The following is a 142,661-nucleotide window of genomic DNA, read 5'->3' on the forward strand; positions in this document are numbered from 1 at the left end:
TGCTTTGTATCTTCACCACACTTAGTATTATGAGATTTAAAAAAAAAAAATTGTAGGCATTCTAATAGGTGTGGATCTAACTGTGGTTTTAATCTGCATTTCCCTAATGGCTAATGATGTTGAGTATCTTTTCAGGTGTTTATTTTTGATCCATTTTTTTAATTAACATATAATGTATTATTAGGCCCAGAGGTGCAGGTCTGTGAATCAACAGGCTTACACACTTCACAGCACTCACCATAGGACATACCCTCCCCAATGCCCATAACCCAACCACCCTCTCCCTCCCCCCCCCCCCAGCAAACCTCAGTTTGTTTTGTGAGATAGAGTCCTTTATGGTTTGTCTCCCTCCTGATCCCATCTTGTTTCATTTTTTCCTTCCCTACCCCCCAAGCCCCCCACTTTGCCTTTCAAATTCCTCATATCAGGGAAATCATATGATAATTGTCTTTCTCTGATTGACTTATTTCGCTCAGCATAATACCCTCTAGTTCCATCCACGTTGTTACAAATGACAAGATTTCACTTCTTTTGATGGCTGCATAGTATTCCATTGTGTGTGTGTGTGTGTGTGTGTGTGTATCATATCTTCTTTATACATTCATCTGGTGATGGACATCCAGGTTCTTTCCATCTTTTGACTATTGTGGACACTGCTGCTATAAACATTCAGATGCATGTGCCCCTTCTATGGATCATCATGATTTGGTGCCATTATCTATGAACTCATTGCCTAAACTAACATTATGAAGATTTCCTCCTATTTTTTTTCTAAAAGTTTTATAGCATTAGAGTTTATGTTTATATCAGTGATCTGTTTGAGTTTAATTTTTTTTTTTTAAGATTTTATTCAGGGGCGCCTGGGTGGCTCGGTGGGTTAAAGCCTTTGCCTTTGGCTCAGGTCATGATCTTGGGGTCCTGGGATCGAGCCCTGTATTGGGCTCTCTGCTCAGCAGGGAGCCTGCTTCCCCACCCCCTCTTTCTCTGCCTGCCTCTCTACCTACTTGTGATCTCTGTCAAATAAATAAATAAAATCTTAAAAAAATTTTATTCATTTGTTTGATAGACAGAGATCTCTGTCAAATAAATAAATAAAATCTTTTAAAAAAAAGATTTTATTCATTCGTTTGATAGACAGAGATGTATGAGTTCATTTATTATCTTTATATTCTGTTCCACTGATTATGTGTCTATTTCTATATCATTGCCACCCTGCCTTGATCACTAAAGCTTTTTAGTAAGTCTTAAAATCATGGAGTATGAACTCTCCACCTTCTTTTTGAGATTGTTTTTGTCTACCCAATTTCTTTGCTTTTACACATAAATTTAAAAATCAATGTGTCTATATCTATAAATTTTTCTGCTGGAATTTTTATCAGAATTGTTCTATATTGATAGATCATTTAAGGATAATTGATATCTTAATTACACAGAATCATCCAGCTCATGAATGTGGCATTTCTCTCTACATAAATTCTTTGATTTATTGCATCAGTACCTAATATTTGTTTGTTTGTTTTTGTTTTTGTTTTAGTAGACATACCTTGAACAAGGTTTGTTAGAATATTTCATTTTCTTGAAACTTTTGTAGATGGTGTTTTTAAAAATCTGATGTCCAGTTGTTAATTAATAGTACCTAGGAATGACAAATTATATCTGTTGACACTGAATTCTGCAAACTTACAAAACTCATTTATTAATTTAGGAAGTGCATTGTAGATCCCTTGGAATTATCTGTGTAGATATTGTGTTGTGTGTGATTAAGATCCTCTCATTCCTTCCTTTCCAATTATGTCTTTTTTCTCTTGCCTTATTATACTGGCTAGGACTTCGAGTATGATTTGAATATGTGTGTTTTCCTTGTCTTGTTTTTGACCTTAGGTAAAAAGCATTCAGACTTTTAAATTGTTAATTAGGATACTTAATATACATAATAAGTAATATGTAATAATATATCACATTATATTATGATAATTGATATATGGTATATATTTACATATATATGTATATCATTTTAAAATTAGATTTTAGTAATAAATGAGTGCTGAATTTTGTTAAATACTTTTTGCACCAATTATTATCATGTGGTTTGATTTTTAAGTCTGTTAATACGATGTATTACATTGACTTTTTTTTTTTAAAGATTTTATTTGTTTAATTGACAGACAGAGATCACAAGTAGATAGAGAGGCAGACAGAGAGAGAGAGAGGGAAGCAGGCTTCCTGCTGAGCAGAGAGCCTGATGCAGGACTTGATCCCAGGACCCTGAGATCATGACCTGAGCCGAAGGCAGCGGCTTAACCCACTGAGCCACCCAGGTGCCCTACCTTGACCTTTTTAATATTTAATTATTGTTGCATTCTTGGAATAAACCCTACTTGCCATGGTGTAGGATTTTTTTTTAATACATTGGTAGGGGTGCAATAAAATGCAATAAAATTTACCTAGATGTATGGTTTAACTGCATCTTGGAAATTATTTTATGTTGCATTTTTATTTTGTTATTTTGTTCAAAATATTCTCTAATTCCACTTGAGATTTATTTTTGATCCATAGGTCACTTGGAATAATTAAAATAACTACCAAGTATTTGGAGATTTTTAAGTTACCTTTCTGTTACTGATTTCTACTTTAATATTACATAGAGAACTTACTTTGTATGATTTCAATTATTTTAAATTTATTAAGGTTTGTTTAATGATCCAGAATATGGTCTATCTTGGTGCACATGTGTACTTGAGATGTATTCTGCTGTCGTTGGATGAAGTGTTCTCTAAGTGTTTGTTAGATCCAGTTGGTTGATGAGGCTGTTCAGTTTTTCTGTATCTGCTGATTTCTGTCTCCTGTCCCACTGATTCCTGAGAAATGAAGTCACCAACCATAATTGTGGAGCTGTCCATTTTCCCTTTCATTTCCATCTGTCTTCACTTTTATTTTGAAGCTCTGGTACATACATACATGTTTAAGATTGTTATGTCTTCTTGATGAATTTACCCCTTTATCATTATACAAAGTCTTTATTTATTTATTTAGATAGTGTGTGTGTGTGTGTGTGTGTGTGTGTGTGTGAGCATGGGGAGGGGCAGAGGGAGAGACAGAGAATCTCAAGCACTCCATGCTCCGCACAGGGCATGATGTGGGTCTCAGTCTCAGGACCCTGAAGTCATGACCTGAGCAGAAATCAAGAGTCAGATCCTTAACCAACTGAGCTATCCAAATGCCCCATGCAATGTCTTTCCTTATTCCTGATAATTTTCCTCACTCGGAAGTCTACTTTGACAGATATTATTCTAGATCTTTCAGCTTTCTTTTGGTCAGTGTTTGCTTGGTATATTATTTCTTGATTCTTTTAATTTTAACTGACTCTTATATTTAGTGAATTTTTATAGATAGTGTCTAGGTTGGTTCTTGATTATTTTATCCTCTATAATTGATGTATTTAGACCATTGAGACTAAATACAATTATGATATGTTTAGCTATAGGTCTGCCATTTTGTTATTTATATTCTGTTTGTTCTATTTTCCATCCCTCTGTCTCCCCTCTCCTGACTTTTTGGATTATGTGATTATTTGAAATTTTGAAAGATTCCATTTTGTGAGAATAATAAGTCAATCAGAGAAAGACAATAATCATATGGTTTCACTTATATGTGGAATTTAAGAAATAAAACGGATGATCATAGAGGAAGGGAAGGAAAAATAAAATAACACAAAATCAGAGAAGGAGACAAATAATAAGAGACTTTTAACTCTAGGAAACAAGCAGGATTGCTGGAGGGGTGGTGGGTGGGGGATGGTGTATTGGGTGATAGGCATTATGGAAGGCACTGGGTGTTATGTAATGGATAAATAACTGAACTCTTCATCTGAAACTAATGATACACCATGTTAATAAATTGAATTTAAATTAAAAATTTGAATTTATTTTAATTAAATTTGAATTAAATTATAAAACTGAATTTAAATTATAAAAATTTAAAAAGTTTCCATTGTAATTGATACAGTGACTTTTTTTTTAAAGTTTTATTTATTTATTTGACAGAGAGAGAGATCACAAATGGGCAGAGAGACAGACAGAGAGAGAGAGATGAGGAGAAGCAGGCTCCCTGCTGAGCAGAGAACCCAATGCGGGTATGTATGTTGAAAACTGAATTTTGAAAATAATGTGACACCCCACCCAACTAGTTTGGTTTTGTTGCTATTTTTTGGCGGTTTCCCTGGATTAATTCTGTAAAGTTTGCACTCTTTGTCATGGCCACTAAAGTCTCTGCATGGTTAGTTTAATTGTCAGCTAATGATTGGACAGATTTCCTTAAATGCCTTGAACCAATAAATCTCCTAGCCTTTGTTGACGTCTGTGTGTGCATGGCTTCAGTGCTCTAACAGGCAGTTTACAACTAACTTTCCCTTTATCTTCACTTCCTGCTGTGAAGAACCTCAACAGTAGGTCAGAGGTGAGAGACTAGGGCTTTCTCAGGTTTTTCCTAGGCAAGTGAACAGGCCTGCATATCCCTGTTAGCCTTCTAGATACCTAGGAATATTCTAGGGCTTTTTATTTATCTTATATATTTTTATTTTTATTTTTTAAATATTTTACCTCTTTATTTGACAGAGAGATAGAGAGCACAAGTAGGCAGAGCAGCAGACAGAGGGAGAGGGAGAAGCAGGCTCTCTGCTGAGCAGGGAGCCCAATGTGGGGCCAGATCCCAGGACCCTGGGATCATGACCTGAGCTGAAGGCAGCCGCTCAACCAACTGAGCCACTCAGGTGCCCCATTTTAGGGCTTTTTAGAGATCCCTTTGGGTAACTCATTCCCAGATATTTTATTTTTAGATTTTGTTAGCTCCAACTGGTAATGCTGCCTCAGGTAATGGTTGTTGCTTATTATTTTTGATAATGCTTTGCAAATAGAATTGTTTGCACAGAGTAACCTCTGGATCAGATAAAATAAAGACATGCTCTGAGAAAGGAATTTTTCGGCAAACTGTCAGACAGTTAAAATAGAGAAAATTTTCTGGGGGGTGGGGCTTTGAAGGAGTTCCAAACCTGTTTTGTACTGCTACTTGCTGTTATATTTGTGGTTTTCATAGCTACCATAGTTGTGATGTTGTTGGTTTTCAAGTCTACCATGGAGTTGGTGATAGGGGAGTAGGAATGGGGCAAGTTAAAATGTCACAAATCTCATTGTTCTTACTGAAACCATTTTTTCCTGAGGAAAGCCTCCTTCCATTGTTCTAAGACTTTGGTTAATTTCCAGAGTTCTGAAAAAATTGATTTTGACAAATCTGCCTGTGTTTTCTTTGCTTTTATGAAGACTGTATTTTTAGAAGTCCTTATTATGCCATTCCAGAAATTGGAATTCCTAAATCTTTTTGAAGGGGTTGTTCTAGGGATTACAATATGTGTACTTAACTTTTCATAGTCTATTTATAATTAATATATTACAACTTTCAGTGAAATACAGAAACCTTATAGGTTACATTGCCCTCCCCCATTTATGTTATAATTGTGATACATAGAGTACACCTACATCCCTTGAAAACTCCACCAGACAATGTCATATATTTTGCTTTCAACTCTCATGTGAATTTTAAAGAACTTAAAAGAAAAAGAGAGTTTATATTATTTATCTAAATATTTGCCATTTTTATCATTCTTCCTTCATTCCTGACATTTCTGATGTGAAATTCACAGTTACTCTAATTGTCCTTTTTCTATGTGTGATACTCAGTTTTTCTCTGACTGTTTTCAAGATGTTTTCTTTGCCTTTGGTTTTCAGCAGTTTGATTATGATGCGTTTGGGAATAGATTTCTTTGGGTTTTTCTTGTTTGGAGGGTGAGCTTCTGGAATCTGTAAGTTTATGGGTTTTCCCCCATCTCTTGGAAGTTTTCAGCCATTATTTCTTCAAATATCTTTTCAGCACCAAATATTTTTTTGAAGATTTTATTTAATTGTTTGAGAGAGAGTGTGCGTGAGCGCGTGAGCATGTACGAGTGATGCAGAGGTAGAAGGAGAAGACGACTCCCCACTGAGCAGGGAGCCTGTGGTGGGGTTTGGTCATAGAGCCCCAGGATCATGACTTGATCTGGAGGCAGATGCTTACCTGACTAAGCCACCCAGGTGCCCCTGTTTTTCTTTTATTATTGAGTATTATATATTTTTTGAGTGTAAGTCATTTGTCAGATGTACATATTGTGAATGTTTTTCTCTCAGTCTGTGGCTTGCCTATTCAATTTCTTAATGGTGTCTCCTGATGAGTAAAGCCTTTTATTTTGGTGAAGCCTATTTTAACAATTTTCCCTTCTGATTAATGCTCTTTGGGTCTTTTGTGAAAAAATCTTTGTCTACTCCAAGTCTGCAAGTATATTCTCCTATGTTTTCTTTTTTAAACCTCCTTTTCCCCCTGTTAGTGGAGATACAATTGACATACAGTATCAGTTTAAAGTGTATAACATAATGAACTTAATATATGTATATACTGTGAAATGATTACCATAAATATGTTAATATCTATCACCTCACACCTCTATAATTTTTTCTTGTGATGAGAACTTTTAAGATTTACCTGTAACTCTCAAATATACAATATATTATTGTTCACTATAGTTGCCTAATTTTTTATTACAAGCTTTATCATTTTTGCTCTTATGTTTAGGTTTAATCTATTTGATTTAATTTTGCATATGATGTAAGGTAGAAATCAAGGGTCACCTTTTCTCTATAAATTTATCTAGTTGTTCCAGCACTATTCATTGATTTTACTCTTATGTATTAAAAACTAGTTTTATTTTTAATTTTTCTATTTTTAAATGCATTATTTAATGCTTTACATTAAAATTACCAAAAAATCACAAAATTTGTTAAATAATTCTTTTTCATTATAATTGATTTCCTTTGTAATTCTATATGTTGTATTTTATGCCCTTCAAATTATTACTTTGAGAATGGGGCCATAAGCTTTAAGATTACCAAAGTTTTCCAAAAGATACATATTTTTTTTAAAAGATTTTATTTATTTATTTGACAGAGAGAAATCACAAGCAGATGGAGAGGCAGGCAGAGAGAGAGAGGGAAGCAGGCTCCCCGCTGAGCAGAGAGCCCGATGTGGGACTTGATCCCAGGACCCTGAGATCATGACCCAAGCCAAAGGCAGTGGCTTAACCCACTGAGCCACCCAGGCGCCCCAAAAGATACATATTTTAAGAGCCCCTAGTGAGGTAGAAAAACGTTTAGCTTTAGAATCAAAGAGACCTAGGTTTAAATGCTCATTTGCTGCTTCCTAGTTCTGTGACCTTGGGCACATCATTTAGCCTTAATTCACTTTCCATACTTCCACAGATTCCATAAAGATTCCATAAATGTCTATTGAACACCTACTACTAGCCACTGTATTAAATCTTGTGAATCTTATGGATTTAATACAGACAGATAGAGATAACCTTTCTTGTATAAAGTTTACAACTGACGGGGCACCTGGGTGGTTTAGTGGTTTAAGCCTCTGCCTTCGGCTGGGGTCATGATCCCATGGTCCTGGGATGGAGCCCTGCACTGGGCTCTCTGCTCAGCGAGGGGCTGCTTCCCCCCCTCCCCCTACTTGTGATCTCTCTGTCACATAAATAAATAAAATCTTAAAAAAAATAAAGTTTACAACTGAGTGGGGGAAACAAATGAGTCAAGGGGTCATTACACAACACTGAGATAAGTACTTTGATAGCAGAAGGACAAAACTATGGGAACTCAGGCATGGGATTCCCAACTCAGACTTACAGAGTCAGGAAAGATTTCCAGATAAGGTTGCTAAACACATCTCACAGTTAAGTGGGGATTAGCCAAGCAAAAGGGAAGAAGAGCTATCCAGGTTGGGGGTGGAAGAGGGTGAACCCTTAAGAGACATGGGGATGGGGAGAAAGTACCAGTAACACAAGGCAAGGACTGCAGACCTTGTCCCCATCTTAAAGACAACCTAAGAGAAATGGGAAGTCATTGATGGGTTTTAATCATTGACAGGTTGTGAAAGAATCAGAATAAATTTTTAAAAATTTTACACTACAGGCATCACCACTGGAGACAGGAACAATGATTTGGAGATTATTGGGGAAATCCTGTCGAGAGAAGGCGAGTGCATGGGTTGTGGCAATGGGGATGGAAAAGAATGTATACATTTGACAGACAATTAGGCGGTAAACTCAATGAAGTGTATATTGGAGGCTCTAGGAAATGAGGGAGATGGGGCCATCTCAGATTTCCGGTTGGACCAACGGATTAACGGTGGTGCCATTCACTGCAAAAAGAGCAGGCTTACAGGAAAACATAAAATCAGATTTTAATTTATCGGTGTGAGTGACTAAGTGAGGATGTTCAGCAGACTTTTGGCCATATTGGCCAGAAAATCGGGAGAGGGGTTTGGGATGGGAAGCCATCTGTTTCCATATGGTAAGATGGCACAGGCAGCATTCCTTCTCTCCTCCCGACCTTCGTTCAACATCTGTTGAGGATGTATTATACGCAGGATGTTGGGGATACAGCAGTGAACAAGGGGACTGGGTTTCTGACCTTAACCAGTTCACCAGTTACCTCTCTCAACTTGCTCTTAATCTGTAAAATGAAAATAATAATGAGATCAGGTGAAATGTGACGACACCCGCTTTTTAAATTTTTTTATATTTGTTTCTCGTGCCTAGCGCGGGAAAGAAGATAACTCGGTTACTTTTGCTTTTGTACCCTTCCCCCTAGGCTCTTGCGCGCAGGCGCCCTGGACGGCCCTGGCTCGGGGTGGGGCGGGCCCGAACCCGTGTCTTCTTCCCCGGGGCCGGGACCCGGCCGCGCAGAGGGTGCGGGCTGCCCGTGACGTCATCAAGCTGCGCAGGCCGCAGGGCGGGACCCGAGCGCGACAGCGCGGCCGGCGGACCGGGCTAGCGGTGGGGAAACGAAACTGAGGGAGTAGGCGGCGGCTCTGGCAGCGGCAGGGCCAGGCCTGGTGGCGGCGGCGGCAACGGCAGGCTGAGCCCCCACCCCCTCTCCGCTCCCAGGCAGCTCACCCTCTCCCCTCAGCGTGAGTGCCGACGCGCGGCCTGGGGGGAGCGAGTGGGAGGGCGGGCGCGCGGGCGAAGCATCCTCTCTCCTCCACCGCCGCCTCGGCCGCGCACTGGCGGTGGTGACCCTCGCCGCCCCTACTCTCTCCCCGACTTCCTTCAACCCTCCTCCGCCCCCGACCTGCTCCTCCAGCTCCTAGCAGCTCGAGTTGCCGCTGACAAACGTCTCTGCGCACACATTCACACACTCACGTTGTTTTCAAATGAAAAGACTGGCGGGGAGAGAGAGGTGCTCATCTCCCTCAGTGAATAAGGGTGGCGAAACCGACACCTTGGGAGAGAAGACTGGAAGAGGGGATTTGAACCCTTTCCTTGGGGAGCAGCAGGTACAACCAGGCCTTTTGCCTTACATGTAGAAGTTCCCTGCCTGGGCGCATTCTTCTGGCCTGTGTTGCTCAGTTGAGCGGGGCACTGGTTAAGGTGTGCGGCCTTCCCTCTCGGGCTTCGGTTCTATCCAGTGGGAAATGAGAGTGTTGGAGTAGATGATTCGGAAGGCCTGAATCTAAGGTGGTTTGGGGAGGAGCATCAGTATCTCCTGCCTTTCACACAACTATTCACTCTCCTTCTTTTGCATCCACCCCAATGCAGTCCACATTGAGTTTCCCGTGCTTGCAGTCTCCCAGAGTCGCTAAGAATCAGAAGGCCCTTTTTGCTTCTGTTATGGGCATTTTGGGGGGGCATTTAAGAAGGTGGTTTAAAGTGAAACGTGGTTTTGCTTTCTCTTTGTTCAAGGTTCTCCGTTCTAACTTCCCCAGGATAGCCCCCGCCTGTGGCTAGTAAGAGGCTGCCTCCTTAGGATAAGATAATGCATTGGGTTGACAGGCTCAACCTTGAGCTGCAGAGAAGTGAAACATGTGATTCAGGGTTTTGTGAGGTTGAGGGGATCAGTGGTATCGTTGCATTCATTGCTCTTGCAGCTGTGATCCAGTTAAAAGTGTTTTGTACCTCTGCACCTCCCCTTCCTCAGGGAATTGCAGCTCAGCTGGCCACCCACCTGTTTGCTTCTATGTTTTGAGTTCTCTTTTCTGAGTCTCCTTATAGCCCATCAGTTGTGTGTAAACCACACTGTATTCACTACTACTCTCTCTTGTTCTTTAACTGGATCATTTCTTAAGGTTTCAGGATGGCATAATCACTTCATTCCATCTCATTTCCCGCTGGCCCCAATCATGCTTACCTCTCCTATACCTACCAGTGGGCATGGATGATGATGACATGGTGCCTAATCATCTCCATTCTTTTTTCATGGAGATGTATTGGTGTTGTTAAAATTATTTTAACACCAGAGTTCATGATGTGGCTATCTCCAGTTTGAATATTTCCAATCTTCTATTTCCTTAGTCCTGAGTCAACCACTGCTTCCATTCCTTATTCTCATTAAAATTTTTCCCAGTTCTTTCATGGTTTCAAACATCCTGAAATAAACCAAAACCAGCATTTGTATCACATTATGTAATTTCCGAATTGGTAAAATAATGATGGTGATGGAGCTATCATTCTGGGCTGGCCCCCTCACCTTGCAAATATTGGTTGATATTCACTAGATTTCATAATGTCCAGTGTACATTGTTGTCACACAGGGCCAGTGTTGCATGAAAATTATAGAATAATAAGTACCGAAGGCTTTTTCTCCCCTGTGGCTTGTAGAGTTGATCCATGATGTTTTGGTATGTGAAATCAAGGCCCTGAGGTCTCTGGGTCTGTGAGAACCACACATTTTCCAGTAAAACTAACAGCTATTATTGAAGACTAGAGGCTGGCTAGCATCCTTCCTGGACCTCAGTTTGAGAAAAAGGCTATTCAAGTGCTGGCATTGGAAGCTGTTTGGAATTGCCAAATCCCATCCCATTGATGATTTATATTTTGGAATCCCTGCTCTGATCCTAGTGGCTCTAACAGGGGCAGCTGACTATCTGGATTTATGGTTGCAGTAACAATGAAGAGGAGAAATGATCCAGAATGCACTGCCCCTATCAAGAAACAGAAGAAAAGAGTTGCAGAGCTTGCCCTGAGCCTCAGTTCTACATCTGATGATGAACCTCCCTCTTCCGTCAATCATGCAGCAAAAGGTATGCTTGCCCACATGATGTGAGGACGCTGGCCATCTGGTTTTTGACTCCCTAGTGCCTGAATTGGGCAGAACACAGGCATCTGCCCGCTAAGGGAAGTTAGGCAAGTTCTACAGAGAGATGTTGGCTATAGCCTCTTTTTTCTTCAGCCCATTCTACTAGGAATGGGCAACTTATTTTAAATAATTGGAATTTTTACAGTAGTACCTTAATTCTTTGGCTGGTCTTTCAGTAGGTGGCACTCTTTTGCTGCCTTAAACCAGTTGGAAGTAGTGGTGAGTGCTGAGTGCCCTGTGCTCTTAATTGCTGTTAATGATCCTGGGGCTCTTTCACAGGGGATAGGCTCTTTGCTGCAGTGATCTGGCCTAATTCCCCTCAGGTTTTTGCATTCTGATTTCTCAATTCCCTCAACTGTTGTGATCAGAAACACCCATATGAATTGGAGCATCTCTGTGTTCACTGTTGACATTAAGCTCAAAAGAGTTCACTGATCTGGTTGAAACTAACGTTTTGCTTTCCCTGTTTTTTAGGGTTATGGACATATGCAGTGTCCATAGATGGCTTTCTGTGAAAGAAATTGTAGAGTGCCTAGAAGCTTGCCTCAAATATCAAGCAGCTTTATTTGCATTTACCTTGACTTCCAGCTGTATTCAATTCCTAGAGGTGCTGCAACAAAGTACCACAAACTGGGTGGCTTAAAACAACAGAAGTCTGTTTTCCATAGTTCTGGAGGCTACATATCTGAAATCCAGCTGTCAGCAGGGCCATGCTTCCTTTGAAGGCTCTTGGAAAGAATCCTTCCTTGCTTCTTCTAGCTTCTGGTGGTTGCTGGCAATCCTTGGTGTTTTTGGTTTATAACAGCCTAACTCCAGTCTTTGCCTCTGTCTTTCCTGTGTGTGTGTCTGTTGCAAATATTCCTTTTCTTAAAAGGTCATGAGTCATTGAATCAGGGCCCACTCTAATCTAATATGACATTTTAAAAATTTGATTACATCTGCAAAGACCATATTTCCAAACATCATATTCCCTGGTGCAGAATGGACATAGCTTTTTAGAGGGACACTATTCAACCTGGTATGCCAGCAGTCTTACATTTTGGAGCCTTTGCTGGATCATTGATCAATTAGAATGAAGTTTGGTAATAGATTGGTGACTGAAAGGGTGTAAAGCATCCTTTGAGAGTGGTAGGAAATAAAATTTACAAGTGGTAGGCAGTTGTAATTGAAGGGCAGTTACTCATCAGTTGTACTGAGAAGCTGGTTCAGAAAGGAGAAGGCAGTACAGCTGAAGGGTTTGGTGCAGCTGTGGTCTGGTTCAATAAGAGACTCTCTTATAGCCTTGTGTGTGGAGATATGAGTCCCTTTAAAGTTGTCACAGTGGATTCCAGAATAGCTGAGAAAGGCTATCTGTAATTGAGTACTAAGTAGGAAGGCAAAAACATAGTGGGTGTACTGGTTCTAGGGACTATTGAAGAAAGGGAGTTTTGCTTTTCACCTGGGATTTGAGCAGCTTGGTGAAGGTAGCGTCTCCTTAGGTAGAGCTCTGGATTATTGGGAGAGATGGCCTATAAGGAAAAAAAAGGGAGAGCATGTCTGGGAGAATAAATGTACTCCAGGGGCTGGAGGTATCTAGTTCTAAGTGGATCTCAGGGGGCATATTCTTGTAAAGAGAGGGCAACTGACAGGTAGAGGGAGGCATATGGTTAAGGGTCTTTTAAGGGAACCAGTCTGATTTAAATTTCAAGCTTTTAAAATTGACTGAATTGAGATTGTCCACCGCCCCCTGCATTTCCCTTAATTGTACCAAATAGCTTTAACCTTTTCTGGAAGTAGCACCATGTGATTCAGTTAGGATTGACTTGCTATTGTGTGTACAGAATGGAAATCTAAATGGCCAGTACCTTATATGCGTTTGGCAATAGGCCATGTGGTACTTTGTTTTTTGTTTTTTTAGAATGTAAAAGAGAGAAAGGGAGAGGGGCAGAGGGAAAGAAACTCTTAAGCAGGCTCCACGCGGAGCCTGACATGGGGCTCAATCTCATGACCCTGGGATCATGACTCGAGCTGAAATCAGGAGTTGGACACTAAACCTGCTGAGCCACCCAGGTGCCCCTCGTCCTTTTTATTTTTCCGAAAATGAGGCAAGAGGCAGAGGCAAATAAACAATGCTAGATTTCCCTGTTTTAGCTTACTTTAGCTTTTTGTTGTCATAAAAACTGAGGGTTGGAGTCTGATGTCTTTATCAGCAAGATTGCTCTCTGTGCCACTCCCCCTCACCCCATACCTGGCATGGAATAAATACTTCATAGAAGGCAACAGTAGTATCTTTTCCAAGAAGCTTAAAATGCTTTACCTCTTTGATTTTGCCTATCCCTCCTCCATTCTATAGAAGATCATTTCATTAAGTAATTAGCATTTATATCATTTCTGTTCTGAATTGGCTTTTCGTTCTCTCTTTTTAAATTTTATTTATTTGAGAGCAAAAGAACATGAGCTGGGGTTGAGGGGAAGGGCAGAGGGGCAGAGGGAGAGGGAGAAGCAGACTTCCCGCTGAGCAGGGAGCCAGACAAGGGGCCTGATGCCGGGATCCTGGAATCATGACCTGAGCCAAGGGTGCCCCTGGAATTGGCTTTTCTTAGGTGTCCCCTGGACAGTGTGCCCTGGTAATTTACTGTCTCACCAGAAGATATATATCCGCTGAGATTTATATGCAGCTTTCCTAGTCAAGTCATTGCAGTAAAGCAAATGTGTTCCCTTTTGCTTCAACCACTTCTACCTGGACGTACTGTTGAATAAGTGATTGAAAAACGCTCTTTAGGGAGTGCAAATAGAAAAACAAAAAATAGTAGTTACTATTTCTGTCTTTCTGAGCCTTATTTGTGCTTTCTCTGCTAGATCAGTGTGATGCCTCATTAATAGATCTATTTAGTTTAATCAGTTTGTTTGTTTTGCTTTATCGACAAGGTAAGTGCGGTGCTAGGTCAGAGATTGACATCTGACCAGAGTAACGAAAAAAAGGGATGTTGTGATGGCCACTGTGGGATCATGTGTTCTTTTGAGTATTTTAAGAGGAGTTTGAAGGCATTTTTAAGCCTAAATAAACTCTTAGAAATTTGCTATTAAGTAACAACCTTTGAAGTAAAAAGAGGCAGATGGGGGTCATTTTTTTCTTTTTGGTTGTTTCTCTCAGGAAAACTGTGGTCTAGTTTCCAAGACAATTTTCTTTTCTCCTTTTCTCTTTTCTTTCTTTTCTTTTCTCCAGTGTGGGCTCCTGGCCCTCCCATAGCGTGTTGCTTTGGAAGTTGCCAGGCCCTTTTGCAGGTACCACACTAGTAGTGCCTTTCCCTCTACCAGGTTTAATTCTTTGCTAAATAGGCTATTCTTCCTGAAACACCATTGCTTTACTGTCAGCCCAGATTCATGACCTTAATCAAAAACTTCCTTTATCGGTATCTGTTTAAATTGCTCTAACGAGTTACCATTTGTCTGGCATGAAGGAGAAATTGAGTCTTTAAACAGGAATGAGTATATTCCACAGCATTGTTAGGCAGGTTGTGATATTTATTAAAACCCATAATGTATTCCTCCGTATCTGTGTGCTGCTTACCTTGGCTATTAGTGGTTGGAGCTGCCTCTCCGTATGTGTTGTCACTGTCATTTTTAATGTTGGCATGTTTGCTCTACTGTTCTGTTGCCATGTAAAAAATTTTTGCCCTGCTGTTCTGTTCCTATGTGAAAAATTTTGAACTTTTCTTCTTTAAAATGACTTAAGAGTAATGATTTCTATCAGGTAGAGAAGAAGTCTTAAATGAAAACTCTAAATAATGTTTTGGGCTATCTTAGGTTTTAGAAGGGAAACTCCTGGGGAGGTAAATGGGAATACCACCCAGCTTTGGCAAGTTCTTAATGAAACTAATCATTTTAATAGACTGACCTTATTACTCCTGTTAATTTATATTTTCAATACAAAATTGTCTGCTCAGTGTTTGCTGAATTCTTACCAGTCTTTGGAGATGAAATCTCCCCTTTAGTTATTGCTGCAGCCACAACAGTTGTCTTCTTTCCACCTGAAAAGCATGGCCCCAAAGGCCCAGGCGTGAAAATGGGCAGTGGCTGTGGCTGTGTGTGGACATCAGGACTAGTCTAGGCAACTTTGTCTTAATCATCAGACTAAAATCTTGCTTCAAATACCACATGAAATAAAAGACAAATAAGGCTTATCCAGCACACTTCTTGATCTCACAAAGAAATGCTTAGTAGGATGCATTTTAGCTTTCATTCACCTCACTCTCAGAACCTGTACAGACATTTGTATGCTGGGTAACTCCTGGTGAAGGGTATGGAGTGGAAACGTCTCTGTCCCGGAGTATGGTGCTGGTATTTTGCATTTAGGCACCACTGATTTGCCTAATGAGCCCTCCATCCAAATTTGGTTCTCCTTGTCATTTTGCTCCAAGAATGGTATGAAGACAAAGAAAACAAAAGATATCTCTTTGATATCTGAGTGTGGTTTGTACCCTGCATGCGGAGGAATGATGTTCATACCATTGATGAGTGCCCACTACTGTGTCCTTAGGCAAACCTGACAACCTGGCAACTCCACCTAGAGCTGGACCAAGGGCACACTCTCCTTTGATAAGGATACCAGGTTTTCTTAATCTTTTCGGAGGTTCACCTGTGAATCCCCAGGAAGCCGGTGAAAGGGATAGTAACTGATCTAACGTTGTAGCTTCTGGTGAATCAGGACCCCAGGTCCCTGGGCTGCACAGAAAGAAACTTTGGGACTGTGTTCAGGGAACCACCCACATTCTTGGCACCCCCCTTTTTCTGTACCAGCAATATGGAAGTGACTGAATGAAGAGAGGCTTCATCTTTGGAAGTACGGTTCTTTAGCATGTGGGCCCTCTGTTTTAGAACGTGCCTCTTTCTCTTGCATGGGAGATCAGAGAGGAGAGACCCGGGGATAGTCTCGAGCCACTTAAGAGGTCTTTTCCCTTAGATCTGCTGTACTCTCAAGCTTGGTCTGGAAGGGAACCAAATTCTTCTCAAGGAATGATACTTTATTTCTTTATAGCTGTATTTTTTTTTTTACTCTAATTTTCAAATGAATATATTCTTCTCACACAGAAAATGAAGAAAAGTGCAAAACAAAATAAATATAACCTCACCTCACAGTTTCCATGGTTACTCATTATTAATGTTCTGGGTCTTTCCTTCTGAGTGGCACTCTCTGGCACTCTGTGACATGTGCTGCGTTGGTCTGTGTAAGCAAGTCATCTCCTTAGGGAACTGGATAGCTTTCTAAGAGGAAAGGGGTAGGGGTGCCTGGGTGGCTCAGTCAGTTAAGCATCTGCCTTCTGCTCATGTCATGATCCCTGCATCAAGCCCCACGTTGGGCTCCCTGCTCAGTGGAGAGTCTGCTTGTCTGGCCCTCCCTGCTTCTCATGCACACGTGCTCTCTCTCTCTCAAATAAGTAAATAAATAGGGGCACCTGGGTGGCTCAGTGGGTTAAGTCTCTGCCTTCGGCTCAGGTCATGATCCCAGGGTCCTGGGATCGAGCCCCACATGGGGCTTTCTGCTCTGCAGGGATCCTGCTTCCTCCTCTCTCTCTGCCTGCCTCTCTGCCTACTTGTGATCTCTGTCAGATAAATAAAGAAAAAATCTTAAAAAAAAAACACCATCTTTATTAAAAGAAAAGAGGAAGGGGTAGATTTGGTGCCTTTCATAAGAGGTTATTCTCAACCAAAATTTCTCCTTGCTAACTGCTTGGGAGCCAGAATGTTGGTTTTAAGTTTATTCTAGTTTTTTCAAATATGTTTATAAGCCTTTTCTTTCTTCTGCAAAATGTTATATCACTAAAAGGAAAAAAAAATGTTTATTTTAGCTGTCTGATTTTTTGTGTTTTTAAAAAATTTTTATTATTTTAATACTTTCTTCATGGACCAATCTAAGTTATTTATTTAAGCCATCTCCTGCCATAAACAAAAGGATGGAAGATCAGTATTCTGGTCATCATTTGACACAAGTAAGGAAGGTGAGCTTGAGGTCCCATATACTTTTCTGGTCCTCATGCAGAGTCATGGTCCAAACCAGTGCTGTGGTCCCCGCTGGGTAGTGGTCCAGGTTCTCCTTACTCATTTTCATAGGTGGTTGGAAGTGGATTCATGTGAGAATTATGGAATAGAGTGTGACTATCATCTCGCCTGGGAAAGGGCTTGGACCTGGTGCAGGAATGAGGTAGGCGATGAACTTGGGGCTCTCCATGCTCTCTGTGATGTGACTTCAGGAAGACGTTTAGCATACTCCCACATCAGGGAGCGCTATGAAGTAGGGGAGGGCCTTCCACATCTGAGCAGAGCCCTCCTCACCGCCATGGGTGCCACTGAACATGGATTGCCCCACATGTGTCCCTGACTGACTTAGCAGCTCAGAAACCCAGGACCTACCTGCCATCACCATTTTCAACCTGGACCTTTGTTATCTGGTTTTTACACTCTCTGAGAATAGGATTATTTCTGTAGGAGAGAGGCCCATTGTATATATGATGGACCTTTTATAGAACATGGCCTGTCCTGGGGTGCCTGGGTGGCTCAGTGGGTTAAGCCTCTGCCTTCGGCTCAGGTCATGATCCCAGGGTTTTGGGATCGAGCCCCGCATTGGGGGGGGGGTCACTGCTCGGCAGGGAGCCTGTTTCCTTCTCTCTCTCTCTGCCTGCCTCTCTGACCACTTGTGATCTCTGTCTGTCAAATAAATTAAAAAAAAAAAAAAAAGAAGAAGAGAGAAGAAAGAACATGTCCTGGGCAAAAGTTGTCTGATCAATTAAATAATACCAGTGTTTTATTCCCTTTACAGGTCTGACAGATATCGTATTTCCCCCATGGCTGGAGGCATGGGGGAATGGGAGTTCTTAAATAATAGTCCAAGGAAGGCCCGATTCTCTAAGATACAGGCATTTCATACTCATGCTTAAACTCTTTGTTATTGTTTAACCTTTTTAACAAAAGTTTAAAGACTTAAAATTTCTTTTTAATGGCACCAGGTTATAAAGCTGCTTTATTTAAAACAGTCTTTGTCAAAGTTTTAACACTGGAATGGAGTTAAATGTACCTAAATGAGACTTGAAGCTATTTTTGGTAGTAGTACAAATTCTGTCCTATGGGTATTACTATTTTCAAGTTTTTTCTTGTATATGAAACTTTTGAAAGGAAAATTTATGTTTAAATTCCTAGATTACTTTGTACATGCTTCCCTCTATAAACAAATGTATTAGTGATTAATATATTAAGGCCGTCAATCAAGACTTAAAATTTTTAAAAAATTCATTGTAATGAGTACTTAATTTTTTGTCGAATAGGAAGACTCAATCCAGGTGTTGGAGATGGAAAGTTGAGTGTGACACAGTTCTTGCTCTCCAAGAGTGACCCTGGCCAGTGGGATGGCATTTGTGCTGGATGCTGTGCTGGTGGTGCTGCTGCCCCTGGAGCACAGTGTGAAGGAGAATTGGGCCTGGGGGGCTGGGGAGAGCATTTTGCTCTTCTCAAATGCTAACCCTGAACAAGTTTATGTTCTCATGGGGAAGTGGATGAATCAGTGCAGATAGGCTTTAGAATTATGATGCCATTGCAAGTTATGAATACCTGAATAGTGACCTTCATGGATCTTTGAAGAGTTGTTTTACACTGCTGCCTTTCCTCAACACCTCCCACAAGCAGCCAGGCTTTGACTCATCAACACGGAGAGTTTAGTGTGTAGGCAAGGGTGGTGATGAAAAGAGAACAGTTACTTCTATAAAATGTCACAGCTCATCTGTGAGCCAGCTCTTCTCTGGGGCAGACATACCCTCTTACCTGTGACTTTGAAGGACCGTGAAAACAAAGGAATCTAGGAGATTAAACAATGAGACTGTTAGTCCCATGATAAAATTCTGAAAATGGTACTAAGTATCCATGTTTGGAAGGTGATGTTCAAATAATAAGCAGCAGAAATAACAATCATATCTTTAATAAACACATTTTGTATTTGACAGTGTACTTTCAGACACATTATTTCATTTATCTTCATATAAGTCCATGTGGTAGGTAGTGTCATCTCAGTTTTGTAGGGGAAAAATTGAAAGAATGGGAAAGGACACCTGATATTTTGAGCTCCCATCATCTGTCAGGTACCATTAGGAACTTTCAGTGACTTGCCCAAGATAACACAGTAAGAAGTAGAGAATACATTTGACCCTGGCTCATTTAAAGAACATTAGTTGAATAAATGAAACTTGGACTTTTAGAGGCTACTTGGTGCCATAAATTCACCTGAGCGTTTTCTTTTTTTCTTTTCCAGCATCTACCACGAGCCTAAGTGGGTCTGACAGTGAGACTGAGGGGAAGCAACACAGCTCTGACTCTTTTGACGATGCATTTAAAGCAGACTCCCTTGTGGAGGGAACTTCTTCTCGCTATTCCATGTATAATAGTGTCTCCCAGAAGCTTATGGTATGTCAGTGCTTGGGGTGGGTTTCTAAAGCTCTACCAGTGGAGTAAGAGAAGGGAAATTGTATTGATGTGAAAAGAAGAAAAGCTAGGGCATGAGTTTTTCCTTTGCTTTCTAGTAGAGATTTAGTAGAGAGTGTGGCCCCTTTTTTAACAGAAGTATCTGTCACATTTGAATCACCCATGGGAAGTGGCTGTGCAGGCCACTTGTCCTGTCCTATCCAAAGCTGGATCACCCTTTGGTCTCCTTAGTAATGAAAGCTTATCGTGAGTACATGTGAAGGTACTTCCCTACACATGGACGTGTGTGGTTGGGTAAAGAGGCTTCATCATGTGAGTTTTTGCTCTAGTGAGTGATCTCAAGAGAATGACTAAAATCCTGCTCACTCCATGTGCCCAAAAATAAATGAGAGTAGTACAGTCTTTAATATGACTTTGAAAAGAAGGTCCAGTTTTCCTTCCTAGCTTCTTTACCCCATTGATATACCAGAAGAAGAAAAATGACTAGGAAGACCTGCTGGCTTTCCTGATAAAACTTCAGTGTGAGTGCACAAAGGTTAGGGAAATCCAAGTTTGCTTTCTGGCTAGCTTTAATATTACAGGTATTAACTCCTTCGTTTTCATTTGGATTCATTAAGGAATGGGAACTGCCACTTCTCAGGTCATAGTCAGGATTCTAGTTGGGGGGCTGTAGATTTGGGGAAGTGGACAATGGGGAGGTTTGTGACTGAGTCAGCCTTTTTGTTTTGTTTTGTTTTTAAAGATTTATTTATTTATTTGAGAGAGAGTTTGGGAAGGGAGAGGGACAGGGGGAGAGGAAGAGAGGGTACCCCTCAGTCAGCCTTTTTGACCTGGGGAGAGATTTGTGGCTACTGTAGGAATTCTCTCCAGCTCTTGAGTTGGTAATACCCCTTCCAAAGGGAATATAGACCTTCAGGAGGGGATTACATTTTCTTAGGGTTGGGGTTATTTTATTAGACAAGGGTCCTTGGGCTTTGGGATTTAGGTCTCTGATTTTGGGGGTATATATCTGGGCCTAGTGACTCAAGAGTTTATGTGAGCTTATGGACAGTTGTGACACTTAAAAAAATATTCCCAGGGCACCTGGGTGGCTCAGTCAGTTGAGTGTTTCAGGGCAGGTCATGATCTCAGGGTTGTGAGATTGAGCCCCTCATTGAGCCCTGCACTGGGCATGGAGCCTGCTTGGGATTCTCTCTCTCCCCGCTCTCTCTTTAAGGGGGGGAAAAAAAAAAGGCCCTGTCTGGTGTCTTATGGTACTTATGGGTCCATACCTCAGTTTTACATGAAGTAAGTTCAAGTGGGTTCCTGCAAGCCCTCACTGTCTTTACTACATAATAAGGCTATTTGAATGGCTGCGGCTAAGGTCGAGTTGCTGCTTGAAGCAGTTCCATTGTAAATTATGTTCTCCTTACCAACTCAACTCTAGATCTACTTTTCACTTAATCAGAGAAATTAGCTGGAAGGGTAGTTGTGCAGATGTCCAGTGAAATTCATTAAGTGCTTTTGGTGCTTTTAATTACAGCTATGAGGTGCCTTCTCATTTATCCAAGTTCTGGTTGCCCTAGACTTTCACCTCCAGAGTAAATAGCCACTGCATGCACAGATAAACTGTAGTTACTTACTTATGCTTATTTTCTTCATTAGGCTAGAAGGAAAACTTTCAGCCTTACTTATCTGTGTTTCTCAGAGTTTAGCATGTCTGACACATGGTAGGGGCTGAGTAAATGTCTGTTGGTTTATGCAAGTGCTCTGTTATTATCTCTTTATTTATATTAATGCTCTATTTTGTCTCTTTTTCAGGCCAAGATGGGCTTCAGGGAAGGTGAAGGATTGGGTAAATACAGCCAGGGTCGGAAGGACATCGTTGAGGCCTCTAATCAGAAAGGCCGAAGAGGCTTGGGTCTGACACTGCAGGGCTTTGATCAAGAGCTGAATGTGGACTGGCGAGATGAGCCAGAGGTAACTGGTGAGGGGAGGAGGAGACTGGAAGACCAGCTTGTGTTTTCATGTGCATGGCTCTAAGTAGCCATGTTAACAAACTAGAAGTCTCCAGAGGCAGTGGGAATTGGAACTGAGATTTTACATGGAAGGTGCTGGGGGTGTCCAGAATGGAAACAGAAGAGATATACTGAGCTAGATATGCTAGGCTGTGGATTTATTTTCTGTTAATGACTGTGAGTAGAAGATGCTGGAAGGCAGAGTTTGGTTCCACAAAGAACTTAAACAGATATGCCTTCCCACTAGTGGCTAAGGTACCTCGTAAGGCAATGGGTTCCCTCTGCTAAAAGGATTCAAAGCGGTTGAGTGAGGACCTGGTCCTTCTTTGGAGGTGTGACTGGATTAGGTACCCTCGAAGGTCCTATATACCTCTACGGCTTTATGACACCTGAGCTCTGTGTAGGTGTTTATTTATATTGTGTAGCTTTCCTGGTGTGTCTTTAGTCTGCTTATCTGCTTGGGTACCAGTTTGTTTGGACCTAACTACCAAAAGAGACTCCTGTCCTTTTTCATGGCACAGATGATGTTGAGATTTTACTTTTAATCATTGGTATATGTCCTGTCTTATTTCACAGAGAATTCCAAGTAGGTATAGTGAAACAACTAAAATAATTATGAAATATTGCCATTATAGAGTTGAAGCTAGAGAAAATAGAACACAAATGTCTAGTCTTCTATGTAGCTGGTGTAGTTGAGCTTCACATGTGGCTGTGAACTCTGGAGAATTGATATTTTATTTGTCTGTCTGATGTTCCAGTTCAGGAAAGAATTCCCGTGAATTTCACATGATAAAAGCCTAATAAGGTTTCAGAGTAAGATGCTGACAAGCCAGGAGCTAATGGCTTCTGGGGGTGGTCCTGCTGTGTTGCCTTGTAGTTTTAAGGAGATGAGACCAGCAGAATAGCAGATGAGACAGTGAAGAATAGGGTAAATATTTGTAATTGGGTCTTAGATGTAGGTTTTTACCTCAGAAATTCTTGGTGCTTTTTGGGTCCTCATTTGTATGAAAACCAGTAAAGAGTCCCCATCCTCATTGTGGGGCAGAATTAGAACTTAGCTAAACTCAAAGACTCAAATTTGCCCGTAAAAATCTCTATTTTTCATGGAGACAGGCTATTGAAATTCCTTTTTGAGGCAAGGCTGTCCTAATTATCATTTACCGGGTATTAATTTTTCTCCAACAAAACATGCTCTATTTCTTGGTTAAGAGTTTGTCTTAACTATTAGTTGGTATCCACTTCTTTGAGGGAGAGGAATCTGTGTTGCCTCAGGTGACTGTCCAGTCACTGCAGAGGAAGTGCCTGGTGGCTTCTACAGCGCAGATTTATAGAGGGTAAGGTTTGACCCTTCACAGACAGCACTTTGCAGTCCATTTTTCCTCCTAATGTTCATGCTTCTGTGGAGAAATTGAGTCTGTTTACTCTCTCCAAAGGGACATCCCAAGTTTCCATGAGCTCTTTTTCCCATAGAGTATATAACTTATAACCATTTATAAATGGTTAAAGGTGATAGATTTGACTGGGGGAGGGGGAGCCGTGATTCACTGCCAGATTCATTGACAAAAGGGTTTCTGTAAATTTTCTTTTAAACTTTTTCTGTGTTGTTGATGGTTGGCTTGCCCTCAAGACCTTGCATTGTGTTACCATTTTATGCCTTTCAGAGCATGTAATATTACCTTTAATCACATTGCTTCAGTTTGCAACAGTGAATCTCTTCTCCATACTTGCTTGGGAGGCAGTGGGTAGAGCTGCCATGCAGGTTAGCCACCTGTTTAGGTTTTATAATCTGTGTCTCTAGCTCAGTGTACATAGTCCTGGCTGCACATTAGAATTATCTGGGGTCTTCTAAAAAAAAATGTGATTATACCACGTTTCTGCCTTAGACTGACAGAATCATATACTCTGAGGGTGAGGCCTTGTTATCAGTATTTTTTAAAGGACTGCGGAGGGGTATTTGGCTTGCTAAGTTGGTGGTGCGTGCAATTCTTGATCTTGGGGTTGTATGTTCGAGTCCCATATTGGGTGTAGAGATTACTTAAAAATAAAATCTTAAGAAATACCTGCAGTCTTTTTTTTTTTTATGTATAATGTGAATTCAAAAATTAAGAGAAAGCACCATTGAGATGCCAGTTTCTGCTTTGGGATTGAATAGGCAAGGAATCCTATTTGGGAATAACACTTTAAAGGGCATTGGAGATGAGACTCATTGCCATTGGGTCTTCCTGGTATAATTACCTTTTCATAGGCTTATATCCTGTGTGTACTTCTCTGTATCCCTAGTAGTCTGATTGTAGGTCCTTTCAATCAAGGATCATATCATTTTAACTGCATTCTGAGTACTTAGCCCATAGTACATGTTTATGAAATAATACTGGAACAAATGAAAAAAACTTTGAAGGTTTGGGAAGTTTCTTAAGATTCAAACTGGAATTGTAGCTAGCCTTCCAAAGTTAACCCTCAGTCTCCTGGCTCAGTTCTCAAGTCTGACCAGCACATTTGGCCTCAGCTTCCCAGACCCTTCCATCTGTCTGAATCCCTTTTGATTATTTTTGGGGAGGCCCTTGCAAGTTGGAGCATAACTCTGATGGGCCATCTTCCTCGACTTACTTTCCTCTTTTCTGTTTGTAGCCCAGTGCCTGTGAGCAGGTGTCATGGTTTCCAGAATGTACCACTGAAATTCCTGACACTCAGGAAATGAGTGATTGGATGGTTGTGGGAAAGGTAGGACTTCAAGAAAATGTACCCTGAATTCTTGGCGCTTACCTCCTGACTTTTCTCCTTGAGTCCAGTGTGTATGTATGTATACTCATAGTGTAAGAAAAATGTGAATCTGACATTACTGGCAAGAATAAAGTTTTGTCAAGGTGGTGTGTCAAAGGGTTTACAGGTATGCCCCTGGGAGATGTGACAGCATTTTTTTCTCCTAGTCATTTAACTTGCAAGGCAGCACAAAATGCATAACTTCTGTCTTTCTCATGGATGCTTTTTAGAGTAGCTTATTATACATTTGTGTATATTCTGATCACTGCTGGGCACTGTTCCAGGTAGATGAAAAGACACTGTCCCTGTCCACAGAAAAATAATGAGGGAGTTGTTACAGAGGGAATTTGTTTAATCTCCTTCTGGAAAACTACGAATAAAGTACATAGCTACCAAATCAGTATGGTCTAGAGAGCAATTCTCCAAGTGTAGGGCCCCCTGGGGATCTCCCAAGACCCTTTCAGGGGCTCTACAGGGTCAAAGTTATTTTCATAATGATACTGGAAATTTACGTGCTTCTTTTCACTCATTCTCTCACAAGTTCCAGTGGAGTCTTCTAGAGGCTGTATCACAACCAGTTGAACGCAAATGCAGAGAGGAGAGTCTGGCCATCTTACATTAAGCCAAATAGTAAGAGATTTGTAAAAATGAAAAACAGTGCTGCTCTTCTCATTAAAAGTTTTTTTGGAAATACAGTTATTTTTCATAAAAATATTTATGTTAACATAGTGTGTTCTTTTACACTGAATAAATTGTCTTAGTTTCTAATAATAAATGTTGCTGTGTATATTATCCCCCACATAAACAAAAGCTCTTTGGGGTCCTTAGTGGTTTTGAAATGTGTAAAACCTGAGAACACCCAAGTTTGAGCATCGTTGGTTTAGAGATAGCCTCACTGAGCCATGAGGTTTGATTTGACACCCCTGTGAGGGTCTCTTGAGCCCTCGTTATCTCTGATGCTACCAGGTCAGTGCAGTTGTACCCCTTACAGATCAAGAGGCTTCCTGGTTGAAGGACAGGTTTATGTCATTTAAGGGCAGTCCCCATTCTTCTGCCTCCATGCTCTGGGGGCAGACAGCTTGAATGTATCCTTCCTGTGTGCTTTCTCAGCCTCAGCATTCATGAGTCTTGTATCCATATGGTGCTCTAGTCAGAGTGCCCAGGGGGCTGCTTCATCTCCCAGCCATCTGGAGTACAGCCAGAGGGGTTTAGGATTTTCTCTTTCCTGCCCCTCAAGGATTGATGTTCTTGGCAGAGACTCAAGCCCCTTCTTGCTCTACTCACTTAGAACCCTCATTTCTCCATTCATCCCCCCAACTGCAGACATACGTAGTCATTATCAATTATTTTCTTCTTTCTGTAGAGAAAGATGATTATTGAAGACGAGACAGAGTTTTGTGGGGAAGAGCTGCTTCACAGTGTGTTGCAGTGTAAGGTAAGGCCTGTGGGGCTGGAGTATCTTGTGTGAGGGCATGTGCTGGGCTCTTACAGTTCTTTTGAATTGGTTGGGGGTGGGGGACTGAAGTTTAGCTAAGATTTTTCTTGGAGATGAGATGTGTGTATCCTTTCTCCATTTCTCCAGTGTATCCTTTTCCTGGGGCCTTGTAGTATTGTGCTCTTCCTGTGGTCAGTAGCTAGGAAAGGTTCCACTTAACTTCATTGGGTCAGTCCATCACAGTCCTGAGGGGGTGTGGTGTAGTGAAAAGTTTGGAATGATTCTTTAGTGTCAGTAGACCTGAATTCACATCCTTGTGAATTTAGGCCCTTTGCAGCTTTCTTGCTGTGTAACCTTGGGTCAGTTGCTTTAGCTGCTCTGACGTTTCCTCATCTCTAAAATGGGGAGAAAATACTTCCCGGGATTGTTTTGAGAGTTAAATTGGATAGTCAGCATGAAGCTCCTAACATGCTGGGCAAATGTTAGTCTTTCCTTGATAGCTTTCGGTGTGAGTTTGTGTCAGGAAGTACATGGCCCAGGGCAGGATGAGCCAGGGAAGCTCTGAGGAAGAAATGGGTTAGAGAAGAAGCCTCAGACCAGCTTCACGAAAATTTTTTTGTAGGCAGAGGGTTGGGAATATCCTTAAGGTGACTGGAACTCTGGTGAAGTGAGGCTTTTTTTTCTCAGGGAGAAAATAGAAGAAGGGAGAAGGAATCCCTACTGTGTGGGTAGGTGCCATCACAAAACACTGGTTTTGGTTTGCTTTGCCCTCTGAGTGAGCCTTACTATCAGTACTCTGGTCCCTTGGAAAGTTGCTGCTGGACTGGAGAAACAGATTTGTTCTGAGGATTTGTGATGCCAACAGGTGGCCTTGTGCCTACCCACAGGTGCCATTTATTAACCATTTTGCAGGGATATATAAATAAATGATAAATACATTTTATTTATCATTTGTTTTTTACCACTTCACAGGTGAGGTAGTTGAGGGTCTGAGAGATTGAGCAGTTTGTCTGGGATCACACAACTGGTCATTTCAGAGCTGGGATGCGGCAGTATTGTAGCTCTTCCAAGGGCTGAGATGGGCTCCTTAAGCTCTTAAGTCCCCTGTCCCTTCCTGGAGGGTGACGCTCACCTTAAGGTTCTGACTCTCCCTGGGCAGAGTGTGTTCGATGTCCTAGATGGGGAGGAGATGCGGCGAGCTCGGACCCGGGCCAATCCCTACGAGATGATCCGAGGAGTCTTCTTCCTAAACAGGTTTGCTGACATTGCCCACCTCTCCCTTCCCCTGACATCCACTGTTCCACCTTTTCATAGCTTTCCATACATCTGGTGTATTGAGTTTTGCTTTTCTGTCTTTATTACAGGGCAGCCATGAAGATGGCTAACATGGATTTTGTGTTTGATCGCATGTTTACAAATCCACGGGACTCTTGTGGGGTGAGAACAAAATTCTTTGTCTGAATTCATAGTGCTAAATGGGCTTATGCTTCAGTGGCCTAGAAATTGCCATTTGTGCAATGTCAGGAGACTATTCCTGCTATGTGAGAGAGATTTTGCTTTGATTTTCTCAAATTAGGTCCCATGGTGCATCCTATGGTCCCAGGGAAGCTCCAGTAAGCAGTTGTCTCTAGGGCTTCAGGCTCAGAATTGTAGCCCCCAACTCTGCAGATCCTGCTGCTCACCCCAGGCGGAGGAGGGTAGGGCTTACAGCAGCGGCAAAGGGACATTACTGGGCAAAATCAGGAGTTGTGACATCTGTAGGCCTAGGGAGCAGGGAGGAGGAGGGTAAGAGATAGAGCGTGGGCCCTCCTTCTGCCTCCATCAAACATGTATCCAGCTCCTACCATGTGCCGGGCACCAGGAATATAATTTTGAATGAGATAGATGAGATCCCTTCCCCTGTGGCATTTAGGTTCTGGAAGTTCTGGTGGATTTGAGAACTGGCAAGGGTGTGGGGTGGGGATGTTTGTAAAGCCTTTCTGTGGAGGCCAGTTGTTGCCAGGATGAGTATGTAGTCTTTACAGTGAGCTTGTTTTCCAAATTCAAATCTGTGACATCATCTGATTTGTGTGCTGTGGCTAGAATGAGAAGGGAGTGCTTGGGGAAATGTGACATGAGTATTGAATGAAATGTAAGCATCTGGGTCCTTTCACCGGTCCGTTTAAAATCAGTATCCTGTCTGAAAATCTAGGCTGTGTTGTTCAGTGATGGGTTGTGGGGCAGGAAGTATAGCACTTACATTGTAGGTGGTGTCACTTAAGTTCTCCCTTTTTTGGGCTTCAGCTGCCTCATCCCTGAAATTAGCCCTACTATCATGTCAGAGTGTTGAGGTAGCACCAGAGGCCTTTAGGATCTGTTCCAGTTCTAAGATCTGTGATTTCAGATGTGACCACTTTCCCTTTCTGCCGTTCTGAACCAGCTTTGTATCGGATCATAATTATTAGATTTTGGCCCTTCTCAAGAAGTGGTAGAGCAAAATGATTTTCTACTGATGATTTTCTCATTTCTCTGAACACAGACACACCATAATGATAGAGAAAAAGGAAATTTCATTCTAGCATTCCCTTCAGGGTTTCAAAGCACTTTCACTCAGTCCTAAAAGTTAGTTCTCTTTGACAGTGACGGGCTAGGAGCCAGCTGTTCCCAAACCTGTTTCTGCTTCACTCTACTTACACTAGGCCCGTGATTATCCACCCGCTAAAGGAACTTATTTTCCAAGTTCTTTAATGTTTCAGTTTCATCTCCCTTACTGCTTCCCTCCATGCTGGCAAAACTGGCATGTGGACCCCTCCAGCCCATAGTTATTTCTCTCCCCCAGGTCTCCCTCCCTGTTTTTCAGGACCAGCAGGCAGCACAAAAGGCCTCTTGGAGTTAGCATCTTGAGAAAATTAGGTTGATATAATGTTGGTTTAATTTTCTGAGCTCCAAATGATTTCCTTTAAACCCCTGCCTGGCAAAGGAGCTCTGTCAGGCTGCTGGGAAGCCACATCATTTTGGGCTTTTGATTGTAAACGCCTCCAGCAGCTGGGATCTGGTTATTGTCTTTTGCTGTCAGGAAAGCAAAGGAGGCACCAGGGTTGTACCATTCAGGTCAAGGGTGGAGATGTTAGTTACATAGGAAAAGGCAGCTGTGTTTGTAATGCTTCAGGCACCTTCTGGACCTGAACTGATTGTTACTGGCCATGGAGAATTGCCCTTTCAGAGATGTTTCTCTGCACTCTACTATAGGAAGTGATTTCTCTCCAGCCCCTACTCTTTTCTTCTCTCTTTTCATCTCTGTTTTCCCCTGAGGACCAGAGTGTGTTTTTCAGGTGAGCATTGTGCTCTAGCACGGTCACCTGCAGAGACGGGAGTAGCTGAAGTGTTTGCTAGGGTCTCAGTAGTTCTTGGATCAGGCAAGTTTTAGAAGAACATGGAGAACTTGAAGCCTGGGCAGTGTGGGGAGGTGGGAGGTGGGGGACTATGAAGTTTTTCACTGGCATTCTGGTTCTGTGGGTTGTGGTAAAAGGAGAGAAGAGACTATGTAGGGAAACGAGTTATAAACAAGAATTGGAAGAGACAAGGGAAAGAAGGTAGTTTAGATTCTTTGGGGGTATGATAGCCTATAATAAACCATAACATTATGTGTGGGCTTTGTGTGCTTGGGAATGTTGCTGAGGTAAGTAGATGTTGTCCGTGAAGCCTTACAGGAGACAAAAACTGAATGTGGATCTTAGAATTGCAGCATTAGACAGCACTTACAAAGTACCCACTGAGCATGAGTACTGCATGAGGTGATGGAAAGGGACAAGAATTTTGACTCCAAGGAATTTGATATAGTTGAATATTGTATCATCTTATGTTTGTTTAGTATTTAATTTTTATAACCATCTTTGACATATGGTACTTTAATCCCTCAATAGCCTTGAGAACCTACATTAGTCCCAGTTTATAGTTGAGGGAGCTCAAGCTTAAAGGCGTAAATTGTATGCTGCCTTTAACTGCACAGGCCGTAAGTGGCAGAGGTGAGAACTTTAGCTGTCCTTTCTATGAAAAGACCTTCTGGCCATGACCTGTGAGGGCCACATGTCTTGAAATCAAAGAATGAAATCATACTTATGCCCTCTTTTTGGAGGTAATATTCTTTCATTGATTCATTTTCCTTCCTTCGCCCAGCCTTCCTGAACCAGCAGCTCGCTGGGAAAGCCTACAGCCTGGGCTAGGTATGGCCAGTGATGAGGAACGTTGTTTTTCCTCTTCCCAGTGTGTGCAGGCCTTAAACTTGTGACTCTTGCCTCCTTGGCACTGTGCTGCCTAGAAAATGCTATGTAATGTTCTCAGTAAATGCCGTTAGATCTTTTTTTGTGTGCAAATGAATATAATACAAAAATATGAATAATTGGTGGCTCGGGAACAAAGAATACTGGGCTAGATTGGTGGGAAAGAAGAGCAAGAACTGATATATCTCCGCATGCCTGGGTGGGCTTGTCATAGGATGATGAAGTTTATTTTTAGCTAAAGTCAGTTTCTCCAGAGATTTCTTCACTGTTTTGATGAAGCTGGATAGCTATCATCAGAGGCAGGGCCCTTTTCACCCAGAAAGTGATGAGATTGTGAACATTAGTATTTTCCATTTCTTTCTTTCTTTTTTTTTTTTTTTTTTTTTTTAAGGATTCTGTTTATTTGTTTGACAGACAGAGATCACAAGTAGGCAGAGAGGCAAGCAGAGAGAGAGGGAGATGCAGGCTCCCTGACGAGCAGAGAGCCAGATGCGGGGCTCGATCCCAGGACCCCGAGACCATGACCCGAGACGAAGGCAGAGGCTCAACCCACTGAGCCACCCAGGCGCCCCTTCCATTTCTTTCTTAAAACCTTCCCCTAAAGCTTTCTGATCTTTATCTAGCAGTTACAGAACTCTGGACAAGTACTCAGCCATGACAAACCTATGGAGAGGGAGGGCTGAGCTGCCTAAGCTCCTTCTTGCTGGATGTTCCTCAGGGTCCTTTTTAGTCATTTGCTCTAGAGCTCAGCCTCTTCTTGTCACCAGTGCAGATGGCATATCCTCTGTGCCTTGGAGCCAGGTCGGGACAAGTAGAATTCACCCTCTACGACCAGGTGTATAGAAGGGAAACAGTATGGGCCAGTGCTGGGTTCAACTTAAATTTCAGATTAAGAGTTAAAAGGTACTGGAGTGACCAAACCTGTAATCCAGTAAAAATTTTAAATGATGATTGTAATGTAGTTATTTCTGAGGTGGGCGGGCCCTCTGGGGGCTGCACACCAGTGTCTCCTTCACCCTCTGCCTTGTCGGCCTCCAGCTCTGCACCGCTGCCCCATGCACATGGCCTGCAGAGGTGCAAAGGCAGGAGAAGGGACTGCAAAAAGGAGGAGACTCAGTGCACTGTGGTATCTTGGATTGGATTCTGGGACAAAACAAAGACTAATAAAGCCTGAATCAAGTCGAATTTAGTTAATAGTGTACCAGTGTTGGTTTCTTAGTTTTGACAAATGGCCAGGTAAGATGTCAACAGAATTGGAATCTGGATGAAGAGTATATGAGAACTCTGTCTTTGCAGCTTTTCTGTAACTCTAAAATTATTCCAAAATAAAAAGTTAATTGGAGAAAAGTAGGGAGAGTCGAGAAGGAAGAGAAGGGAAGCAAAGGCTGTGGTTTGGAAAGGTAGGCCCTGTGATTGGGAGGGGGAGATGTTAGAGCCTCTCAGGCTTTGGATGGGAAGACCTGAGTCTAGTAGTCAGGCTGACTGGATTCTGAATAAGCTTTCTTGCATGCAGGCTATGAACAGGTTGCTTTGTGTCTTGGTGTCTTTTTTTTCTCTGTAAGTGGGGGATACAGCATCTAGTCTACTCAGTGGGACTCTTGTAAGGCAGGATATGATAAGGAAAAGACTCTGAGAAATAAAAATGCATGCTCAGATTCCTATTCAGATGCTATTATTAGGAGTCTGAGCTGGGCCCTATGGTTGAGGGCACCAGGGGTATTTTGAAGTAGGGATGGGCAACTCCAGAGGGTACATCTCCTGGGTGTTGCGGCCCTGGCGGGAGCTCTACACTGTGCTTGTTGAAAGGCTCATTTTACTCCCCCTGCATTCTCCTTCCTGTTCCCCATTGAGCCAGACTTTTTCCCTTCCTCCCTTGTCCTCCACTTGCCTTTGCAGAAACCACTGGTAAAGGACCGGGAAGCTGAGCTTCTATACTTTGCTGACGTCTGTGCAGGCCCAGGCGGTTTCTCAGAGTATGTGCTATGGAGGAAGAAGTGGCATGCAAAGGGCTTTGGAATGACTCTGAAGGGCCCTAATGACTTCAAATTGGAGGACTTCTACTCAGCCTCCAGTGAGCTCTTCGAACCCTACTATGGTAAGGACACGGAGGAGGAAGTCCTGGGAGCAATGGGAGACTGTCCTCTGTGGGGACTCTAGGTCAGAAGCAGTTATTATCCACTGGGCATGTTTCCTTTACTGGGTCCCTCAGCCTGGGGTTTCTAGTCCATGTCTTGAAGATCTTGGTTCCCTCTAGATGGTCTCTTTTTACCCCAGGCCTGTAGGATGCAGGTTAAACACTCCACAAGGCAAACTCTCATCAAAACCATATTAAATCCTCTTTTCTTCTCTTGTGGTGACAGGAGATAATGAAACTGCCTGATCTCCGGCTGAGAATTGGCAGAGTTATTAACAAATACAAACCCCATGCCTGTCTCCGGCACTGTGCACCGGGGGTGGAACGCACTGGGTAACAGACAGCTCAGCAGCCCCACGCAGTCCCCTCCACTCTTTCTTGATTGCTGTGATTTGGCAGCAAATCCCAAGTTCTTTCGTAACGGTTCTTATTTAAAAATTGATACTTGTTTCTAAATGTCGGTGCTTTATTATTTTATTTATTTATTTATTAATTAAAAGATTTTATTTATTTGACAGACAGAGATCACAAGTAGACAGAGAGGCAGGCAGAGAGAGAGGAGGAAGCAGGCTCCCTTCTGAGCAGAAAGTCGGATGCCAGGCTCAATCCCAGGACCCTGGGATCATGACCTGAGCTGAAGGCAGAGGCTTTAACCCACTGAGCCACCCAGGTGCCCCCATGTTGGTGCTTTAAACACAACTTCAGTCTTGGAGAGGAAGTTCCTCTGTTTCAGTTGGTGACTCTTCACTGGACAACTCTTTTTTTGAATTCTGTTCTGTTATAGCAGAGCCCTGTTTTTGCCTCTTGGTCCGTCACTACAAGGCAGCTTGGCAGGACAGATCCTGCAGTGAGTTGCTCCCCACAGGGCCTTTTCTCCTGGTCCTCAAGGAGAACCTGTTTTCCCAGCCCCAGAGCGCTTATGTCCCAGCTCCTAGGATGCAGGGGGTGGATGAGCTGAATGTGAATCTTGTGCCCTGCCAGGTGAAGGTGGGATCGATGGAGATGGAGATATCACCCGCCCGGAGAATATCACTGCTTTTCGGAATTTTGTCCTGGATAACACAGATCGCAAAGGTGTCCACTTTCTGATGGCCGATGGGGTAGGTGGTCTTTTTTCCATAGAGTGATGCTTTAGGGATTTATCATGTTAGAGGCTTGTTTTGTTTTATTTGGTCCTTTGCTGCCCCAGAGGGTGGTGGTTCACTCTTCAGATAGTAGGGATGTGTGATGTATGTTTTTATTCTTTTTGCACACATTTTCAGTGTTTTTTTTTGTTAACATTGTAATGTAACATTGTAATGTTGTGGACATCTTTGCGTGGAGCAAGTGGATTCTTAGCTCACTTCCTCAGAGGGCCTTGGTTGGCTGTAAGAGATGGTAGGTGAAAACTGTGACCACAATGGACTAGGCAAAAATGATTGGGAAGAACATTTCCATCATTTGTCACCTGGGTGTGTTTCCTGGTAGAGGCTGTCCTTACACCCCTAAGCCTCTGGATGGCTGACAGATGACCAGAAAACCAAAGGCAGCAGCTTGGGGGAACCCACAGGAGGCTCTGGTTGGAGGTCAGTGGTTGGGCTCAAGTGAATATTCAGGGAGCCTTGTTCTTTGGGCAGCTGCTTGAGGTACAGAGGGCATCCCATTATGATGCTGCTGGAAATCTTTTCCAGAGGGCCACTACTTTCTCTAAGAGGAAGGACAGAGAATGTGGCAACTGCTCCAGTGTCACATGGCTAGAATTGAGAACCTCAGAGGTCCTTGGGTGGCCTCTCAAGCAGTAACAATGTCGAAAGGTGAAGGAACGGGCAGGATGCCAGCACAGGATCTGAAGATGCCCTGTCTTACCAAAGCATTGTGCATAGCAGGGAACAGCAGAGAGACAGGCTTGGGGGATAAAGGGAAGGGGGGCTGCTGTCGCTGAGCAGATGTGGGGGTCTAATGGTGCTTTTGAGGCCATTAGTGCCATGTGGCTGGCAGCCAGCGTGCAAACTCGAGGGTTGTCTTTCTGCTTAGGCAATATAGACTGGTGACATGGGCTTTTTTTTTTTTGACCCTACAAATAGACATGCATTTTGAGAAAAATTTATAAATCTGGAGGACATGGCTAAACAATTTTGGACTCTGGGTCAGTTAGCTATTACCGTTGTAGGACTGAGTGAGGGAGACCTGGTCTGGCTGGAGCTAGCTTAACAGAGGTCAGCCTCCTTTACTTTTTAAAAAAAATTGTGATAAAAAACATACACAGTGTTCCATCTCAGCCATTTTTAAGTATGCAGTTTAGTAGTGTTAAGTATGTCCCCTATTTTTTGAAACAGATTACCCTGCTTTTTTTCTTTTTGTGAAATTGAAACTCTGTGGCCAGTAAACAGCAGCTCTCCTCTCCCCAGCTCCTCCAGCCACTGGCCTCCTTTACTTCTGTGTGAGCTTGACTCTCTGCTCCTGTTGGCATCTCACAGGCAGGGAGACCACTCGAGGAACAGGAAGGCACATTGTTTGAACAAACACCCTGGCCAGAGGCCCTGCCAGCTGGAGGGAGAGGCTCCATGGTCTTGAGACAGGAAGGGGGTTTTGGTCAGCAGAGAAAGAGAGATTACTGTGACAAGAGTTGAGCTAACTTTTCTTCTGTCACCGTACTGGGGCCTGGTCGGTGATCAGCACAGTGGCTGAGTAAGCCCAGGCAGAGCCATCACACCACTCCGTGGCTCTTGGGATGAATAGGGTATTCTATTTCCTAGCTTGTAGTTGGCCTATGACCAGCCAGTATTTTGCCTCCGTCCTCCCTTACTCTTCCCCTGGATTCCCACACGGGTTTTACACTTTTTTGGACCGTCTCCTTGAAAAAGTAGACTTGGTTCTATCCCCTGGGAGCGATGAAGCAGAAGGAAGGCCCTGTTCTAGTAGTCAGGCCTGGGTCCTAGTGCTGACTTCACCCATGAGGTGCCATACAACTGTGCCAAAATAAATTAAACGCTGAGCTGTGTCTGTATCAGTCAGATGGTGGAAGTCAATGAAAACACTTGAAGACGTCTCAGAGAGGATGGGGTAGGGATGAATGAAGTCCTCATTGTATCTCTTTCCTACTCCGCTTCTTACCCTCCTCTCATTTCAGGGTTTCTCCGTGGAGGGGCAGGAGAACCTGCAAGAGATCCTCAGCAAGCAGCTGCTGCTCTGTCAGTTCCTCATGGCGCTGTCTGTTGTCCGAACAGGTGACACTTCTCAGCTGTCTCCCCGGCCTAAGATCCATTAGAGGCCCCGTGGGACAAGAGCATGTACAGGGCTTGGGAGTAAAACAAACAAAAAAACCCAGCTTAGGTGACTAAATGAGGCTAAGTGAGGAATTTAGGGCAGTATATGCTATAGAAGCCCCAGAAGCCCCTCGAAAGCTGAGTCTTCCCCTTAAATTGCCTCCTTTAATGGGCCCAGGCAGTGGGTCCTTGGCTTTGTCATATTTATTCCCTGAGGTTACCTAGAACCCACTGACTGCTGTTGGTGTTTTTGCTCGACTCTAGGAGGCCACTTCATCTGTAAAACCTTTGACCTATTCACACCCTTCAGTGTGGGGCTCATCTACTTGCTCTACTGCTGCTTCGAACGAGTGTGTCTCTTTAAGCCGATTACCAGCCGTCCTGCCAACTCAGAGAGGTGAGGCTTTCCTCTCTGTTCTAATCAGACTAGTTGACTGCGGTTTAGCACAGCACATCCTGCTGCATCTCTGGCATAACTACTCAAGCTTCATTAAAACCCTGATTTTTTAAGGATGTAGTTAGAACCAGTAGGAGTCCAGATTCTGACCCTCATGGTTCTGTGGTGTGCCACTTCAGCCTCTGCCTCCTTCTCCACAAGCCTGATTCCGCACACTTAGGTGGGTGATCCTGGGCTTGGTCCAGGAAGGAGAAGGTGACCAGAAGAAAGGGCACCTGGAGGGACATGGGCTGGGCAAGGTAAAGCAGGCTGCCAACCAGAGGCACTGCTGTTATCTCAGTGGGGATACAGTACACAGTGCTCCTGCATGATGTGAGAGAAGTTGTGGCCAGTCTGAACTGCTGGGTGGCTTGTTAAAAGCACAGGTTTCTGGGCTCCATTCCTGGAGAGTCTTTTAAGTAAGTCTGTAATTTAACAGACTCCCTGGTGATGGTGATGCAGCTGGCCTGGCATAGGGCAGGAACCGCTGCTGCAGAGGTAGAGATACAGCCCAACATAAAAAGGAAAGAATTGAACTGAACTTTTGCAGCAGAGTCTGTGCTGTTCTTTGTGCATGGACTTAAGTCTCTTTAGCTTTATGACTCAGCAGGGAGTTTGGGGAGGTGGAATGTGGGGGGAGAAGCCCTTGCTCAGTGGACTGACAGGGTCTCTTCCCCCAGATATGTGGTGTGCAAGGGCCTGAAGGTGGGCATAGATGACGTGCGGGATTACCTCTTCTCAGTCAATATTAAACTCAACCAGTTGCAGAACACTGATTCTGACGTCAACCTTGTGGTCCCCTTGGAGGTGATCAAGGGAGACCATGAATTTACTGACTACATGATACGATCCAATGAGAGGTAAGCAAGACCGGGTGTTTTTTGCTGATACCACTGGGGTATCAAGAAAGACCAAGAACGAAGGACTGAATGACTGGCTCTTAGTATCACTTGGTCAGTCCTAAAAAATTGGTAACTAGGATGAGTCTGCTTATTCCAGAGCTCCTTGGACTTTGAGGAGTTGGGGGACCCTCATCCTACTCCCATGCCCTGTTCCAGTGTGGCCAGTGGGAACCTAGTTGGTACAGCCCTGCCCATGGGAGCCTGAGGATGACAGTGAAACCTGACAGAGCAGCCTTGTCCTGTGTCCCTGGAGGCAGGAGCGACTGCTCTTGAATTGCTTCTGTTTGTGAAAGGCTGTCATGGTTGTTGGCCTTGTGAAGCTCCCTGTTTGGAGACAGGAGGTGGCTAGGAAGCAAGGATGCAGCATGCTTTGGAAGTTTCTGGTATTAAAGCTTTTTTGCCAGCTCATGAATTCCCCAGTTGGGTGATCTGAATGTTGTTCTGCTTTGTTTTTTTTAAACCTTCTTTGATTCCCACCCTCGGTCCCTGCTTCTTGTTACTGGTAGTAATTTAAAGTAGTGACAGTTGGCTCAGTCTTCTAAGTGGGCAAGCTTGAGAGAAAAATTTTTGGAGGTATGTTGGAGAGTTGTATAGTAGCAGTGAATCGGTACAGGTGCTTTCTCACAGAGCAGACAGGTGTTGGAAAGGTCATTTCTAAGGGTACAGTCCCTTCTCCCAGAGAAGTCTAAAGGTATGGGTGGCCTTGGAGAATCACAGAAGAGGAAGTCTTTACCCATTTATCCATCATCCTGCAGTATTTTAACTCTCCACAGTACTACCACCAAAATGCTCTCATCTTGATGGTAATGGGAGGTACCAAGGTGGAGCAGATGCTGAGCTTCAGCATGTTATACATGAGGAAGCAGGCTGAACTGGTCTAGAGTCAGCAAAACCATGGCTTTGTAACATTTCTGGACTTCTTTTTGCTGAACTGTGTTGTCTGCTATGAGCACATGTGGACGCACGACAGAGTTGGACTTCTCAGGGGAGCCTGGGAGGCTCCTGTCTGTCTTCGGCTCAGGTCCTGGGATCAAGCCCCACATCCCGCTCCCTGCTCAGTGCAAGTCTGCTTCTCTCTCCCTGCCCCCTCCACTCCACTCTTGTTCTCTCTCTTACCCACTCTCTCTTGAATAGATAATCTTAAAAAAAAAAAAAAAAAAAAGAAACTGGACTTCTCAATGCTCCCAAAGGTTCAGTGTTTAAGCAATTCAATATCAAATCTTTTCTTTCTTTTTTATTTTATTTTATTTTATTTTATTTTATTTTATTTATTTAGTTGACAGAGAGAGACAGTGAGAGAGGGAACACAAGCAGGGGGAGTAGGACAGGGAGAAGCAGGCTTCCTGTTGAGTGGAGGAGAGCCTGAAGCAGGGCTTGATTGCAAGACCCTGGGATCATGACCTGAGCCAAAGGCAGCTACTTAACAACTGAGCCATCCAGGTGCCCCAGTTCTCTTTCTTTTCTTAAAAAGATTGATGTATACTTCCATAACTGAAATATAGATCTTTATGTGGACACTTCAGTCATTTTTGACAAATGCATATATTAATGTAGCCTACATTTCTATTAAGATTAAAAAAAAAAAACAACAACAACATTACTGTAACCTCAGGAAATTCCTTTGTGTTCCTGTCCATCAATCCTGAAGTAACCACTCTTATTTTTATCATCATAGGTTAGTTTTGGCGTTCTAGAACTTTGTATAAATGGAATCATACATAGACACTTTTGTGTCCATATTTTTTTTTTAAAGATTTTATTTATTTATTTGACAGAGAGAGATCACAAGTAGGCAGAGAGGCAGGCAGAGAGAGAGAGGAGGAAGCAGGCTCCCTGCTGAGCAGAGAGCCCGATGCGGGACTCGATCCCAGGACTCTGAGATCATGACCCGAGCCGAAGGCAGCGGCTTAACCCACTGAGCCACCCAGGCGCCCTGTGTCCATATTTTTTTCTTCCTACCATTGTGTTTCTGAGATTCTTTCTTGTAGTGTTTGTTCCTTTTCATTGCTGAGTAGTATTCAATTGTATGGACTTACCAAATTTATTCTTTCTTGATGGACACATACTATATTTCTAGTTTGGGGTTGTTATGAATAAAGCTGCTAAAACACTTGTGAAGGGCTTTTGATGGACAAATGTTTTCATTTCTCTTAGATAAATATCCAAGAACAGAAATTCTAGATCATAAGTTAGATGTGTATTTAACTTTTTAATAATACCATGCAGTTTTCTAAAGTACTTACACCAGTTTGTACACCCTCCAGCAGAGTGTGAAATTCTGATTGCTCTACGTCTTTGCCAACATTTGGAATTGTTAGTCTTTTTCATTTTTGCCATTCTGGTAGAGGTGTAGTGTTTGTTGCAGTTTTTTTTTTTTAATATATTTTTAAAATTGAATAGTGTATTAGTTTCAGGTGTACAACATAGTGATTCAGTGTTTATATACATATATGAAATGGCCACTACAGTAAGTCTAGTTACCATATGTCACCATACAAAGTTGTCACAGTATTATTAACTATATTCCTTATGCTGTACTTTATATTCCTATGTGTTATTTATTTAACTGGAAGATTGTACCTCTTAATCCCCTTCACCTATTTTGTTCATCCCCCCCCCAATTCCTTCCCCACTTTCAACCATCAGAGTGTTGTCTATATCTGTAAGTCCATTTCTGTTTTGCTTTTATTTGTTCATGTTTTGTTTTTTCGATTCCACATATAAGTAAAGTCATATGGTTTTTGTCTTTCTGTGTCTGACTATTCACTTATTTTACTTATTATAGCATGATAGCCTCTAGGTCCATCCATATGGTTGTAGATGGTAAGATTTTGTTCTTTTTTTCATGATCAAGTAACATTCTGTTATATATATTCATCTTCTTTATCCATTCATCTATTGATGGACATTCAGCTTGCTTCCATATTTTGGCTATTGTAAGTAATAGTGTGATGAACATAGGAGCACCTATGGGCTTTTCAAATTAGTGTTTTTGTTTTCTTTGGTTAAATACCTAGAAGTAGAATTGCTGGACTATGGTAGTAGTGTTCTGTATTTTTAATTTTTTGAGAAAATTCTATACTGTTTTCCTTTTTTTTTTTTTTTTTAAAGATTTTATTTATTTATTTGACAGACAGAGATCACAAGTAGGCAGAGAGGCAGGCAGAGAGAGAGAGAGAGAGAGAGAGAAGCAGGCTCCCTGCGGAGCAGAGAACCCGATGCGGGGCTCGATCCTAGGACCCTGAGATCATGGGCAGCAGCCCAACCCACTGAGCCACCCAGGCGCCCCTATACTGTTTTCCATAGTGTGCACCAATTTACATTCCTACCAACACTGCATAAGGATTCCCTTTTCTCCACATCCTCCCTAGCATGTGTTATTTTTCTTTTTCATAATAATCATTATGTGATATCATTATGTGGTATCTCTTGTGGTTTTGATTTGCATTTCTGTGATGACTAATGATGTTGAGGCTCTTTTCATTTGTTTATTGGCTGTTTGTATATTTCTTTTATGATGTATCTCTTTAAGTCTTTAGACCATTTAAAAATTGATTTGTCTTTTTCTTAAATTGTAGGAACTCTTTCTATGTTTTGAATACAAGTCTGGTTTCAAATATGTGTGTTGTGAATATTTTGTCCTAATGTGTGACTTAACTTATTTATTTCCTTAATGATATCTTTTGATAAGCAGAAGTTTAAAAAATTTTATCTTTTTAAAATTGTGGTTACATATACTTAAAGTTTACCATTTTGATCCTTTTAAAAATGTATAATTCAGTGGCATTAAATATAGTCATTCACATTGTTGTGGAACCATCAACACTGTATATTTCCAGAACGTTAATCATCCAAAACAGAAAATCTGTATCTGTTAAACAATAACTCCCCATTTCCCCCACCCCAAGCCTCTGGTAATCTCTATTATACTTTCTAGCTTTATGAATATACCTAGTCTAGGTACCTCATATAAGGGGAAATCATACAATATTTGTTTTTCTGTGTCTGGCTTATTTCACTTAGCATGTTTTCATGATTCATCATGTTGTAGCACATGTCAGAATTTCAGTCTTTTGGGGCTAAATAATATATTCCATATGTATATACCACATTTTGTTTACCCATTCATCTGTTGTTGGACATTTGGATCATTCCCACATTTTAGCTATTGTGAATAATACTGCTCTGAATATTGGTGTGCAAGTAACTGAACCCCCCCTTTTAGTTCTTTTCTGTATATACCAAAAAGTGGAATTGTTGGATCATGTAGTGAATTCTGCTTAAATGGCACAGCTACTGAAGAACTGCCATACTATTTTTTACAGCATCTGCCCCATTTCACATTCCCACCAGATTTTTCCACATCTTGATCAGCATCTGTTATTGTCTGTCTCTCTTTTTTTGTTGTTGTTTTTTGGATAATAGCCATCCTAATGGGTTTGAAATTGTATCTTACTGTAGTTTTGACTTGCATTTCCTAATCACTAATGATATGTACATATTTTTATATTGGGCTATTTCTGTATCTTCTTTGGAGGAATGTCTGTTCTAGTCCTTTGTCTATTTTTAAATTGCTTTGTTTTCATTGTTGAGTTGTAGAAGTTCTTTATATATTCTGGATATTAATCCCTCATCAGATGTATGACTTGAAAATATTTTCTTTCCTTCTTTGCCTTTTCCCCTGGGTATTGATTTTGTCCTTCAGTGTATAGTTTTTAATTTGATGTAGTCAATTTACTTTTTTTTTAATTGCTTATGCTTTTGATATAATATTCAGGAAGTCATAACTGAATCCAACATCTTAAGCATTTTGCTCTGTTTTCTTCTAAGAGTTTTATAGTTTTAGCTTTTTTATTTAGGTCTTTGATCCATTTTGAGTTAATTTTTGTAGATGTAAGATAAGGGACCAACTTCATTCTTTTGCATGTAGATATCCAGTTTCCCCAACTCACTTGTTGAAATGACTGTTCTTTCCTCATTGAATGGTCTTGGTACCCTTGTTGAAAATCATTTGATCATATATGTAAGCATTTATTTCTGGGTTCTTTGCTCTGTTCTTTTGGTCTATGTTTCTGTCTTTAAGCCAGTACCACAGCTTTTTTGTTTTGTTTTGTTTTGTTTTTTTTTGGTTTGTTTTTTTTTTAAAGATTTTATTTACTTATTTGACAGACAGAGATCACAAGGAGGCAGAGAGGCAGGCAGAGAGAGAGAAGGGAAGCAGGCTCCCCACTGAGCAGGGAGCCTGATGCGGGGCTCAATCCCAGGACCCTGAGATCATGACCAGAGCCGAAGGCAGAGGCTTAACACACTGAGCCACCCAGGCGCCCCAGTACCACAGTTTTGATTACTCTAGCTTTGTAGTAAGTTTTGAAAGGAGGAGGAGGTGTGAGTCCTTCAATTTGTTTTTCTTTTTCAAGATTATTTTGGCTTTGGGGTCCCTTGAAATGCCATATGAATTTTAGGATGGGTTTTCCTGTTTTTGCAAAAATTGCTGTTGGGATTTTGATAGGGAGTGCATTGCATCTATAGATTGCTTTGGATAGTATTATCATGTTAACAATATTGAGTCTTCCAATCTATGATCACAGGATGTTTTCCCATTCATTTATGTCTTTTTCCATTTTTGTCAGCAGTGTTTTGTAACTCTCAGTGTACAAGTCTTACAGTTCTTTAGTTTATTCCTATTTTTTTTTTTTGACACTGTTGTAAATGGAGTTGTTTTCGTAATCCTTTTCAGATTGTTCATTATTAGTGTATAGAAATGACTGGTTTTTGTGTGTTGATTTTTGTATCCTGTAGGTTGGCCAAATTTGCTTATTAGTTATAATTCTTTTTGGTGGAATCTTTAGGGTATTTTGCATAAAAGATCATGTTATCTGTGAGCTGAGGTAGTTTTACCTATTTTTCTTTCCGTTTAGATGATTGAATTTTTAAATTTTGATGACAAAATCTAATTTATCATTTTTTTCTTTTTGTTAGTGATTTGAGTTTTTTCCTTACACAGTCTTGGCCTACACTAAAGTCATGAAAATATTGTCCTGTTTTCATCTAGAAGTTTCATTTAGGTCTGTAGTCCACCTGAAATTAATTTTTGCATGTGGTGTGATGGTAGGAGTCAAAGTTCTTTTTTTCCCCCTATAGATACCCGTTCTAGCACATTTGTTAAAAATACATTCCCCTTTCCATTTAATTGCTTTGGCACTCTTTTTGAAAAAAATTTTCTTTTTGAAAATTATATGTGTGATTGATTATATTTAGAGCATTCTGTTCTACTCTATGAATCTGTTTGTCTGTCCTTTGTCATATTCTCTTGATGACTCTACCTTGAAACAAATTACCTTGAAGTCAGGTAGTGTATGTTCTCCAGCATTGATCTTTTTCAAGACTGTTAGCTAGTCTTTGTTTTGTTTTGTTTGTTTGTTTTGCAGTTCTATGTAATTTTAGAATCACTTTGTCAGTTCCTACAAAAAGCCTCCTAGAGTTTTGATGGAGATTACACTGAATTTATGAATTAATTTGGTGAGAATGGACATCTTAATAAAATTGAATCTTCCCATCCATAAATTAAAAAATGGCCATTTATTTAGTTTCTTTAACGTCTCTTAGCAGAGTTTTAGTTTTCAGTATAGAGGTCTTACATATCTTTTGCTAAATTTCCTTAAGAATTTTGTGCATTTGGATGTATTGTAAGTAGTATGTTTAAAATTTTATTTTCTAGTTCATTGCTAGTATGAGGAAATACAATTGATTTCTGTATACTGACTGTATCCTATGAGAATGTTTCATTTACTGACTGGTTCTATGAATTTGACTATTTCAAATACCTTATATAATTGGAATCATGTAGCATTGATCTTTCTATGACTAGTTTATTCCACATAGCATGATGTCCCCAAGATTCATTCATGTTGTCTCATGTTGCTTAATTTTCTTTGTTTTTAAAATTGGTATAATACTTCAGTATATATATAAAGGAGTGCCTTGTTGGCTCAGTCAGTAGAGTATGTGACTCTTGATCTTGGAGTTGTGAGTTTGAACCCTACATGTGGTGTGGAGTTTACTTGAAATAAAAAATTTTAAAAAATACTCCATCATGGGCCGCCTGGGTGGCTCAGAGGGTTAAGCCTCTGACTTCGGCTCAGGCCATGATCCTAGGATCCTGGGATCGAGCCCCACGACCGGCTCTCTGCTCTGCAGGGAGCATGCTTCCCCCTTTCTCTCTGCCTACTTGTGATCTCTCTCTCTCTGTGAAATAAAATAAAATAAAATAAAATAAAATACTCCATCATAGGTATATTACCACATTTTATTTATTCATCTGTCAGTGGACATTTAAGTTGTTTCTACATCTTAGCTATTGTGCATAGTGCTACAATGAACATGGGGGTACTGAATCTTTTCAAGATCCTGATTTCAGTTCTTATTGATAAATACTCAAAAGTGGAATTACTAGATCATATGGTAGCTCTGTTTTTTTTTTCTTGTCTTATTGCACTGACTATTCCTCCAATTTGATGTTGAATTGAAGTGATAAAAGCACATAGCCTTGCCTTATTCTTGATTTTAAGGATAAAGTGTTTAATCATTCATTATGTATGATGTTTCTGTTTTTTTTAGAGTCCTTTATCAGGTTGAAGAGTTTTATTCTATTTTGAGTTTGTTTAGAGTTTTTATCATGAATGGATGTTTAATTCTGCCAAATAATTTTTCTGTGTCTATAGAAATTATGTTATTTTTCTTTATTCCCTCAATACAGTTACATTGAGTGATTTTCAAATGGTAAACAAATCTTGCATTTTTTTTTTAAAGATTTTATTTATCAGAGAGAGAGAGGGAGAGAGAGCAAGCACAGGCAGACAGAATGGCAGACAGAGGCAGAGGGAGAAGCAGGCTCCCTGCTGAGCAAGGAGCCCAATGTGGGACTCGATCCCAGGACGCTGGGATCATGACCTGAGCCGAAGGCAGCTGCTTAACCAACTGAGCCACCCAGGCGTCCCCAAATCTTGCATTTTTGAATGCAGTTTGGTTATGAGTATCACTCATATATTGCTATATTTGATTATGAATATTTTATTGAATCTATATTCATGAGGTACATTAGTCTCTAAATCTGTATTCTCTGTTATTCTTAATGAATTAACCTTTTGTTATTATGAAATATCCTTCTTTATCTCTAGTAATACTCTTTGTCTTGAAGTTTATCTTGTTTGGTATTAATACAGTCACATCAGCTTTCTTTTGCTTAGTATTTATTTGGTTTGTCTTCTTATGTTCTTTTATTTTCAACCTGTCTTTGTCTTTGTAAATAACATATGCTTGGATTTTACCTTCTTATCCAGTGTGACAGTCTCTGCCTTTAAAAAAATTTTTTTAATTATTTTTATTAACATATAATGTATCAGTCTCTGCCTTTTAATTAGAGTATTTAGTACAGTTACATGGAATGTAATTATTGATATGTTTGGGTTTAAATCCTCTATTTTGGTGGTTTGATTTCTGTTTATCCTGTCTTCTTTTTGTTTTTTGTTTTTGTTCCTTCTTTCCTTTTTAGGGGTAGAGGGTGAAAGTTTGGTGTTTTCCAATAGTCCTTTATATCTCCTTGGGTTTTTCCTTTTATATACCTTTTGTGTTGTGTTTTAGCTGTTTCAGAGATTACAGTATGCATCTGTAACTTACCATGGTTTACCTTCAAAAATTATTCTATCTCATGAACAATGTAAGAACCTTACCATAGTAAATATACATTTACTTGCATGTGCATCTTCTTATTTCATATAAACCCTACTTTACTTTGCTGTTATTTTCATTTTAAATTATAAAGTCCATATCATCTTTTTAAAGAGATTTAAAGGTACACATGCCTGTACAGGCATATTTCGGAGATAATGCGGGTTTGGTTCTAGACTACCTCAATAAGGTGAATATTGCAATACAGCAAGGCAAATGAATTTTTTTGTTTCTCAGTGCATATAAAGTTTTGTTTACACTATACTGTAGTCTGTTAAGTGTACAGAAGCACTATGTTCAAAAAACAATGTACAAATATTAATTTAAAAACACTTTATTGCTAAAAAATGCTAAGCATTTGTCTGTGAGTTGTAATCTTTTTGCTGGTGAACAGTCTTGCCTTGGTGCTGATAGCTGCTGACTGAGCAGGGTGGTGGTTACTGAAGGTAGGGGTGGTTGTGGCAATTTCTAAAAATAAGACATTTGCCACACTGAATGACTCTTCCTTTCATGAACAGTTTCTCTGTGCATGGAGTGTTGTTTGATAACATTTTACCAACAGAACTTCTTTCAAAATTGGAGTCGTTCCTCTCAGACCCTACCACTGCTTTATCAACTAAGTTTAAGTAATTTTCTAAATCCTTTGTTGTCATAGTCTTCATAACATTGTCACTGGCAGTAGATTCCATCTCAAGAAACTACTTTCTTTGCCTATCCATAAGAAACAGTTCCTCATCTGTTAAGGTTTTATAGCATTTCAGATTCATCTTCAGGCTCCAAAGTTTGCTGATCACAGATCACCATGACAAATATAAAATGATGGTGATAATAATAATAATAATGAGTTTGAAATATTGTGAGAATTATCAAAATGTGACACGGAGACATGAAGTGAGCAAATGCTGCTAGGAAAATGGCATCAATAGGTCTGCTTGACACAGGGCTGCCAAAAACCTGCAATTCGTTAAAAAATGCATTATCTGTGAAGTGTGCACATCTGAAGCACAATAAAACAAGGTATGCCTGTATTTGTACAATTGTCTTTTTAAAGGTCCTTCATATTGACTGACCTAATTACCTGTTTTGGTGTTCTTCATTTCTTTCTGCAGACCCAGGTTTCTATTTGGAATCATTTCCCTCTGGCCCAAAGAATTTGGGCAAGTGTGCTGGAGTGATTCCTTCAGCTTTTTTCTTTTGATAATGTATATATTTCCCTTTCATCTTTGAAGGATATTTTCACTGGATATAGAATTTGAGGTTGGCTATGTTTCTATTTCAGCACTTGAAAAATAATGTTCCATTGTTCTCTGCCATCCTTGTTTCTGATGAGATTTAATCATTATTCTTAACTGTTTTTGTGCATGTCCTGAGTCCTTTTTCTTCTGACTGCTTTCAAGATTTTCCCTTTATCTTTGTTTTTAGCATGTTGACTATGAGGTGTTTATGTATGGTTTTCTTTTTTTTTTTTTAAAGATTTTATTTATTTATTTGACAGAGATCACAAGTAGGCAGAGAGGCAGGCAGAGAGAGAGAGAGGAGGAAGCAGGCTCCCTGCTGAGCAAGAGCCCGATGTGGGACTCGATCCTAGGACCCTGAGATCATGACCTGAGCCAAAGGCAGCGGCCCAACCCACTGAGCCACCCAGGCGCCCTATGTATGGTTTTCTTTATATTGATTCTGCTTGGGGTTCTCTGACATTGGATCTGTGGATTGATTTCATTTATCAGTTTTGGAAAGTTCTTGGCTATTAGCGGTATTTTTGTCCTATTCTTTTTTCTGCTTCTGAGACTCTCCTTATTTATGTTGAACTGTTTGCTGCTGTCCTATAGAGCTTCAGTGCTGGTGGGTTTTTTCACTTTTTTCTCTCCCCAGGTTTATTGATCCTTTCCTCTATTTTCAGTCTGCTGTTAAGCCCATGAAAATCATTCTTCATCTATAATATTATATATTTTATCTTTAGAATCTTTGTTTTTTAGAAGTGTGGTTTCTGCATCTCTGCTGAAATTCTCTGTTTTACATGCACATTTTACATCTTTTCTGCTAGATCCTTTAACATGTTTTTCAGTTATTTTAGGGGCCCTGTCTGATAATTCCAACATTCAGACCCTTTTCTGGATCTTGTGCTGTCAGATTATTTCTCTTCTTGCTAGTTGGTCACATTTTCTTGCTTTATCACATGTCACATACTTTTTTATTTAATGCCAGACATTGTGTGTAAAAGAACACTGGGGATTAAAGTAGAAAGGGCAGTTGTTAGTATAGGGTTTAGTCTGTAGTTGAACTGGGTCTGGATTTTGTTGTTGCTTTATTTAGAATTAGTTCACTACTGCTATCAAATTTTTAAGGATGGGATCAGAACTTGCCATTTAGCAGGACTTGGGAGCTGAGTGTCTGCAGGGTTTGACTCAATTCTGCTTTATTATAAGCAGGCCCCACGTAACTCTACCTTGGGGTTTGGTCAAGGGAGTTCTCTTTCAGATCTCCAGCTTCTGCCCCAAAAATAGATAGCACTGCTCTGGCTGAACTTCTCTTTTTTGGTAAACCTTCTGAAATTAAATCTTTTTTTTTTTTTTTTTTTTTTCTCCCTGTCTCTCTCTCTAGCCACTGTAGTCTGCAGATCAAAGCTCTGGCCAAAATCCATGCCTTTGTTCAAGACACGTAAGTGTTGCCACTCCCCAGAATTCACCTATTTCAAGGGAAGATCTTTTCATTTTGCTCTATGCTCTTTGTTTATTTCATTTCAACAAATGTTTTAAAACATCTACTCTTTTATCTTATACTCTGCTGTGGTCTGTGAAGCATGCTAGAGAAGTATATAGCATGAACCTTGCCCTCAAAGACTTGGTGTTTGTGTTTGGGTAGAGAAGAGTAACCCAGGAAAAGGATACAGCACGAGTTATTAATAGTGTGTCAGAGGAGGTAGAGTGGTACAGTATGAATAGCATATATGATGTTCAGGGGACATGGAGTAAAGAGTGGTCCAGAGAGGGGAGACAGGACTTGGGTTAAGAAAAACTAGCCCTCTGGTAGGGGGTGAGCAGAAGCTGATCCAGCATTCCGGGACATAGTGACGTCCACTGGGATGGACTTAATGTGACCTCTCTCAGCAGAGGAGGAGCCAGAACATGCTGATGGGTCATTGAGAGAAGGCTGCATGGGGAATTCTGGCATCCAGGGTGATCAGGGAGATAGTCTCCCTTCCCTTTGAGGTGGAAAGGGGAGGTCATTCCATTTTGTGTACCTCTGAGTGCCCATCTTTAACGGGCAGAGCTGTGTAAGTGTTGTTACATCAGCCTGAGCTGATGGCATTGTGGCCTCAGTGTCCACACACGTTTACTCATGTGGGCTCCCTATCTCTGGGGTCCTGAGGGGTACACCTCTTGGAGGTTTTAATCACTTATTGACTTCATTTTCCCAGGACCCTGAGTGAGCCTCGGCAGGCAGAGATCCGGAAAGAGTGCCTTCGACTTTGGGGGGTGAGCATCTCCCCAGCCCATTGTTGCTCCAGGGCAGGGAAGCTGTAGACAAGAATGAATTGACCATCTTAGGACAATGAATTGTCACCTTAGGATATCAGAAAACGTCCGCCTACCCTCATGGCATTTTAGAGCTGGCTGTCTCAGCACTGACAGGAGTTACCTTCTTCAGCCTTTCACTGTCAGGGTGGTCCTACAATTGGGTCAGAAAGGACAAGAATGGTGGGTGACCAGGCCTCATTTTGCTTCTGGGGCCCTGTACAGCAGCACTGGCCACAGTGAGCCCCAGAGAGAGGGAAGTGGCCTTTGTGGTGTACAACCACAAGGCCTGAAATCGGGCAGTGGCTGGATTACCCATCTCCACCTCCTGCTTTCTAGCTCCCTTTGTTAGGTAGCATTGTCTTTTCCCCTCTGGACCTGCCTCCTCGCCTGCATAAGCTCACACATAGCCTTTGTCCAAAGTGCATTTGAAAATCAAAGCTGGTTGCCGTCTCCTTTCAGATCCCAGACCAGGCTCGAGTTGCTCCTTCTTCCTCAGACCCCAAATCTAAGTTCTTTGAGCTAATCCAGGTAAGCTTGGTATCTGGGGAAAATAAAGTTGGAGAGGCCTAACTTTAGATGTGGAAGTATCACTGAAATGCTCCAGGCGTGGCCTCCAGATGGTTTGGGCAAGTACCTTCGAGGCTCTGAGGGGCTAGGCTGAGGCCACCATAGGTGGTATCTTCGGTGTCGGGTGATGCCTGAAGATGCTTGTCCTGAAATGTGATGTGCTTAGCATTCCCATTTGCCCGAAGGGTGGGGCTGGCTATCACTCCTTGGCAAGTTCAGGGTCACATGAGATTTGCCTGCTGGGGAGACAGTGAAGTGTGGGATGATCTCAGGCCGGGGAGCTAGGTAGAGGGCCGGGGGAGGCTGTCAGGGGAGCTCCACAGTGGGGCTAGCCTAACCCTGGACTCCCTGTTCTGTTTCTGGTGAGCTGGTCCTAGAATTCTTCTGCCCTGTTTTTTTTTTCTATCACCTGACTTCCAGCTTTTCTCTGGGCTTCATTTAAATCTGGCCCAGATCATGGGCCATTGTGCTGGTTTTATGGGATCAAGGACTGGGGAATGTGGTTCAAGATGACCTCGAAAGAGTAGCATGTGTACATTTTTCTAAATGGGGTGGAGAGGTCACTTAACTGCTCTCAGACTAACTACTGATGAGCCCTCGCCTTCAGTTTTATTGAAGGGTTGGCTTTTATATTCTGGTGACATTTCCTTATGGCTTTGGTAAATTGATCTGTACTCAGGGACTCGGTGTTCTTTCCCTTCCCAGCCTGTCCTAATAGGTCCTAAAGGAACACTTCAAGCAGATGGAATTAGATCCTAGTTAGTGCCTGGTTAGGTAGAGCAGGGGTGCAGGCGGGTATGTTTTAGAGAGCCAGTGCTTCCTGTCCCTCACCCTTCCCAGCCTGCCCCTGCCACCATACAGTCACCCCTACTGAGCGCCTGTCTGTTCCCCCAACCCAGCCGTGTTTTCTCTGACCCGGGGCTGCAGGGCACGGAGATTGACATCTTCAGCTATAAGCCCACGCTGCTCACCTCCAAAACCCTGGAGAAGATCCGCCCAGTGCTCGACTACCGCTGCATGGTGTCTGGCAGCGAGCAGAAGTTCCTCATTGGCCTGGGGGTAAGTCTGCCGCTGGCTTCCCATCTAGTAGTTGGGGTGTGGAACCTTGGTGTAGGTCTGTGGGTCTAGACAGCTGCTTGCCATGCTTGATGTATGTTCTCTTGGCACCAAGGAGCTGGGGCTTTGACCCCAGGGAAGGTATTTCTTAGAGCTTCATTTTCTTCCTCTGAGTTAGCCAGGTGTCATTCAGCCATATTCAGTTTTTCATCCTTTCAGTTCACACATTTGCTTACTCATCACTGTGCATTGCTAAAGGGAACACTGCTTCTTTTCTTGTGAGATTAAGCTTCCTAGCCTAGCAGAATGGTCAGCAGGCTAATATGGTTTGCATTTCTTTGCAACACCATCCCTTGTCATTCTGTTTTGCTCTGGAGCCCTTGGAGTCTAAGATAAGGGAAAGCCTTGGCAATTATTATTATTATTATTTTATTTTTTTTTTTTTGAGAGAGCATGTGTATGAGTGAAGGGGAGTGGGAGAGAGGGAGAGAGACAGTCTTAAGCAGGCTCCATGCCCAGGACTGAGGCCAAGGATCTCAAGGCCCTGAGATTATGACCTGAGTTAGAACAGAGTTGGATCCTTAACTGACTGAGCCTGCAGGGGCCCCAAGCCTTGGCAATTCTGTATCTTAATTGGGTAAAGTCATCATTGCTTTCTTTCCACTCTGCCTTGTATCTTTGTGTAACTTTATCTCTGCTCCCTCACATACTTTGTGTTCTCTCATACTTGATCTTTTTCTCTTTTTACTTTCTGTACCCCCACCCCCTGCCCCCCGTTTACTGGATCTTTCTGCAAGCCCACCTTAGAGATACATACACTAAGCTTGATCTTTTTTGACGGTCACTCATTGTGGACCTAAGCCTTTTGAATGGTGCCCTGAGCCTATTCTGTCCCACCAGAACCACCAGATCCCTATCGCTGAAGTATAATGGCTAATCTCTCCTAGACATTTTCTTCTGACATTTCCTAGCCCCATCAGCTTATAGCTGCATACTGAAAGCCATTTTGAGAACTGAGTCTTTCACGCCTTGATCTCCATGCCTGCTTGAATGGGCCCTTTCTCTCTGCCCATAGAAGTCCCAGATTTACACATGGGATGGCCGCCAGTCAGACCGCTGGGTCAAGCTGGACCTGAAGACAGAGCTACCCCGGGATACTCTGCTGTCTGTGGAGATCGTCCATGAGCTGAAAGGGGAGGTCAGAGGTGGTTCTGCTCACGTGTTCTGGTCCTGCCAGCAAAGCTGTATAGCTAAGCTCCCTGAGTTAACTGGGTTATGTTGTATGTGGTGCTTGATGGGGCCCAGGGCTGGAGGAAGGTTTTGTCATGATTCTTCCTCCTCAAGTAATTGCTGTAAACCATGCTATGTTCAGGTAGGAAGGACCACAGTCCCCATGTTTATAAGAGGGGATCTAGATCATTTTTAGGCAGTGAGGGCCCTAGTGGGCTTGCTGCTATTTTTTAAGCTGCTCATTTTGTTTTTACCAGGGATCCCTTAAGCTTTGGCCATTACAGCAGTACAGATGACTTTCAGAACTGTCAATGAAAATGAAAGGTTGGGAAGCTAGGTCCTGGCTGGAGGGCCATGGTGGTCTCCTCTCCCTGGGTCCTAGGATGCTCATCAGCCAAAGCCTCAGATCTGTGCCTGCTCAGAAATCTGGGCCAGTGTGGTGCTGAGAATGAGCTAGGAAGCGGGAGGGGGGTGGGCAAGAGCCCTTCTCTGGCTCTAGGTAGAATGGAGGCCAGAGTGCTGGGGTGGGCCGAGTGGGCCCCAGGCCAGTTCCTGGCAAGGTGGGCAGTGTACTTGTCCTTCTAGGGTAAGGCCCAGCGGAAGATTAGTGCCATCCACATCCTTGATGTCCTCGTGCTGAATGGCAGCGACGTGCGGGAGCAGCACTTCAACCAGCGGTTTGACTTGGGCCCTGGGGAGAGAGGGCTGGGTAGGCCAGGGCAACCCTGTGGCACCAGCCTCGGGCTTGGCCCCTCCCCTGGGCCTTCCTTGCTGAAAGATAGCCTTAGTTTCCCTTCCCACTGGCCGGTTCCAGGGGCAGGGAGAGGAATTACTGTGGGCACTGCATAGGTTGCTAGGGCATGGGCCTTGATGGCCATAGATACCAGCACACCCCATTTTGCCATAGCTGTTCAGATCAGAAGTGATGTTTGTGTTAAGGCTGAGCAAGATGATGTTAATCTTACAGAGAGAGGAAGGGTCTCTACAGAACATGTCTTAAGCATGGGTGGTCCCATTTCAGTCTGTTCATCTGGATTACTTTTGTTTGTGGATGGGTGCCTGATCAGTTGTAGGCAGGGGACAAAAAGTAGGGACAGCTGACACTGCTGTGTTGCTGACGTCACTCCTAAGGTGGTTCTTCCGTGTGGTATGCTGTGGTATCAGTGGCTTGGGGTGAGTGGACACATACAAGAAAGATGATACTTGAAGGTATAGTGGGCGGGGGGGACCAAATGCACCTCAAGGCACACTGCAGGAAAGCCTCCCAGGGTGGAGCTGAACCGGGTGTGGGAATCCAGAGAGAGGGCAGGCCTGCGTAAGGATGGCAGTGCAGGGTGGGGTGGGCTCCCTGGGGGTGGGGGGGCTGCATCTCAGAGCAGTTGTGCTGCACACTTGGAAGTGTTCCTTCATGGCTGCCATGGAAATACTCTGGGGGCTGGGTGCTAGCGGAGGTGCCTTTGCTTGCCTCTGACAGCCTCTGTTTGAACTGTAGAATTCAGCTTGCTGAGAAATTTGTGAAAGCGGTTTCCAAGCCCAGTCGGCCTGACATGAATCCCATCAGGTGAGCATGTAGTCTCTCCCTCCCAAACCCGTTCCCCATTGCTGCTTTGTGGCCAGTGCTGGCTTCCCCATCCTGTGGGTGATGGGAGAGCTCAGTAGAGGGGACCAGGCAAGGCTGGCTTTAGATAAGACTACCCTTGGTGAGTGTGAATTGTTTAGGGGGGGAGGTTTGCTAGGATAGGTAGGTGTCTCCTTCGCCCCCAAGTCTCTCCCCATCCTGCCTGTCCCTGTGGGCCAACCTCCAGAGAGCTTCATTCCTAGGGGGTAAGGTGTCTGCATTTAAGATGCACATGCTCCTGAGGGTGCTCACAAACCCTGTGAATCGCACGTTCACGTGCAAATGTCATTAGCATATCACCTGGTCTTTTCAATTTTTTTTTCAGGTAAGAAAAGGGTGCTAAGGAAATGGGAGTTTTTGAACATGAAAAAGAGAAAGTTTGTTGCCACATTAGGTAGTGTGAAAGTTCCAGGCCCCTGAGGGAGGAGAGGAGGATGAGGACAGTCAGGGATTCAATGGATGGAGACTTTCAGGCTGTGTCCAGGTCAGAGGTTATTACCTTCGGGGCTTACGTGACTAGAGACTGAGGTGTCTGTTTACACTTCATTTAGAATCTCCTGTTTGCCAGGTCCTGAGGGCCACCTTCCAGGGACCCTCCCTGTGTTGCTGGTGGTCTGGTTGCTGGGCTCCCTGGGGACCTTACCTAGTAGCAGTTCCAAAGATACATTCAAGGGCCCCCAGAGGTGGAGGAGCCCTGTGCCTTGGGTAGGGACCCCCTACCCCGTATGGTAAAAGGCCTGTTAGAACTGTTTGGAAGTAACTCTGCTACAAGAAGCCCTAAAATCCATGGTGACAGATCTGGGGATGAGCGTTGACCTTGGTGCTTCTGCCCATGGCAACAGGGAAGATGACCTGGGGTGGGAATGCTGGCAGGGACAGCTTTGTCTGCCTTACCTTGCCTTCTCGCCTTTCTTCCATAACTGTAGTTGTGCTTCCCAGTGGCCCGGGGCAGGCCAAAGGTGGTGTTTGGTAGCTCTGAGCTAGTGGCATGGCTGAGGGACAGCACCGAGCCATACTTGGGTCCTCATTCTGGTGGGTCGGGAGTACAGGGGCCTGAAGCCTCCTGCCAGATAAGAATGTCTGCCCCCTAGCCCCCAGGACCTTTGTCTTCTGTCCCTCTACACACAGGGTGAAGGAGGTGTACAGGCTGGAGGAGATGGAGAAGATTTTTGTCAGGTGAGTGACTCCCTTCACTCAGGATTTGAGAGGAGTTGGGGCGGGGGATGCAGTGTTCTTTTTTTGCAGAGATGGGTTGCGGGGGAGGCAGTGAGTTGGGCCTGGCAGGCTGCCTCTGACCCTGCGGCTGCAGTCAAGAGCCCCCCAGCTGAGAGCTGATTCAGCACCCTGTCAGGAGGGGAGCAGGGAGGGGGTGTGTCAGGCAGAAATACGGGCTCACTGATGCTGTAATAGTTACGATTGTCCCTGTGAGGGGCAAAGCAGCAAGCTGCTCGAAATGCTATAAATCCCCGTTCCTGGTGCTGACAGAGATTGAGCCTGGGGTGGGGGGTACAGAACTGCTTCCTTGGATCCTTAGTGGTGTGTGGGCTGCTGCAGTCTGTGGCTCTCATCCTGGGCCTGTGCCCACCGTGGCCATGGGAGCTGGGCCAGGCATCCGTGGTATTGTGTTAACTCTTTAGTGGCCACCGCAGTGCCGTAGGTGGTGGACTGAAGGCCCAGTGGCACCTCTGATCCTCAGACTCTACCCTACTGGTATCACCCTGAAACTTCCAACAGCAGCAACAGAGCGGGGCCATCTGTCACTTTCCTGCCTCCACTGCTTAATCGAGAGTTCAGAGCTTGAGTCCTCCATCCAGCTCTGCACAAACTTCCTTGCTGTGTGGCCTGGAACCACTCCTGTCTCTGCCTCAGTTTCTTATGTTGAGCTGAGATAAAATGCCATGGATGGTGAGATTTTGGTATTGGCTAGAGGCTAATGTGAGGGCGCCCTCACTCTCTCCTACTCTCCCTCCACTACGGACTCATACTTCCTGTTTACTTACCTTGGGGAAATCAGGTTAGAAATGAAGATCATCAAGGGCTCCAGTGGCACTCCGAAGCTCAGCTACACAGGGCGGGATGACCGGCACTTTGTGCCCACCGGCCTCTACATCGTCAGGACAGTGAATGGTAGGTGATGAGGGATAGTTGCCTGTCTGCTTCCTGCAGCCGGGATGACTGGCCCAGATGCTGACTGAGCCAGAGCTGAAAGCTGCCTGCTGAGGTGCACAGCAGCCAGGCTGGCATTTCCTGGAGGTGATTTTAGGAGAGGGGAGGGATAGGGACTGCTTTTCCTCCCTGGGGATTGGGTTGGGGCTAGGGAGAGAGAAGCCCATTTGGTCTGTGCACAGATGGGTGTCCTCATGGCAGGAAAAGCACCTTCTCAGGGGGCAGCAGCAGATCCAGAAAGTCAAGTTTGGCCATTTGCATCTTTGGTACAGTCCGTTTTTCCTCAGTGCACTCTGGCTAACAGAGCCCTCTCTTTGCCAGGGTCCTAGAGTTGTTGCCCTGGTGGCAGGTTGGTAGGACTGGGGTGGGGTTGCTGAGATGTAATTATCTAGTTGTTCTTGAGCCTCTTTGGACTGGTGATCAAGGCTGCATCCTCACAAGCTATTCTCTGCCTACGTTTTGGGAGGGGAATGGAAGAACAGGAGTGCAAGACACATCCTTATTTCGGTCTACCCGTCCCCCATGAATAATGGATGTTCTTTATAATCTTTCCTTCTTCCTTCTGCCAGAGCCATGGACTATGGGATTCAGCAAAAGCTTCAAGAGGAAATTCTTCTACAACAAGAAAACCAAGATCTCTACCTTTGATCTCCCTGCAGACTCCATTGCCCCCTTTCAGTAAGTGGCCCTCCTCTGTGCCTTCCCCTTTTGCAGCTTCAGGTGCTCCTGCCAGGATGCCAGCCTTCTTGGGGCACACCCCAAGTCCTGAGAAAGATGGCTGCCCAATCAGGGGCTCCCCTGTGCTTGGGCCAGGCTCCTCCCAAGGGTAGGGATGTGGCCCCCTTTTGCGTAGAGAGGCTCAGTGCGAGGCGAGGGATGCTAGGAACTGCTGTAATGGTTGGGGGTCCTCGGTGGGTGGGGCCTCACCCAGGCAGGGCATCTGCTCCTTGGAGCAGCAGCCACTGTTTACATTACTTTCCAGTACTGGCCTGCTGGTGGGAACATACTGAGGGCCTGCAGCCCAGCCTCTTGGGACTCAGGGTCCTAGTCGTCCATCACAAGGACCCAGTGTCCATTTGCCAGATTGTTTGCTGACAATAGCCAGCAGCCCTAATGTGCCTATAATTAGCAATTGACAGTAGTTTCTGTGGCCACACTGTTTTAATAAAGCAGCACAGACAGATAAACCAGGAATATCAGTAATTGTAGGAATCCAGTTGGACACAATTAGCAGCCTCTTTTTGTTGGGAAAAGCGGATTCTGAAAGTCAGGGAGGAGGAGTTGGGGCCTGCTGGGTACCTTCTGGCCACCAAAGGGAAGACCCTAACCTGGAGTTAAATGACCACCCCCCCCCCCACCAGACCCGACTCCTAAGAACCAACCTTCTAAATCACGGTCGCCAGGGCTGGGGTGGTCTCTTGGTCCTGCACCACCTCAGTACAGCCCTCTGACTTCCTTTCTCTTCCTTCTTCCCAGCATCTGCTACTATGGCAGGCTCTTCTGGGAGTGGGGGGATGGCATCCGTGTGCATGACTCCCAGAAGCCCCAGGACCCAGACAAGCTGTCCAAGGAAGATGTCCTGTCGTTCATCCAGACACACAGCGCTTGAGGGCGTGGGGATGCCCACCCCTGCCGATTGACCTGTCGTTCTCTGAGTCAGGGCGCTCTTCAAGGAGAGGGACTGAGGAGCACAGTCACTGCAGCCTGCCCATAAGGGCTGGGTGGTCTCCTCTCCATTCTCCCTGAAGAACTCAGTCAGGGGCCTTCAGAAGACTCTGTCCCAGAGGCATTCCTTCTGGGACACCTTTTGAACTTCCCTCCCTGGAGACCTGCCTGCCAGGGCTCAGCCTGAGGATGCTGCTCTGACGGCGGGTTGGAGGTCAGGGCCCAGGGAACGTGCAGCCGGTGGAGGACCTGTCAGAGAACAGCAGGGTGTTGGCTCTGCCATTCTCTCCTGTATCCTGTAGACTCACTTTTCTGAGTTTCTTGCACTGCCCTGAGGGCGGCCATGCTTCTGCTCTGCCCAGCTTTTTATTGGGCTGACCCCAAGTGGGTGTAGGCCAGGGGCAGCTGCAGTACAAATCAATGTTTTGTTTCTTTGAACTTGCTCTGTTTTGATGCCAAGTTGGAGAAGATTTGGTCTCCTCCCCTGACCCCTGTCCTGGTCTTCCCTGGAGTTCTCAGCCGGACCTCTGATAGTCCCGCGGGCCGGGAAGGAAGGCTTATGGGCCACACATTCCTGACACTGCATGACGACACAGGTAGTGTCTTGGCAGTGGGTGTGATTGCCTTCCTGGCCCCCACCCCCCTTTCAATCTAAACCTTGGGCAGCTCTAGAGGAAGCAGCCTTGAAGACCTGCCATTTTCAATGCCCCAGAGCACTGGCCCCCTGGCAACACGGGGTACCTCTGGGGTTGGGTTACACCTGGCCCTTTGGCAATCATGGCACTGCCATTTGCCACAGCCACCTTGCTAACCCCTCCCTTCGTTTTTCTTGCCCAGTAGGAAGTACAGTCACTTTTGTTTGTCCTTTTGTGGTCACTCCATTTCCTCTGTTTTGGCAGAGGGGGAAGAGGGGAAGCTGGGTAGTAGCTCTGGGTGGGGGAGGGCACCTCTGGTTGTTTTTAATGGGAAATACCTCTCAGAGATGCTCCTATGGACTTCCTAGAGCAGCATCCCAGTGCTGGGCTGGTTTCCATGGAGATAAGGCACTGAGACTATACCTGGGGAAGGGGGGTCTCCAGCTAGCATCCAGCCTTTCCCTCCCAGGTTGGTGGCAGCACTGCTGAGAAAGCTGTATTTCCACCCAGTTCTGGGTATATCGGTGTGTCTTGCAGAATCTTGGATCATTAAAGATAAACATATTTTTAATTCCTGTGTGGCTCTATGCTGGGGCTGTTGCTGTTTGTCCTTGGTGCTGTGTGGTGTGGGATTGGCTTGGATGAAACTGCTTGGGCTGGAGAAGGGGGGAAGCTCTTTGCTTAAGAAGAGGGGGAAAAGCAGGTTGGTTTACTCAGAGCCTATGCAAGTTCCTGGGCCCTGCAGGCCTTGCTGCTTGCTTCTGGAGAGGGCCCCAGAAGAGTCCAGAAATTACGCAGCTCCTGTTGGAAGCAGCGACTGGAGAACTGAATGAACCTATAGCCCAGTGGGGCAGGGAGGCACCTTCCCCCCCACACATAAATCACACAGCTCACTCCATGGTGGCACTGTGACAATCCAGGATCAGTCTGTGTGACTAAAATAACAGAGGCGTCAGACCAATTAGTGTCACTAGACCGGAGGAAAAGGGAAGGAGAGAGGATTTCGCTGACCCCTAGCCAGCCTCCCCTCCATTCTGAGTCTGCAGTGGAGAGTGCGAGGGGCTGCGCTTGGGATTAGGCACGCAGATGCTGATGGCACCTCCCTTTCAGCTCAGGGCTAGAGCTTCTCTGCCAGCTCCACAGCTCTGGTGCTGGCCTCCCATAGCTTGCCTCTGCTTGGCTCCTTCCTTCACTCTGGCCCTGAGGGTCCTTCCTTGACATCTCACAGCCTTAGCTCCCAGGGCAGCTCCTTTCCTCGTTTTCACTTTCTTAATTGGTATAGTCTCCATGCCCAGCCCTACTGTGCTCTGCCTTGCCCCAGCCTCACACTCCTGACCCTCTTGGTCCTGGTGTGCTGGGGGTAGAGTTGGGGCAGCAGGGTATGTGTTTGCGGTTCCTGGCCCCTGCTCCGATCAGACCTGCCATGACTGCTTCTCCCAGTGAGCCCTGCCTGATTTACTGGCCACTGTCACCATAAGTCTGTCCGGTCATTATCATGGCTCTTGCTGCCCATTCCCTCTGCCAGGCCTACCAGCCCTGCTTGCCTCTTGAAGATGGATTAACTCCATACCCCTGTGGGACCTCCACCTGACCACTTCAAGTCCCCAGTCACCCCCTGTGCACAGGCTGCTTTTTTTCTGCCATAATTAGAGGCAGTGGCCGACTGGAGGGCAAGAGAGCATGTTTGGTGGGTGCGGTGGACAGGTGGTGCCATCCCTAAGCCTTGGAAATGGCTCCCAGAATAGTTTTGGCTTTACAAATGCTTTCCATGGTCTTATTCCCCACTTTAAGCTGGGGACTCACCTTTGCAATGCCCCTTTCCCCCACTCCTGAGTTCTAAGCTAAGCACTTTCCCTTGAACATCTTTTCTTCTTGATTCCCGAGTGCCACCCCCACTGCCCTCCAGCTGCAGTCAGACTGTGACATTTACTCAGCAGACGGGAGAAGCCTGGCTGTTCTTTATTGCCTTTCCCTTGGGCTGAGGGAGGAACCAGCACACAATCCTTCTGGAGACCCAGGCCTCACAGCAGGACCAGGGGGTGAGGGGCTGGACGGACAGGAAGCCCTGCTCCAGAGTCTGGGTTGGAGAGAAATTCTCCTGTGCCTTGATTGTCTTGAGGCTTGAAGGGCCAGGCTAGTAGTGACCAGGGGGCCAAGGTGAAGTTTGTGCTGACTGGTGAAATCTCTGGCTCACAGGGTCCAGTAGGTGTAGATGAGTGTCAGGAGGAGGAAGATGGCCACAGAGAGCAGCATGTTTTTCCGGTTCTCCTGTCGAAGCAACTTTAGCTCTTTCTCTGGGAGAAAACAGGGTGGTGAACAGATAGTCTGGGCCCATCTGCTACTCGCCTCTGCCTCTGCTCTCTGGCAAATGCGTGTACACACTATTGAGAGCAGAGGTGTTCCCACCCAGCTTCTCCACTTCTTTATCCACAAAAATGACTATCCTCCTTGGTCTGCCCAGATTCTCACCACCTTTGGCTGCAGATCTTGGCCCAAAGGCATCCCAGCACCCAGGGCTGCTCAACCATTCTTCAAATGCAGTGGAAGTGGAGGATGGAGTGTATAAGGTCATCAAAAAGGCCACATCTGATAGCCAAGCTAGGTGCTGACCTGGCATTACCAGGTGAGTGCTCCGGCCTACCACTGCTGGCAGGGCATGGGTGTGGGGTGCTTTGTGGTGCTCCTCCTTGCAGGGGGTCTCATCTGGCCAACTAGAAGCTCAGGGTGGCTGGGACTTTTTGGGCCTGACACTGGAGTAGATACAGGGTGGGGGCCACACCATCAGTGTTTCCAGTCCTGCCCCTGCTGCATGCCCAGCTAAGCAGGAACCAGGGATGCTAGAAGAAGGCAGAGTGTGCCCACAAGGTGGCTGGGCTCGCCTCTAGAAGAAGCCAGTCCTATTCTAGAGGAAAGGGCATCCATTCATCCCCTTGTGTGACATGCAGGTGGGTGGTACCGTGCTACCTCTCAGGTAAATTGAGGGCTGAGGCTGCGATTATAAAAATTGCTAGGCTGGAGGCAGAATGGGTATCCCTCCCCTACTTGTGTGAAAGAGTGGGTAGGTACCTGGAAATCAACTCTGGGCAGGCCAGACTGAGACTGGGGCCTAGGTAGGGGGTGTGTGTGCACACACGTGTGCTATGCTTACAATGTTGATTCAAACTGGTCCCTCTGGGAGAGTCCCTGTCATCTGGACTATTCTGGGGCTGATTCTTGGCAAGTCTGGTCTCTCAAGGGGAGAACCAATCCAAGAGGTCTGAGGAACCTCTGCAGACCATCTTCCTCTCAGGCTTGATGGGGTAGGGTTGGGGCCAGGAGGGGGTGGGGGGGGCAGTAGTTGTGTTCCTGCCCTGCCCCCTCCTGGCTCTACCTGACTCTGCCCCCAACCCCCAGAAGGTGGCAGCATTGCTCCACCCACAGTAAGCCCTTCCTTCACCTCTAGGGTTTTCCTGGGAGGAGGTGGGAGGCGAGAGGGGGGCGGGAGGGGGGCGGGAGGGGGGAGCAGTACTGCTCTCACTCAGTCTGGGTGGATGTGAGAGTCTCTTCTGGACCTACTACCATTCCCCTTCATCACACAGAGGAAGAACAGACCCATAAGCTTCTCTATCTCCCCTGGAACAAAGGAACAAACCTGCTTTCCTTCCAGGCTGCCAGGCTTACGGAGGATTCCTAGAGCCTTGGCAGAGGGGTGGGGAGCTGGGGGGTGGGGGGTGGAGAGGAAGGGTGGGGGTGGTCCACAGGGTGGTGTGGGAGAGGGTGTGCTCCCTCCCAAAGAACCCTCTTGATCCCCATGACCTGATGGGCTCCCTGGGCTATCTGTCCCCTCACGACTCTGGGACTGGAGGATGAAGCTGGTAAAGGAAGGGAACTTTCTTACCGTAGTTGGAGGCTTTGTTCATCAGGCTGTTTTTCTCCTTCTCCAGAGACTTCCTGTGAGGAAAGGAGTTTTTTGGTTCAAGCCCTTTTCTTCCCATCTGAGGGGCAGCTGACACACGGGGGCAGGATGGACCAGGTGAACAGGGGCCCAGATCCCTAGTGGCAAGGGGCAGGGTGAAGGAAGCTCAGGGCCAGAACCTCAGGATAAATATGAGGGTGTGCGGGAAGGTGGGAGTCCAAGGCAGATGTGTTACCTGGCCTCTGGGCTCAGCTCTGCCCCACAGAGCCTGGAGTTCACAGCCTCCAGGTCTCTCTGACACTGTGACAGCTTCTCCTCCAGTCCATCGATCTGAAACACACAGCACACCCAATAACTAGAGATGGGTGCTAGAGCCTTAAAACTTTCAAAAACAGGATCTTGGAATGGGGAGGAAGGAGCCTCTGGGAGTCTTCTTGGACAGTGCCCTGCGTCCCCTGACCCTGGCCCCCCAGCCTGTTCTGTTGTCTCCTGCTTCCACACAGTGGGGCCCCACCGGAAGCAGCTCTGGGTGGGGTGCAGTTTTCACAGCGGCCCTGCCCCTCTGGACCAAGCCTGGGTTGGGGGCAGACGGGACCAGTCCCTTAGTCAGCTCTGTCTCCCCAGCACACAGCCCAGCTGTGCAGACCACAGGGCTGGGGAATCCATCAGGCACCTGGGACACAGGCCTAGCCTTGAATGCAGTGAAGTGCTGCCTTCCCCCAGCGTTCCACACTCGTGAAGGATGGGGGGATTAGACATCTAAGGGACAAAAAACAGAAGTGTTTTTTGCACTGACACACTTAAGGTGGCCTTAAGTTGTTAATAATATGTATTTTCCCATGAGAATCAATAAAATAAATCCACTGAGTGTAAAAATAACAACAACCACACAGCTCAAAAACTTGTTTCTTTCTGACTTGGTTCTTGTGCAAAATCATTATCAAGGCAGCTGTAGCTTGTAGGGCAAAACAGCTAAGCTCCTCAAAGGCTGGCTGCCAAAGGTATAAGTTTTCCCATTTGTTTTGATTATAGTTTCAAAGCCGTGTTCTTGGGCAAATAATGTGAGTTGTGGGAAAATATTTTGTAAAATACTGGACTGGATCATCCAAGCCTAGTTCCTGGTATGATACATGTAGCTTTGGAAGTTCATCTGTGTCTGTCTGTCTCCAGGTGTCTTCATGTCTTTCTGGCCACCTCTCTTGGCCCAGGTCTGTTCCATTACCTCTGCCCTGCTGGTGGGAGCCCAGGTTTCAGTGGGTGGGAAGGTTCAGAAGGCCCTGTGTCCCTTAAGGCAGCTGACAGAATAGTGCCTTGGGTGCCAAGGATGCTCAATTTTCCATCTGACTTCACTCACTCTCACCACATCCCTGGGAGGGATAGCAAATATGATCTCTATTTCACAAATGGGAGACTGGGATCCCAAAGAGAATGACTTTTCTGAGACAGACGGGAGTCCCCCCTCTCCTTACTGGCCTCAGCCAGTTCTTTAGCCAGTCCCTTCCAAAAAGGCCCCTGTGGAGACAGTAATCAATGATTACACGTATGGATCCCAGGGTTTCAAGTGGGTGTTTTGGGGCCCGTGTCAGAAGAGATGCACTTGAAACCTTCTGCCCCTCTCCCTGGCCAGCACCTACCCAGTCACTTCTGGGTCAGCCACTTTGCCTTATCGTAAGGCCTACCCCAAATGACATACCATCTAGTCCCTTCCCTACAGCCTCAGCTGGCTACCAACTCCAGCTCCAGAAGCTGGGCCCTGTGGGAGGGAGCAACTGAAGAGCCCTGAGTTGACTGCCTGGTTAACTGTATAATTTTTCTGCTAATTGGCACCAAACGTAGGACTGTCCTGGGGAACAGCCTTAGCAAGGAGCTGCGGCCTGGACCTGGGGAGGCTAAAGGCCATCCAGAAACCTCTACCGCAGGGAAATAAGCACCAGGCAGCCAGGCTCAGGGAACAGTAACAGCCTAATGTGATGGTCACTGGGGCTGGATGAGAAAAGCAGGTGCTTCAGGCCACCACGTGACCCACTTGCCGTAGCAGGACCCTCAATCCAGCCCCTGGGGACCCTACCATCCCATGGTATAGAAACCACAGTCAGGGCACCAAATTCCACACTAGATCCCAAAGCTTTATTCTGAAGCACTACCTACTCCACAAGGCCTTCTCTGCTGCCCTTGGCTGGAGAGGTACCATATCCTTCCCTTGGCAAATGAATTAGGCCTTTTTTCGTAAAGCTGACAGCACATTAGGTCATCCCAGCTATGAGCATCCAACCTCACCTTACCAGACTCTGGGAACCCCTAGGGTCTATGGTGTAAACTTGTGGCTCAGGGATCAAGTGTTGCCCAGTGCAGCCCATTCCACTTGTGTATATGACTGCCTGGCTCCTAAGGATGCCTGATTTTGTAGCTCCTATCCTAGAATGGTGGCCACCAGTCTCTCCTTTGTGGTCTCCAAAAAGGCCTGGCCTACTTCAGTCTTTGTGTTTGTAGCCTTGGAAGAATGACTCGGGTTGGACATGGATGAGCCAAGGAGCTAGGGACAGATCTAGACCTCATGTAGCAACTCGAGCCTGAAACCCTTCCCTAGTGCCCACAGAAGCCTGAAGAAGCTCGGAGAAGCAACTATACTCACACACAGATTATGTACTTTGTGGATAACCCAGTGCAAATCTTTAGCCTAGGTTAGATTTCTTCCTGCTGCCCCTTGGGCCAAGTCCTAGTTCACATGTCATTCTGGGGAGAAAGAAGCAGCTTGGGGGATTTCCATCCCTAGACACCTTTGGAAGGCTACCAGGTGCCCAAACAAGTGGTAATTGGCCCAGAACAAGGCTGGGAACTCATGCTAAGCAAAATCTTTAAATTGAGGTTGGCAAACCACAAGTGGCCAAGCCAATCTGCCGTCGTGCTCTGGGCAGGGCCTGTGGAGCTGGCAGTTGGAGGCCTTTATCTGAACAAGCCCAATTTATCTGCAGTTCCACTGAATATCCCCACTTTCATTTACCACTTTTTAATGAGGCTTAAACGGACGAACACAAATCAAGGTTTTAGGGACTCAAGTTCTAACCTCCCTCTATGAATATTTATGTCCTGCTGACAGCTCTCTCTGATTCCCTTCTAAATAGCAAGTCCCCCCCCCCCTTTTTTTAATAACCCAGCTGCATGATGTGGGCTGAGTGAGGGGAGGCTGAGACTGTCAGGAAGCTCTTCAGCAGGCCACAAACCCGTCCTCAGAAGGTGACCCCGCTGGCAGTCAAATACCCTGCAGCATTTGCTGAAGCAGAAGCTGGCTCTCAAGCAGCTATAATAATGGATGCAAAGACTTAAGAGTGACCCAGCTACAAGAAGGTAGGGAGAGAAGGTCAGGATGCACCTTTTAGTTGTGCCTGGGGTCAGGAGTGGTGCCTACAGAGTGGGGCTGACTCAAATGGACCAGAAATGGGAGAGAGGACCCAGGAAGTGGGCCTTAAAGGAAGCCGCTCCTTGGGTTTTCAGTCAATTCTTGATGGCATTTATGTGAATTATGCATTTCGCAGATTCCCCAGTGCAAATCTAGAGTCCTTGGGTAGCTTTCTCTCTGCTGCCAGGCTAAAGGCAACAGAGGACAATATAGCCAGTACAGGAGAGAGGCCACAGGGTTAGGGCCAGAATAAGAAGACAAATGTCAGGAACATTTTAAAAACACAGGGTCAAAGCTGGACAAGCAGCTGGGAGCCCAAGTGCGCAGAAGCCTGAAACTGCAGGTCCTGAGAAGTATTGTAGTGAGGAGGGTGGGCTGTAATTGGGTGCCTCAGCTTGCTGCTCACTTGCCCTCAAAAGGACTTCCTTAATTCTGTGCCTCATTTTATTCATGTGTAAAACGAAGTTAATGGTTCATATTTCAAAAAGGTTTTGTGAGGATGCTATGAGCCAACACATGTAAGGTGCTTAAAACAGTAAGAGTTAAATAAGTATATGCTGTCATTATTAGCTGAGAATGGTTTTCACTGGATCTTTGTGGAACAGAAAGAAAAAAAGAAAGAAAGAAAGTGAGTTAACGTGACAAAGTAAGAGGAGACAGAGTGTGGGTGTGTGATGGAAAGGAATCTCCATTCATCACTGGCTGGCACCAGTAGCAAAAGGAGGCCATCTAGCTGGGATATGGCTCTCCTCTGAGTCTACAGAGGGGTTTAGCAATGGGGTGAGGGGAGAGGGGGCCTGCAGGGTAGCCCATCCGAACAGAACCACCTCTAAAGGCTAGCCCATCCAGCTGGCTTGGAACACAGCATGCTGGAACCTCATGTCCCTGCCTGGGGCTAAAACCAGGGTGGGCTCTTCAGCCAGCACCAACTTGCTGAGGATGGGCCTGGTAGCACCTGACGATGAGGCCTAGAGCAGCGTCCAAGGGCAGACAGACTCAGGTGTGGTCTGGGCATGAATGGGCATCTGAGGAGACATGGAATGGCAGGCAGAGCCTGGCAGACGGAGACCATGTTTACCCACACCATGGCTCTACAGGGAGCAGAAATGTGAAGCCCCAGGACTACAGCAGAAAGAGGCCCCATCAAAGAGATTGGACCAACTCTAGCAGGAAGAAGTTACACTCGAGGCCACAGAGGCTCCCAGGACTCCTGCCCAGCAGGATGGATACAGAGTCAACTGGCAGAAAGAGTGTGGCTGGCCCAAAAGTGCCTCAGGTACTGAGACTTTCCTGGAGCTAAGGGGGCAGCAAGGCTGGCTGTAACTGACTGTCATAGGCAAAGTGATAACGGCTGAGGTGGGGACTGGGATGAGGCACTCATTCAGGCACAGTGTGGGAGTGAGAATGGATACCCTCAATGTAAAATTATATTATATATAATTATTAAATTAGTAATAAAACTACATTACACACACACACATAGTATTCAGAAGATCAAGTGTCCCATTTTTATACAGGGACAAAGAACACTGTGTCTCTCTGAGATGATGATGAGCAGGTGAAGCACAGCTACAAAGGGACACAAGAAGTCTGAAAGGTGGTGGGGGGAGCTTAGCAAACTATATGGCAGGGAGTGGGAGGAAGCTGAAGGTCCCAGAGGAGGCCCTGGAACGGGGATCCAGGAAGTCTGCACTCAATCAGGAAAGGCCCACGAGTGATTCTACTGCAGGCAGACTGAGAGCCACTGCCTTTCTGACCCAAACACAGACTGGGGAATCAGAGTCTGGAGGCTGGGTGGTGTTGGGGGGGTGCGTTTCCTACATAAGAATGTGAAGATCTGAGGTCAGCGGGGCAGGCAGTCAAGGTCAGCAGAGGCCCCACCCCAGCCAAATGGGACCGCTGATCCTGCTGGCAGGTGCCAAGAGAAGTGAGGGCTTTTTCAATTCCAATCACCAGGGGCAGAGACTTCCCATAGCCTTCCCCCTGTGCCCTTCAGATGTGGCTCTGAGTGCCGTGTGCTCCATGTGCTGTACCTGCCAGTCATGAGCCCTGAGCCAGCTAAGCAAAATCCCCTCTGCCACCTGAGTTGGGGAATAACACCTTATTCTCAGAGCTTTAGGGAAGTCTCCCTGGGGCCCTATAACGCCATAAAACCACTGTGTTAAGAGAAACTGTAAAATTCATCTGAAATCCCCATGAGGCATCTTTTCAGGAGTGTGGAGCCTCCTGGAATTGAAACCCCGAATGAGGCCTCTTTGGAGACAGAGAACCCTAGTGCCAGCTCAAGTACAGATAACTGCCCAGCACACTGGTCAAATCAGGTCCCCTTGGGGTATAGGGGGGCCACCCCAGGTCCGGCAGCTGCCGGGCCCTCGTGCACAGCTCATATCCTGCTGACAGGCGTAAGCCACAGGCTGCCACTACCCTGTTGCAGGTGCTCCTAGTGAGGGTACCTGAACGGTGCTCCCAAGAGCCTCTCCCCAGCCTGGGAGGTGACTCCCCCACCCACCCCAAGCCACTGTCTAGGGCGAAGCTTTCTTCAGAAAAAGGCAGAAAGCACCCTCAGGACTTAGAGCTCTGGGTTATGCAGGCCACTCTGCTTTCTGGTTTAGGAAGTTATTTCCGGTTTTCCCAGACTTGCTCTCAGCTTCTGGCCACTGACTGCCAGAAGTTTCTGGAACAGGTTAACCTCAGGAGTCAGGCAGTGGTCATGGGGTTATATCCTACAGCTCCCTGGCCTGGTACTTGCTAATAAAGAGTCAAAACAACTTACAGAAGCCGAAATCCGCCCAACATTAAATCACACTACCAGCAGTAGCCAACACTTCCATGGCATGTGCTATATGCCAGGCACAGTTCTCAGCACCTCATGCACAGAATGCTCACAATAACCTTATGAGGGGGTAGTAGTAGCATCAGTCAGTGGTCCCCCCCATCTGCTGGGAACAAAACCCCAATGGATGCCTGAAACCACATATAGTACTGAAATAAATAAATAAATACAGTATATGGTATACATGGCACATATATGGTCTGTATGGTATACATATATGGTATATAGATGATATATATATGGTTGTGTATGTGTGTGTATATATATGTTTTTTCCTATACGTACATACCTATGTTAAAGTTTTATTTATGTATTAGGTACAATAAGAGGTTAACAACAATAGCTAATAATAAAACAATTATGGTGGCGCCTGGGTGGCTCAGTTGTTGGGCATCTGGCTTCAGGTCAGGTCATGATCTCAGGGTCCTGGGATCGGGCCCTGCATTGGGCTCCCTGCTCAGCAGGAAGCCTGCTTCTCCCTCTCCCACTCCCCCTGCTTGTGTCTGCTATCTGTCTCTCTCTCTCTGAAATAAATAAGGAAAATTTTTTAAAAATTAAAAATTAAACAATTATGACAAAAGGGGATATATAAAAGTTATGTGAATATAGTCTCTCTCTCAAAATATCTTACTGTACTATATTCACTCTTCCTGTGCTGATGGGAGATGAAAAAATGCCTACATGATAAGGTGATATGAGGTGAATGATGTAGGCATTATGGCAATATGTCAGAAGGGGGATCATCTGCTTCCAGGCTGAGTTGACTATGGGTACCTGAAACCTCAGAAGGTAAAACCATGGGTAAGGGGGAACTCCTGTATTCACGTTTTGCAGATGAGCAAGCTTGGGCTATGGAGATGGAAGTCCTTTGTCCAGGATCACAGGGCACACATGGTGGGCACTGGGCAGTCCAACTCTGTGCTGTTAGCTGCCACCCAACATACCTACCTACCTTAAGCCTCTTAGCTCCTGGGAATAACCCCCAGTCATTGTACTCCAGGCAAGGCAGTTTGTGCAGCTCGTGTAGGCTACCAATGTCTGCAGCAACTCTGCAAGGAAGGGGCTGTTTCTGTTTTAGAGAGGAGTAAACTCCCAGTGTAGAGATTTTAATCAAGGTCATGTAATTGGGAAGTGGCAGAACTGAGGGTCTGAATCTGAGGTTTTTCTGCTTCAGAGCTTATATTCTTTCCAACACTTCAAGCTCTTTCTCCAAAATCCCTCATGAAAACATTCATGACAAAGAAGGGTTCTGTGGAACAAAGTCATTCCACATCCCAGTCGAAGCCAATCTAAGCTTGTTGATCTGCTTTCAATAGATTCTCTACTCTGAATAATCTTGTACAAGGGCTTTGCCTTGTCTCTGTCCACATAACAGATACTCTCTGTGAGGCAAGAACCTGACTGAAATCTGCTTGGAGACAGCGAGATGGGAGCAGGGTGCATATCCTCATGTTGAAGGCAACTACCCACCCTCCAACTTCCGGCTTCTCGAAGATCCCTGCCCCCCTACCCCCGCCCCAGATTGCCTAAACTGCCACAGCACCCTCCAAAATTCACACAAAACAGACCCAGTTTTGAGAAGGAGAAAGGTGAGCTAGGGTAGGCTTGATAAGCCCTTCTTTCCCTAGTGGGTAGCAAGGCCTTTCTTTTCACATGCCAATTCACAGCCCTGAGAATGGTGCCAGCTGTTTTATCTCCAGCCCCAGCAGCCTAAGAACTGGATTTCTGGAAATCCACTCATTTTCACATGTCAGGGAGGCCCCAGGACATTTATTATAATGGGTAAAGAGGCCAGAACACCTGCCCAGGTATCTGTGGCAAGAGTGCCGGGGCTTTCCATCTGAGGCCATCAGGCCACACTGCCAAATCACATGAGGGTCATGGGCCTCGATTTCCCAGGTGACCAGCCTCAAACCCCAAAGGGCTTTTTGCCCTGACACTGCTGAAGGGATGTTTTTCTGTGGAGGAGGCTCAGGGCTCTGTGGGGACAGAAGACAAAACCTCTATCCATGTCTCCCCAAATCATCAGAAGTTTCTCTCCCAGAGTGAGCAGATGAAGACCGTAAACCTTCCCGGTTTTTAATCAACGAGTTATTTTCAGGAAAAGCAGAGAGCCAAAGGGCTTGTCATTTCTCTGGAGACTCAATGCCCCCTCCTCCACCACCCCAGGTCAGGCACACAAGGGGCCCTGCTGAAACGCTTGCAAGCTCTGAGACCTTGTGAGACCTTCTGGCGTGCTGAGCAGCTTTACAAGGAGAGCCACGGCAGTTCTTGCCTGAAGCCTTCAGCTGTCCCTGGGCCAGAATGTTTGGGGTTTGTTTTCTCCTCTTTCCCCCAATATATATTTTTTGATAAATTAGCAAAAGCTTCTTCATCGCTGAAAGGCTCAAAGCACTATTCAAGAACTGGCATCCACCCCATGCCTTATGAATTCATTAATTAAGATGCTGGCAAACAGCCACTCCACACATGCTGACATCCAGCCGTGTTAGGTAATGAGGTTTTAGTCTCCTGACCCCTGTCAAGTGGAATGGAGCCAGACACAGGCTGTTGAGAGAAATCACCTGCCCAATGGCAACCTGTCGCTTGCGCCTGGCAGCAGGTAAGGCTCATTTAATGGTCAGTGGCCCTTCTCTCGGCCCCTGGCCGGGTGGCTCCCCCGCAAGGTGGTGTCCTACTGCCTGCCCCATGCTAGCCTCCTAACCCTGACCAGCGAACCACTCAAGAGGGCCCAGACGGCAAGGGCGAGGGTTCAAGCGCTTCCTCCAGCTACTCAAGCCAATTCAGTAAATATTTATTGATGGTCCACTAAGCTGCTTCTGCCCCTTGTCTCAGAAAATTGGTAGATGCCCCCCAACCTTGTGCACAGCCTGTGACTCTCTTCATCTTGGTGCTGGAGGAGGTAACGAAGTGGATGTGACCACTGGTTGACCTGAGCACGGGACCAGGGCAATTGGAGGCTCCTCATCCCTCCACTGACCTTGGAATGTACGTTCTGCCCACTGTTCCCACAGTGGGAGCTATTCCAAGGACATAGTCTTGAGAGACCATGTGTTGTGGAGACCATCTGTAAAGTATACATGACTGAACCCAGATAAGGCCTCTGGACAAACTTTGAAGATTTGGCAGGCGGGTGCAGAGATCTAGTCCTCTTATTCACTACCCAAGACAAGCCTCACCAGTAAGTTCCCTTGCTTATTAAACCTGCCACCTATCAACCTGGCGTGGACTGCCTCTTTCTTGGGTCTCTCTGTCCTCCATGGAAGGGGGCCAGTTTGCAAACCAACAACTTGGTGCTTCTGTCTCTCTTTGCCCACAGAGAGCTTACAGCAGTGGCTTATACTGAGCAAATAATTACAATGTCAAGGTTCTTTCCTCCTGTGCTCATCCTGCCTATGTAATTTTCTACTCTCAATTTATTACCTCTTTTTCTGGTAAGGATTCTTGTGAATTTAAATGACTCCCATTCACTTTTATCTCCTATAGCAAATACTATTAGTTGGCCAACACAACATTGATTCCCAATCCCTCTTCCTTTGCCCACTACAGAGGTTAGAAAAGCTAAAGAGATGCTTTCCCACACTCACTGCAGCCAGGGATGGTCATGATCCAGTTCTGGCCAATGAAATGTTCCAGAAATCAGCTTGAAGACTCCTGGACATCTTATGCTTTGCTGATAAAAGGGACATTGGGTGCCTGGATGGCCCCTTGGTTAAATGTCTGCCTTCAGCTCAAGTCATGATCTCAGGATTCTGGGATCGAGTCACACATTGGGCTCAGCAACCAGTCTGCTTCTCCCTCTGCCTCTGTGATCTCTCTCTCTCTCTCTCAAGTAAATAAAATCTTGAAAAAAAAAAAAAAAAGAACAGTGTTGTAGTTCCTTTACCCTTCTTCCTAACTTAAAGTTGGATATGATGACTAGAGCTGTGGTAGCTATCTTGAGAATATGAGGAAACAGCTAAGAGAATGTAGAAGTACCAGCCTTGACCTAGCTTTTGAACCAATGCCAGTAGCCATTTACCTCCAAATTTGTTATGGGGAAGAAAGTATATTCCGATTTACTTACGTCAGTTCTGTGCCTCATAGCCAAACATTTCAAACTGATAGATTTTTGTACTAGGGACCAGATCTAACCTAGTTATCCCCTTAAGATGTCAGCTAAGACAACACACATCTGTGAGGACACATTGGCTGTTGAAACATCTAAAGACACGTAGCTGAATGGTCTGTGAAAGAAAATACAATGACCAAGTAACAGCTCATTACTATCAAAGTCACAAAAACAGAAACAGGAATTTACATCAGTCAAAATCTATCAGTTTAGACTGAAATGCAACTTTCCCTCCTTCCACACATTAAAATCAGTAGCAAATCTGGTGACTTTTCATCTGAATGCTCTCATTATTCAGAATTAACTCTCAGAAGCTAAACTCATAGCCAGTCTTTTCCAACTTTGAGATCTTACAGGGTGGCAAATGAGTTGGATAAACACACCTTGAGAGGAGATGTAGGAATGGAGGCTGCTAGGGGGTGCCTTGGTTGACCTGGGAGGTGACTGCCCAGTACAGCTGGCCCAAGCCAGCCCTCAGGGTGAGTGCTGCCTGCTTGGTAATTGCTTCATTACAACAAGTGGAGACTGTTTGCAGGTGCTGAGATTACTCACTTGTGGGGGTTTTATTGCACTCGTCAGATTAACAAACATTTTGATTAAATCACCACTTCATTGGCTCTGGGCACATGACTTTTAATAAGAGGACAATATCCACTGCTACTGAGCGTCAGTGCACATTCAATACTTAGATCTGCTGGGGGGCAATGGAGGAACAGGTGGGGAGACAGCCAGATGCCAAGCTTTTCCTAAGGTGCACAGTTATAGATCTTGAATCTTAAAATATCAAAGCAAAAAGTAACCTTAGAGGGTTTTTTTTTTGTTTTTTTTTTTGTTTTGTTTTTAAACAAACTCTAGATAGTTACAAACGTAAATATCTACATTGGTACTGACAGGACTTAAGAAAAAAGGTTGAATGTGAACATACTAGGAGCGCACAGGCCCACCAAATTTAAAACATTTTAGAAACCTGTGTCAGCCAAACAGGACTTCTGTGACCTGTATTTGGATCATAGTCAATGAGCTTATAACCCCTGATGAAACTGAAGGTCATCGTATATCAGAAAAAGAAACTAAGTCTGAACAAAGGGGCTGGACTTAACCATGATGGAATACTGCAAAAGAACTATAAAGACTACTAAAAAAGGGCACTGTTTGTTGATTATCTCCATCTTGAGCCTGTGTGCTATATATTTCACACATATGTTCCTCTCAAAACCATACTTGAGTCTGGGAAAGTATCTCTTGAGCTTTTCTAACTTCTGCAGTGGAGGTGGGCAAAGGAAGAGAAGTTGGAGACCCACTGGCTGGTATTTCAGACATATTGTCTCCCCAAAACCACACTTGAGGTAATAAATCAAAACCACAATGAGATATCACCTCACATCAGTCAGAATGGCTAAAATCAACAACTCAGGAAACAACAGGTGCTGGCAAGGATGCAGAGAAAGGGGAACCCTCTTATATTGTTGGTGGGATTACAAGCTGGTAGGCACTCTGGACAACAGTATGGAGGTTCCTCAAAGGTTAAAAATAGAATTATCCTACAACTCAGCAAATGCACTACCCAAAGGGTACAAATATTGTGATCTGAATGGGAACCTGCACCCCAATGTTTATAGCAGCAATGTCCACAATAGCCAAAATATTGAAAAAGCCCATGTCTATCAACGGATGAATGGATAAAGATGTGGTGTGCATGTATGTATGTATGTGTGTACACACACACACACACATACACACAGGAATATTATTCAGTCATCAAAAAGAATGAAATCTTGCCATCTGCAATGACGTGGATGGAACTGGAGTGTAAGTGAAATAAATCAGGGAAAGAAAAATACCCTATGATTTCACTCATGTGGAATTTAAGAAACAGATGAACATAAGGGAAAGGAAGGACAAATAAAATGAGATAAATATAGAGAGGCAAACCATAAGAGATGCTGAACTATAGGAAACAAACTAAGGGTTGCTGGAGGGGAGCTGGGTAGGGGGATGGGGTAACTGGGTGATGGGCATTAAGGAGAGCACATGATATGATGACACTGGGTGTTACATGCAACTGAAGAATCACTAAATTCTACCCCTGAAACTAATAATACAGTATATGTTAACAAAATTGAATTTAAATAAAGAATTAAAAAAAAAAAACACTTGAGGTAAATTGCAATCTGCAGTAGAGACTACAGGCTGTCCACTAAACATGCTAGGCCCTTCTTCCATAGCCATCAAGCTGTAGCTGGGCATGTGGCCCCCTAGCCAATGAATGCATTTGGCATTCTTGCAGTTGGCTCCTTGCAGTTGGGTGAGGTCTTGAGTCTTAGCTCACATCTTTGCCAATGGAAAGTGGGCACTCTGGGCCCATTGTTATTATTAAGATTTATTTATTTGAAGAGAGAGAGTGCACATGCAAGGGAGTATCTGAGTGGGGGGAGGGGCAGAGGGTGAGAGAGAATCTCAGGGAGATTCTCCACTAAGGGAGGAGCCCAAGGCGGGGCTCGATCTCACAACCCATGAGATCATAACTTGAGCCGAAATCACGAGTAGGATACTTAACCAACTGAGCCACCCAGGTGCCCCTGCGCCCATGATTCTTAAGACAATGATGCTTATGCTTCTTCCACTCTTTCCTTGCCAGTGGACACATCAATGGGATGTGACTTAATTTCATTCATGAGGTGACATTAAGAAACTGAGGGATGGCAGATCACAAGATGAGGGGACTATAGCAGAACCACTCTAGACCACGGATTGGCAAACTACGGCCCGGGGGCCAAATATAGTCCCCTGTAAACTTTTATTGGAACACAGCTACACCCATTAATTCACATATTGTCTATGGCTGCCATTGTGCTAAGATAGCCTATCTAAGCATAGTTGATGCTGCTTATTTATGGTAGCTATGTTCTATAAAGTTGCTGCCAACAAGGAATTACCAAATACTGAACCAGGTTAGATTCCTATGAGCCTCTGGTCACAACAGTTTTATCAAGTGATCAATACAAAACCTGTGTTTTGTGTGTTTTTCTGTTCGGAAACTTTATTTAATATATATTACTGATTCATTAACAGTGAACTCACAGCCAAAAGCACTGTAACTCAACTCTGAACAAAACTGATCTAACATATATTTTCTCTGTAAGGCAAATATAGCCTTCTTGCACATTAGGAAAACTAGACAGCACTTTAGCACTACACTTGAGGGCCATTTTAAGCAACAAAATCACCAACAAAAAGCACACAAACACAAAAAACATGGCACTAAATAGACCACCAAAAGGACACCTGTTTATAGTATAAGCCGAAATAAGACGGCAGAGTGTTACTTTGTTCGACCTTAGCTGTGCCTCAGGTGACTCAAATTTTTCACTGGTTTGTTTGTGAATTACTGCAAAAGCACTGCAAGTACTGATCTGGGGGTTACAAATACATTTTTAGCAGGAAGGCAAATTCACAGATACAGAATCCGTGAATAATTAGGATCAACTGTAGTTACAACAGAGACCATATGGCCCACATAGCCTAGAAATGTACTATCTGGCCATTTATAGGCAACATCTGTCAATCCCTGCTCTATCCTACTAGAAAAAATAAACTTTCTGAAGCCACTGAATTTTAAGGTTTTTCTACTTCAGCAATTATTGTGTCCTAATCTAATAAAGTCTATGCTTTTTCCAACACACAGTGCACCTCATTTTACCACTCATATTCTCTTTTAGAGGGAGGTTCATATTTCCACCAATCTTTTTTTTGTACCAAGTAGGACAATATTTCTTAAGGCGTGGTATTAAAACCTCCCGCATCAACATGGGTACATGTAGCTGGTTAAAAATGCAGATTCCTGGGAGTGCTCAGCTTGCTCAGTCCGTCGAGCACGGGACTCTCCATCTCAGGTTTCTAAGTTCAAGCCCCATGCTGGCCATGGAGCCTACTTAAAAAATGCAGATTCCTTGTTGAAAATGTATACCCAAGTCTTACTGAATTACTTGGGGTGGGAGACAGTTCAAGTCTCCATTTTCAACAAGCTCTGCAAATTATCCTTAATGCATTCTAAAATTTGAGAACTACTGAACTGGCAGTAAACTCCCAAAGAATATTACCCTGTATCTCTCTGGTAACTCTTGGGACAGTATCTGAGGGAACTGTATGTAACACTGAAGAAATAAGATGCCCTAGAGGGCAAATCACCTGGGCTGCGTCTCAGCTCCTCCACTGCTTTGGCCTGAGCTCTGCTTGAAACCTCAGCTTCCCCATTGGTTTAAAACTCTCACAGACTTGGGGTGGCTGGGCGGCTCAGTCCGCTAAACCGCTGTCTTCGGCTGGGGTCATGATCCCAAGGTCCTGGGATCTGAGCCCCACATGGGGCACCCCGCTGGGGCGGGGGGGGGGTGGTGGTGGTCTGCTTCTCCCTCTCTCAAATAAATAAATAAAATTTAAAAAACAAAACAAAATAAAACTCACAGGCTTTTAGTGAGTACTGACTAGTGAGAATGCAAATGAAGTAGGGCACAGCGGCTGCTCAATATGCCTCAATTTTCTTTCCCTTCCATATGCAGTACATTATTTTTAAGCTCTTTGGGAACTTCATCATTCCAGAATTCTCCATAAATTCCCATAATTCCCATAGTAATTTTCAGGCCACGAGCTACAGTACCCCAGGGGAAAAATTTCCCATCTCAGGGGATGTTTAAGTCATTTAGTAATACACTAAACAGTATGGGCTCTCTCACTTTTGGGAGGCCCTCATCCACAGGTATCTATCCTTTTGGAGCGCCCTGTTCCCCAAGGGCCCGTCCTCTTCAGTCACATGTCTCCCCTCAGGGCCTCCTTATTTCCGGGGCCAATCCTCTTCGGGGCCTCCCCTTCACCTCCATGTCTCCTCCCTGTAAAGGTCCCTTCACCTCCGTTGCCCCCTCAGGCTCTCCAAACTCCATTTCACCCATCCCGCCCCTCATCTTCGGGTCCCTCATCCGCGGCTCTCACGCCCCTCGCGTCCTTCTCTCAAATCCGCGTCGCTCTCACTTCCTCCCCTCAGCCACTCCTCCAACCTGCAGCCGGGCCGTCCCACTGTACCCCGCTGCAGGGAGAAGGCAGCTAACGATGCGGCCCACCCCTGCTTGTCCCCTCACCTCCAGAGCGACGCCCAGATTCTCCCGCTTCTTTTTGGTCATGTTACTCTCCTCGATCCCCCAGTCATTATTGGACGCACCCTCTGGTGGCACCACGCATGCACCAACACCCGTACTTCCCTCTCATTGGCCGCAGAGACGGCGGGAGGCGGGGCTACTGGTGGTCGCGACCCTGCTGAGGGGGCGTGGCCATCTTGGCGCGGCCATGTTTATGAGGGGCAACCTGTAGTTTAAAATCTCATATGAGGGCGGGGAGGGGATGGCTAGATTGGCTCCGGAGGAGTAGTCTCCCATCCTCCAGAGATGGAGGCGCTCCTTTCCTTCCTAGATGAAACCGTTTTACATCACGGAGGCATTTTTTCCACCCCATTTTATCCTTCTGTATCCTTCGTCCTTTTAGTGAACACCCTACTTATTTAGAGGCCATCCCCCGTGCCTCGTTCAAATTGTCCCATGTTCAAGGCTCTTTCTGAAGCTCTGCTCCTCCATGAAGCCCCACCTTGAGCCCTTTGGCCCCCTGGGCTCTCATAATGACAAATTGGTATTCCTTTGTTTTGGTTTGGGTTTTGGTCATGTGTTTCTACTCATTTTTATTGTTTTATTGTTAAGAACCACCTACAGGGGCTCCTGGCTGGCTCAGGAGGTGGAGCATGTGACTCTTGATCTTGGGGTTGTGAGTTCAAGTCCCACCTGGTGTGTAGATGTTCCTTAAAAGTTAAATTAAAAAACAAAAACAAGGGGCGCCTGGGTGGCTCAGTGGGTTAAAGCCTCTGCCTTCTGCTGGGGTCATGATCCTGGTGTCCTGGGATCGAGCCCCAGGTCAGGCTCTCTGCTCCACGGAGAGCCTGCTTTCTCCTTTCTCTCTCCCTGCCTGCCTCTCTGACTACTTGTGATCTCTGTCTGTCAAATAAATAAATAAAATCTTAAAAAAACAAAAACAAAAAACAAACCTGCCTACAAACATCACAGAAAACTTGTAAATGAAAAACAACACCCTTTATCCTATCATTCTTTTTTTTTTTTTTAAGATTTTATTTATTTATTTGACAGAGAGAGATCACAAGTAGGCAGAGAAGTAGGCAGAGAGAGAGGGGGAAGCAGGCTCCCTTCTGAGCAGAGAGCCCAATGCGGTGTTCCATCCTAGGACACTGAGATCATGACCTGAGCCGAAGGCAGATGCTTAACCCACTGAACCACCTAGGCACCCCTATTCTACCACTCTTAATACAGTTCTTACCTTTGTTCCTGTGTATTCCCTTCTAGGCTTTGTCTCAGATAGAGTGTTTTACACTCTTGTAATCCTATTGTACAGTACACTGTAGACTTATGTCCTTGGAGATTTGGGGTTTTTTTTGTTGTTGTTGTTTTGTTTTTAATTGACAGGGGAGAGAGAGAGACCACAAGCTGGGGAGTGAAATAGGGAGAAGCAAGCTCCCTGCTGATCCGGGAGCTGGATGTGGGGCTCGATCCCAGGAACCCTGAGATCATGATCTGAGCCAAAGACAGATGCTAAGTGACTGAGACACCCAGACACCCCCTTCAGAGATGTTTTAATTGTGACCATATGATACAAAAATACTATGGGTATTTTGGCCCAGTTATCCACATACCCTAAACTGGTTTCCTGATGAACACCTTTACCACCTGTGATGTACTCTGTATTTTCTTTTTTTTTTTTTTTAATTTTATTTATTTGTCAGAGAGAGAGTGAGTGAGAGCGAGCACAGGCAGAGTGGAAGGAAGAGTCAGAGGGAGAAGCAGGCTCCCTGCGGAGCAAGGAGCCCGATGTGGGACTCGATCCCAGGACGCTGGGATCATGACCTGAGCCGAAGGCAGCTGCTTAACCAACTGAGCCACCCAGGCGTCCCTACTCTGTATTTTCTATTCCAGTCTATTTCATTTTAAAAAAGAGTTGGTGGCAGGAGACCTATTAAGTTTATTTCATGATCCATTAATGGATACTGAACTGCAATTTGAAAGCCAGTCATAGGGGCGCCTGGGTGACTCAGTTGGTTAAGCATCTGCCTTTGGCTCAGATCATGATCCTAGGGTCTTGGGATTGAGCCCTGCATCAGGCTCCCTGCTCAGTGGGGAGCTTGCTTCTCTCACTCCCTCTGCTGCTGCCCCTGCTTGTGTGCATGCTCTCTCTTTCTCTGTCAAATAAATAAATAAATAAATAAAATCTTAAAAAAAAAAAAAAAGCAGTCATAGACATTCTCTCATGTCTTTCAAATAATCTTTTGTAATAGCTGTATATACTGCCAGTTGAGTCACACCATTCTGGTATTGGACATTATTCTATGGGACATTACTTCCAAATAATGCCAAAGCAAACATCTTTGTGTATATAGTTCTTTAAGATAAATTCACAAATAAGTGGAATTATTAGGCCAAAGGATATGATACCAGAATGAAATGCCTTATTTTCTGATCAGCTACCTTTCTACTGGAGCTTGTGTTTCTGTGTGTGAATGATTAACCCTGACTCAATGTTTGGGGGGTGGAGGAGGACTGTTTTCAGATCTGTGTTCTCTTCTTTTTTTTTTTTTTTTTTTTTTTTTTTTAAAGATTTTATTTATTTATTTGACAGAGAGAGATCACAAGTAGGCAGAGAGGCAGGCAGAGAGGGGGCGGGAAGCAGGCTCCCCACTGAGCAGAGACCCCGACGTGGGGCTCGATCCCAGGACCCTGAGATCATGACCTGAGCCGAAGGCAGCGGCTAAACCCACTGAGCCACCCAGGCGCCCCTGTGTTCTCTTCTTGATAGAGTCATTGAGTAATGGAGCTGGAGGGGACCTGAGATAGCATCTCGCCTGGCCACCTGACTGAGGCCCATAGAGGGAAAGTGTAGTAAATTCTGTCTGAACAGGAAGCAGGCTGTTGAGTAGTTGTTTAGAGCAGTTCTCAGCTTAACACACCTGGCACAGGAAACACTTGCTCAAGAACATTGTCCATCAACTGTCAATCAACAGCATTTATTGTCAGAACACTCTTCACAGCATTGGTTCCAATCCCAGAAAAACCAGACTTTGTACTTCCCAATTATCACAGGCACAGGCTCAGGGGAGGTGAGAAGAGAGGGGAAAACACTGTGTTCTTTTAGAAAGTGGCTTCTCATGCGTTTGTTTGGCACCAAGAAAAAGCCACGGAGATCTAAGTGGGCTTCAATCCCTTTTCTCCCCCTGCTCCAATTCCCTTGTGAAATATTGGGCAAGCTGTTATCTTTTTCTGGAAGAGCCTCGGATTTTCCACCCAAACCTTGTCCCATGGTTCTGATAAGAGGACAAATAACTTGAAATGGGGCTGGTAGAAATGCACATGTGGGTTGTAGCGTAAGGGGAGTGAGGAAGACCGACCCGGACTCCCATCCCCAGCTCTGCCACTTAGCAGTGGTGTGATGTGGGACATGACACTTACATTTCCTGAACCATAATTTCCCAGGCCTGCAAAACGAAACGAGCTCATGAGACCAGGCTTGTAGGGTCATCGTGAGCATTACGAAGCCACTGGTGCCGTGCTTTGTGAATGACCAGCAGGGACTCGGAAGGACTGATGCTTCTGCTGCCAGCTTTCTGGTATAAGGTTTGCTTAGCAACTGTTGCCACTTGTATTTTTTTTTTTGTTATTATTTTGATATTGGTTTTGATCAGCTTTGACACTGTTGTAAAATACCTGTTGTTAGGAGTTTGGGGCAAATACTTGGGTGGTTTCTTGCTATCAAGTGGGTTCACTGCAAAAGGCAGCCCCCAACCTACACAAGTGTCTCTCTGTGATGTCTCTCCACCTATCTTCTTGTCCTTCCTGCTGAGACCATCAATCATGGGTTTTATGTGACCAGACATTACAGATGGCGTGATCCTGTGGTGGTGGGGAGGCTGAAAAGCCCCAGGTGACCCACTGAGGTCCTTTTGTCCCCCTGCTACATACAAGACCAGCTTTGATTACCATGGGGGCCGTCTGACGAGCCTACTGCAGCTTGGCCTGGCTTTGTGCTATAAACTCTGGCCACATGCAGATTGATTACTGTGGGCTGTCTGTCTGTCTGTCTTTGTTCTCCAGTGGGCTATGATTATGAACTGTCTATGAGTTTTAGAGCTAAGTTTTTAAGGGATATAGGACACTGCCTTGGCAGACAGGAGAACAGGTTCATTCCTGGCTAGGCCGGGTTCTCACTGCATGACCTTGGGCAGATAAAGCCTCCTCTTCAGTTTTTAATTTCCTCATCTGTGAAATGGGCATGGGGATGGGGAAGGGGAATTAGACTGCTTAGACACCCTAAGATTCTGTTTTAATGACCTTGTTATATGTAAAGCATCTAGACATAAGGCGCCCTCCTTGGCTGTAAGGTAAACATATCAAATAAAAACCGATCATTACCCTCAAGATAGATTCGATCTAGTTAGAGAGACAGACTGACAACATGAAATAGTGAACACCAGACATCATATAATTAAATGCCAGCTGTCTGGTACGTACTGTTGATGCATTAGAAACTCAGAAAAAAAGAGAATGCTGTGGGCTTTGTGGAGATTATGGGTCTGGGAGGGTAGATGAGATTAGATTAGGTGAAGATGGGGAAGAGGGCACCCCAGGTGGGACCCCAAGGGACTCCCTATGCCTACAGGGTAACCCTTTCAACTTTACACAAAATCACTGTGTAGGCTAGCCACAACCCTGGCTTATTTGTTACAGAGACCCTTAGTCGATTTTTCCACCCCTTTGTGCATACTGGACTTGCCTGACCCGAGGGGTCCCGACCTGGACCCCAGCCTTCCCCTTCCCACCACTGCCTCGAGGGCACCTTCTCAGAGCAGAAGTCGGGGAGAATGGAACCATTCACTGTCAGAAGCATTTCAGGCAGGAAATGAAGAATTTCGTAGGTGGTTAAAAATACAGTGGAGGCTGATTTATGTTTGAATTTTCTTCCAGGACAGCAGATTATAGCCCAAGTTCTGAGGCAAAGGCAGCAGTGTCTTTATGGCCTGCTTGGATCAGTTTTATGTCTTGGTGATTTTTATATGTTTCAGCGAAACCAAAATGCTCGAACTTTTTTGTCCTGTACTTCACTGGGGAACTCATGTACCATTCCGTGCATCTGATCTCATTTTCCCAGAAAAAGAAAGCCAGAAGAGATGAAAGGGATGTTTTTGCTTGCTATTTTATTGGTATCTGGTTTTTAGCTAAATGAAATCAAATCATAAATGATGACTCCACATGAGACTCTGAAGTAGATGTCAAGTGACAACATGAAAATGGAAGGACAGAGATCTAAATATTGTTGAATATGCATATTCATAATATATTGATATCCATAATATCATCTTGATCAGATATGAGTGTCAAGATAAGCTATGAAAACTTTCCTGGTATGCTGTTATGTTTTTACTTTAATGGCTGCTATACATTTTGATCGTGCTTCCCATGTTTTTGTTCATGAGGAAGCTCAGATCTGAATTTGTTCAGGGATTCGGAGCATGGATTTCCATGTACCAGCATCTTCCCTGACTTTATTTTATTCTTCTACCCTTGTTTTCCCTTTGCTCTATCACTTTATCTATTTTTATCCCGCCGTATTGTGTGCATTTTAGTAAACTACCTCAAATCCTTTTTTGGAACACAAAGGAGCATAAATAAATCAATAAATACATCCTGTGTTTGTAAATATGGCACTTTGTTCCTTCTAAAGCAATTTTCACATCCATTAGCTCTGTGGGTCCCCACACATCCCTGTAAGGAAGTTGGGCGGATGCTGGATCATCCCTATTTTGCAGGCAAGGAAGCTAAGGTACATTTGTGAATGAAGTGGCTTGCAGAAAAGGACAGATCCACTCCCCCAACTCTCTAGAAGACCACCTGAACACCTCTGAAGAAAAAGACAAGAAAATGAAACTAAGAGCCTACTAGGTGACTTTTATTAGTACATGTGGATTAGGAAGTTTGGAGCCACCAGCTGAAGAGTACACAAACTGGGGTGACCACTGGCTTCAGAGCTCTGCCCTGCCCCACCCAGAGTCCATATCTTTGTTGCCATCTCCACTGTCCCTCACTACCACATAGGTGTGGCACATGACCCAAGCTGAGCAGCCAATCATAGAACCACATGCTCCTGGCTGTCCTGATTGGCTCAAAGGAGAGGACACATGACTGAACTGGGCCAATGGAGTGCTTCAGTGAGATTCTTAATCTCTAGCTGGGAAATGAAATCCCATCTCAGCTCTAGTTATAGAGCTATTGAGATGTGATCCTGGAAGTGCTATTGGCTGATCACTCTTCCAGAGAAGCAGCTCATGTGAAGTATGAGAGAAGGCAGGCTGCGAGCACAAAGAAACACCTATGAGAGTCAGAGAGAGAAAGTGCCCTGAGCTGGGAGGTTCCTCACCCTCACCCCCTCCCAAGAGGGAGGCTGATAAATCTCCTTTTTTGAGGAAGCTAGTTTGAGCTGAGTTTCTTTCATTCATAGCCTAGAGATGTCTTAATTCATATATTTTCTAGACTTTTTTTCCCTTTTTACTGAGGGAAGATACCCTGAAGTTGTGTTTCTCTGGAGTCCAAGTTTTGGTTTCGAAGGTCCCATGTCAGGAAACTCAAAGTTAATTTTGACCAAGGGGGCTTTGGCTCTGGTAGATACTACCACATTGTCATGCATTTGTCTATAGCTGGGCCACTGACAAAGGCCGTGGAGCTTTGTGGTTCAGAACGGCTCTGAACCTGGCTCTGTTGCTCATCAACTGTGTGAACTTGGGCAAGTTACTTAACCTCTGAGCCTCAGTTCCCTCATTTATAAAGAATGGGGATAATCTTAGTAGGTACCTCCTAAAATTCTTGTGAGGATTATGTGAAATCCTCCATTTTAGCATATAATGCTATGCCTAGCATCGAGTCAGCACTTCGTAAATGTAGTTCAATCATTTTGGATAATTTTACATGCAATATCCCTCAAACACTCCTGTGAGTGAGGCAGAACAAATATTCTCATATCTGTGTGGCTGATGAAGACTTTGATGTACCAAGTGGTTAAGTGACCCACCCAAGTCACAGTCTGGGTTCTAGACCTTGGAATCACATCCAGGGTTGAAAAGAAAAAGAAAAAAAAAAAAAAAAAACCCAGGGTCATCTCTTTAAGACCATGTTTACCAAAGGACACTGTGCTGGCTATTGTCAGGAAGCCAATTTAACTTATAAAGGGCACTAACTCTCCAGGGACAAAGTCCATTAGAGAAGCCAAATTCTGTCCAGAAGGCTGCTTGGTGAGGACAGAGGATTGACACTGGAAAGATGCCCAGAGAAAGGACTGCTTAAATTGGACACCTCCAGTCAGTGTCTGTCCACCCTCCTCTCCCTCTTCTTCCTCACTGTTAGCTCTCATAACCCCCACAGCTTACATATAAGCATTCTAGAAGATACACTATCAGAGTCAGAAGGTAATACAGAGATGACTTGATCCCACTCAATCATTGAACAAATATCTGTTAAATATCTATTATGTGCAAGACATAGCAAATATAATGGTAAACAAGATACAAATAAGAAAACTGAGTCCCAGGGCGGGGGGTGAGGGGAGATGGCTTCTCTAAGGTCTATTTTTATTAGATACCTTCCAGAGATATCCACCCACCTCACAATGATCCCCCTTGCCTGGGGTTTAAGTGATCTTACTTCCTCCCCACGATTGATTGGACCTGAGGGAAAACACCTGACTGAAGCTAAACCAATCAGATTTCATCACCCAAAAATGTGACCCTGGAATGAGATGCTGGTCTTAAGCCCAGAGAGAAAGGCACAGAAAGTGTCCTATCAATGCGTCCCTTCTTAGATCAACACTTGGGCCTCCCACCAGCACAATCCATCCCTTATAATACAGCCTTTTTCTTCATCTTGGGAATTTTGGAGTTATTTTTTTCTTCATGTAACAAAAATAACCTAAACTAAGACTGTGGCCAAGAGTGGATTAAAACCCAAGTCTCCCTGCTCCCAGATCTGTGTTCTTTCCATCGCTCTGACTGGCAGCAGAGATGCATTTTCAAGGATCGCTCAGAACTCTGACCTTTGAATATAATCTTAGATATATCAAACACAACCATGCCATCCAAATGGGTTCTCAGCATTTCAGGGAAGGGATCTCTGGGAAGTGCCAACTTCCATGATCTCTAAAGCAATTGCCTTGGGGGTATGTGTGGTTTCCAGAACAGCAGCAGAGAATGGTGATTAAAAGCTCAGGCTCTGAAGCCGGACTGCCTGATTTCAAACCAGTCAAGGTCCTTCACTCATCAGCTGTGTACCTTGGGCGAGTTGCTCTTCTTGGTTTCCTCCTCTGATATTACCCCCATAGGGTTGTTGTAAGCCTCCATATATGTATAAAATGTTTAGAATATCGTGCAACAATAGTAAATTCTAACTATTTGCCATTATCTGCTTTTTTTTAGATCACATTTTCCCACAAAATGTTGGGTTTAGCTTTTACTCACTTCTGTAGCTGCTGCTTGTCTCCTGAGATCCACATTGGTCTGATCACATTTTCAGCTAAAAATCAGCAGCATTCAAAGCCCAAATCAGATACCCACATGAAAAGCAATTGGTCTCTGACATTTTACACACCTTGTACCTGTGATGAATCAGTTGCCTCAACTTGTACATTCAGGAGCTGACCAGCTTCATTAAAGTTTCTCATCAAATATTCAATCAACAATTATTTACTGAGTGCCTACTAAGTGCTGATCTCTATACTGGGACTGGGATACAGGGGCTCTGTCTGGTGATAGACTAAAAGAGAAACACAATGCCATATTACTAGAAGTGTGAGAGGCAAGTATAAGGAGCCAGGAATGTGTTGAGAATGCAGACCTAGTTCCGACTAAGGAGTTAGGGAAGGAGGCTCAGAGGAAGGGACGAATGAGTAAGAGTTAGACAGACAATGCAATTTCACACCCATCAGATCAGCAGACATCTGACAAAACCAAGTGTTGACAAGAACGTGGAGCCATGGAAACTCTGATACATTGCTGGTGGGGTGTAAATTAGTACAACATTTTGGAAAACAAATCAGCACTAACTAGAAAAGTTGAAGATACACGGGTGCACGAGGTGACCTGTTACAAGCAGGTGCCTTGTTGTACTAGCCAAGAACTGGAAACAAACTGAATGCCCATTATATTGGTCAGCTACTGTTGCAATAATGTGTAACAAATAATCTTAAAAAATCTCAGTGACTACAGGAACAGGTATGCCCTTCTTGCTCATAGGATTTTAGGATAGCTGGGTGATTCTGCTCAGATTCATATCTGCTCCATGTCTCTCTCATTTGGGGACTCAGGCTGAAGGGATAACAGCTTGCCGGGAACCTGTTCTTCTCACAGCAAATGGCAAGACTTCAAGAGGCCAAGCTAAACCACAGAGCTCTGTTTGCATCACATTCTCTAGTAACGTAATGCTAATGCAATATATCACTGGCGCGCCTGTTGGCACATTGCAAGCATGTAATTCTGTCTTGGGCTAGTGGATGGTGTTGCCATTTGCTGGGACAGGAGAGCCAGGCAGAGATGTTAATTTAGGAAGAACGACAATGAGTTCAGTGGAATGATAACCCTGAAGGCTGGGCTCCAGGGTATAGGTGAAGGGATCACAGACGGGGTGGGAGGGCAGGTGGGTGGTTGAGGGGACCTGAGAAGGACATGGTAGACAGTACCCATCACCTACCCCATAGCTTTCCTCCTTCCTTGCTAAAAAAGCCCCAATTTTCTCCACCAGTCAATGTGTCCAGGTCCAAGATGAATCATGATTGGTACAAATCAATTAAGACCATCTATTCCCTTCCACAGTGATTGGCTGAGGAGTAGACATGTGACCCCCATTCTGGCCAATGAAACAAAAGGTCTGTTGGGTCTTCTGGGAAACTCTTTCCTCCATGATAAGAGACATATGGAAGAAGAAAATCTTCCTGTTTTCTCACTAAACACATGCATTTTTCTTTGTCCAAGACTTTCATTTCTACTTGGGAAGCTGTTGGGAGGGGGTGTGACGCTTGAAATTGTAGCAGCCATCCTGTCACCATAAGGAGACACACTGAGGGTGACAGAATGAAAAAGACAGGAAGACGCTGGGGCCTTGGTGACATCTGTGAACTGTGAAACTAGTTTTGGGACCCACTACCTTCAGACACTTGTCCAGGACACAATATATATCCTTATGATCTATCTGAGGCACTGACTGTTGGGTTTTCAAATGCAACCTAAATGCACCCTAACTGATACAGGGGATTTGAAATTTTGAAATAACTCAAGTGTGGCTTGAACGAGGGAAACCAAATGCCACATTAAGGGCCTGATTGAGGGGAGGATCTTAAAACAGTCTCCAAAGCCCTCCACAGCTTGATCCTCCCATGAGCTCTGATGTCACCTATTACTCTCCCTTGTGCACTCTACCCCAGCTATGCTGGCCTTTTGCTCTTGCTCAAATATGTCAGGCACTCCCACCTTGGTGTCTGTGTACCTGCTGTTCATACTGCTTGGAATGCTCTCCCTCCAGGCGCCTACATGGCTTCCTCTCTTCTTCCCTTCAGGTCTTTACTCCGAAGGCAGGCACTTTCCTGATGAGATACCCTCTGGCACTTTCTTTACATTGACCTCCCTCCCACATTCTCTTATTCTCCTTCCTTTTCCTCCATTATACCTCCTATATATTTTGCTTATTTTTTTTTTTTGTTTGTTTGTTGTCTCTCTACCTTAGGACATGGCTCCATTTCATTCACTGATGTATCCCCTAGGGCCTAAAATAGTGAACATAAGTAATAGATGTTCAATAAATATTTGTTGAATGTGTGAGTCAATGAATGAGTGAATGAATTTGTAGGGACTCCAGGGCTAACAAGAAGGAATCACTTTCTCTGGCAGACACCAGCAGTCTGGACTGATTAAGGCATGGGGCTTTGCTCAGAGGAAGGAGCAGAAATACAGTAAGAGGGACAAAGATTTGGAAGGGCTTCTCTGGAGTAGAGTCTCTACCTCTGTGGTTATCAAGATACATGCTGTGGTGGGGCACCTGGGAGGCTCAGTTGGTGAAGCGTCTGACTTGGGGCACCTGGGTGGCTCAGTCATTTAGGCATCTGCCCAGGGTCCTGGGATCAAGTCCCGAATCAGGCTCTGCTCAGCGGGGAGTCTGCCTCTCTCCATCTGCCTCTCCTCCCCTTGCCCCCTCCTTCCCTGCTTATGCTCTCTAATAAATAAAATATTTTTTAAAAGGGGGGGTCTGACTCTTAGTTTCAGCTTAGGTATTGACCTCAAGGTTGTGAGATCGAGCCCAGGGTTGGTATTGGGGTCTGTGCTCAACTAGAAGTCTGCTTGAAGATTCTCTCCCTCTGCCCCTCCCCCCTCAAATAAATAAATAAATAAATAAATAAATAAATCTCCACCAGAAAACAAACAAACAAACAAAAAAGACACATGGTGTGGTGTTTGAGAACACGGACTATCCCAGGACCTGTATGTGGCCCTTCTGGCCAATTCCTCCTAGTACCTTCCCTCCTGGGTGCTGTTCCTGCTCCAAGCTCCTCCTCCTACCTGGGAGGCTTCTCTCACCCGGAATGCTGACCCTGCCACTGCTTAGGCACACTCCTCGCACCCCCTGGCCCAATTTCCCCCTTCCCAGAATTGCCGTACACCACTTCTAGAGTTCCCACACTTGATGTCTGTGTGTGTCTGATCTCTGGCTCAGCTGCCGGCCTCCCATCCTCTCCCCTGCTCCAGGGCAGCCCACAAAGAGGGGTGAGGGATGGGGGTATGAAGACACTCAGTAAACCAGTAGGGGGCGGGGGAAAGGTCCTGTTATTTCAACAAGACATATTTAGAGATAAGTATTCCTTTTGGGCATTCCATAAAATGGCACTTGCCCACCATCCTCCGTTTCTTCTGGTGAGGGACATATGCTTGCACACGTGTTGTCGCACTTACTCCTCCAAGAACCCTGGGAAGAGGGTGCTATGATTGCCACTTTCCAGATGAGGACACTGTGGCCCAGAGAAATGCAGGAAACTGCCCAGAGCTACACAGAAAAGAAACAAGCGGAGCTGGGCTTGAGGGGATCTGAGTTTTCCCAGGGATGAGAAGGAGAGAGAAATCCCTTCCCCCATTTCCGCCAGCTGCCTCTCCCCTCTCCTTCCCAGCCATAAATACCAGAACCTTCGCTCCAGGGGAAGCGAGAACCAGTTCTGTGTATTTGCAGTGAACAAAGGCTCAGGAGCTCTTCCTAAATGGCTTGCTGGAGGCAGCGGTGTTTTTATCTGTGGCCTCCCCTCTCCCTCGCCTCCTCTCTTTGAGGCTGTGAGGAATCAGAGAGATTCTGTCCATCTGTGCTGGATGCCGGCTCAGGCCTCGAATCAGCCAGATCACTGCTTAGCTGCCTCCACTCCCTGCTGGGAAGGTTCAGACTTCTTCCTCCAAATTTCCACTCACTCCTCCAGCCTCACCTTGGGATAAGAGTCCCTCCCGCTCTGTACCAGGAGAGCTGTATGGAGCTGTGCTGTGGTCACCCTGAGCACCCAGGGGACCAGGGGCCCTGGGGGGTAGCGGCAAAGCATTTTGGGAACAGAAGTAATTTCTGGTGCTGGGCAGGAAGTCTTCCCTTTGTCCCTCCAGATCTGAGTCCCGCCTTTCCACACCCCGCTGCCTGGCTGGGAAAGCTGTTGTCTCTGGACACATCCAAGGGCTCCCCTGAACTCTGGCTTCCTATTGGGTTTGGAGGAAAAAGGGAGGACAGGGAGGTTAGGAACCCAGATCCCCCCAGTGAGGTTACCATGAGCTGGTCACATCCCTGTATCCACAGTTATCCAGGCCAGGCAGCCCCCTCCATACTGCTCCTCCCTTAGGGGCTCTCCAATTTCGCCAGCCCAAGGGTACAACAGTGTGCCTTGTGGGTTTCCTACTCCGCTTGCACCTTTGCAAGCAAACTATCAAACTCCCCTCACCAGCAGGAAATGGGGGCTGCGAGGCAGCTGAATGAACCGGAGGGTGCTTCCGGGCCAATCCCAGTGGAGGAACCCTTGGTGACCACAAGTGTGGGCTGGGCCACTCCGTCTCCAAAGTGGACTGGACACCTGCTGCTGGGAGGGGGCAGCAAATGCTGGAAACGGCGACCTTCACATCTCCTCTGGGAATAGGAAGACTACCCTGATGGGTCCAGATTTCTGGACAAAGTGACTACGCAGTGAACAGTGATCTTCAAATGTTTTGAGCACATATCCCTGTGGATGAGACGTTTATTAGGATGTGCCTGTATATCAGCCAGGGTTCCAGCAGGAAAGAGATGCCATATTCAAATTAGAGTGATCCAAGAAAGTTTATATACAAAGGAACCACTACGGACAGTGTGGTAAGGAGAGCAAAAGCCATCCTTCTGTCTGCTGGGGAGGGGAAGGAATGACTGTCAAAATTTAGAGGGAGAGAGCCAACCTGTGAGGAGCTGCCCAGTAAGGGACACAACCATCTGAGGTGGCCCCACAGGGAGAGAAGCCTGAAAATAAATTCCTTCACTGGCCTGCCCTCCTGTCAGCCCTCGCACTAGCCAGATCTTACCAGAAACCCCAGGGCAGGGTGGAGGAGGAAGGCCAAGGGAACAAGCAGGAGAGACATTCAGCCAGTCACCAATTGCCTAGGGGACAAGCAGGTGAGACATTCAGTTCATATCCCCAGCAAATGTATGTTTACCTATTAATTCTAAACATGCATGCCTGTGCTAATGTATTACATGCATTATAAAGTACACGCACAAAGCCAAATTGAAAAGGATGAGATAAAATAGAAGTGGCACCCAGTAGATTCATGCCTCTTTGGGGTGTGAGCTCCCTGCTTCAATGAAGACTGTGTCTTCACTGTCCACTGTCCACTCCACTGTCCCCGTAGGAACATTCTGGGGTGATGGAAATATTATCCTGACCTGCATAGTGATTTTACAAGTGTACACATATGTAAAAACTGACTACACAGTACACTTAAGATCAGTGCATTCAATAGTACAAAAATCTCTCTCTTACACACACATATACGTGCACACATGCACACATGTCAGAGCCTAGTGGGTTCCCACTTGTGTGCCATGTTTCTTCTAAAAGCCTGGGGCCTTTAGTTGTCAGGCTGCTACAGCACTCAGCAAACACAGTGCGGGCCTGAGCTCACTGCAGCAGCCTGTGGTTCCAGGCCTACTTGTCCCCCTTTCTTCTCTTCTTTCTTTTTCATTCCTTTGCCTACACTGCTGAAGTGGCTGGGCCCAGAACACCTTCCTTGTGAGGAGGTCCAGCCGCCTTGTTTCCTCAGAGTAAAAGTCATAGCGCTTACTGGGCCCTGGAAGCTGCTCTAGGTGCTACATGTACTTGAACCCACCTAATTCCCACAACAACCTATGAACATTGATACTGTTTTTACCTTCATTTTACAAATGAGGAGACTGAAGCACAGAGAAGGGAAGTGACTCACACAAGGCACACAGCTAGTAAGACGCAGAGCTAGGATTTGGCCCGTGGGTCTGCACTCCCCAGCCATGTACCTTCTGTTGGCTTCTCTGGGGCCAGCAAGGTAGCTGTCTTGGGCCTGATCTCTTTTTCCTCTGGCATTTCCTCCAAACCCTGTTCTCTTTCTCTCATGTGATGATTGGTGTGGGATGAGTGTGGGCCTGAGCTTGCTGGGCAGTGGTATGCCAATTAATGAGGCAAGTGGCTCTGGAAGCAGAAGGCAGGCTCCGGGTCTGGGCCCTCTGTCTTTCCCCCTGGCCTGGAAGGGGGACAGATTTCTGTTTGCCTCACACCCTCACCCTCTGGGCAGGATGGCTTCCTCTTCTCCCTGACTGGCTGATCCTGGCTTCTGCCCTTTGCCAGCCTCCTCTCCACCCTCTGCAACACATTCTGCTCCCAGCCTAGCCCAGCCTGCCTCTAAGTCCTGTTGAAACCCCAGCCTCCCTCTGGAGAGTACCCTGCCCACCCCTGTGGGCACGCTCAGGCGGGGTAGGAACCATGTCTGTCTCGCTCACTGTCACCACCTGGACACCTTCCTCAAAGGGACAGAGTGGGCACCCTATGACTGAGTCCGCAGAGGAATACTGGAATGTTCGCGAGTCTTGACGTGGTTCTATAAGCTAACGGCAGATCACCAGAGGTTGGTCAGCACGTGGACTGCATGATCAGAATTCTCCCTGTGTCCTGGGGTTTTTGGGGCTGGCATCTTCCCTCCCTTCTGAAGAGTGTTTGCTGAGTGTTGTAGCAGCTTGGCAAGACCCCTCCCCAATGGCGGCAGAAGAAATGGTGGGCCCAGGCTCATTAGCAGCATGAGCCATAGGCAACCAGGCAGCGCAGTGCTTACAAGGCCTGTTTTGCCGACTGTGGGCACGATTAGTGCCCACCCGGTGGGGGAGAGCCTGCCCACAGGGGCCTCCTTGCAACAGAAGGCCTCGGGCAGACTGAACTCTGTCACTTCACAAGACAGGTCATTTCCCTCCCCAGCTTCCAAGCCTTTACAGGAGCTGTTTTCTTGTCCCTTAGCTCTGTTGGTATTGAAGTCTGGGCGGCCTGACAGCCCTGGCAGACAGCCCAGAGGCCAGCGCCCCAGGCAGACACTCTCTCTGCCTTATTATTCAGCTTCAGTGGCCTCACAGCGATTGGGTGGCATTTGTGAGCACAAAAGAGAAGACACGAGGATTCTGGAGGGCCTTTCAGAAAAGGGCGCCGCAGGCTTCCTGGCTGGAGTTCTCTGGAGGTCCGATTGAGTCTATTTTCAGCTGTCCAGGCCCGTCTGTTTGCATCCTGACCCTGGCCCCTCGGCACTTTCCGGGTGGGGGATGGGGGTGTGGCTGCTCTGCTGCCTGGGGAGGGGGCTAGCTCCGAGATTTGTGCCAGAGCTGGAGTTCCGGTCTTCCCCAGGCACCAGCACCCCTACTTGCATACTTTCTCACAAATGGGGTCATGGGGGTGGCGATCACGGGGGTCACCCGGCTTCCCTCTGGCTGCCGGCCCCTCCTCCTTCCTGCGCACGCCGCTCCAGGAACAGAAATCCCTCTGCAGCCACTACGGCAAGGAGCTGCCAGTTGGCAATAAGGGGCCAACTCCCGTAATTGGTGCCTTCTGTGATTCAAGGCTCCTTTGTCACCCACGTCATCATCGTCCGTGGGACCCAGATCAAAGCTGCCGCCAGCTGTGCCCGAGCGTCTCTCTCGGCGGGAGACAGCGGGCCCATGGGAGCAACTGGGGATGAAGGTGAACTCAGGCTGCAACCGGGCTTTCCTCCGTAGCAGCCTCCGTCCGGCTCAGCTCCGGGCCTGTTGCCGCCCCCAGCCTTGCTTGGAGTCCTGGGGGCCAGGGCGGGGAACTTTGAAATTTCCACCCCGAAAGGTGCCCCGGTTCCCGGCATGCCCTGTGGCCGTCTGGCGTTGATTTGAAATCTGTTCGCCCGGGAGTCCCAGTTCGGCTCGGCAGACAGCAGTATTTGCTTATTAATTTGTTTATTGATTTACTGGGCTGTACTTGGGGCTTCTCCCGGGAAGAACTCCAGACGTGTGGGCCGCCCAGCAGCCAGCCATCAGTCAGCTTCAAGTTGGGGCTTAAAATGCCACAAGGTCTGGAGCAGGCGGGCCGGGAGCAGTTGCGGAGCCCTGGAAGCCGGGCCGGCCGGGCAGTGGGGCACCGAGGGACCTGGGAAGCCGGGCGGGGGGCGGAGGCCAGCGGGCGAGGGGGTGGGCCCGCCACCCGCCACCCGCCACGCCCGGGACAGAGGCTGCGGCGTGGTGAGTGAGGGGCGCGCTCTGCACCGGCGTGAGGTCGCACCCCTGCACTAGCGTGGCGTCGCACCCCTGCTCTGGGCCTCTCCCCGCCAAGAGGTTCTTACAAATCCGTGGCCAGAGCGGGGAAGCGCGCGTCTCCATCAGTTCCAGAGGGGCCCTTCCCCGGCTCAGCGCGGATTTAAGAGGCCTCCTTCCCTAAGGCGGGGGATGGAGGAGGACCAGTCCAAGGTCTTCGGTGCCCGAAGGCACTCAGATTCCTGTTTTAGGACGGGTTTTCCAAACGTGCCGGGACTGAGTAAGGCAAAGGGTGTTTGTAGCAATGATTCTCTCAGCTCTTGCATAATAATACTACTTTTTTTTTTTTTTAAACCTCTGAGGACGTCTGTGGCTTTGTCGCCTTTTCGAGGCATATGTTGACTACAGATTGTGGGAGCAGGATGGGAGGGGGAAGGGAGGGAGGGAAGAGGCAGCAGCATCTGAACGGAATTCTATCACGGATAAAAAGATCTCTGACAGAGAACTCAGTAAGAGCCAGGCTCGACTACGAGTGGGCTTGGGGGTCACGCAGACCGGCTCCATTATTTATGAGCCGGGCAACCTCAGGCAAGTTACTTCCCATCTCTGTGCCTCAGATTGTCTGTAAAATAACGGTGAGATTAGAAACTTCATAGAGTTGACCTGCCCGGGTAAATGGAAACACCTAAGAAAAACATTAATGTATAAATGGTCATTACATCCCTATTGTACAAACGAGATTAGGTACTGGAAGTTTCCTTTTGGAAATCTCCCCCCTAAAATGAAAGGAGGAGACTGTCTGAATAAATCCAGGTTCCCCTTTTCAGATGTGCCTTTCTTTCTGGCTGCTCTGGATTTTGCTGCCCCCCTCCCCAAAGAGAACCTTCTCTCCCTTTCCCTTTAGGACCAAGATCAAAATCTCCTGGCATTGCCATAAGTAGGATGGGTGCCAGTATGAGCCTGCAGAGGATGCCAGGTGTGGATAGGCAGGGGTGTGCCAGTGCAGGTGGAGGGAAAGGACTAAGAGTACCAATCCCTGTGAAGTCTGCAGCTCTGAGATGCATAGGGTCTCGGGGAAGCACATAGGCTGAGGAGTCCCACTGCCCAGACTCCAATCTGAACCCTGTCATTCACTGTTATACAGTCTGGAGCAAGGGATTTAAATCTTCCTTCGCCTAAGTTCTGCATTTGCAAAGGAGATTCTAAGAGTGCTTGCCTCGTCAGGTTATAGTGAGGTTGAGGGAGTTTATACATATCACATACTTGAAACACTAGCCACTTGGTACAGAGCTCCAGTCTTACTCCAACCAGGGTTTAAAACACTCACAATTAATCTGCCATGATTCCTACCCCATTGCTATGCACACGTGGTGCTCAAATGACTCCAGACCATCCCTGTTCGTCAGCCATCGCCCCTTTGCCTTTGCACTTGCTGTTTCTCAGCTAGGAATGTCCTTCCTCCCAGCCTTGGCCTGACATAGTCCCTCTCATCACAGTCTGACTCCACTCATTCTGGAAAACCTTCTTTGGTCTCTTGGGACAAAATTCCTTCCCCTTCCAGAGCTTTCCCCACTGTCCCTACCTCCCACCATCTTGAACTCTTCCCCATTCTTTGAGAGCCTTTCCCCGCACGCCCTCCTCCCAGCTGGATTGTGGTCCCCCATCCTCTGTGTACCCCCTATAGTAAGTACCCTGTGCATGTCTCTTACTACCTCACTCAGCAGAGTTGGTCTGTTTCCTTTGGTGCCTCCCCTAGTTGACTATGAGCTTCCAGTGATGGGGGAGTCATCAGTTAGGATTGAGATGGGTTGCAGATAAAGCAAACCCTAAAAATACTGGTTTATACAATTTAGAGGGTTTAGTTCTTTCTTTCTTGAAAGTCTGGCATCCAGGGCTGATAAGGTGGCTCTGCTCCATTGGGTCCTCTGAGATCTAGGCTCCTACCATCTTGTTGCTCTGTGACAGATGGCTTTCATGACCAATGTCCCTTCATAGTCTAACATAGCTGCTCCAATTACAGTCATTTGTTCACTTTCCAGTCAACCAGGGGAAGAGTGAGTACCACCTGCCTGTTAAGGAAGCTCTCATTTGACACATCTCTTTTAAATATTAGTGGTCAGAATTGAGTCATGCGAGTATGTCTAACTGCAAGGGCAGCTGGGAAGTGTAGTCTTTTTTTTCTATTTAGCCCTATGACCTGCCAAAAGCTCCAGGAGTAGGGTAGAAGAGGAGAAAGGAAAGAAAATAGTTATCAGTCTCTACCATAGGGCCCTGGCTTCTTTCATCCCTATGTGGTACCCCTGCCACCCCATAGCACATTGCCAGGCAGAGAGTGAAGGCTCAGTGTTTGTGGAAAGCCAGACTCACATACATAGTCACAGAATGTGTGTTTGCTTTCCCCAAGAGTGGGCATGTGGCAGCCTCTGATTGATCTGTGTGTCTCCCCTCCCACCAACATTCATTCATTCATACATAATTTGTTGATGTTTCCATGTGCTAGGTGGTATTCTAGGTGCAGGGATAAAACAGGAAATCAAAGAGATAAAAGTCTGCACCATTTTGAGCTTCCATCCCAGTGGCTTCTACAGTGATATGAAGCACTGGGCTAAGTGCTTTCTGAAGATTAACTCACTGTGAGGTGTGGAGGGGATGCCTATTTTACAGATGAGGAAACTGAAGCACAGAAAGGTCAATACTTGGTCAAGGTCATGCAGCTTGGAAGAGACAGAGCTGGGCTTATCTGCTAAACCCAGGCTTATCGTCTGCTGGCTACCACTTCTCAACACCTTTTACCCTATGGTACTCTCACTGCATATACTGTGCTGTGTCCTGATTTCTGCACTTAACTCTGCCACATATATTTTACCATCATTTTCATAATCACCATTTGTGGTGATTCTTCTCCCACGTGACTACCTGGGAGAAGGTGGGGCAGAACAGCTGTGGTCTGCATGTAGGGAGAAGGGAGGTGTGGTGGTCCCTTTGTGGGGCCAAGAAGGATCTATGTACATCTGATTGGGAGGGGCCAGTGACTAATAGGACTGCTGGCTTGGGAGACCTCTGCTCTCTACCCCTCTTTGATCCTCCAACTAGGGTCTGTCTTCTCAGCCCTTCTCCACTTGACCTTGCTCCTCAGGGAGGCCACTGGGCCTTCAGACTTCCCTAACTCCCTTGACTTGTCCCATGACTGACTTCCAGGCCTCAGAGTTATCTACCCCCTTCAGCCAGTGGAGGCCCAAGTGCTCCCATGACCCCTGCCTTATGGACCCTGTAGAGCACATCTGTCTTCCCAAACTCTTCCTTAGCCCAGGGAGAGGTGAGGGGGAATAAGAGAACTCTGGGGGGTGCCTGGGTGGCTTAGTCAGTTAAACATCTGGCTCTTGAGTTCGGCTCAGGTCATGATCTCAGGGTTGTGAGATTGATCCCCATGATAGGCTCCACACTGTGTGTGGATCCTGCTTAAGATGATCTCTCTCTCTTTTGCCCCTTCCCCGCCTCCCTTTCAACAACAACAACCAAACAGAGAGAGAGAAAACTCTAGCATAAGGCAAGTGATACCAAACTTAAGAGGCTGAGCCCCACATCTCTCCCACCTCCCCCTTCCTCACCTCCTCCCCAATTATTCTCCACTGTGTTTCAGGGAGTAGGACCAAGGAGAAGGGAGCAAACCCTTTTTGAACACCGTTCTCCTTTGAGAATGTTTCAGGAAGGACCCTGGGGCTCAGGGAGGCCTGGTCTCCGGCGCTGTGATTCTGGCTTGATGGTGGCAGAGGGGAAATTGAAACTCTGCCCCTTGCCTTGTGGGAAGGTTGGAAGGGGGCAAAAAGTGGCTACCTATTTTGCAGATGACACTTCAAGGCCCAGAAACTGAGCTAAGCTGTGCCCAAGCCACAGGTAGCACAGTGAATAAAGGATGGAATCTGGGTCAAGAGAACTCCCGCTACAAGGTAGGCCCCTCTGACTCTATCTTTGGCCCCATAATCTTGGTCTTTAAGACCCTAGAGGTCTCAAAGCACTTGTTGAAGCCTGTAGAAGTCCTCTTCTGGGTCTTGGGTCTTGACCAGATTGTGTGAAGTGCTTTGGGGGTATGCAAAAAAAAATTAAGATGTGATTCTTATTTGGAGGTGATGGTGGGGTGAAGGTTTCAATCATGCTAGGGAGATGAGACTTAGAAATAGGAAAAATGCCAAAGACGTAGATATTTCAATATGCGGTAGTATCCTTCAGTGCCTTGAGACCCAGCACAGACTGAGGCAGATAAGAAAGCTGTTTGGGGGAGGGGGAATTGAACTGGACCGTAGGAAGAAGTAGGATTCAAACTCATAGACAACGAATAGAGAAATGACTGGAGGATGTGGGTACAGAGGTCACCCATGCCAGTAGAGTGTGAAGCCTGGTGTGAGAGGGGTGACCTTGTTAGAGAGAAGGAGGTGACAACACTAGAGAACGGCCAGTAGTGGAGGGACTTGAAAGAGCAGCAGAGGTATTTGGACTTAATTCTGGAATCCAGGGAAGACGGCTCTTTGGCATCTGTGCTTCCTATCTCCCACCTCCATCCATGGCAGACCCTGCCAGTCAATCACTATACTCTCCCTGCCAAGCCCCATTGGGCCTTGGATCTCCATCCCTGCTATGTGACTGAGGCATAGTTGTGACTGAGAAGCTTAGTTGCTCTGGTTAACTGGGAGCCACTGCAGGTTCTTGAGCAAGAGAATGAGTGTCAGAAAGGGTTTTGCATTCCTGGAGCCTGTGTGGGACGGCTTGTCCTGATCCCAATCAACCTTGAGTCCTAACTGGGGTGGGGTCGAAGCCTCTGAAGATCACAGGGCAGTGGGGCTTCTGCCTTTACCTGCATAAACCCACCTGGTGCAGGCTTGCCCCCTGAGGAGAGGGCCCAGCTTCTCTCGTTATAGAAACAGAGAGAGAAACAGTCACACCACTCAGGCGAGATTGAATTTTGAAAGAAGCCCTGGTTGGCTGCCCCCCTGCTGAGGAGGAGCGGAGGCCAGGCCAGGGCTGGGTGGGCACCACCACCGACCCAGGTTCTAATTTAGTGAGTTTAAATGCACCTTTAAAATGCATAGAGGTCCGAGCAAAACCCATCTGTCATGGTTTTCAGGGTGCGAGGGATCCATCCATCCACCATAGCTATATATATAGGTGTGTTTGTGTGTGTGTGTGTGTGTGTTTCTTTCCCAAAAGTAAGTATTGATTCTCAGTGACTGTAAACAGGCCATAAGAATGCTCTCATGCATCTCATCCTCTGATTTCAACCATGCAGATATGACTCTGAGATGACATTCCTCCTGTGGTTCTGGTTTGTTTGTCATTGCTGGGGTGTGTGTGTGTGTGTGTGTGTGTGTGTGTGTAGGGGTTGGTGAGAAGCACAAGGACGACAAAGGCAGGGATAAAAAGGGAGCCATTCTGTGTGCACAGAACTGCTGTGGACATCGAGTGCAGGTGTCTGTCGTGAGTCTTGGAAGCCGGTGGGTGGGAGAGGATCTCCGACACACCTAGAGTGGGGAGCTGAAGGTCCGCTGCTTTGTAGGCCCCTAGACGCCCACTGCACCTCCAGGCTGCGACTTCATCCTTGGTTGGGGAGGCTTGCTGATAACCCAGTTCCCTGGTGAGTGCCAGGTCCGTGAGCAGCTGAGAGATATGTTTATTTCCTTTTAATGTTGTTCAGGGTTCAATTTACCCAGTGGCACGCTAGTAAATAAATAAGAAAACTAAACCTTTGACAAGGGGAAATATGGAGTTTTCCTCCTACATTCCTGAGTAATATCTCAAAACTTTTGTGACTCACGAGGGCCTGCAGTATTTGGCTAAAGGAGGGGAAAAAAAGAAGGAAAAGAAAACCGTCTTGTTTCTTATATATTTGTCAACAGCTTTACAGCAAGTGGAGAATATTCTATATGATGTGGCCCCATGCACCGTACGTGCTGACACCAGTTTCCCTGAGGTCCGTAGCTGTGTCTGAAGCCAGGGAAGTGTAACCTGCATAATTGTATCTCTGAAAAGGGGGCCGTTTGCTACTGCCCAGAACCCATTACCCACCAAATCTCCTGACACTAATCTCCCAGGCCTCCAAGATCTGGGCGTTGGGGGTGGGGAGTTATTGCACAAAAATCGTTCAAATGCTCCAGCTCGGAACACAGCGGCAGTTAAGGAGGAAAAAAAAAAAAAGGCAAATGAGGGAGAAGCTGTTACAGGCGAATGAGGCAGTAGGAGGCGAGACTATTGAGGTGAGAACAACTCTGCATTCTGTTATGTGTTTACCTGGAAGGCTTTGAGACCCTATGTGCCAAGTACCGGGCAAGGCACAAGGAAGGGAGGGCACAATAACACTGATAATGCAATCATGACACTGGTAATAATAAAGGGGCCATTTACTGAGCAGGGTATGGGTGCTAGACACTGTGGGGAGCATATTATCTCAATGTTGAGTAGTGAAGCTCCTTGTTCTCAGAGTTTATAATCTGGTAGAGGAGAGGGGAGTGGATCTGCTGCCCACTGAAACTCCAAGGATATTTTTGGTCTTGGAGGATAGTTGGGAAAACCCCAAATTGGAGAATTCTTGTTAATTTTGAAATTTGGGCTCTGGTTGATGTTGGAAACCTCAGCCCCACCTCTTTGAGGGACTCAGGGCCAAGATAACTTGGAGTCCTGGTAATTTAGTTTTTCATGGGAGAGCTGACCAAATTTAGCATGAAGGGTATGGGCAAAGGGGTGAGGAGGGGAGGGAACTAGGGAAAAATACTAGGGAGAGAAGGGAACACTCATGGCACAGAGAAAGGCAGGGGGCAGGAAGAGGGGAAGAGGGTGAGATGTCTGACCATTAGGGTGGTGAAATGAATAAAGCCTATGACATGCAGATGAAGGCTGGGTGAAGGCTGGGCGACTTGGAATCCCCCAGCCCTAGGCACAGTTTTGAGAAGGAGGGAGATGTGGGCTGTCGGCTCGCTGAATGGAAACTGTGTTCAGTGGTGGCCGAGGTCTTCTGCATCCTGAAAGGAATCAATGAAAGTGACTGAGAGTGAAATTGCTCCTTCAGTTGCAGGACAGAGTTTGAAGATGTGCCTTCCAGGGAGGGAGAGGGGGAGAGGAAGGGGTTGTGAGTGGAATTCAAGGGGAAGCTAATGGAGGTAGATGGTGGTGAAATCACCATCCTCACCTGTTCTCAGCAGACTACCCTGTCTCACACCTGGGGTGGAAGAGAAACACTGAAGTGGGATGCCAGGAACTGTCCAAGACCCCAGGTGCTGAACTGAATTCCCAGAACTAGATATTTTGGTTCATAGAAGCTGAGAGCCTCCTACCCAGTGGTTCTCAATGTATACTCCTTGGATCAGCAGCATGAGCGTCACCTGGAAACTAGCTAGAAATGCAAATTCCCAGGTCCCAGTCCAGATTGGACAAATCAGAATCTGTGTGGGGAGAGTGTGCAATAGCAATCTATTATAAGCAATCCCTTCAGGGAATTCTGAAGCACTCAATTTGGAGAACAACTGCTCTAACCGATAGCTTTTCCTGTTCCCAGTCTCAGGTCCCTGGCCTTTCCTCCACAGTCAAATCCTGTACACAGTTTTACCATGGCACTTGCCACCCTGCCTTTAAGGCATCTCTATGTCTGCTTCTTCATCAGTGCTGAGGTTTATTTAGGAGGGGAGAGTAATGTTCTACTCCACTCTGAACTGCCAGTTCCGGGCACAGACTGGCACACAATAGGTGCATGCTAATTCTTGTCAAAGAATGGATGGAAGGATGAATGAATGAATTCTAGAGAGGTAGTTAATGTTATCTTTTTTAGAAAGATCTTTTTTATTTGAGAGAGAGACTGAGCACACAAGTAGGGGGAGAGGCAGAGGGAGAGGGACAAGCAGACTGAGTGGAGAGCCCGACATTGGACTCTATCCCAGGACCTTGAGATCATGACCTGAGCTGTAAGTCAGCCACTTAACCGACTGAGTCACCCAGGTGCCCCTAAGGTGACCTTTAAAAACAAAGCAATTGGGTTAATTTCTTGCTTAAAACTTTTCAGTGGCTCCCAATGCATTTAGAATGAAATCCAGCTCCTTACCATGACCTGTGAGACCCTTTTGTCTGGACCTGGTGGCCTTAAGACTCTGATTTATCCTTCTGTCCCCCTCAGCCACTGCTCTCAGTCTTCCAGATACCCCAGGTTCATTCCTATCTCAGGGTCTTTGCATGACTGTGCCCTCTATCTGGAGTGCTCATCACCCTGCTGGCAATGCAACAGGCTTTCTCTCATTTCTTAGACATTGACTCACATGACACCTTCTCAAAAAGACCTTCCTTGACTACCCATCTAAAGCATCACTTCCTTTCCCATTCCATTACCATCTTGGTTGTTGATTCAGTAGATTTTCCTCTTCATGGCACTAGTACAAATTCGTATTGAGGGAGATTCTCCTCCATCATTTCCATATGTCCCTTCCAATGTCCCTTTGTATAAAGGAAAATCATCATTCATATAGAGAATCAACACTGCTTCACTTAAAAAGAAACTTTCCTATATTTATTTAGATTTTAAGTAAAATCATTGTGAATACTTAGCAAACTCAGCTTCAAGATGAGTTCCCTTCTAGTCATCTTGCTGCCTCTAAGTCTCTTTGGATGGGACTTCTGGAATAGCCATGAATCCAGCCCCTTTAATCCCATCAGTGGGAATTGTAGACTTAGGGTAAGTTGAGTCTTGTAATCTGGGGTGTTCTGTTGAGCAGGAAGCAAAAATGGGCCACCCAAAGAGGACATAGAGATTATGGCTGAAGACTTCAGTGCATTCAAAGAAATGAGGGAAGGATGGGTGCTTTGGGACCAGGGCGCAAGTTCTGTCATGGTTAATCAGAGGCTTCCTGCCTAACTGGACATTGTGTTGCACCGGGAAGATTTCAGAGGGATGAAGGTGACTAAGATAACTATAATAATAGTAATTTTTTTTTAGTGCTTGACCTCATGCCAAGCACTGTTCTAAAAGCTCACATTCAGGGTGCCTGGATGGTTCATTCAGTTAAGCATCCAACTCTTTATTTCAGCTCAGGTCTTGATCTCAGGATTGTGAGTTGAAGCCCCATGTTGGGCCCCACATTGGGTGAAGAGTGTTCTTTAAAAAAAAAAAAGAAAGAAAGAAAGAAAGAAAGAAAAAATAAACAAATAAAATAAAATAAAAAAGAAAGAAAAGTAAAAACACATATTCAGTTAATCCTTATAAGAATTCTTATAAGGTGGGTGTTCTCCCCCCCCCCATTTTCCAGGTGTGGAAACTGAGGTACTAAGAACCTTTCCAAAGGTACTCAGGTAGTTAGAAGTTGAGGCAGAAAACCTAGTTTGAGTCTTAACCATCATGCTCTATCGCTCTCTAATACTGATGCCAGCAGCACTTTGTTTCTATATAATCTCCCAAGCCTATCCCCAGACTCTAGCTGGTTCTGAGAGCCCATGAAGTAGCCAGGGCAGGCACTTCACCTCCGTTTTCCAGGTGAGGGTGCTGAAGTTGGTGAGGGTAAGCAAACCACCGGAGGAGCCACACACACACACACACACACACAAAGAGGCAGAAATGGCACTCACATCCCTGACACCAAGCCTGCTTGCAAGAAAGCCGTGGGGGTGTTTGTCTTCCTACCACCCTCCGTCCATAAGCGCTGGCCCCAAGCAAGCAGAGGGCATTTGGGAGATGACACTGAAAGGCAGTAGGCAGACAGTGTTCCCGCTCCTTTCCCCAACCCACCCCCTCCCAGACGTAAGATATATATAGCGCCAACGGAGAAATGAATCGTGTGTTTGTCTGCAGCCCCTTCTGCAGATCCATCACAGAGCAGCGCTCAGTGCAGATTTTGCAAACAGCTTGAGATTACTGAATTAATTAGAATAAAATTAATCAAAACACCCACCACAAAGGAACCTGAGCGTGTGGAGTGTGACTTGGGTGAAGGAGGAGGTGCAGCAGAGAGATGGCACTGCAGCCTGCACTGGCGGGGCGCCCAGAGCCCACTGGGGCAGGCCGAAAGCCACTGGGGTGGGCTCTGATCCCTGCCGCCACTTCCACGTGCTCCCCAGCCCCCTTTTCCACACCGGCTCTAGAAAGGGAGAGGACACTGCCCCTTCTGTCCAGGCTGTACATTTGGAAGGGGCTGAAACTTGGGTCCTGGGAGAGGGTTCGAGATGATAAATGGGAGGGATATGTTAAAGCAGGGATAATGCAACAGATCAGAGATCAGAAGAGCTGGGGTTTCTGGGCATCATGATTCCAGTTGCCCAGAAGGCACAGTTTTGACTTTACTTGCCTGGGTTCAAAGCTTAGTTCCACCACTTACTAGCTATGTGACCTCAAGCTCTTCCTGGCTATATAATTTCTCTGAGCCCTAGTGTCCTCCTCTGTCAAATGGGGATAATAATAACAACTGTATTATGGTGTCTGGTATACAGTAAGTGCTATGAAAGTGTAAGCTGTTATTATTCTGTCTAACTAGTGAAGAGGCCCTGTCCATCTTCTTTCAATCTGGCTTCATATATCCTTTTTCTTCCTGCTGCCACTATCTCTCCCATTCATTCATTCATTCATTCATTCCATAAACATTTATGGGGTTCCCCCTGTGGATCTGACATTGGACCAGAGCCTGGGGATGCAAAGATAAGACCCAGCCACTGCTTTGGGGGTTCCCCATCTAACAAAGGGGGTGTGGATGCACCTGATCAGACTCCTAGGGGTGTCAGAAAATGCTTCATAGAGAACTTTCAGCTATAACTCTACAGGTGTATAAGGGAGGAAAGGCTATCTGAGCAGGGGGAACAGCATGTGCAAAGCATTGTCACCAGAGTGAGTAGACTAAAACACGCATTTGATGAAGTCATGTTCTCGTTCAAGAACCTCTAATCAGCCCTGTTAACTCACTGCTGTCCACGTCGTCAGTGGCATGCCTTCTGTATGGGTTTCAGCCTTCTCTCCAAATCTACCTCCACTTAATGTATCCCTGTGTTCTCCAATTTCTAGTGCTCCCCCTGAGCTGGGGATGTACATGATAAGATTACTGTGGAACTTAAATGATTATGTGTATGCAGCAGGTGCTTCATAAATAAGCACCCACACACACACACTAAACTGCTGAGTCTGGTTCTCTTTATGCAAGCTCTTGCAGGAATCGGCTCCATGGAACCCAGCGTTTAGAGCACTGGGCTCTAGCCTGGAGCTCAGTGGCGCAATTTCTAGTCTTGGTTTTGCCTCTAACCGTATTCCTGTTCCTGCCCCCAAATGAATCCTCCCATTATTTCCTCATTCGCTGAATAAAAGGTCCCAGAGTTTCTTAATAGAGGAGCTGCAGGCATTTTGGGGGGAACAATTCTTTGTGAGATCCTCCCCTGAAGGGCAGAAAAGTTTACTATTTATTTATTTATTTGTTTGTTTATTTATTTATTTGACACAGAGAGAGAGATCACAAGTAGATGGGGGGGGGCGGAGGGGTGTTGAGAAGTAGGCTCCCTGCTGAGCAGAGAGCCCAATGCGGGTCTTGATCCCAGGACCCTGAGATCATGACCTGAGCCAAAGGCAGAGGCTTAACCCTGAGCCACCCAGGTGTCCCCAGGGCAGGACACTCTAGATCCTAGTAATGCCCAAGTCATTGAAGCAACCAGAAACCACTCTTTATGGCCACATTATCAACCCATCCCTTCCTGCCCCAGGGCAGAGATCCCCCTTTGAAAAGCATTTTCATGGTCCTTTCCAGCCCTGTCTATCTCTCTAATGCCTAGCGGAACTCTGCTTGTGCACCCACATGGTGCCTAGAGGAGTTCAGGGCACATGATAAGACAGCAAATAGGGAATCTGTGAGGCTGGGATCAGCTGTGGACCAGGCTCTGGAACCACACGGAGAAATTTCAAATCTGGTTCTGCCACTTACTGGCTGTGTGATGCTGGGAAAACTAAACCTCTCTGAGCCCCAACACTTGGTTCATCTGTAAAGTGAAGGATGATAGTAAGAGGAAGTACCTCATAGTATTATTGGGAGTGTTAAATACGATAATGAATGTAAAGCACTTAGCCCAGAGCCTGGCGTGCAATTAAATGCTCAATAAAAGGTTTATTGGGTCATCTTAGGCAAAGTTGAATCTCTGTCACTTTTCTCATCAAACAAGCATAATAATGCCGCCCTCCCAGGGCTGTTGTGAGATCAAAGTCAGCAAGGCACATGCATGCCGGGCACAGTTGGCCCTCAGCAGGGCACATGGCTGATTCACCATGATTTGGAGATCAGTCTGGCAGCATCTTTCAAAATTACAAATGCACTTATCCCCTGGCCCAGCAATTCCATCTCTAGCTAATTTTCCTATATATTCCCAAGTGTGCAAAATAACATATGTACAAAGTCTGTGTTAGCAAAAGATCGGAAACGGATGGCCATATCCATCCATTGGGGATTGGTCAAATCAATTATGGGACATAAATACACGGGGATACTAACAGCTCTAAGGGGAACGAGGAAGTTCTTTATGTACTCATATGGAAAGATCTCCAGGATATATTGTTCTGGGGAAAAAAGAACGAGGTGCTATAATGCCTCCATTTGTGTGCTTGTCTATCCGTAGAATATCTCTGAGAGGATTCACAGTAAATCAGCAACAGCGGCTGTTGTCTTCAGGGAGGGAAAGTGGAGTGCCAAGAAGGGAGGGAGTCTTTTTGAGTTTGGAACCATGTGCATATAAAAGCTATTGATAAGTATAAAACCTGACTTAGAACATCAGGGACTGTAATGAGCCCAAATCTGTTGTGAGGTCTTCTACTGGGGGATGGCTGTGAAGCTCGGTTCCTCCCATTTTGGGCATATGGCCCATTGCTCTTGCCTCCAGTAGGCACTTCTGAGGCCAAGAGGGAGGCCCAGCTGGGGGCCAGGAAACATGGCCTCCCCTCTGGGCAGGCAGCTGCTTGGTTGGTCCGCTGCACCCTGGGAGGCCACTTCTTTTCCCCCAAGGGTCTCCACGTGTTTGCACTTAAACTGGGGCTTTGGTACCAAGCACCTGATGGCTCTGCCCAGGACTGTGCCACCCAAGGGCTCTGTGGGTGTCCGTGTGATTGGAAAAGGAGTCCTTAGGTGGCCTCTCAGTGGCTGCCAGGGAGGAAACTTCACAGATGGCTCTGGCCCTGTGCCCCTTTTCCCTGCCGGGAGCAAAGGAGCAGCCGCTGTAGCTCTGAAAGAATGAGGTGTCTGTCCCTGGAGCAGGATTCAGAGGCAGCAGATGGAAATGCAGGGGCGATGGAGTCTGACACACCTGGGTTCAAATCACTCATGTGATTTGGGGCAGGGTGTTTAACTTTTGTGGGCCTCGGTTTCCACATCTGTAACACAGAACGATCACCCTCACTTCACAGAGTTGTCCCAACACATGAAGGTCATGTCTGTTAAGTGCCTTATCTCAGAATAATAATTGAGGGAACGATTTGTGTGCAAGTAGCTTATCCAGAGGGTGATTCTGGGAAGCACCGGGAGGGAGGCAGGGGAAGGAGGAAAGCCAGGAAAGGGTGCATGGAAGAGCAGATCCCACCCAGGATCCTGGGTTCAGTCCTGCTGGGTCTCTGGGGAACCGTGTGGAACAAGCCTCAGAGTTGCCCCAGTGAGGGACAAGGCTGCTGGGGTATTTATACGCTGGATCCTATGGTCTGGTGGGCAAGCGCTGCTCTGGGACACTTAAAGTCCTCACACTTCCAGCCTGCCTGGAGCTCAGGGCAAGCAGTCTGGGGATGGGAGGAGGGGAATCAAAGGAAGCTCTCAGGCAGAGGAACACAGGTCCTTGGAGCAGGAGCAAGTCCAAGGGCTACACATGGGATGAGTGAGTGCGGAGGGGATATGGTCGAGGCACAGATATCTGTCATGAGTGCTTTAGTGTATGCTTGGCACTGCTTTAAGGACTTTACAAATATTACCACGCTTAACCCTTACTATAATCCAATGAGACAGATAGATTAAGATATTGAGGCACAGAAAGGTTAAGTAACTTGCCCAAGTTCACCCACCAAGAAGGGGAAGCCAGGGAACGATTTGTGTGCAAGTTTGGTTTATTAGGCCTATAGGGACTTTAGAAACTGCCTAAGTCATCCCTTTATTTTGTGGATGAGAAAACTGAAGACCAGAGAGGGGAAGCAATTTGTCCAAAGTCACACAGCTAGTTAGTGACAGAACAAGACCTGACCTTGGATCTCCCATTTCTTCTCTGATAGCCCCTTGCTTAAACTTGCCCTTTTCTCCTCTGGCTTATCAGTCTCAAGGAGGGCCTAAGGCTCGTGGTGGTGGGATGGGGGCAGGGTGTGGAAGGTGGCATTCTGGAGAACTCTGGGTGCTGCAACACGGAAGCCAGAGTGCCATTAATCGGCTGGGAAGGCGAGCATGGCAAAATCAGATTATGATCTTTAAGAGGCGTGCTTTGAATCTCAAAATCAGCCAAGGAATCAGGACCCAGAGGAGGTGTGTGTTGCCTGTCCCTGCTTTTTAACCCCAGGCTGGCATCAAGAAGGAAAAGACGAGCTGGGCTCACTAGGGTGTGAAATTTCCTTTTTGTCTCCTGAGGTGGGGAGGGAGAGATGAGAAATTGCAATGCACCCGTGTGTAATTAAAGACTCTGGAATTTCTTGAGGATTATGCTGCTCAGAGACACGTGGAGGCTCTGGGTGGTCTAGCTGGGCCCTGGCTGATGTGCCAATGGACAGACTAAAGGAAGGAAGGAGGGGTTCTGTGTACGTGTGTGCACACACACCTGCATGCATGTGCTTGAACTGAAGGGAAATCACAACTGACAAGGCATAAATTCACTCTTACAGCTTTGTACATCTCAGAAAAGCCAGAGCAGATGCTGGCTGTCCTTGCCTGGAGATAACCTAGAATCTTCACCTTTGGGCTGTCAAGGGGTGTCCTGGCTGAACTCTCATGGGTCGCTGCACAAGGTGTCCATGTCCTGGTTTGCCTCGAATGGGCTCAATTTTAGCTCTGAAAGGCCTACCTTCTGAGAACCCTCTGGTTCTGGACAGTTCTGGACAAGTCAAGATAGTTGGACCCCCTAAGTTCAGTTTCCATCCTTGCTAAGGCCAGACTAAGAGAAGCCAGCTGGGTCAGAAGACTGGGCCTGTGGGGGCTGGATGAAAGCAAGGCCATAGGCAAGCATCCAAATCTGTCACCACCCTGGCTAAGTGTCCAAGTATGTCTCTAACTCTTGTCTTTGGTTCTCCTTGCCTTTATCTGGCTGCTCCCTCCAATCAGGTCACACTCCTGTCAGAGGCCATTACTGCTCTGGAAAAGGAATCCCATCATTCCCTTGAGGGCCCCCTGAGCCTCACTGGTGGTTGGGTGTGCCTGGGAAGGAGCCTGGTGTGGGAACAGGATAGGACAGCACAACTTGAGATTGTCACTTTCTCTCTCTGGGCCCCAGTTTCAAATGGGGGGATTAGGATGAAAGATTTCATTCTCTTTTTTTCTTGTTCTTTCTTTCTCTTTCTCTCTTTTACTTTTTTTTTTTTTTGAGATTTATGTTTAAATTATGAAAGCAATGCAATTGTTTGTTGAAAAAAATTGAACAGTACAAAAATCTAAAAGTAAGAGGTTAAAGTCCTTTCTCTATATCCCATGGGACAACCACTGTTAACAGTCTTTTTTATCTTCTCAGACATTTTCTATGCATATGCAAGCATGTGAGTATATATAGCCTTTATTTAAAATGTAACACCAATGAGATTGTTCTCTACATGCTATTCTGCAACTTGCTTTTTTCTGTTTAACAATTTAGCCTGGACATCTTTACACACACACACACACACACACTAATCTCCTTCATTGTTTTTTATTAAATATTTTAATTGAAGTGTAATAAACATACAGTGTTAGATTAGTTTCAGGGGTACAATGTATTGATTCTTGCCGACTGTAGAATATTCTGCTGTAAGGGTAACCACTGCTTGTTTAACGAGAACTGCTGGTTTGTAAGGGCCCTACCAGCTCCCAGGCTCACTGCCAATGTGAAAGAGAGAAAAGGGGAACGTGGAAACGGATGTGGGTTTGGGGGGGGTGGACATTAGCAGATTGTCAGCCAGGAAAGCTTGGTGTATGTCACATCTCTTCACGGAGAGATGAAAATGATTTGGAGAGGGCTGGGAAGGGAAGAGAACTCCTGAATCCAGACAATTAGGTGTGGGGTGTGGGGTTTTTGAAGAGACACGAAACAGCCCCTCCAGCACCTAAGCCGAGCAGGGCCACATACACAGGCTCTCTGCTAATGCAATGTGACAGGGCTGCAGGGCCTGATAAGTTTTTCCATTTCTTTGTCTTTCCTGAGAGAAGCTCATGATTATCACCTTCTAGGTCACCAGAAGCGGAGCGCAGAGGGACAGCGCGGCTCCGGCGCTTCCAGCTGGCTCCCATCAAGAAGTTCGAAGGGAGCCTGCAAATACATTTCCTATTATCATCTTTCCACCCCACGATGACTTTCCCCGGCTGGGCTGGGGGAGGGGAGGCGGGCAGCAGACCCCTCAGGAGGACCTGGGCAGGAATATTAATGCCCGACGACTTCCTAGCTCAGGGAGGCGCAACGGCCGCGCGGCCCAGCCGGATCCTAGTCGAAGCCGGTTGCTGAGCAGCCCGTGGGAGGGACGGATCCGCCAGCAGGCTGCAGGGGCCGCCCAAGTCCTAATGAAAACATCTCCGGGCTCCTGGCAGGGTGCCCCGGGCACACCGCTCCGGCCTCTTGGCCCACCTGGGAGGGGACGAGCGCAGCGCGCGGGCGACGAACGTGTCTGGATGTGCGCGCACAGCGACAGCGTTTTCCTCCCTGCCCCGCATCCGTCTCTCTGGGTCTAGATAGACAATGCCATCTCTCTGCCCACACCCCATTTGCTGGGAGACAGCCTGGGCTTCTGAATTTTTTATGGCTTCACTTAGCTTGGAGGAAATCCAGAGGTCAAAGCCGACGCAGACGCTCCAGTCACCTTGCCCGTCCGGGCGCGCAGCCTTTCCGAAACGGGCTCACCCATGGGGCCCTAAATTACGGCGATTACACTGCAATTCTCAGCGCGATATTACTTTGATACACTACCTGCTGCAGCCGGGACCGGGAGGCGTGCATTATTTACCACGGAGGCTGCCAGCGCTGCGCACCAGAGCAGCCAGCGCTCCGCGGGGGTCCCTCCTGCCCCGCCCGCAGGGTGCGGGGTCTTGACGAGGAGGGGATTGGAGCAGCCACCGTCTCGCGGAATGACCCTTTCCTGACTGCAGTAGACAGACCAGGAGAGGAACGAGTGACAGAAGTGGCAGCTTGCGATGAGGTTGGGGTGGGCGGGTGGGTGGGGTTAGGTGCTGAGCCCCCGGCTCCTCCCGCTCTTAAGGGCACGTCTGGTCCCCTTCAGCCAGCCTATAGGCGTCTTTGTCTCTCGCGCCTCGGGAACCGCCCGGGGGCGCCCCCAGGGCGCACTGCTGGCTCCCGGACCCTGGCTAAGGGCTAGCCGCCCATTAACCCCTCACCCACGCTCGGCGGCTCCGCCCGTCGCGGCGGGTGGCAAGACGCAGGGAGACTGGGCTACCCCCTTTCTCTAGGTCGGTGGAAGCTGACTTGGCCGCCGCGGAAGCCTGGTTCCATCCTCGCTGCGGGCTGGGGACCGGAGTGGGGCAGCTGGCCTCTCTCCGGCTCCCCCATTATGACTTGGCATCAGCATCTAGATTGCAGGTTACTTCTGCTTTTATCCAAAGCGGTCCTTAAGGGAGATGGATTTCTGATTGAAATCCAGTCAATTGGCGCTGAGGCTCGAAGGGCGCAGCGTGAGCACACTTCTGGGGAAATTGCCCTGGGTCTGAGAGGAGGGGTGGGGGAGGGATCAGGAGCTCCGGGCTCTGCTCAGGCCCTGCTCTGGAGCCCGTGAACAAGCTTCCTTTTAGTGCACTATCCCTAGGAGTTGCACCTTCTCCCAGTGCCCTAGGATTGATGGAGCTAGAAACCTCCAGCAGGGACTGCTCCTCCACCCCCCCCCCCGGGGGTTGGGGGTGTGTGTGTCACTGCGTCCAGTCTTAAGCATGCAGACAGTGTGTGATTAATGAGGTCCAAGAGGAAATAAAAATAAATAAATAATTAAAAATGAGGTCCAAGAGGGGACCCAAGTCAGTGAGATGGGAGTGTCTGTTTTGGGGGCCGGGGGAGGGGTCGTGAAAGAGGATGGTCTGCAGTGGGTCCTGGTGGTCGGTTGGTTCAGATGTGGGTTAGTGTTGAATATTCTAATTCCTGTTCTCCAGGATTCATCAACAAACAGGGAGAGGTCATTGATCTCTACAGGACAAGGCTAGCTGGGGACAGCCCTATCATTGGTGCCTGGTGGAGAGGGCTGTCCCCAACACTGAGTGATGTGCCCAGGTCCTTGTTATCTGCCTTCCCTCCTGGATAGTGCCCCCACCTCTACCTAAGGCTTCTCTCCCTATCCAAGAGTAGCTGTAGAGCCCTGGGAAGGCATCTTTGATCCTCCACATCTCTCCCTCTCGTCCTGAAAGTCCTTGTTGTCCAGGTTCTGGACACTTTAATTAAGCCTTCCTCTCTAGCAGAGGCTGACTTAAAATGTAAGTTCTCCTGGGACGGGCAACTCTTTGAGTCTTCAAGATCTTCTAGCAAGGGGTTTATTCGCCCATCAGCCACTGGAGAATGTAGGTGTGGAAGGGCTCCTGGAAGGAAGCAAAAGGCGCAGGAATTTTCCCATCCTTCCAAATTGCCATGGCTTGGGGTGGAAACAAGGAGGCTGAGCGTAACACATTCCTGGATATCCCAGAAATATCAGGAGCTCCTTCTGCCTGCTCTTCCTGGGTCGGCAAAGAACACATATATCATCTCTCTGTCCACTTTGGGACTTGCCTGAGATGAACATATTTTTCAAAAGGAATCCCAGCCGCTGCTGGAGCAGATGGCTCTGTGGGAGCAGCCAAGAGTGGGGGAAAGAGCACTGGCTTGCAAGTAAGGAGCCCCAGGGCTGTGCCCTGCTCCTGCCCCTTGCGAGCCAGTGGCCATGTGACTGTGGGCAAGTCACTCCCTGGCTCTGGCCCAGGTTCCCTTGTGAAGAACGAGCAGGTGCTCTGTGCTAGGTGAGCAGAGGCCTCGCTCCCCTGCAGCAGAGAGGATGGAGCACCGTCCTGGCCAGCAAGGAAGGTTTATTTCCCTATTTATTTGTCTGTTCAGCTGCAGATGGCAGGGCCATCTTCCAGGCCCGCAGCAGTCACCGCTGCTTTCGTGCTTCTCTGCTGTAGCTGTTTGCCTGACTAATGGATTTAGTGGCCTCCTTGGCAGGGTCCTGGTCCCTGTGTCCTCTTGCCCATTTACCTTTGGTCCATCCCTGGGGTTATTAGGAGGAGCTGCCCTAGGGGTGGGGGGTGGATGAGACCAGAATATCCACCATCACTGACTGACCCTTGGGTTTGGAAAGGATCTTAAAGGCTTGGTCCAGCTGCCAACTGATGCTTCGGACCCCTCCTCAGAAGCTCCGCCTTTCATAGGGGGGAGGCTCACTACCTCTCCCCTGTCCAACTCTCTTAGAGAGTTGATCTTTTCCTGGAAACAAAGTCCAGTCCCCTGTATCTTCTCCCCTTAATTCTAGCCTTCTTCTTGGGGGGCAGGAGTGAATTCTGGAGGATTCACAGGACAGCCCTTCCAGGACGATGGGGTGGCCATCTTGTCCAACCCCACCCCCACTGTCCTCTCCCAGCTCAACCTGCCCAGCAGTGCCCAACACACGGCTGCAGTCCTCACACCCCTGCTTCCAAGTCCCTTCACGATCTTAGCCCTGACAAGAATTAATTGAGCTTTCAGGCTGATGGCAGAGGCCCTGGTCTTCAGGGAGCTCCCAGTCTGGGAGGTAGTCTTCCTAGGACCAAAAACTGACTAACGAAATTACACAGGTATTTGGGACTGTTGAATTTCCAGCTGAGGTGGCTGCTGGTCCAGAAACCTCCTCAGAGGTGAGTTGGTTTAGTTATCTTCCAAGGAGAGGAAATTTCCAGCTCTCTCTGTCCTGCCCGTTCTCTGGGATCAGCAGATGATCTGAGGGGCGGTGCTGGGGCCTGCTCCGGTGCCCCCACTGTCCACCAAGAGGGAGAAAGAGATCCATGAGAGAGAATGTGCTTCAATTCTTCCATTCCCCACCCAGCCATCCTCGGTGGGGAGGGTAGGGGACCCACTAGGTTTGGTACCACAAAGATCTGGCATCTAGTGGCCATGTGCCCTTCTGGGCATCTCAGATCCCAGAGATTCCATTATTTCTCCTGACTCTTAGAAGATGTTCCCGGAGGAGCCAGTCTACACTGGCAGGGAGTGGGCCTTCCACATCTAGTCCCCTTCCACCCGCCCCCAGCTCTTAATTTATTATTAACTCTGGAACTGACTTTGAAATTATGGAAGACCATGTTGTTTCTTTCCTCAGCGTCTCTTATGGTCCCCAAGGGGAGGCGAGCTGAGAGTGCCAGATACACAAATATGCTGTGAAAACCCTGTGGATTTGTGGTTCTAGCAAGGGGAAGGAAATTAGCTGTAATAAGCTGCTGTCGCCTCACACGAAAGCCTCCAACACAGACCCATGGAGGGGCTCCTGGCCCCCTTCCTCAGCTCTGCCCGCTTCCCAGCCACTTGGCTGGAGTATTCTGTCTTTATGTCACCTGCAGGACAGTGGCCTCCCCGCCACCTAGTCCTGTGACATCACCGATGGAGGTTATGGATATCCCTGGGCCAGTGAGGAGAAGGAGAAGGAGGAGACCACAGGCACACAGAGAAGCTGCCCTGCCTCTCCCTGAGCGATTAGCTTGAATGGTGGTAGGAGAAGCAGGTGGAGTCAATTTTCATTCTCCTAGAATTACTGGACGGGAGAGTGTTATTTGGAAGTTTCTGAGAGGTGAGAAGGATTCATTGGGCCCCAAATAAAAGGAGCAATAGGCGTCTGGCCTTTCCTTTTTCCTGTCCTGGGGAGAACCAAGGTTTAAAACCTTTAAGTGACTACCCCATAGTGGCAGCTGTGTGGAAGGCAGAAAATAGCCCCAGGCTCACAAGTTGGCCTACTATGATCTGGCCTTCACCTTCCTCTTTGACTTCTAGTTCAAAGAACATAATCACATAGCAGGTGTTATATAAACATTCATTGAACTGAGTAGGTTAGGTTCTCCAACTCACTTGCTGTGTGACCTCTGGCAAATCACTTAACCTCTCTGGGCTTTGGGTTTCTTACCTGTAAAACAAGTACGGAGGTGAGATGTGTGTGCCATCCTGGGATGCAGGAGTGGTAGTTAATAGTGTTTTATAATTGTGACCCAAACTCACTTTCTGCCACATCCACGAGCCAAAGGGATGCTCTATCTCCTCCAGCCTGGCTCACAGATGATGTATTTATAAGGAATGTCTTACACCCAGTGTAATAATCATGATTTTTCACTACTAGCCATTATCTTTGTGATTTAAAACCTTGGCAATAAACTGATTTTTACCAATATTGCTGTATCTTTTTACTTCTTTAAAATTTACTAAGATTTTTTTTTCCCCTTGGAGAGAGAGCAGGATTCAGCGGTGAAGAGCATGATTTCAGGAGCCTTAATATGTGGGTATGAATCCTGGTTCTGCGACTTACCAGCTGTGTGATCTTGAGCATGTTCCTTAACATCTCTGTACCTCGGTTTTCTCCTCTATAAAGTGGGGAAATGATACATCCTAAGGTTGTGACCTGAAGGGCTTAGAACAGTGCCTAGAACATAGTAAGTACATACTTGGGGTTTTTTTTTTTTTTTAAAGGTTTTTATTTATTTATTTGACAGAGAGAAATCACAAGTAGATGGAGAGGCAGTCAGAGAGAGAGAGAGAGAGGGAAGCAGGCTCCCTGCTGAACAGAGAGCCCGATGCGGGACTCGATCCCAGGACCCTGAGATCATGACCTGAGCCGAAGGCAGCGGCTTAACCCACTGAGCCACCCAGGCGCCCTTTGTTTTTTTTTTTTTAAGATTTTATTTATTTATTTGGCAGAGAGAGAGTGAGTGAGCAGGAATGGGGGAGGGGCAGAGGGAGAAGCAGGCTCCCCACTGAGCAGAGAGCCTGATGTGGGGGCTCCATTCCAGGACGCTGGAACCATGACCTGAGCAGAAGGCAGGCGCTTAACTGACTGAGCCACCCAGGTGCCCCTTGGTTGGGTATTTTTATTGTAATTAGAGAATGCCTTTAAATGTTTCTCAGGAAAGGTGGACTTTTTGTTTTTACCATACTGTGTGAATCTTTGCTAGAATGATCAATTAGAAATGTATAATTTCTGGGGCACCTGGGGGGCTCAGTTGGTTAAGCATCTGCCTTTGGCTCAGGTCATGATCTTGGGGTCCTGGGATCAAGCCCCATGTCAGGCTCCCTGCTCAGCCAGGAGTCTGCTTCTCCCTTTCCCTTTCCCTCTTCCCTTCTTCCCCAATGCTCTCTCTCAATAAATAAATAAAATATTTTAAAAAAAAGAGAAAAGAAATATATAATTTCTGAAATCCTAGAAACATCCAAGAGGATGATCTTTAAGGTATGTTTCCAGCTAGAGTGTTGAGGGCTGAGGGGAGGGATTGTGTTCCTGGTTAATCGAATATTCTGGTTGCTGAGAGTAGCCCATTCCCTTCAGTTTCATTCTCTTTGTAGCTGAAAATTTGTTTGAGGGCCCCTGGGTGGCTCAGTGGGTTAATCCTCTGCCTTTGGCTCAGGTCATGATCCCAGGGTCCTGGGATGGAGTCCTGCATCAGGCTCTCTGCTCAGAAGGGAGCCTGCTTCCCACACCCGCCCCGCCCTGCCTGCCTCTCTGCCTACTTGTGATCTCTGTTTGTCAAATAAATAAATAAAATCTTAAAAAAAATTTTATTTGAAACACACCAACTCCTTCCTATGCCTTAGTCAGCAGGGTAATTAACATTCCTTTCTGCTGAGGCCTCAGTATATCATTGGAAAGTGCCCTGGTCAGGCTGTCTTGCCTCTACATCTGGCTTCTGCATCTATAAAATGGGGGTTGTGATCCCCAAGGAGAATCAGGTGGGATGGGGACTCTAAGAGAACTTTATAAACTGTAAAGCCCCGGGCATCCGAGGGGGTGTATCCTCCTCCAGGAGCCTCAGCTGGGGACCCATTTCCAGGACAAGGAGTTACTGCAAGGAGTGGGGGTCCAGGTGATGGCTCAAGGCTGCTCGGTCTGGGACTTCCTTCAAGTAATAGGATATGCTCTTCCCCATGGGTTTCTGATCTTGCTTTATCCTAAAAGTCAAAACACAAGTCCAATTAATGGACAGTTCCATGAACTGGGATCTCGGAGGCTAGCTGTGTGTGTAGAAAACACTGAGTCCACATATGTGGCGTCCAGGTGGGCCCCGATCTTGACCAGTGGTTTCCAGAGTTCATGCTCCGGTCTGGTCACCATCGCAGGCACGGCGCAAGCACCGCATGTTCATTCCCTGGATGAGAACTTGTGGAGAACTACAAGTTAGATGCCATTCTAGGTGCTGGGAAGACAGCCACAAATAAGACTGAAAAGGTCCATGCCCTCGTGCAGCCCATACTGAGGTGGATAGAGACCGACATAAACAGAAAGCTAAATAAGAAGGGGGGTTTAGGTTGTGATGTGCATCTCAAGGGAAATAAATCTGTAGCGGCGAGGCCGCTTCGCGGCGAGGCCGCTTCCTTGGTCATGGTCAGGACAGGACAGGCTCTGTTGAATGGACAATTCATGAAACAGAGATTGCCTACGTCCTTTCTCTTGAATACAAATACTATTACCACACATAAGATAATGACAGTTGTTAATAATCAGCCCTGCTCTGGGAAGGGCTTTGCATACTTTGCAAGAGTCATCTCATCTAGCCCCCACAATGGCCCCATTTTTACCCCCTCTTCATGGAGGAGCAAACTGAGGCACAGAGAGGTGAAGCAACTTATCTGACATCACACAGCTACTAACGAGTGAAACTGGGATTGGAGGGTTCTAGTGGATTTACAAATATTGTTGCTTTCGGGGACTGCAGTGTAAGTATTTGTAACTGTTGCTTGAATAGTTAACGCTCCATTAAGTATTCTTCATTCAATTTGACCCATTTTCAAAATGCATTTGGTAATTTGTACTTTTATTTCATCTTAGTGAAGTGGGCCTCCCCTGGGAATCGGTTCAGGGAGGTTTGTAGCTCCTAGGGTGGGAGAGAATTCACAAAGCCCTGGGATAGGAAAGCTGCAAAGGCTGTGGAGACCATCTGGCCCAGGGCTCTTATTGTGCAGATCAAGAAAGTGAGTCCAGAGTGGGACACAAGTCCCGGAAAGATACACACACACACACACACACACACACACACGGCACACCACACCCACCACACATTTTGTGTACCGCTCCCTGCAGCCTCCCGCACGTTTTGAGGATCATGTCAGATTCTATTAAGAGTAACCAAGCGCAGTGTTCAAACACGGTTTCAGCCTATTTATCCAGGGACACGGCAGCTTTGGAGGCAGCAAACATGCCCATTTGTTACTATTTGCAAAGATGGTGTACACCAAACATGGGCTTTCTGTAAACAAATTAAAAAGTAATAAAGTGGCCCCATCTGCATACTAGAACACCATGCTTCCATTTTAATGAAGCTTGCTATTGCAAAGCCATTTTGATGGCTTGTCAAACATGCAGAAGCCCACGGCTGAACACGGAAAGGTGCTGTCATTCCTTTCTGAGGTCCTTTCTCCCTCCAGTGCGTGCAGGGCCCCTGCTGTGTGCAGATGGGACAGCTAAGGAGCTGGGCCCAGCCCCCAGACCGTAGGCTAATGCTAGGGAGACCTGACGTGTGCCTATGATACAATTAAATTGTCCAAGTCAGATGTCACAAAACGGTCCACAGGAGCCCCTTGAACAGTAATGAGAGCAGTACTATTTAATCAGTGTTTACCATATGGCAAGGCGCTGGGTATCTTCTGTCTGCTCCTTTGAACCCCCCCTTCTCTGCCCTTTTCCTCCCCGCCTGGGGCCCCTGGGAGGCTGAGCTCTATGGGTTGTTTCCCCTGTGATCCCGGAGATCCCTCCCCCTGCTTGGTGTTGTCCAATAGGAGGTCGCACTAAGATATGGAGGAGGAAGGGGAGGAAGGGGGTGGTCGGTGTTTGGGGTGAGATGCGGTGGCCGCTTCCTCTCAGCCCCCCTCCCACAGCGTAGCTTTGTCTCCTGCTCCCCATGACCCCTTTCTCCCCAACTTCCTCTAGGCCTAGGGGGTGCTAATAGCTCCCTAGTTGTGCCAGCCCTGGGGTTCTTTCTGTGACATCCCTCACTATTTTCCTCAACTCTGCCCACATCTTTGCAGGCAACCCCTCTGATAGACTCTCCTCAGTGGTTTGAATGAACCTTCTGCTTCACGCCAGGACCCGGATTAACACAGACAGCCTGAGCTAAGCCTTTGCAGATGTGCTCTCCATCCCCATCAGAACAACTCCTCGAGGTAGTTGGCTCTTATTAGCCCCATTCACAGGTGAGGAGACTGAGGCTCCACTTGCCTGGCTGAGGAAATGGCCGAATTTGAATCGAGTCTGTTAGTCAACAGAGATAAGCTCTTCATCACAGTCTCCCCTCCAGGAAGGGGATCAGCCGATCTGGCATGAAATCGTTTATTAGCAAACTTTGATTGAGCATCTGCTTGTGCCAAGCATAGTGTTAGGCACTGGGATTTAGTGATAATCAAGGGATCCCTCTTCCTCTGGAGGACACCACAGCCTGGTCTCTTGATCCTGTGGTTCTCAACCTTGTAGGAGGTTAGCATCACCTGGGGAATTAAACAGAATCAGTGTCCTGCGGTCCCACACCCAGGCAATGAAATCAGAATCCCTGGGGCAGTGGAGCCCAGGCATGTGTTTTAGGAAACTCCCTTGGTTCCCCCTGCCAAGGTTGAGCAGTGGAGTGAGGGCCACGTTTGAATATAATGGGGGGCCAGGATGCAATTGAGAAGGTTGAGAGAATCTGTACCTGGGAGGATTTGGACAGGTAGAGGCTGGTAGACATGAGCCAACCAGGCTGGGGGAATGACTGCTGGCAATTATTCATTCAGCAAACACTAGATGGGCAGTCACTCAAACTGAAGCAATCTGTGTGGTGTGTGTGTAGAGATGGGCCTTCTGGCTCTCATAGCACAAGTGCTTCCCTCTGGTGCTCTGGAGATGGCTGGGCACTGGGGAGCTGTCTGCATTACCCCCTGCCCCTGAAGCCAGACCCAGGTCTGTGAAAACTGCTGGCTGCAACTGGGGCTGGGGCAGGGAAGGTGGGATGCGTCCTGGATGGAACCCCCATCAGCCCTCCACTGCTGGAACAGGGACACCACGGCTCTCGCTTGTCTTTCCACTTCCTGCCAGGACCTTTAATTCTCTATCTCACTGCCCACCTACCTAGATAGGATGACAGGATTTTTTTTTTTTTTTTAAGATTTATTTATTTAAGAAAGAGAGAGCAAGCACAAGCAGGGGAAAGGGCAGAGGGCAAGTTTCAATCAGACTCCTCTCTGGGGGTGGACCCTGACATGGGGCTTGATCCCACGACCCTGAGATCATGTTCTGAGCCAAAACCAAGAGTTGGATGCTAGCCCACTGAGCCACCCAAGAGGCCCAGGAGGAAAGGAATTGTGAGGTAAAGGGAACATCCATCATTCCCTCCCTAGAACACCCATGAGTCTTGTTCCAGAAGATACATGAGGTGGTATCCACCTGCCCTCAAGGAGCCCCACTCTGAAGGGGAGACAAGCCCTGCCTCAGGGAGTCCTAGTCTGAAGAGTGACAAGCCCTGCCTCAGGGACCCCCATTCTGAGGGGAGACACAGCCCTGCTCTCAGGAAGCCCTAGTCTGAGGAGAGACACAGTTTTGCCTTCAAGGATCCCAGTCTGAGGGGGAAACCCAGTCCTGCCTCAGGGATCCCAGTCTGAGGGGGAAAACACAGCCCTGTCCTCAGTGAGACTCAATCTGAAGGGGGGACAACACCCTGCCCTCAGGGAGCCCCTAAACAAGGGAACAGAACAGTGACTGTTTCTTCAGAGAGCTGGATGTCTGAGTGGAGGAGATACCACACGTGAGGGAGCCTCTTTTGAATGTACAGTTGAAACAAAATGCCTTCTTGTTGGGGCCCTCGCTGGACTATTCCCAAAGACAACAGAGCTTCCTGGTTCCTGGTCAACAATCTGCTTTCCCCTTTAGTGGGGACCACGCTGATCTGTTGGAGTCCTGGGCCAACCAAGGGGCAGAGATCCTAAAGGACTGCCTCCAGAGGCCAGCCTGGTGATGGCGGGGGAATGACCAACAACAGATGTTCTTTCTGTTTTTCCCTTAGAAGTGGCTCGGAAAGTGAAGAAAAGTGAAGAATGAAGGAGGGAAAAGCATGAGCCAGGCAGCATAGCCTCAACCCAGACTTCAGGGACACCCTCCACTTTCCCCCTTCTCTCTCCACTGTGTGGCCCTTCTTCAATTATCCAAACTGTTATTCATTAAATGCCCCCCCCCTCAGCCCCAGGGAGGCCATGAGGCACATCAGCCTCCTTATTATGAGTAGGCCCCCCAGTGCCCACAGTGACACCAGACGGACCAGCCGCTGATAATGATGGTTGAACATTCACCATGTGCCTGTGATTGTTGGAAATCTTTATCGGTATTATCGTTTAATCCTTACAACAGCACCAGGAGGTGGCTTCTGGTGGTGTCTCCAGCTTCTAGATGAGGAAACGGAGGCCCATAGAGCACAAACAACTCGTCCAAGGTCGCAGAGCTGATAAGCACGGGGGCTGGATGCAGGCGGGGGAGCCGCAGAGCCCCTGCCCCCACAGGCTCACCCCCGCTTCTGCTTCTCGAGGAAGTGTGCAGATTAATGAGGTGTGGACATGAGACCACGGCTTTGATAGATGGAGTCAAAGGAAGGAGGCCTCACCTCCATGCCCCTTTGTCTACCTGTCCGTCCCTGGGAGGAAAGGAATGCAGGCTGGAACTTCTTCCCGATTCTGCTCTCCTCTCCATCTCCTGCTGAGAGTCTGAGGGTTCAGGGCTTTCGGCCCTTCTGGCTCAGTGTAAATGGGTAGCCGGGTGGGTTATAAATGAACAGCCCTCTGACACCTGCAGGTCTGTCCAGCCCTGCACAGATGGCAGCCCGGGGCGGGGGCAGGGAACTCTATTAGCAGCACGGCTGCATCGGGATCCAACGTAGGCCTCCTTTCTGCTCCCCTCCTGGAGAGGAAGGGGAGTCCTGCTGGCTTCAAGGTGGCCTCAGGCAGTTTCCGGGTGGTACACCCAGTTACTGCTGGAGGTTCAGAGCTGGGTCTGTAGGAGGCTAAACCACCACCCAAACAGGGACACCTGGAGCTAGGATGTGTGCATCTGCTCACTTACTCCTCAAACGGCCCTGTGTGGTAGGGCTGGTTGTTATCCAGTTGTAGTTTTTTAAAATAGATTAAAAGAGGTCAAATCACTTACCCAAGGTCACACAGTCCCTGCTAACTGCAGAGTCAGTGTCCTTCACCATGAGGAACTTGCCCTGCTGCCTTGCTGAGCCCGTCCGCACAGCTGAGCCTATGTGCTTCTGCCTCAGTTTCTTCTCTGAGCCTCCAGCCCCCAGTGGAAACACAACCCTGCCTGGAAGGCCTGCCTCTGAGTTTGGGGTCCTGACCCTTTTTGTCCAGCTCTGGCCCCTGTCCGTGATCTTGCTCCCCCAAGGGATTGGTTGTGGCTTCCTCAAATGCTTGCACCTGGGTCTGAGACAGAGTCTGGCACTGTTGTTCAGGGCTTGAGCCCTGAAGTTCCATTCCAGCTCTGCTGTGTGGTCCTGAGCAAGTTACCTAGCCTCTCTGAGCCTTAGTTTCCACACTCGCCAACTAGGGATGATAATTACCTATGGGGTGGCCAAGGGGGTCTGATTTTTAAATTAGCTTCCCAGGTGGATGCGACGTCCACTAACATTTGAAGCCTCTTTGGGGGGAACGGCCGGGTTATAGACTTGTTCGGGTGAATGTCAGTCAAGGGAGATCAGATCAGCTAACCTTAAAGTTCTCTGACCTCTCACCCTTCCACACAGAGCTCCTGCTGAGGAAAACTCTGGAAGTTCCCCTCCCTTCATTATGGTGCTGCCTGTGAGCGGTACCTTCCATGTTCATCCAAACTTCTCTCATATGACAAGGGGCCCCCAGGCATCCCTGGCACAGTGTTTCCCTCTGGCACGGCTTTGCAGGGACCTAGCCCCTGTCTGATACCAGCTGCGTGACGTTGGGGCAGGTGGCCAGCTAATCGCTCTGAGTTTCAATGTCATTATACTTTAAATGGGGCAACAGAAACTAGGTCACGAGGTTGTTACTAGGACATGAGAAGTCTGGAGCCCATGGTCCAGTTGGGGAGACAGACTCATCATCAAATTATAATATAATATGGTAAGGGCCAAACTGGTCTTTATAATAATTTAAAAATACATGTATTGAGTACTTACACGGGGTGAAAGTTGGGCTAAGCACATCACAAGACTCATTTAATCACCACATTGATCCCAAGAAGTGGTTTCTGTTATTGTGCCCATTTCACAGATGATGGCGCTGAAGCCCAGAGAGGTGAAGTGACTTGCCCAAGGTTATACAGCCAGTAAGTGGCAGCCCTAGCACCAGGAAAAACAGAAGATGGGGGGAATTGCTCTACCTGGATAGGCAGGGAGGAGGATGGCAGAGGTCAGGAAGCCTGTTCTGGCTTCTGCTGCTGGTATAGAGTAGGGACAGGTCTCCAGAAAAACAAAGATGGGGAGCAAAGGTTCTACTGATTCTGATTCATCTCCCCACCTGTGAGCAGAGGTTGATAGAGGGTCACAGGCCCAGAGCTCGGTGAGGTGGGCTCTGTCTTCTGTCATCAGGTTGGGAGTCCCAGCTCTGAGTATCCCTCTTTGCTAAAGGCAATAAACCTGCCTTCTTATCCGCCCCCCACCCTTGCTAAGAGGTCCTTTTGTTACTCCTCAGTTCTTCTATCACCATCGCGCCAATAATCTGCGTCTTTATGACCAACAGCAGGCACATTATGCTGGTTAGGGATGCTCCCTTGCCTGGTGTTTGCCCAGCTTCTAAGAGGAGACCTGGGCCTCGTTCCCACTCCTCTGTTGCAGAGCTGAGTGGCTTCTTTCTTTTTTTTAATAGTTCCACTCCAGGAGTCAAGTCCCCTAATCTCTTTTCCAATCTTTGGTTACAACACTTTATTAATTCCATAGCCATATGGTGTGCAATAGGTCTCCTGGTTCCTGTGAGTCTTGGCTGTGATGAGAGGTTCCTAGAAGGTACTGACTAGATTGGGCCTGGGCGTGGGGATGCTGATACTCACTGAATGTTGCTGAGTGATGTTTCCCGAGCTCAGCGAACACTGAACCCTTCCCAGTGACAAGCTCAAGAGAAGTACATGACCTTAGGCAACTTACTTGACCTCTGTGGGCCTCAGTTGTCTCATCTACAAATTGGAGATAATAACAGGACTCACTTCCCAGCATTGTTGTCAGGAACAAATGAGTTCATCCTGGTGAAACAGCTTAGAAAAAAAAAAAAAAGGGTCTCCACACAGCAAGCCTGTAGAGGGAGAGCTGCGTTGGCTGTGGTAGTAAGGGATGGGAAAGGACAAGGCTCAGGGACTGATGTTACTTGCCCAGGTGACACAGCAAGGATAAATTCACACTGGTTTCCCCATACTGTTTTGTCATCCCTTCCTTCTACATGGACGGAAATGCCAAGTGTGGAGTGTGCAGCAGCTTCCCCAAGAGCAAGCACATAGCAGCTAGCCTGGGGCAGGGGGTGGGGGAGCGGTGTGTGTGGGAACATGTCATGCATGGGACATGTGACAGCCTGGCTCAGAGTCCCCCCACCCTCAGCCTTGCAGACAACTCACAAGGCACTTCCCCTCCCTGGGCCTCCAGTTCCTCATCTGTAAAATGGGTGAGGGAGTTGGCCAGACACAATGGGCTCCAAGGTACCTTCTAGTTCTATATCTGAGGGCTAGAGGTTGGATCTAAATCATAGATTTTTAGTGCTAGAAGGGACCCTAAATTTCAGCCCAGTGGTCCCAGGTTGTCCCAGAGCTATGAGCAGACCACAGACCCATTTTGGTTTTTTCAGTTTACATTTAAATTTGTCTCACCTGTCTCTATATACTCTTATCTCCCTCGTCCCTGAGCTGGTCTAAACCCCTTCTGGCTCAGAAAATAATAAACTGTTATTATGGCTAAATTAATTGCCCTCTTCTGAGTGTCAGGTTCTGTTCTAAGCCCATGTATATGAGCTCACAACACCCTTGGACTGTAGACGTCATTATGAGACCCATTTGACAGATGAGGAACATGAAGGCCAACACCCCCGGCAAGACTGAGACCTGTATATGGAGTAGAATTTAACCAAAGGCAAAACGGAATTCTCCTGATTCATTGTTCTATGCTCTTTACACAAAACTGTGCCTCAGCCAAGGCAGGGGGTTATTTTGGGGGGGCTCCTCTGGCCCTGACCTTTAAGAGGGTGTAAGAGGGAGAAAAAGGGGCATGTCCTGAGCTCCACTCTCGTTTTTTCCACCAGACAAGCAGCCCTCCTACACCCCAGTCTCTCCAGGGGTCCTGCATTCTAGTGGCTGCAAAGGATCAAAACAGCAAGTTAAAAGCGAAAACCCACAGCATTTTCTTCACAATTCCCTCTGCTCCTGAGGAAGGAGGCACGCGTGTTCGCGGAGCTTTCAAGTTGTCGGGAACAGAAAACGGGACCCTTTCATGGCTCTTCCTCTGTGTTTGAGGCACTCGGTGCAAAGTGCTATTATTAGCATTGCCTTCGCTATCTGCCAAACAGGCTTCCTCTGGAAGAAGTAATTAAATGCATTATTTGGTGTAAAATAAAAGCACATACCCACATTTGCAGCCTCAGACACCATCCCATATTCATTTTTGCAATTTTTACAGCTAAGCCTCTGGCTACACCTAAATAAGGCAATTAGCTCTGGGTAAGGATGGGATGGAAGGCAGAGGGCAGACCCTGGTGAGGTTTTAGCAGTCGGATGGGGTGGTTTGCTCTTAAGGCTGGAAATGGGGAGTCTACCGGAGAGCGGGAAGGACCGGGGTGTCTGGGTTGGAGCCAGGCAGGCCCGGGCCAGACCCTGTGGCTAGTTGGAAATCAGAGGGTGTGGCCACTGTCCCTCAGATGACCTAGAACCCTCAGGGGACTTGGCCTTGGCCTTCAGGGGATCTGCCTCCTCTGAGCCCAGTGATCTCCAGGAAGAAGACCCTCTTCTCTGAATCTTATCTACTGGAGTCAGAAACTGGGCTTCTTTCAGCCTCCATATAAAATCTGTTTCCTGGCCCTGCCGGTTTGATTTACAAAATAGTCTCAAATCCATCTGCTTCTTCTACCAGGCGCCAGGGCCTTAGCGCAGATCCCAGTAGAGCAGAGGCGAGCTGGGATTTGAACTGGACACCACCATTACTTGCTGGGTGACCTTGGACTAGGGTTGGCAGATTGAGGAAACCAGAAAGAAACAGGATGCCCATGTGAATTTGATATGCAACATTTGGGCCATATTTATACTTTAAAAAATTCCTTGTTTATCTGAAATTCAAATTTAACTGCTCATTCTGTATTATATCTGGCAACTCTACCTTGGACCAGCTCCTTAACTTCTCAGCTCCCTCATTATCAACGGAGGCGGATAATAAGAGTACCTGCTGCAGAGGTGGTACTCAGGGTTGAATGAATTAAAAATGTCAAATGCTGGGGCACCTGGGTGGCTTCGTTGTCAAGCATCTGCCTTCTGCTCAGGTCATGATCCCAGAGTCCTGGGATCAAGCCCCGCATTGGGCTCCCTCCTCAGCGGAAGCCTCTTTCTCCCTCTCCCACTATGCCTGCTTGTGTTCCCTCTCTTGATGTCTCTCTCTGTGTCCAATAAATAAATAAAATCTTTAAAAAATGTCAAATGCTTGGAACAGGATGGTAGGCACCGTCCGCATTCAGTTAGTGTATTAGCAAGTGCTTCCTACATTACAAAGCCACAGATGTGTTATTTGCTGCGCGCCCCCTCCTCCCTGACTTCATCAGAACCAGCAGAGCAGCAAAGTCAGAGGTGGGGAAGGTGAGGGGAATGGAGGTTAGACCTAAGGGAACTTCCAGGCAGGAAGGGCTGGGGAGACCCACAACATGACCAGGAGCCATCCTTATAGTTCCTTTCTGAGCCCAGGAGCAGGCAGTTAATCTCACGGAGAGGGAAGGAAGCGGGGAGGTTTTGAGTCTGGGACAATTCCACCGACCCACAGGGTCTCAGAGAGAGAGAGATGCTAGTTCTAAGAGCCAGTGTGATTGGCAGCTGGGAGGAAGACAGAAGGGCTGGCCACCTAGAACCCTGGTTTGAGGGATCCTGGGAGGGGGGTCATTCATTCACTCAGCAAACATCTGCCAGGCAACAATAGGAAAATGCTATTTCAGGTTCTCTCCCCAGCTCCTGCTTGGGACGCCACCATTAGAACTTATCTCTGTGGGTGCCATTGTCTCCCTGGACTCCCTGTTAGCAGCCAGCACTCACAGGAGGGTGGGAGAGCTTGGCTGCAGGGCCCAGACACTGGGGTTTGTTCACTTTGGCCCCAGCACTCCTCCCTGTACAATGTGGACATGCCTGTCTACAGGGGCTGCAGAGGACTCTGGATGGCTGCTGCAAGGGCCAGCCCTGTCCCCAGCATGCAGGTGGCCAGGAGTGCTAAGGTGTTGCTGCTGGTGACTCCGGGGCAGGGCAGATGGGTGGTGGGTGTGGGGCCCAGAGACAGCAACAATTCTAGGATAGAGAACAAATGAACTGTGACTACACCAACCATGCGGCCCAGGCACACAAACACCACCAGCTTGGTTGAATAAAGCCAGACACAAAAGAAGACGTAACATACGAGTCTATTTATGTAAAGTTCAGAAATAGGCAAAACAATACCGGCTGGCTGAGGGAGCACACAAACTAGAAAGAGATGCCAGAAGTGATTGCCTGGGGACCATCCCGGGGAAGAGGGACTGGGAAGGGCTCCACACGGTTGCTAGAGCTGGCAACATTCTGGTCCCAGCTGACTGGGGTGGGGATTACCCTGGTGTTTGTTTTAAAATAATTTATTGGGGAACCTGGCTGGCTCAGTCACTGAAGTTGTTGCCTTTGGCTTAGGTCATGATCCCAGGGTCCTGGGATGGAGCCCCACATCCAGCTTCCTGCTTGGTGGGGAGCCTGCTTCTCTCTCTCCCTCTGCCTGCTGCTCAGCTTACTTGTACTCTCTATCAAATTAATTAATTAGATCTTTTAAAAAATAAAAGTAATTTATTAAGTGGAAACTTGGTTTCATGCCTTTTTCTGGATGTGAGGTTTATTTTTCAATGGAAAAAAAAAAAAGGTTATGGGACAGAGAGGAGACTTGAAGGGTTCTTGCTGGGAGGACCGGAGACTCATGGTCGAACTTCTTCCAGAGAAGAGCCTCTAAGGAAAAAGCTAAAAGCTGGCTTCTCCATGGCCCCAAAGTTAGACAGAGAAGCTGGCATGACACCCCTGACCACAGCCCTCTGGCCTGGGTCAGAATCATTACAGTTCCTCCCCAACTCTGTGCTTAGAGTCTACTAGGGCAAAGAGAAACCCAGGAACCATGCAGACCTCTGTGGGGCAGCGGGGGTGGGCGGCAGAGCTAGGAAAGTAGGGGTCGGGCAAGGGAGGGATAAAGAAGGAGGGGGAGAGAGACAAAGGAACAGAGAGAGAGGGGGGAGGCAGGTGGGCACGAGGACCCCAGGTCCAAGGTGCCTATTCTATATTCTTAGCCCATCCCATCTAATGACAGCTTTTCAAGCCCTACCCCCACTCCCTACCCCCACCCAAGCCCCCCTCCAGCCTCTGCCACCGAGCAGGGATAATTATTGGAGATAATGATCACCCAGGGGGATGGGGGCACTTTTCATTAACCCCAGATCTAGCGTCTGACTGCGTTTCCCGAGGAGGCTGACCCCCACCCTGTCAGCCCCCCCGTTGGGCCGTGCCAACGCAGGTCCCTCTGTCCATCTTTACCTTATTCCCAGTAAGTGACATTTAAGGGTGAGTTCTTCACTGGGCCATAACAGTTTATAAGCTGTGCAGCGGCAGGCTGTTCTGGGACCTGCGATGGGGGAGCAGGACCCCGCATCATCCGCGAAGGTGAAGGGTCAAGGGACGCTCGATCCCTCACTGAAGGCCTCGAACCGACAGTGAGGGTGCAGCCAGGGAAGTAAAACATTTTAGCGACCCATTCACTTTTCATTTCCTGAGTCACCGTCCCTGTCAGGAAAGGTGCTCCTGACCTCAGACAGCCTGGAAGGGGCCACCAAATGCCTTATTCCATCCTCCCCTCCATCCCGCACCGGCCAGGGCAGGGAGCCAGCAGAGCCTCATGCCTCCCCAGGCTCCAGGCTGCTCCCCAAGTTGTCACTCTTCCAGGCACACACCCCTCAAAGCAGGACCCCTGCCCCCAGGGACCATTTCTTGTTGGTGTTTATAAAGCACTTCAATCCGCCGTGTTTTCATGGAGCCTTCAACCCTTCAAGACCCCGTGTGCTAGCATCTGCAGAGGTGGGATTCGAATTCAGGCCTGTGGGGGACGGCCAAAGCCAGATCCTTCCTCCAAGGGCTGAGGTCAGGCAGAGAAGCTCACAGAGCTCGTCCCTTTCCTTGACTCCTCACTGCCCTCCCCGCTTCCCTCCTGTTTGTCCCTCTCCAGCTCTCAGGCGTTTTCCAGAGAAACCGTTTGGTGAGTTGGGAAAACCAAATGCCACAGACCCTGATATCCAAGTCCTGGGGTTCAAATCCAGACTCCCCCACCAAGGGCTAAGCCTCTTTACTTCTCTGAGCTTTGGTTTCTCCGTGTATAAAGGGATTAACAGTCTTCTTTTTTCAAGGCTTGTTGTGAAGACCAGGATAAATTGTACTTTATAGGAGCCCTGGCCCAGCATAAATGCCCAATAAATGCTAGCGACGCAGGCAGAGCTGGCCAGCAGTCCGCCACATTTTCAGGACCCCCTTTCCAGACCATAGAGGGTGGAGTCTTTGGCTGAGAAGAAGCCACCCAGCCAGGGACCCCATTCTTTTGACCCCTTTCCCTCTAGGTGGGGCCACATTCCTAGTTCCTGCCAAGGGAATGTGGGCAGGGTATTGTTGCCTGTCACTTCCAGGCGGAAGGATCAACAATTGGGTTCACACTCCAGGATGTCTGTCCCACTCTGCTGACTGAACAGGGAGGAGTCAGAGATCTTTAAGGGGGCAGAGACACAAGAGAAAGCAGCCTGGGCCCTGACAGGCCACATGGCAGGCCACCCTAACTAACACTCGCATTGGGCTTTGACTGAGGAAGTGAACTTTTATGACTCATCAGGCCATTGAGATATGGGGTGTTACCCACTGTTACAGCAACATTCCTCCATTCCCCACGCCCTCCAGTCCCTGTGTCTGTCCCTAAATGTCTTTCTGTCTGGGCCCACGGTGGGCAGTCTGTGTCCCCTGCCCTGTGGCTACCACACGTCTCCAGGCCAGGCTGCTCCATTCAGGCCTTATGACCCACTCCAGCCCGACCGCCCTGCTGTCCAAGAGGGCCCAGATGCAACTGGCTCTGAGCAGAGTGGGGCCAAGTGCAGTCCCAGCCTCGGTAGACGCTGACAGGATAGTCTGGCCATCTGGGGATCTCGCTTAGTTGTATGGTCCCCTGGGGACGGTTTATGAGAATCCAAATCACGTTGGACTTTAGAAATCTCCCCTTCCTCCTAGTAGTGCTCAGGGAGAGAGGAACCAATAGCCATGGGAGCAGTTAGCCTTGGCCTTCAATCTTTGCTCCCTAGTTTTCCATCTTTCAGGGGCAGGCCCTCCTGCTGCCTTCCTAGTGGTGGGTTGGGGGCCCGGTGAATTTGTACCATTTTCTGTGACAGTTCCTTCTCCCCAGGCTCTCTGGCTCCTGCCTGGCTTCTCCTGACCTCTCGCCACCTTTTTCTGACTTTTTAGCTCTGTCCCTCCCAAGAGGAGGCTGTGGCTCAGACACATATGTCCCCCTTGAAATAGAAGCATGGCAAGAGTCTTGGAGAGGTCATCTCTGGGGGACAAGCTTTCTCTCTGCCTCCGTCCTGGCAGCACACGAAGTCCCTAGAGGACACAATGGCAAATTGGATAAGCATCTTCTCGTGGCAGATATACTTACCTGGGGTTAGGCAGAGTTTCACACCGGCACTCCCGGATGCCATCCTGAGTCATGAGCGCCTAACAGCAGAGATGGAGAACATCTCCCCTTCCCGAACTTCTCCCCGGATCTCTGCTTCAATTACCCAGAATCTTCAGCACACCCCTGCCACTTGGCCCACTCCCTCTCCCAGCTCAGAGCCCCTCGCCCCCACGGCCAAACCACAACTCTGCCTTTTCTCCTGAACTCAGACCCACATTTATTGTCTATAAAAAAATAATAATAATAATAATAAAATAATTCTTTTTTAAAGTTTTAAAAAATCTTACGAATGAAGAGCTAGCACTATTTCAGTTGTTGGCAAGAAGTCTTGAATGATCCGTTCAGGGAAGGTCACAGGTCCAACTTTAGTGAAGCCTGTGTCCCTTGTGTTAAGAGACACATGAGCAGCACTTACTGAGGCCATCTTTCCAGATCAGACCACAGGTCTGAGCGGATGTGGCGAGAGCAAAAACTCCAGCCACCTTCGCCCAGATGGCTCTGGCTTTCACGGATGCACTGAGGTCAAAGACCTGAAACATTCTGTAGACTCATCTCCTAAACTCCTGTCTTCAGTCTCTTCTCCCTACAAACAAACCTTCAGCTCGGATTTTCCTGAGGTGGTGTTGGGCTGTAGAAATTGGAAAACCCCTTTGTACGAAGAGCTCTGCCTCTAATGAGCAAAAATCCACATTCCGAGGAAGGCCAGCCCTGGACACTCCTCCCACTCCTGACAAGGCCCTGGCTCACTGCTCCCACCATTCTGGTCCTCCTTGGGTCTCGGGTCCTGCTTTTAAGGCCTTTGCTGGACCATTCCCTGGGGGTGGGAGTGGGGACTGTTTCCCCGCCCTCACCACATGCCACACCCACTCTTCCTCTTGGCTGGCCCCTTCTCTTTAGAAAGGTCTCAGTCACAATCTCACCCTTGGAGAAACTCCTGAGCACTCAGTCTCCCGAAGACACCTCACCATCTTCCCCTTGCATGTGACACTCTCTTCTATTGTAGCATGTAACGCGATCTGTCATTTACCAATTGCAGTTTATTTGGAGTCTGTCTGTCTGGGTTTTCCCCAGGGTCTGTGGGGCCTGGCAGAGCCCCGCACAGGTTCCAGGATCATTTGGTGAAGGAATGAATGAAGCTTCCATCTCTCCTCAGACCCAAGGCTCCCTGGAGGCAGGAATCTGTCTCTCTTCTCAGCCTGGGACCTCCTCCAGCCCCTGCACAGAACAGGGACGGCATCACCCCTCTGTCTCCAAGGAACTGCCCCCTTTCCATGAGCTTACTGCCTGGCCCCAAGCCCGGCCCCTTGCAAACAGCGACATCTTCTCCCCATCCTAAAGATATCCCAGAACTCACTTTCATAGACCATTTCAATGAATGATACTATGACTTAAAATCCAGGGCTATACAGTCATACACACACATGCATACACGCATACACACACCTCTACCTCCACCCTGTAGCTCAACCATCTTTTCTGTCCTGCTCCTTCCTGCAACCATCTCTCTGGCCCTGTCTCTTTGTCTCTGTTTCCACCTATTTCTGTCATCTCTCTGTCTCTGTTTTTGTCTCTGTCAATCTGTGTCTCCTTCCATCTGCCTCTGTTGCTCTGCTGCGTCTTTGCGTCTCTCTGCCACATTTTATGTTTCTTTTCTGCCTCTGCCCATTTGTGCCTGTCTGCTGGCATCTGGGGCCCTCTCAGGATCTTGGCTACAATCTGCTGGAACTCCCATCCCCCTGCCCCAGGCCGTCTGGGCTCCTCTCTGCCTCTCCACCCCCTAGCAGCCTGTGTCTCCTGCGCTAAGGAAACTCTCAAGGCAATCACAGAAAGAAGAAAGGGAGGGAGCGGGGAACTTGAAGTAAGTGGTAGGGTGTTGCACTGCATAAACACGCAGCTGTCCCTTTTATCTCTCCTCAGCAGCAGGGGGGAAGCCAGGGTTAGGGGAGGCTAGGAAGCCTGGGCTCCAAGGGGTTGTAGGGGGCAGTGGCCGAGAGGGACAGGGATAGTTGGGAGCAGCAGACTGGGCCTGCAGTCCAAGACAGCCCATGACCTCAGGCTCCCACAAGGGGACTTTTGACCTTGATTGCTAGGAACAGGGATTTGTGAGAGTCTGAGGAACAACAGGGTATGAGAAGCGAGAGAGTCACAGGAAGAGTCACTCACACCCATGTTGCGTCCTGGTCAGCATTAACGCTGCCTGCTAAAAAGTTCTGGATCTCCAGCCTCCTTGGGTGGGCCCCTCGGACCAGCTCTGACCCCTGAACAAAAGCAAAAGCATCACTCCCGGGCATAAGGATTTCATCACCAGTGCAAGACCTGCCAGAGGTCTTTCTTTCCCTCTGGCACAGGGACCAGCAAGGTTTGGAGTGACTTGGGTAGAGTCACGTGCACTATGAGCAGAGGCTGTGACAGACGGGTCACGTGAGCAAGAATGAAACCTTTGTGGTTTGAAGCTGCTGAGCATTTGGGGGCTTGTTTGTTAGTGTGGCAAAACCTTTCCCATCCTGACTGATGCAGTATAAATGTTGGAGACTGTGCCGATGTCTGTATATGAGTAGAAAGTGAGCAAGCATGTTTGTATAGGCATGACCATGTGCCTATATATATATATATATATATATATATATATATATATATATTTATGGTGAGATATATATGCAAGCATGTGTGTTTATGGGCATGTGGGAGTACAAATCTCTGGATATTTTTGGTGCCCGCCCAGCAGGAGGCAAGGAAGGAAAGCTTCCCTCTGCTGCCTTCTCACCTCCTGTCTCATTTAGAAACACAAAGGGTTGTATCTTGGTCCCAGCCTGCCTCCTCTTCATTCTCTCAGCTTCCATCTACAAGTGTCTGCTTCCCAGTAGCTGCCACCCTCGTCCCTGTCCGGGAGCTCCCTGGGGGTGGCTCCTAGGATGGTTCCCTCTGTGGGCTGCCCAGTTCAGAGCGACTGCTTCCAGGATGGGCCTGCGACCCCGGGCCAGACCACTCAGACACCTTCTCTGAGTTTTTGCTGCTGAAACTAGCAGGGCAGAGCAACTTTTCCTCCGGGCTATACCTATCATGGAGTAATGAGTGGGTCAGTCAGAAAGAATCAGAGATGAGAGAAAGGAACAAGAGGGACCTGGAGCCAGGGCCACCCCGTCTGGCTAGTTACGTGGACTAGTGCATTTATCTGCTTGCTTACCAATGTTGTGTGGCCTGATGATCCGTGTGTGGACTCCAGGGATGACCTCTGTGGGCTGTGTGGCCTTCTGGCTCTCTGCCAGTGGGGAGTTCCACAGGAGATGGAGGGAAGATGGGGAGTGAGGCTGAGGTGTTTAATCTCCTGACTTGCTGTGAGCTGCAGGGTGCTGGCTATTTCCCCCCATCCTAGCCTGTAGCTCCTGGCCTGCGGCCCCTCCACATGGCTCCCCCTCCAGGGTCCTCTGGCCCTGGAGCTTCACCATGTCCCCTCCATTTCCTTACACCCTCTCCATACCTTTGTACCTTGTCTGTGCCTTTATTACACTCTCTTTGAATTACTGTTTGAACAGATCCCTGAGTTTCCTGCTAGACCCTGATTATGAATAAGACCCCAAGGGCCAAGTCCTTTGGGCAGCCTTGATGTTTTCTCACCAGCACCTTCGGGAACCACTCCATCCCCTTTTCCCTCTCTCCTTCACCAACCCCTCTCCCCTCTCCCTCCCCAATACAGTGCCCTACCAATTTCCTTCTTTTTCTGACAGTATTGTCTTGACCCCTTCTTTTTATTTTTATTTTTGAAAATTTATTATTGAAGTATAGTTTACTTACCTTATGAGTTTCAAGTCAAGTGTGCAACATGATTTGACAATTCTATACATTGCTCAATGCTCACCACAAGTGTAGTCGCCATCTGTCACCGTGCAACGTTCTTACAGTATTATTGACTACATTCCCTATGCTGTACTTTTCATCTCTGTGATTTATTTAATTTATAACTGGAAGTTTGTACCTCTAATCCCCTTCACCTATTTTGCCCAACCCCCTCCCCGCCTCCCCTCTGGCAACCACCAGTTTATTCTCTGTATTTGAGTCTATTTGGGGTTTTTCTTTGTTTGTTCATTTGGTTTTTTTTTGTTTTTTGTTTTTTTTTTTTTTTTTTTAGATTCCCCATATAAGTGAAATCATATGGTATTTCTCTTTCTCTGTCTGACTTATTTCACTTAACTTGATACCTTCTAGTCCATCCATGTTGTTGCAAGTGGCAAGACATCATTCTTTTTTTTATGGCTGAGTAATATTACATTGTATGTGTATCACATCTTCTTTACTCATTTATCTATTGATGGACAGTTGGCCTGCTTCCCTATCTTGGCTCTTGTAAATAATGCTGCAGTAAATATAGAAGTGCATTTATCTTTTTGAATTCATGTTTTCATTTTCTTTGGCTAAATACCTAGCAGTGGAATGACTGCATTCCCACCCATAGTGCATGAGAGGTCCCTTTTCTCCATATCCTCACCAACACTTGTTGTTTCTTGTCTTTTTGATAGTAACCATTCTAATGGGTGTGAGTTGATACCTCACTGTGGTTTTGATATGCATTCCCCTGATGATGAGTGATGTTGAGCATCTCTTCATGTGTCTATGGCTCCTTCCCAGGGCAGCTGTCTCCTCTCCCCCTTGGAGACCTACCACGCATTGCTAGTCCAGACTTCACCTGTGGGGCTAAGGCCAGAATATTCAACTACCCCGAAAGCATTGGTCTGCACCCCCTAGCTCAGCATGCTCCCACTGGATGAGTTCCCTATGGTGAACTTCCGATATGACCATTCAAAGAGCATGGCTCTATCTGCCCCACAACCAAGCCAGACACCCATGAGTTAGCCTTGACTTCAGCTTTGTTCACTCAGTCTCTTTCCTTTTAGGTCCTGAGGCTTTGACCTCCAAAATACTCCTTGGCTCTCCCTCCTTACCTAACCCAGTTCTCACCACCCTGATGTAGTTCCCCAGCATTTCCCCCTCCCAATGGACTGTTGCAGTAGCTTGCTGACTGGCCTTCCTGTCTCCAATACCCACTACCTCCAACCCACCCGTCACATTACGAATCTCAGCTTATTACTCCTTTGTGTAGAGCCCTTTGGTGGCTTCCTACCAGGGAGCTTCTCAGATGGAGAATAAGACCTCCAGATCTGAGCTCTGCCTCTTTCTCCTGAAATCTCTTTGTAGACCCACTGAACATTCACCCCAGGAATACAGTGCGTCTCTAGTCCTCTCATACTCTACCTCTCTCTGCCTTTGCTCTGCCGCCCTTTCTGCCACTCTCCCCTCTAACCTCTAGCTAATCCTGGATGACCCCTCCAGCTTCTTAAAGATCGTTTTGGTATCACTTCCTCCAGGCAGAGACAAAATAGCTAGATTTTCTTTTTCTTTTTTTTAAACTCAAGGGCAAAGAATTGGAAGGGGTACATGAAGCGGGATGGGGACTTGGCCATTGTTTGGAGGGGAAACCAGTTCATGAAAAAAAAATGACCCACGCTCTATTTTCTCTGTATGTCTCACATTCCTTCCTTGCTGCTTTCTTCAGTTCTTCATGACTGAGAATTTCGGGCTTTGAGGGTGGCTACAACCCAGCTGCTTCCAGGCTGCGGTGCACCGAGCTAGTTGCTTAACCTCTCTGTGCCTTGCTGGCTGGCCTCTCTGCAGAAGGTTCTCCAAGGTGATCTGTTTCCTGGGGACCCTGGGGTAGAGTACTAAGTTGTTATTGAGAAGAGCTGTGGAGGCATGCCTTGGAGGCTGCTTGGAACTTGCAGAGGGCACAATGAAACTATGGATTAAGCAAGGGGTCTTTTTTTTTTTTTTCCTCCCAGCAGTGATAGCTCCATCCCCAGGACCCTAACCCTCCCTGAGGCCCCCACTACTGGGGCTCATGCTCCTTCTGTCTCCTCCTATGCAGTTTTGCACCCCACCCCCAAGCTAGGGTTGAGAGAGGGCCATCCCAGATGCGTGTATTCCCCCAAAGTCTGTGTGTGTTTTGAAGGAGGGGTAGGGGTTGCTGGGAGGGACTGCTAAGCCAGAGTTAGGCTGTGACAAGTCCCTCACCCCAGCTCGGATTCATCATAGCTTCAGTGGATAGGGGGTCTTATGGGTTCAAATCCCCCAACCCCAGTTCTCCCAGGAGTTTTTGCCTTGCCCTTTGCAGAACAATAGCCTCCCTCCCTGTCTCTGCACCTCATTCCTGCTGGCTCTGGAGAGGCCCGCTGGGGTCGGTAAGGCCCTGAGGACTGAGGGAGCAGAGATGCGGGATGGTGAGAAACGATTTAAAACCAGGCAAGAGGGACAAACGGAGGGAGTGACAGAAAAGGAGCAAACTGACTCGGCAGCTCTGGAAGGCAGGCGGGCTTCAAAGACTTGCACCGATCCTGGGGAAAGCAGCCCAGCAAGAAGCCTTTCTCCTGCCCTTCCTTGGGGAGCAGTTTTCAACGAGGGACATTATTTATGAAGAGAAGGAGACAGGGATGCGGGGAGAGAGGAGTGGGGAGGGGGTCACGTGGGCCCGGCCGTCATGGAAACAAACTCGGGCTCTGGCCCCCGCAGCAGCCGGCCGCCCGCACCCTCCCCGCCCCCGGCGCCGCTGCCCCCGCCGTGGGCGCCCCCGCGCGGCCACCAGAGGCGCGGCACCCTGCCGCCAGAGCAGGTGAGGTTGGGGGTGCTACCCAGGGTGGCGAAGGAGTAAAGCGAGGGGGCCCTGAGCAGAGGGTCCGCCCATGTATTCGTCATCTCTCCGCACATCCATCACCTGTCCATGCGTCCTGGCTCCTTAGCTCACCCCCTGTATCCTGCTACCTACCGTGCATGCCTGGGCGGCGGCAACAGTGACAGCAATGCAAGGTTCTGGGTGTCCATTTGTTGCCGTTGTCTTTCCTCCAGTCCCCTGTGCCCAGGAAGTCCCTCGCTGTGGATATCTCTCTGTCTTGTCTCCTAGCTACCGGCCCTGCCTCTGATCTCCCTGCCTATCTCGTATCAATGCATCTACCACTGATCCTAGATCAGTCCTTGCAGCTGCCCTGGTGTCTCTGAAACTGTCTCCCTCCATCAATCTATACGTATGTATACTCTATTACTCCGGCAGCTGCATATACATCATGCAGGCCCCATTATCCATCATTTATCTGCATATGTATCATTCATGCTTCCAGCCATCTATTATCCATTACCTCTCTCGCCGTCTCTTTGATGTCCTGCACTCTGCCATCGGGGGTTAACACTGTCAGGCGAGCTTTCCCCAGCCCCAGAGAACAAAGACACCAAAAGGACAGGCAGTGAACAGAGAGGCCACTGGGGGGTTGTTAGGAGAGCTGGGGGCTCAGAGTTGATAGGGGAGTGGAGAGAATCGGGGATGTGTCAAGTGAGGCTGGTCCTTGGACAATTTCATGTGTTGTCTCGGTGTCCCTCTTTCCCACCTCCCAAAGGATCAGGAGGACACAGCAGGAGAGCTCTAGGCTAGACGCAGGTGGGACTTGTTGACCGAACGGGTGGAATTCTCTGGAAGAAAGGGTGCCCGTGAACAAAGCATCTGTATGGAGATGGTTCAGGTTTAGAGAGCCATGGGGTTGGGTAGAGATGGAAAGGGAGCTGTGAATGAGACCTTAGAGAAGCCCACTAACACACACACACACACACACACACACACACACACTTTGGGAATCACATGCGTTCACAGTCACAGATACTTTCCTTTGACTGAAGGATTCTTACTTCATGACTGTAGGACAAATCCCTGTGGGGCCCGTGTCTCACGTTGGTTTTATAAGCATCACTCCTCGTGTTGTTGATAATATTGCATCTTTTCCCCTGAGCATGGTTTCCTGGAGGAACTGGTAGACGGTGGTTCCTTTGTGTCTCTGGTATTCACAGGTCCTGTTTCCTCAGTGCAAACCTCTCTCCGCCGCCCCATTGACTCCCCGCGCCTCCTCTCGCAGGCACAGTAGCTGCAGGAAGGGAGAAGGAGGGTGCCCTGGACAGCCTGGGCAGGGCTCTATGGGATCCGGGTCTGTGTTCCCAGTTCTTCACATCTGGTAGAAAATGAGGCCTCATACAAGGTCAGTTATAGGAGTGAACCCCCACCCCCACCCAGTTTGGCCTCATCCAGAAGAGAACAGACAGAGGGGGTCAGGTGGCTCCTGCAGGGCCACCTCCCCTCAAGGTACCTCGCTAGACTCTGGACTTCTGAGGGGACCAGGAACAGCCTGTGAATGCAGGCAGGGGACAATGTCACTTTTACAGTCCCTTGGGGATTCTCGGCAAAGAGAAGACCTCAGGCGGGGCTTCTAGGGGAAGCTGGTAGGAAGGCCAGGTGCTCTGCAGACCGCTTCTCAGCCTTCAAACTTCAGACGAGGAGAACAGAGCTGTTCTTTTTACAGAGAAGGAAAGTGAACAACTGAAGTTCACAAGTTACTTTAGTCTCTGGTTATTGGCGTCTGAGTTTGCCAGGAGTGGAGGGCCTGGGGGCGGGAGAGGCAGGGAGCCAGAGGCCTCCCCCTCCCGGCTCCAAGGGTAAAAAAGCACTTAGCAGCAGCACATAATAAAAGCAAATGTAAGAGAAAGAATATCCTAAGGATTTAATAAACTGCAAACAAAATTATCACGATTCTCTTCCTAGCCAGTTGAGTTTTCAGTGATTAAGAAAATACAATTTCCTATAATTAAATCTTAACAAGAAATGTTATTAAAAACACTCTGTCCCAGCCCCTGTAATAATTGCATGCTCCCCTAGAACAGTAAACAGAATTAGACTTTGCAGCGTACATGCTAATCCATGTGTCATTTTGATCAAATTTGTACTAATAATCTGTCTCCTTATTCTGAGAGAGAAGAAGAAGGCAAGAGGGAGCCAGGCCCGGAGGAGAAGTGGGAAGTCGGGAGTGCTGCTGGCTTTCGCCTCCATGATAGTGTGTTCAACTTATCCACCATGAGCTGTAAGCCATGCTCTGTGCTAAGCAGGTCACAGGTATAATTTTACTTACTGCTCACCCAGCCTGGAACCGTGGCTGTCCTCATTTACACACAAGGAGACTGAGGCTCAGAGAGGTCTAAGTTGTCCAAGATTGCTCAGAGCTGGGTTAGAGCCCTTGGAGCCCGCACCCTTATCTTGTAATAGGGCTCTGGGGTGAGGCTCAGGCTTCCCTGGGACTGTGTGCTGTCAAGGGAGGACATTCTCTGTCCATGAGACCAGGACTGGCGTCATTCTCCAAAGGCTGGATGGTAGCTGGGAGGAGCTTCCTCACACTGTGGAAGCCGGGGAGACAGTGGCATCTGCTTTTAGATGTTTTTTTTCTGGGGCACCTGGGTGGCTCGGTCGTTAAGCGTCTGCCTACTGCTCAGGTCATGATCCCAGGGTCCTGGGATCAAGCCCCTCATAGGGTTCCCTGTTCAGCAGGGAGCCCACTTTTCCCTCTCCTACTCCCCGTGCTTCTGTTCCTCCTCTCACTGTGTCTCTCTCTGTCAAATAAATAAAACAAAAATTAAAAAAAAAAAAGAAAGAAATTTCTTTTCCTCTTGAAGTAGCCAAGGGGTGAAAGAGGACCCAGTTGAGGACCTAGGTGTGGGCGCTGGTGCTTACTCGATGTGGGGCGCCAACTCTGCTAATGGCCGTGGGGCACCACTGAGAACTCTTGAGAACAGTTAGGAGGGATCTGGGTTAGGTGTGGAGGTGTGGAAGTCAAGACTGCCCCCCCCCGTACACGTGTGTGAACGTACACATGATTTTTATGTTTGAGTATGTATAAGTGTGCCGGATATGTATGTGCATGTGTTGGGCAAGGGTGTGAATGTGTGTGAGTGAATTGTGACCCTGTGTGCATGTGTGTGTGACTGTGAGCACAAGTGTGAGTGTGTATGTCTGTAATGTGCGTATACACGAAGGTGCATGTGGCTGTGTACGTGTCTGTGTAAGGACAGTAGGAGTAGGTAAGCAGTGAAAGGGCTGAGTGTTAGTACATATGTGGGTGTGTGTGATGTGTCTGTGTGAGTTTGTATGTATATGCGTGTGCACATGCGCGCCCTGGGGCCTGTCCCTGGAGGAGGGGGATGGGCCCTGGCTCTTAGTTGACCTCAGCAGCCCCGGTCTCTGCGGCTTCATTCCCTGCGGAAGACAAGCCTGAAATTATCCTCAGCTCTCACGCTTGTGCACGCACACAGGCGCCAGAGCCTCATCTCTCACTCCCAGCCCACTAATTAGCTCTCCTAATTAAATTCCTGCTGGGATGAAAGGAGGGGCCTTCTCTTTCCCTGATTCTTAGGGGACCAGATCACGCTGACCTGGAAGTCCCCACCTGCTCCCCCCAGCCCCACCCACCAGCCCTTGCACCTGCTCAGAGGAGCCTGGGTCTGGGAAGAGGGTGAGAAGGAGGGTGCCCCACGGTAGGATCCTGTTCGGTGAACACTTACAACACACTTACTCTGTGCCCAGCACCATGCTGGGTGTTAGAGGGGAGCAGGTGGGATGACAATGAACAAGACAGGTGGAATTCCGTCTTTTGTTTTTTTTACAGAAAGAGAATGCACCCACAAGTGGGGGTGTGGACAGAGAGAGAGGGAGAGAGAATCCTAAGCACCTAAGCAGGTTCAACGCTCCGTGCAGAACCACCATGGGGCTTGATCTCATGACACCCAGATCGTGACCAGAGTGACATCAAGAGTCAGACACTTAACTGACTGAGATGCCCATGTGCCCCTGGACTTCTCTGTTTTGAGCCTCCTTCCCATGATCACCTTGCCTCTCGGTTTTGGTCTCATGTGCCATCCCGTCCCCTACGCCACCCCCAGGCGGCAACCTGCCTCTCCCATCTGATTGCTCTTGCTTCCTTGCAGAGAATTCCACTTTGCCACATAGTACGTGTGTTGGGTCTCCTTTCTCCTTATGGAAGTTTTACATCGACTAGCACCTCCTCCAGGGAGCCCTTCCTGACTGCAGCCCCAGCTCCCTTCTCCGCACACCTGTTGGTCTTTCGAGCACTGGGCGTTGGCATATGATGCTTGTTATGTCCGTTTTCCTCTTGACGGGTATGTTCTTTCTTGCTAATTAGAATTTTCACCCTTTGAAATCAGAGACATTGTCTTCTGCCTCTTCTCACAGATCTCAGCAGTGTGTGTAGCACGTAATGGGTGCTCTAAGAATTTCTGTGCAGGACACAAAATTAATACTTAAAAATCCATAGTGTTTCTATACACTAATAATGTTGTAGTAGAAAGAGAAGTTAAGAAAACAATTCCATTTACAATTGCTCTGAAAAGAATAAAATCCCTAGGAATAAACTTAACAAA

At 46.9% G+C, this 142,661-nt stretch overlaps 2 protein-coding genes across 10 annotated transcripts; one reads left to right on the top strand and one right to left on the bottom strand.

Annotated features, from left to right (window-relative positions):
* Positions 1–8,771: 8,771 nt before the first annotated feature.
* On the top strand, positions 8,772–58,585 carry CMTR1 (cap methyltransferase 1; the record flags this gene model as incomplete). Of its 8 annotated transcripts, none has more annotated exons than XR_014312223.1 (25): positions 8,787–9,054; positions 11,026–11,163; positions 19,495–19,646; positions 21,465–21,623; positions 24,290–24,382; positions 25,785–25,856; positions 27,016–27,110; positions 27,221–27,293; positions 32,012–32,210; positions 33,231–33,349; positions 35,359–35,455; positions 35,759–35,891; positions 36,611–36,790; positions 48,161–48,217; positions 48,978–49,035; positions 49,537–49,605; positions 50,572–50,703; positions 51,776–51,898; positions 52,516–52,607; positions 53,423–53,491; positions 54,677–54,724; positions 55,245–55,453; positions 55,563–55,675; positions 56,284–56,392; positions 57,191–58,585. XR_014312223.1 is itself a non-coding variant. In XM_082732271.1 (24 exons), 23 exons carry the CDS (start codon positions 11,031–11,033, stop codon positions 57,321–57,323), a joined length of 2,508 nt encoding a protein of 835 aa, XP_082588397.1. In that variant the 3' UTR covers positions 57,324–58,585. The 8 variants fall into 8 exon arrangements, 4 of the variants coding, with proteins under 4 accessions (XP_082588397.1, XP_082588399.1, XP_082588398.1 ...); XR_014312224.1 differs by having other exon boundaries at positions 55,283–55,453; XR_014312225.1 differs by having other exon boundaries at positions 8,858–9,420.
* A 1,365-nt stretch (positions 58,586–59,950) lies between these two features.
* Positions 59,951–77,534, bottom strand: CCDC167 (coiled-coil domain containing 167). Of its 2 annotated transcripts, none has more exons than XM_082732299.1 (4): positions 77,380–77,534; positions 62,145–62,239; positions 61,892–61,944; positions 59,951–60,308 (listed from the first exon to the last, which is right to left on the bottom strand). In XM_082732299.1, the coding sequence occupies exons 1-4, from the start codon at positions 77,419–77,421 to the stop codon at positions 60,205–60,207; spliced, it is 294 nt and encodes a 97-aa protein (XP_082588425.1). In that variant the 5' UTR covers positions 77,422–77,534; the 3' UTR covers positions 59,951–60,204. The 2 variants fall into 2 exon arrangements, with proteins under 2 accessions (XP_082588425.1, XP_082588424.1); XM_082732298.1 differs by having other exon boundaries at positions 59,951–60,282; positions 77,380–77,511.
* Between the last annotated feature and the right edge of the window lie 65,127 nt (positions 77,535–142,661).

Source organism: Mustela nivalis (genome assembly GCF_964662115.1).
Source record: "Mustela nivalis genome assembly, chromosome: 5".
NCBI classification, from domain to species: domain Eukaryota; kingdom Metazoa; phylum Chordata; class Mammalia; order Carnivora; family Mustelidae; genus Mustela; species Mustela nivalis.

Excerpts from the sequence above, each read along its gene's own strand:
- CCDC167 (XM_082732298.1), bottom strand. The coding sequence starts at position 77,421 with ATGACCAAAAAGAAGCGGGAGAATCTGGGCGTCGCTCTGGAG. Across the intron at positions 61,945-62,144 it reads GAGCTGAGCCCAGAGGCCAG|GAAGTCTCTGGAGAAGGAGA; the intron begins GTAACACATCTG and ends CTTTCCTCACAG. Across the intron at positions 60,283-61,891 it reads GAACAAAGCCTCCAACTACG|GAGAACCGGAAAAACATGCT; the intron begins GTAAGAAAGTTC and ends TTGCTTCGACAG.